General features: G+C 34.6%; 13 protein-coding genes across 20 annotated transcripts in view; 8 read left to right on the forward strand and 5 right to left on the reverse strand.

The window, feature by feature from the left end:
• The first annotated feature begins 17,881 nt into the window (after positions 1–17,881).
• On the forward strand, positions 17,882–22,446 carry LOC140890931 (argininosuccinate lyase, chloroplastic). The gene is made up of 7 exons (XM_073299106.1): positions 17,882–18,261; positions 18,418–18,681; positions 19,070–19,186; positions 19,698–19,846; positions 20,844–21,135; positions 21,655–21,819; positions 22,029–22,446. The coding sequence occupies exons 1-7, from the start codon at positions 17,956–17,958 to the stop codon at positions 22,284–22,286; spliced, it is 1,551 nt and encodes a 516-aa protein (XP_073155207.1). The 5' UTR covers positions 17,882–17,955; the 3' UTR covers positions 22,287–22,446.
• A 609-nt stretch (positions 22,447–23,055) lies between these two features.
• Positions 23,056–26,152, reverse strand: LOC140891822 (uncharacterized). 4 transcript variants are annotated; one of them, XM_073300479.1, is made up of 7 exons: positions 25,953–26,152; positions 25,748–25,788; positions 25,574–25,637; positions 25,254–25,442; positions 24,510–24,581; positions 23,438–23,616; positions 23,056–23,313 (listed from the first exon to the last, which is right to left on the reverse strand). In XM_073300479.1, the coding sequence occupies exons 1-7, from the start codon at positions 26,097–26,099 to the stop codon at positions 23,196–23,198; spliced, it is 810 nt and encodes a 269-aa protein (XP_073156580.1). In that variant the 5' UTR covers positions 26,100–26,152; the 3' UTR covers positions 23,056–23,195. The 4 variants fall into 4 exon arrangements, with proteins under 4 accessions (XP_073156580.1, XP_073156581.1, XP_073156582.1 ...); XM_073300480.1 differs by having other exon boundaries at positions 25,748–25,819; XM_073300481.1 differs by having other exon boundaries at positions 25,574–25,642; positions 25,953–26,051.
• A 1,431-nt stretch (positions 26,153–27,583) lies between these two features.
• Positions 27,584–52,024, forward strand: LOC140887516 (uncharacterized). Of its 3 annotated transcripts, XM_073294782.1 has the most exons (26): positions 27,586–28,085; positions 29,325–29,486; positions 30,181–30,255; positions 30,795–30,873; positions 32,241–32,305; positions 33,057–33,146; positions 34,502–34,591; positions 34,721–34,807; positions 35,042–35,125; positions 37,430–37,549; positions 38,798–38,829; positions 38,991–39,123; positions 39,986–40,088; positions 40,164–40,504; positions 41,767–42,308; positions 42,396–42,459; positions 42,583–42,685; positions 42,844–43,016; positions 44,879–45,004; positions 45,544–45,614; positions 46,222–46,284; positions 50,258–50,330; positions 51,130–51,249; positions 51,339–51,416; positions 51,580–51,630; positions 51,722–52,024. In XM_073294782.1, the coding sequence occupies exons 1-26, from the start codon at positions 27,834–27,836 to the stop codon at positions 51,821–51,823; spliced, it is 3,279 nt and encodes a 1,092-aa protein (XP_073150883.1). In that variant the 5' UTR covers positions 27,586–27,833; the 3' UTR covers positions 51,824–52,024. The 3 variants fall into 3 exon arrangements, 2 of the variants coding, with proteins under 2 accessions (XP_073150883.1, XP_073150882.1); XM_073294781.1 differs by having other exon boundaries at positions 39,986–40,504; XR_012151911.1 differs by lacking the exons at positions 46,222–46,284; positions 50,258–50,330; positions 51,130–51,249; ... (1 more) ...; positions 51,580–51,630; positions 51,722–52,024 and having other exon boundaries at positions 27,584–28,085; positions 39,986–40,504; positions 44,932–45,004; positions 45,544–45,601.
• Positions 52,025–56,683: 4,659 nt separating this feature from the next.
• LOC140892330 (histone H2B.2-like) lies at positions 56,684–57,334 on the forward strand. The gene has a single exon (XM_073301180.1). The coding sequence runs from the start codon at positions 56,684–56,686 to the stop codon at positions 57,332–57,334; it is 651 nt and encodes a 216-aa protein (XP_073157281.1).
• A 4,228-nt stretch (positions 57,335–61,562) lies between these two features.
• On the forward strand, positions 61,563–65,120 carry LOC140891365 (exosome complex component RRP41-like). Its single transcript, XM_073299824.1, has 8 exons — positions 61,563–61,789; positions 61,891–62,087; positions 62,513–62,591; positions 63,199–63,301; positions 63,428–63,548; positions 63,922–64,010; positions 64,350–64,499; positions 64,579–65,120. The coding sequence occupies exons 2-8, from the start codon at positions 61,949–61,951 to the stop codon at positions 64,666–64,668; spliced, it is 771 nt and encodes a 256-aa protein (XP_073155925.1). The 5' UTR covers positions 61,563–61,789; positions 61,891–61,948; the 3' UTR covers positions 64,669–65,120.
• Positions 65,121–66,196: 1,076 nt separating this feature from the next.
• On the forward strand, positions 66,197–74,410 carry LOC140887332 (uncharacterized). Of its 2 annotated transcripts, none has more exons than XM_073294515.1 (15): positions 66,197–66,344; positions 67,052–67,243; positions 67,348–67,459; positions 67,531–67,641; positions 67,965–68,069; positions 68,540–68,623; positions 68,713–68,828; positions 69,529–69,630; positions 69,731–69,844; positions 69,950–70,006; positions 70,933–70,999; positions 71,145–71,198; positions 71,399–71,473; positions 73,670–73,705; positions 73,991–74,410. In XM_073294515.1, exons 2-15 carry the CDS (start codon positions 67,224–67,226, stop codon positions 74,081–74,083), a joined length of 1,146 nt encoding a protein of 381 aa, XP_073150616.1. In that variant the 5' UTR covers positions 66,197–66,344; positions 67,052–67,223; the 3' UTR covers positions 74,084–74,410. The 2 variants fall into 2 exon arrangements, with proteins under 2 accessions (XP_073150616.1, XP_073150617.1); XM_073294516.1 differs by lacking the exon at positions 66,197–66,344 and adding an exon at positions 66,432–66,682.
• A 1,182-nt stretch (positions 74,411–75,592) lies between these two features.
• LOC140890568 (gamma-interferon-responsive lysosomal thiol protein-like) lies at positions 75,593–79,283 on the forward strand. The gene is made up of 5 exons (XM_073298444.1): positions 75,593–75,925; positions 76,386–76,451; positions 76,793–76,933; positions 78,593–78,685; positions 78,866–79,283. Exons 1-5 carry the CDS (start codon positions 75,689–75,691, stop codon positions 79,061–79,063), a joined length of 735 nt encoding a protein of 244 aa, XP_073154545.1. The 5' UTR covers positions 75,593–75,688; the 3' UTR covers positions 79,064–79,283.
• A 2,947-nt stretch (positions 79,284–82,230) lies between these two features.
• LOC140892992 (uncharacterized) lies at positions 82,231–83,421 on the forward strand. The gene is made up of 2 exons (XM_073302058.1): positions 82,231–82,373; positions 82,494–83,421. The coding sequence occupies exons 1-2, from the start codon at positions 82,317–82,319 to the stop codon at positions 83,208–83,210; spliced, it is 774 nt and encodes a 257-aa protein (XP_073158159.1). The 5' UTR covers positions 82,231–82,316; the 3' UTR covers positions 83,211–83,421.
• Positions 83,422–84,854: 1,433 nt separating this feature from the next.
• Positions 84,855–96,640, reverse strand: LOC140886447 (DNA ligase 1-like). 2 transcript variants are annotated; one of them, XM_073293022.1, is made up of 18 exons: positions 95,470–96,493; positions 94,708–94,824; positions 92,775–92,876; positions 92,584–92,700; positions 90,746–90,976; positions 90,567–90,661; positions 89,671–89,758; positions 88,585–88,716; positions 87,602–87,714; positions 87,282–87,383; positions 87,143–87,204; positions 86,904–86,975; positions 86,700–86,773; positions 86,545–86,601; positions 86,173–86,250; positions 85,981–86,058; positions 85,735–85,856; positions 84,855–85,320 (listed from the first exon to the last, which is right to left on the reverse strand). In XM_073293022.1, exons 1-17 carry the CDS (start codon positions 96,379–96,381, stop codon positions 85,788–85,790), a joined length of 2,499 nt encoding a protein of 832 aa, XP_073149123.1. In that variant the 5' UTR covers positions 96,382–96,493; the 3' UTR covers positions 84,855–85,320; positions 85,735–85,787. The 2 variants fall into 2 exon arrangements, with proteins under 2 accessions (XP_073149123.1, XP_073149122.1); XM_073293021.1 differs by lacking the exons at positions 84,855–85,320; positions 85,735–85,856 and having other exon boundaries at positions 85,998–86,058; positions 86,545–86,590; positions 95,470–96,640.
• Positions 96,641–96,977: 337 nt separating this feature from the next.
• On the reverse strand, positions 96,978–98,109 carry LOC140888887 (uncharacterized). Its single transcript, XM_073296592.1, has 2 exons — positions 98,044–98,109; positions 96,978–97,550 (listed from the first exon to the last, which is right to left on the reverse strand). Exons 1-2 carry the CDS (start codon positions 98,107–98,109, stop codon positions 96,978–96,980), a joined length of 639 nt encoding a protein of 212 aa, XP_073152693.1.
• A 21,713-nt stretch (positions 98,110–119,822) lies between these two features.
• On the forward strand, positions 119,823–124,047 carry LOC140887784 (protein SOSEKI 3-like). The gene is made up of 6 exons (XM_073295257.1): positions 119,823–120,643; positions 120,843–120,912; positions 121,016–121,131; positions 121,668–122,580; positions 123,267–123,568; positions 123,689–124,047. The coding sequence occupies exons 1-6, from the start codon at positions 120,424–120,426 to the stop codon at positions 123,712–123,714; spliced, it is 1,647 nt and encodes a 548-aa protein (XP_073151358.1). The 5' UTR covers positions 119,823–120,423; the 3' UTR covers positions 123,715–124,047.
• An 11,234-nt stretch (positions 124,048–135,281) lies between these two features.
• LOC140887343 (aquaporin TIP1-1-like) lies at positions 135,282–136,397 on the reverse strand. The gene is made up of 2 exons (XM_073294529.1): positions 135,942–136,397; positions 135,282–135,855 (listed from the first exon to the last, which is right to left on the reverse strand). Exons 1-2 carry the CDS (start codon positions 136,350–136,352, stop codon positions 135,487–135,489), a joined length of 780 nt encoding a protein of 259 aa, XP_073150630.1. The 5' UTR covers positions 136,353–136,397; the 3' UTR covers positions 135,282–135,486.
• Positions 136,398–143,561: 7,164 nt separating this feature from the next.
• LOC140886679 (probable aquaporin TIP1-1) overlaps positions 143,562–144,179 on the reverse strand; it is a 1,142-nt gene continuing 524 nt past the window's right edge. The window contains exon 2 of the mRNA XM_073293396.1: positions 143,562–144,136. Coding sequence (XP_073149497.1) covers positions 143,768–144,136 — 369 coding nt within the window. The 3' untranslated portion in view covers positions 143,562–143,767. The remainder of the gene's footprint in view (positions 144,137–144,179) is intronic.

Below are 144,179 nucleotides of genomic sequence, written 5' to 3' on the forward strand. Positions count from 1 at the left end.
GTTTAGCCGCCTCTTGAAAAAAGGAGTTCCATTTAAGTGGGATGAATCTTGCGAGAATGCTTTCGAGAGCATTAAGGCTTATTTGATGAAGCCTCCCGTGTTGGCAGCCCCGGTGCCTGGACGCCAATTAACCCTCTATATCACTGCTCAAGAGCGTTCCGTCGGAGCTTTATTAGCTCAAGATAATGATGATGGGAAGGAAACTGCACTATACTATTTGAGTAGAATGATGACGCCAAATGAATTGAACTACTCACCAATAGAGAAGTTATGCCTAGCCCTCATATTTGTAATTCAGAAGCTAAAACACTACTTCCAAGCCCACACTGTTCGGCTTGTCTCAAAAGAAAACCCGCTAAAATATGTGATGTCAAGACCGGTTCTTTTTGATAGGCTTGCAAGATGGTATCTCCAATTGCAGCAATTTGAAATTATATATGTTCCTCAGAAGGCTGTCAAAGGGCAAGCATTAGCTGACTTTTTAGCTGACCACTCAATCCCTGCCGATTGGGAGCTATCTAATGAATTTTCGGATGAAGATGTTCTTGTAATTGAAGTTAAAGCTCCATGGAAAATGTATTTTGATGGAGCTTCGAATAAGAAAGGAGCCGGTGCTGGAGTTATATTTGTGACATCTGACGGGAAAGTGTTGCCATACTCATTCACATTGACTCAAAATTGCTCCAATAATGTTGCTGAATATCAAGCTCTAATCCTTGGACTAGAAATGGCGGTCGATATAAAGCAATTGCATCTTCAAGTATATGTTGGAGAACGCGGCGATCAGATCAATCAAGATTGATACCCGGTGCAGCGGAAGTTTAAAATTTTTATATGGAACGATTCCATAATGGGTATCAAACCTTTACGATTAAATTGTGTGTGTGTAAAAATTAAATAACAATTATAAATTTTTACCTCCAATCTCGAATCGAGATTTATGGACACCAACAGATTGCTCTGCTCTTGTTGTATATCCCTGGAACTGATGGACGAACTGTTCTTCAATCAGGTCCACGAACGGATAATTAATCCCTCTGATAGATTGCACTAGAAATCTATCAGAAGTTTCTACGAAGAGAATTAACGAATTTGATCCGTTAAACCAGACTGTAATTCAAAATTCACAGGCTGGATTTTTCGAGCAGAGGGAGGGAGGGGGCGGCCACTTATTAAAAACGCAGCTAGGGTTTTAAAAATTATTTTGTGACCTGTTGTGTGTAATTTCTGTACTGCAATAACTTATTTATAATGTAGGCCACTAACAGCTTAGGGCCCATTAGTCATAAGTTCAAGCCCGACAAGCAAAGCCCGCATGTTCAGAAATTAATATAAAATTCATCGTGACTCCGATTGATAAACCGATTTCACCAATGTGCACAGAAACCATTTCTGCACCTTTTAAAGTCAAGATAAATTTTTTTGAATCCGAATTCAGTGGTTTCCAAAAATGTCCATCCCTATGTCATTTTAGGAAATCTTACTCCTCTACTCATAATTAAGAAGTCCAACTTCTTTGTTCATTAAATTTAACTCTTTAAATTTAACTATCTCAACGGGGATTAAAAATCCATTACACTGTGTGACCCTCAATGGTTCAGGGATACAGCTAGCCGTGGGCTCACAACTCCTTGTGACTCGGAACAACAATTTCCGACTTGCCCATCGAATCATGGTATGAGCGCCTAGCAACATCGCCCCATGATTCCCTAGGTATCACTGATAGTGCCTGCAAGAACCAATAGATTTTGGTTAGCGTACAGTACGGTCCCTTCATCCATATATCCCGATCGAATCAACAACCATTGGTATATCGAGAGTCGTTCGAGATTCGATAACTATGCAATGCATCTTGAAGATCAAATAGTGACATCGCATGTGCTACTAAGAAACCATTTCTTAAATCACATCATGTACTCTGGCCAGAGATTCGTCACACTAATATCTCCTCAGATCGCATAGGATATCCACACTCGCAAGTATGTGGTGAATCCTTGACAACAAAGCATCGACTCCTATATGTGTTGTAACTGTACCCAATCCCGACACCTGATGACCCCAATAGAGTCGGTAAACAAGTCAAAGCACAGTACTAGCATATAGAGTCTCAATGATGTTTCAAGTAGTAAGGACTAATGGTGTACAACCAAAACCGCGGACTATATCCACTCGATAAGTGATAACCACTTGGAAAGTCCGGATAGGGTAGTTCGATCATTCATCATATGAATATCCATTTGCATGCTTCGAACATCTCTATGTTCCTTACCAATGAAACGTGGTACTCCGCATCGCAAATGCTAGTCTCAAACTCGAGCGATCCTTATCCTTATTATCGGACGGCTCAATCTACTAGGAACAGTTTAGAATATACAGTGACTATAAGATGTATTTCATGATAGACAACTCCATGTTCTACCACATCTTACATACACTATAGTATATTCAAGGTCTTTATCAAAACAACAATAGTATATCACAATATCACAATATGAATAAAGATAAAGTCATTGCCATTAATAAAAGTGTAAATTATATTAAACAAAAGATTGTTTATACAAAGAGTCATCAAAGCCCTTAGCCACAAGTTGGCTCACCGGGCACCTACTCTTTCAGTATATGGGGATTCGGCTCTGGTGATTAATCAGTTACTCGGATCATATGAAGTCAGAAAGCCTGAATTACTCCCATATCATAATTATGCTAGGAAGCTTATGGGGTGGCTCGGTGATGTGGAGATTGAGCATGTGCCGAGAAAAGACAATAAACAAGCTGATGCACTGGCCAAGCTTGCTTCTACAATTTCCATGCCAAACAATGAAGCTCGTGTGCCAATATGTAAAAATTGGGTAGTACCGCCACTTTTTGAGGATGAGAGTGATGAAGAAAAAGAAGATGATAACTACACTGTCGAAGTATTCGAAATTGAGAAAGAAGATTGGCGTCAAGCATTTGTCGATTACTTGAAGTATGAAAAGTTGCCAAATGATCCGCGTCAAAGGGTAGACATTAGAAGACGCGCAGCGCGCTTCATCTACTACAAGGATACCTTATATAGGCGCTCATTTGATGGAGTCTTCTTACGGTGTTTAGGAGATGAAGAAACCACCCGAGCAATGGAAGAAGCTCATTCTGGAATTTGCGGAGCCCATCAATCAGGTCCAAAGCTACATTTTCGAATAAAAAAATGGGTTATTACTGGCCAACAATGGTGAAAGATTGCATGGATTATGCACAAAGGTGTCAAGCTTGCCAGTACCATTCAAATTTCATTCACCAACCGCCTGAAGTGTTGCACCCTACAGTAGCCTCTTGGCCATTTGACGCATGGGGTTTAGACGTAGTTGGACCGCTGACTAAATCTTCAAGTGGGCATTTGTATATCTTGGCTGCAACAGACTATTTTTCTAAATGGGCTGAAGCAGTGCCTCTCAAAGAAGTGAAGAAGGAAAATGTTGCTGATTTTATTCGCACCCACATTATATACCGGTATGGAATTCCTCGGTACATGATCACAGATAATGGAAAACCTTTTTGCAACACTTTGATTGATAAGCTCTGCGAAAAGTTCGATTTCAAGCAAAGGAAGTCTTCTATGTATTATGTTGCTGCTAATGGTTTGGCCGAAGCTTTCAACAAAACCTTGTGTAATCTCTTGAAAAAAATAATTGCAAAATCAAAGAAAGACTGGCATGAAAGGATTGGAGAGGCTCTATGGGCATATAGAACAACTTACAGAACGCCTACTCAAGCAACTCCTTATGCATTGGTGTATGGTGTGGAAGCCGTCGTGCCACTCGAGCAACAAATTCCATCACTAAGGATAGCCATACAAGAAGGCTTGACAGAAGAAGAAAATGCACGTTTGCGCCTCGAGGAGTTAGAAGCTCTCGATGAGAAAAGACTGGAAGCGCAACAAAGACTTGAGTGTTACCAAGCTCGTCTCTCTAGAGCTTTCAACAAAAAAGTGCGGTCACGCTCATGTGAAGTCGGTGATTTAGTACTCGCAGTGAGAAGACCCATCATCACAACTCATCGAATCGGAAACAAGTTTACATCAAAATGGGATGGCCCATATGTTGTCAAAGAGGTTTATACTAATGGCGCATACAAACTGGTGGTCGAAGATGGCTTAAGGATTGGTCCCATAAACGGGAAATTCTTGAAGCGTTACTATGCATAAAAAATAAAAAATAAAAAAAAATAACTCCTAACCCACACGAGTATAAACTGTGAACGGTGCCCACCAAAGGTATTATATGTGGTTAAACTGTTATGTCCCCACCAATAGTGAATTCATGTGGTTAAACTGTATTTCTCCCACTTATGGTATTTTATGTGGTTAAAATATTAAATCCCCACCTAGTCTAGGGTGGTTAAGAAATAGATACTCCTGGCCCACATGAGTATAAAATATGCACGGCACCCCCCAAACAATCAAATTTTGAACTACGTTATGACTTGATCCCTATATTGGGTACGTAGGCAACTTAGATATTTTCTAAGTACAGTCATGAACTTGCTGTTTTCGTTTCCCATGAAATTATAATTCATTTTATATTTCAAGTGGAGTGTAAGCAAAAAATATATGTATATGACTTTCATTTCCTTTTATATTTTGTAATGAACATCACTTTGAGAGGTTTATAGATGTGCTTCTTTGATTCATATATATATATATATATATATATAAGGAAATGAAAGTCATAAACAAATTCTAAACAAAGGGACTAAATTTCTTCAAGTCTTCTTTGGCAACTTCAAGATGGATCGTCGACATCTTCAAATTCTCGACGGCCCCATCAACAAAAGGGGAAACATCTCCGATGGCAGTGACTTCTTCCTCAATCTTATGAACCTCCGCTTGAACACTGGATAACAATCGTTGTTGTCTCTTTAAGGAAGCAGATAAACTCTTCTTTCTCTTCTTCAAATCATCAAGTTCCTTAGTAAGGCGCTCCAACTCCTCATGAGTAGATTGAACTTGACTTGCCTCTTTGCTCTCCCTAGTCTTAGCAGCATCAAGACGATCTTTGGATTCACTCAGTTGTTGTGCAAGAATATCCTGGGCAGCCTGTTCGGAAGATTTTGACCGGGCTTCATCAAATGCAGCAGCTTTGTCAAACAATGATCCCAATAACTTTTCCAAACCAGAGAAATCAAAATCATGGAAAGTATTCATGGTATCAAGCACCAAGAACACGTCGCCTTTGAGAGAAGAGATACAATCAATTGAAATATTCATTATCTTTTCACGAAGGTCGACCCACAGTCTTTGAAGAAATTCTTTCTGGTGATCAAATAAAAATTTCCCTCCATCAAATGCAAGAAGGGCAGCAGGCTTGGGAGTTGCATTAGGAATCGCCAGAATAGAACCTTCTTTTGGTATAGGTTCACCGGCTGAAAGAATTGCAAGTGATGTGTTCGGTCCCATGATCGATTTTTGGCTGCCTTGTGAACCATGAGTATCATCAACATTCAATAACTCTTTCTCCACCTAAAAAAAAAAAAGGAATGACAAAAGGGTTTGATGGAAAATACAAAAAAAAAATAATAATAAGAGAAAGGAAGTTTCTTAAAAAAAAAAAAAAAAAATTACCTCTCCCACAAAGCTTCCCACAAGTCTCGGGTCTCTGATTACACTATCAATGTCAATAACTCTTGGCTCGGAAGGATTAGAGGTCTTTTTTGGCCCTTTTCCAATGATGGTCTGCAGTACTACTCTCACTATATTGAAAGTTTTTTCTCTTGTTTATCTCTAAAAGTTCGATTGCACGAGCACTATGATCTTTGGGACGAGAGTCTTCACCGAGAAACCCATTTTCATCCTCACAAACTTTACCTTCTCGCAAATTTTCACAAGGCTTCGAGATAGTTAAAATGGTAAAGTTTTCTTCCAAATAATTTCCATGAACTATTGTCCACCACTTCTTATACTCATCGGAGCAAAATCTCTTCGCATTTGGGGGCATGGATGGAAATTGCACTCTAGACATTGAGTTGGAAAGAGTAATCAACCGCCAAAAAATAAGCCCTTCATCCAAAGAAGCTTTGCGGACGTCTCGAACAAGAACCCCTGGTGGTATTTGATAAAATCCAAACTGACGACTGAAGCGGTGAGGACTATAAGGTTCAACCAAGAAGCGACTTCGTTGGCACTAGGGACGACTTCATCATATAAATTTCCGGTGATAGACAGGCCCGATAAAGAGTGCAAATCCCACAAAGAAATAGATAATTCGCCATGTGAAGTCAATAATGTATTGTTGAGTGGACACCACGCATCGCAAAATGCCTTCATAATGTTGGAATCTCGATCATATGTGAATAATGAAACCGGGTCATATATTTGTGCCGCTCGAAGCCTATGATCGCATCGACTAAGAATATCTTCAGTCCACTCCCAATAGCCTTTGATGTAATGAAATTCGCCAATAAATTGGAGTGTGTCATCCCACCTTGCCTTGCCTTCAATAATACGTCTTCCCAATGATGGCAATGGAACATGCTCTTGTAGTTGCTGATGGTGAGTAGACCGCAAAACCCAAACTTTAGACTTCTTGGTGAAAGGAGTCTCGATAGACCACTCGGGAGCATAAAGCAAGTTTGTCAATCGCGGTCATGGTTTTGCATAACGACCGGCCACGGGCTCATCAACAATCAAAATAGTGCCTTTCTCTTCGGGTTGACCTTCGTCATCAAGAATCATCAAATGTTGAGTGCAGGAAGAAGAAGATATGTCCTTGAAAAAGACCATTGTACTACCTAAAAACAAAACAAAAAACAAAATTAATAAAAAATATTGTTAATATGTAAACAATAACATAAAAATAATAATAATAAATGAAAACTTAAATACGTATAAGATTGTAAATAATAATATTGTTTTGAAAACGTGTATATAAATAATTATAAACTAGTAATAAAGGTAATCAAATATATATGACTAAATTCATAACAATAATAATAAAAAAAAATACGTAGGCATCACAGTAAGAATACTAATTAATATTATAATAAAAAAATGTACGTATGATTATATATATGTAATTAAAAGATAGTAATAATAATACTATAAGAAAAAGTGTTTTAAAAAAAAATTAATATGATATATGTATAAAATATTAATATAATAACACGTAACAAATTAAAAAAATAATAATAAAGAACAAAATTACGTAAGTGTAGTATATATAACAATAGAATAATAACAAAAAAATAAAATAATATTTGTACATATAAAACTAAATACATACAAGATTAGATATACATAAAAAAAAAAAAAACTGAAAATTATGTGTAATGGTTCAAAATAATAATAATAGTTAAATAGATATATAGGTACAACAAGTTTTGTAATATAACGTAAAAGTGATTTGCTTACATGTTTAGATAATAATTTTGAAACTAAAAACAAAAACAAAAAAAAAAAACAAAAACGAAAACAAAAGAAACAAAAGCAAAACGAAAGAAAATTTAAAATATGTATATTAAAACGTATCTTAATATGCATGTATATAATAATAATAATAATAATAATAATAATAATAATAATAATAAAAAGAAAAAACAAAGAACAAAGAACAAAGAATTAAATAAGATTGTGCTGCACGTGTTTGCCTAGCAAACAAACAAAAAGAGAAGAAAAGAATACAAAAAATAAGTAAAATAAAAGAAACAAGGTGGGGCAAGCACCGGAAAAAAAAAAAAAAAAAAGTAGAGGAAGCACTGAAAAAAAAAAAAAAAGCAAGAAAGAAAAGGGAAGAGGCACCCGTACCGGATGACAATTCAAAGTGGAAGGAGTCAAAGTCTTGTATGCTTCCTTAAAGGCCAATCAACCTGCAGACACATGGAGTCAAAATCGAACAAATATTAATAGTTGAAGAGTAAAGGGGCACACCTTTTAGTATGGGCCAAAATACTCTGTCTTCGAGAACCAATGAAATTTGAGAATCCGCAATGTGGCAATTTCGTGTTGTTTAGCCTTCCATTGAAGAATTGGTCGGTTTGCAAGGATCACTCCTGCACAGAAAATTAGACGACATAAGTTATGGCAGCATCATCTCAAAAAACACGAAAAAAAAAGAATTGGGAGACAATTTTCGTACTTACGAAAAATATAATTTTTGCCCTACATGCTCCTCCTTTTTATAGAGGAGGGATATGTATAAAAAGGAAAAAAAAAAAATTCATTCAAAGAAGATGCATATGGAAGAAATAAAAGTTTCCAATTTTTTTTTTTGCTTGGTAAAGAAGAAAATTTTATTGAAGGGAAATATGCAAAATCCACCCACGTGGGCCGGTGTGAGATTGTTTGTGCTGCATAGATTTCCTCGAGGATAGAATCTATTTTTTTCTTTCTTCCATATATATAAACGTGTATATATATAATATAAAATAAAGTGATTTTGGAAGTAAATTATCGTTACTTATTCACTAGAAAAAAAAACACATTTGTGAATAAGTCTCGAGGGGGCATTTGTAGACAATTAAATTTGTCTAGCTTAAATTTATAGAAAATGCCAAAAGAAGTATATATATTAAATATCAATAAAAAAAATAATTGACTATTTATTTATAGGAAATTAAATTCCTACAAAAAAAAATAAATAGTTAATTAAATTGATATTTTAATATATTTTGTGATCAAATCAAGATTTTAAATCAAGATTGCATCTTACAAAAATGAAATGAAATACTAATATTTTTAGTATTTCAAATCAAATCTTGAATCAAATGAAAGAAAATACTAATATTTTTAGTATTTAAAATCAAATATTGTGATTAATGGAAAATAATCACCAAATGAATCATGAGGAGCCAATCAAATTGCGACACCTCATCAAATGGAAATGGAAACATTCTGCATCCTTCACCTATAAATAGGAGGCAGATGATCAAGAAGAAAAACACACAACACAGAAGACTGAAGAAAAGGAGTAGAAGAATTCAAGATTTTTCTCTCAAGTCATCTTCAAGAAGTTCAAGGAAATCAACGAAAATCAAGGCGAAATTCAAGGCGTTCTTCATCAAATTCATTAAATTCAAGAAGATCAAGGCGTGATTCAAAGAATTAATTGCGTTATTCTTCAAACACATTTAAATTCATTCAAATCCAAGAATATTTCGTTCTTCACCAAATTCAAGATCAACAAAATTCAAGGCGTGATTCAAGGAGTTCATCGCGTTCTTCCCAAAATTTGAAGGTTAATTCGATAACAAGGTGTGAACCCATCGAATTAATGTTATCAAGATATCAAATCATCTTCCAAGAAGATCAAACACTCAAGAAATTCACATTTCACAAGAAATTGTCATTGAAGAGAAAAATCAAGGGATTATCTAGAGATTGTATTCACTAATCTTTATTTAAATCACTTTGTATCAATTTTCTATTTCTTAATTTTAAGAAATAAAGAATTTTGAGCTACAAACACCTCTGTTGATACATGTGGCAATGTATTTATAGGCCTTGGAGTGAGAGAATTACTCCGCAATTTCCGGGTAGTGACCACGATCTGGGTCGTGGGTGTTAAGACCAGCCACGTCCACCTGTCATGAGTGACTGATCGAGCAAATACTACCACGAAAAATCAACTTAAATATATATATCAATTAGGCTCGAATAAATTCGCAAGTGCACGAGTCAAGTAATAATATAGTGTACAGAGTACGAGTATCGTCCCACAGAGATTGATTTATGACAAAATTACCTCAGTTACGATTTTTTAATTAATTATAACGAGAGATGGAGAATAAATTAATAAACTAAAATAAAAATATGAATTAAAAGCAAAATAATAAATTAAGCTCATAAAATAAATAAATGATTGTTAGGATCTCGGTTCACCTACCCCTTTCTTCTCTAATGATTGAATTTTAATTCTAAAGTCATGCTTTTGACGGAATTTCCTAATCTATCGGTATACTCTCTCGAGCTATATTAATCTAATTAATGAATTGTAATAACCAAGTCTCCTTGCGTTATTTAACAATTACAATTGCATTAACGATTTATGGAATCCTCTAGCTTTCGACCTGGTGGAATATGACTATCAACATGTATCCAACCTCATATCTCTATGCAAGTTGCAGATCCATGGATTATATTACTCTTTCATGTCATAAAATCTCCTTTCGGTATCAATTATAACACGTAAAATCAATTCAAAGTTGATCAGTCTCCAAAATTGCAATAAAAACAATAATATAATCAAGAATGCTTAAAAACCAAATTCAATCTTCAAGAATAAATCAAAACATAGTTTTGGGGGTAGGATCCCATAAATCCCAACAAAAGAAAGTAGTATAAGCAGAAAAGAAGAAAATCGCTTCTCTTCGGTTGTTGTTCTTCCTTGAGTTCTTTACGTTCTTCACCCTCTTGATGGTTGCCGTCTCTATGCGTTTCTGATGTGTGTTCCACCCTAAAAACGTCAGTCTTTCTTCTATTTATGTGGCCCAATCTTTTCTTTCCATGTAAATGGACCAAGAAAATAAAATTCCTAATTGCGCGAGAGCGCCCGAGCGGTAGAAAAGAACCGCTCGGCACCTTCTGTGCATTTTTGCGAGCAAGCGCTCGAGCTGCAATAAATTGCAGCTCGGGCGCATCCTGTTTCTTCAGCGCGCGACATTTTTAAAAAATTCATAACTTAAGTTCTAACCGTCGGATCGAGCTGAAATTTTGACATGAGCTTTAAAATATCTAGAAATTTATTGTGAACAGTGGAGATTGGATTTTATAATCTCTAAAATAAAAAATGAATTTTGAATCGTGGCTACTCCGTAATTCATTCTTCAAAAATCCATTTTCCTGCAATATTAACCCGGAGAGTGAAATACACACGCATGCAATAAATCATAAGTAAAACTCATGAAAACACAAATTAAATAATATGAATGAATGCAATTAGACATAAAAATTACGTAAAATAATGCATACAAAATGCACTTATCAGTGACCAGACCGGGATACCAAGAGTCATGGCAACGTGGGAATCGTGCTCCTGCAAAATAGGCTTTGACTAGATATTTACGACTTGGTCTTTTCTTCTTCACACATCCTCCTGAGATGGGCTCTTTGTCCGGCCCCGAGCTATTAGCTCGACCTCCTCATCCTTTACTCACTCTTTACAATGAACTACCCTGATGTTCCTGCTCTCCAGGGACCCTGATACCCCTACCTTCTCGGGGTATCACCACTCCTTCATAAAATAGTCGGACTAAAGTTTTGCTCGCTGACCCGAGGAACGACCCTGATGTCCCCGCTCTCCAGGTATCCTAATATCCCCGCCTTTCCGGGATATCACTTAAGTTGAATGGACAAGAGAAATCCATGTAAGAATTTGATTTAGAGCCGTTAATTTTGGTTGGGATCATTAAATTGGTCATGTCAAACAATTTAGATAGGTTATATTGAAAATTTATCAACCCATTTAAAAATGGGCTGGTCATCACAAATTTTCTATTTTTTTTTGTTATTTTTTATTTTTTTGGTGGTCAAGTTCGTCTTAACTGTAGCCCACCTTGGATTGGATTGGATTGAGGATTTCTTATTTCACCCCCATCGGATGGCGGGTTTTGGCAGGCCGGCCCCCCAATCATAAGCTAGCGAGTAGCGCGTCCGACGTCTCTAATTTGATCTTTAGTTTTCAAAATGTAATAATAATTAAAATAAATAAATACTAGAAACGCAAATACATAAATATTAGAAAACAGGACAAAATACGAATAAGGTAAGGTTGTGTTTTGTTGTTTGAATCATAAACTTTGTTATCCCGAGAAAATATTTCAACCCGAGCCCGTTTATAATGGGTCTACCAGATATGACAAGGGCTGGTATTTTATGGGCCGACTTGGGCTGGGCCTAATAGGCCGCATGCATCTTTTTCGAGTTCAGGTAGGACTCTAATATATATGAGATAAGCCCGGATCTTTTCAAATATTCACGAGATAAAGATAAGCTTACAAAGGGACCAATGGATGAAGAGTTCTAGTCCAAGACATGTTATAATTCTACTAGGTAACTTATTATTCTTTTCCTATAAATACAGGTGTTGTTATGGTTGCACTATGGAGTATTCGTTATTCACTATTCATTATTCATTACTTCCTCTTTATTATTCCACACATTCACTCTCACTTTTACATTCACGCACTCATATCTCTCAGTTTTCGCATTAATCATACCCTCTGCCTTCAAGACACTGACTTAGGCATCGGAGGGGTCACGTCGAAAACACTTTCGGCGCCCCTTGACCTAGCTGTTGCTTGTGCAGATTTCATTGATACCCTACCCGACCTACTCTATAAAGGAATTGGAGGATCCATTCTACCAGACCGAACCCGAGGTAAAAAATCGACATCATCAATTGGCGCCGTCTGTGGGAATTTGAAAACAAAGGGTTAAGATGATGAGTACAAGAGAAGAAACAAATTTCGGATTCTCGCATGGCTTGCACATCACAAACTTGCAAAAATCATAAGAATTAATTGAACCGTCGGATCGGGTTCAAATTTTGCAGACATATTTATTAATATGTTTTCTAAGATCTGAACGGTGGAGATCGTGATTGGTATCTTGTAAAATCAGATCTGGACCACCGAACAGACGTTGCTCGCTCGCACAGCTTCTATGTGTTTTTCGCATGGCTTGCGCATTAGAAACTAACAAAAATCATAAGAATTAATTGAACCGTCGGATCGGGTTCAAATTTTGTAGACATATTTATTAATATATTTTCTAGTATCTGAACGGTGGAGATCGTGATTGGTTGCATTTAGAATCAGATCTGGACGGCCGAACAGATTCTGCTCTCTCACACAGCTTCTATGTGTTCTTCGTGGGGCTTGCATATCACAATATTGAAGAAATCACAGAAATTAATTGAACCGTCGGATCGAGTTCAAATTTTATATACATATTCACAAATATGTTGTCTAAGATCTGAATGGTGGAGATTGTGATTGTGGCCTTTAAAATCAGATCTGGACCGCCGAACAAATTCCGCTCTCTTGCACAGCTTCTATGTGTTCTTCGCGGGGTTTGCATATCAAAATCTTGCAAAAATCACAGGAATTAATTGAACCGTCGGATCGAGTTCAAATTTTATATACATATTCACGAATATGTTTTCTAAGATCTGAACGGTGAATATTGTGATTGATGGCTTTTAGAATCAGATCTGGACCGCCGAAGAGATTCCGCTCTCTCGCACAGCTTCTATGTGTTCTTCGCGGGGCTTGCATATCAGAATCTTGAAAAAATCACAAGAATTAATTTAACCATCGGATCAAGTTCAAATTTTATATACATATTCAGTAATATGTTTTCTAAGATCTGAACGGTGAAGATTATGATTGGTGGCTTTTAGAATCAGATCTGGACCGCCGCACAGATGCCGCTCCCTCGCACAAATTCTATGTGTTCTATCAGAATCTTATAAAAATCATAAGAATTAATTGAACCGTCGGATCGAGTTCAAAGTTGAACATCTTGATACTGATTTTGGACGGTGGGGATCAATTTTCGTTGCTAAATCAAGTCGGTTCTTTGATCAAAGAATATAAGATTTTATCTTACAATCCAAAGTCATGTCATCGACAACGCATGAATGAGATAAGTATTTCAATAATCTTTATGTTCGAATTAAATTATTAAATTTTAATTTATTATCATTATTAATAATATTCTGAGGCATCTTCTTCTATCAAAATTACATGTTTGTTTTCTTGTGATCAAATTTGTTGGACTTCTCTTCCCTTGCATTTTTATTTGGGTTATTTTATGTAATCGGGCATGCAATCTAACTGTAAGGCCCAATTATATCATATCGGGCATGCCATCTCGCTATAAGGCTCAATTATATCACATCGGGCATGTCATCTCGCTATAAGGCCCGATTATATCACATCGGGCATGCCATCTCGCTATAAGGCCCGATTATATCACATCGGGCATGCAATCTAGCTGTAAGGCCCAATTATATCATATCGGGCATGCAATCTAGCTGTAAGGCCCAATTATATCACATCGGGCATGCAATCTAGCAATAAGACCCAATTTATGGTTAACACTTTACAAAGCCCGGGCAGGTCCGGCACTCAAAGCCCACGTCAGTGGCATCAAAAATCCACAACAGTGGTCTCAAAGCCCAAGCAGGTCTGGCACTCAAAGCCCACGTCAGTGGCATCAAAAATCCACAACAGTGGTCTCAAAGCCCGGGCAGGTCCGGCACTCAAAGCCCACGTCAGTGGCATCAAAAATCCACAACAGTGGTCTCAAAGCCCGGGCAGGTCCGGCACTCAAAGCCCACGTCAGTGGCATCAAAAATCCACAACGGTGGTCTCAAAGCCCGGGCAGGTCCGGCACTCAAAGCCCACGTCAGTGGCATCAAAAATCCACAACAGTGGTCTCAAAGCCCGGGCAGGTCCGGCACTCAAAGCCCACATCAGTGGCATCAAAAGCCCACATCAGTGGCGTCAAAAGCCCATATCAGTGGCATCAAAGGCCCACATCAGTGGCATAAAAAAGTCCACATCAGTGGCATCATAAATCTACGTTAGTGGTATTCTCCAAAGCCCGACCAAGCTCGGCATCATGTAATCCCACGCAACTCGTGGTTATCCTAAAAGCCCGATCCGCTCGTCAACATCAATTGTCGTTTATTGCTCTTTATTTGAGCTCGGTTTCATCAGGTTGTCGTCTATTGCTCTTTATTCGAGCTCGGTTCTAATCAATTGTTATCTATAACTCTTTATTTGAGCTCAGGGTCCGGTCTACAATCTTGGTCTAAACTTATTCTTTTTTTAGACCAGTTCGGGAGGTACTATTGTTATCCCGAGAAAATATTTCAACCCGAGCCCGTTTATAATGGGTCTACCAGATATGACAAGGGCTGGTATTTTATGGGCCGACTTGGGCTGGGCTTAATAGGCCGCATGCATCTTTTTCGAGTTCAGGTAGGACTCTAATATATATGAGTTAAGCCCGGATCTTTTCAAATATTCACGAGATAAAGATAAGCTTACAAAGGGACCAATGGATGAAGAGTTCTAGTCCAAGACCTGTTATAATTCTACTAGGTAACTTATTATTCTTTTTCTATAAATACAGGTGTTGTTATGGTTGCACTATGGAGTATTCGTTATTCACTATTCATTATTCATTACTTCCTCTTTATTATTCATCACACATTCACTCTCACTTTTATATTCACGCACTCATATCTCTCAGTTTTCGCATTAATCATACCCTCTGCCTTCAAGACACTGACTTAGGCATCGGAGGGGTCACGCCGAAAACACTTTCGGCGCCCCTTGACCTAGCTGTTGCTTGTGCAGATTTCATTGATACCCTACCCGACCTACTCTATAAAGGAATTGGAGGATCCATTCTACCAGACCGAACCCGAGGTAAAAAATCGACATCATCAAACTTCAAATCAACATCCTCGTGTTTATATAATATTTCATGTTAATTAGAATGTACCTTCAATATTGGAATAATTTGAAATACATCTATTGTATATAACAAATGTGCAACTAAGTAAAGTATTATCAACAAAACTATCTATAATCTAAGCAAGACCCATATATTTTCAAAATAGTGTTTGAATCCATGGATCTAAGTTATTTTCATTCAAACACAACGCAAACATATTTGAAATAAGCTAGCTATGAACGAACAAATGATGAAAAAAAAAGTTAGGTTTCGTTTGAACACGTATTTATAAAACGTTTTTATAAAAGTGTTTTTTAAAAACTTTTTTTAAAATATTTTTAAAGTTGTTTTAAGAATAAATATGTGTTGGACAACTATTTTTTAAAACATTTTAACATTTCAAAAGTCATGTTGGTCTTCATGGCTCTATGCTAAAAACATCTAAAAACACATTTCAAATATTTTTTAAAAATTATACTTGGAGAACACTTTAAAAAAAAAATAGTTTTCAAAAATATTTTACAAAACTTTTATTCAAACACATACATTAAGTTTTTTTTGCACTTATAAAAATTAAAAACGTTTTTAAAATACATATGCAAACGAAATCTTAGTTTTGGTAGGTCAGCCACCACGCCGTAGGCTAGCGAGTAGCGCGTCCGACGACTCTAATTTGATCTTTATTTTTCAAAATGAAATAATATTAAAAAAACAAATAAATACTAGAAACACAAATACATAAATATTAGAAAACAAAAAAAAAATAAATACGAATAAGGTAAGGTTGCATTTTGTTGTTTGAGGGTGTTTGACAAAACTTAAAAGCTCTTTCAAAAAACTTATAAGTTGTTTTAGATATTTTAAGCTCTCAAATTTTGTTTGGCAAAATTTTTAAAAAACAACTTATAAGCTCTCAAAATAAGTTGTTTGACAGCTTATAAGCTGTTTTTAAAAAATTAAGGGGGATGTACTTTTTTCAAAAATATATTTCTAAAATAAAATATTAACAAATTTTATTTTTAATATAAGTTTATTCTAAAACTATTTTCGTATGTGTATAACTCAAAACATTATTTTCATATAATTATATCATTTTTGGTAATTTTGACAATAAAAAGATCTTATAATACCAAACATATCAACATCTTTAAGTTGTTTAAAATAAGTTTACTCAAACACTTTAACATCTTATTTTTAAAATAAGTTCTAACCGCTTATAAGATCATAAAATAGCTTTTAAACTCTAAGGGCATGATTGGTATGCTTGAATGGAATAGAGTTTGAATGGAATAAGAACATGAATGAAATGATAAGTTTATTTCATTCAAACGATTGGTACCGGAAAAATAAAACAGGAATGCAATAGAATTATTTTTAATTATCAAGTCATTTTTTACTAAAATTCCAAAATAGTAGCTACTTAAAAATATTTATTATAGATTAAAAAATATTTATTAAAATATTTATTTAAAAACAATAAAAAAATTATAAATATTAATAGTCTATTAATCATTATAAAATTATCTTTATATTAAAACTAATATAAATATTAATCTTAATTTATTAATTATTATTATTAGTATTTTATTTATTAAAATAAGTGTCTTTTAATAAATATTATTATAGTTATTATTTAAAAATTATTTTATTATATTATACATTTGTATAATATAGGTTATATTGTTAATTTTATTTATTTGGTTATTAATATTTTCATCATCATTCAATTGTCATAATTTTATATTTATAAATGATAGTGTCCTAATTTGATAACATTTTATTTGTATGATTATTATTTTAGGTATTTTATTAAGCTAGATAAGGAAAATAGTTTGTGAATGGAGAAAAAATTTTCATCAAAAATGACCATTTCAATCCAAAATGGATGGAATGACTATTCCCATTAATATGTGAATGAAATGAGTCATTCCAATGGGAATGAACATTCCCATTCCAAAACCAAACCAAACATGATTGTAGGGAATGAGATGTGAATGTCCATTATATTTCTGTCTCATTCTCTCCTACCAATCATGCCCTAAGAACTTATAAACTCTTTTTAATAAGTTTAGTCAAACATTTTCTTTGTCATAAACTTCAAATCAACGATATCGTGTTTATATAATATTTCATGTTAATTAAGATGTACGCTCAATATTAAATATTTTGAAATACATCTATTTTATATAACAAATGTGTAACTAAGTAAATTATTATAAACAAAACTATAATCCAATCAAGATTCATAAAGTTTCAAAATAGTATTTGAAATCCATAAAATCCGATCAAATATCAATCTAATTTTAAAATTACATTTGGCCAAATATTAAAAAAATATTTTCAATTTCAAATCCCAACAAATCTTACTAAATCCGTTTGGCCTTAAAGTTACTTTAGTGGTATCTTCTCCTTAATTTTATCACATGATCGATTTTGTTTTGCAAATTTTTTTCACGGAATAAATATTGGTCGTTTGTAAAATCTTCGCAACTCAGAATTCGTATTTGGTCTATCAAATGGAGTCTTTGCTGTTCTCAGACACTCTGCACTTGTTCTCATCCTACTCCAAACTCCAGCTCCTCCCAATCCCCTTTCCGAGAAGCCCTAATTTACCTCTCTCAATCCGCCGCCGTTCCCTCTCGCCAGCCGCCGCCGCCGCCGTGAAGATGGATTCCAAGGAAGTCAAGCTCTGGGGGGGACGATTTGAGGACAGCGTCACCGACGCTGTAGAGAAATTCACGGAGTCGATCTCCTTCGATAAAGACCTTTACAAGCATGACATTATGGGCAGCCGCGCACACGCGTCAATGCTTGCTCGTCAGGTTCTTTTTGCCTCTTCGGTACCTGCAAATGAATGTATTATAGTTGCTTCCTGTCGAGTACCACTTCAAAATCGTTTTTTTTTTTTGGTTTTACTGCAACATGAGTATTTTGTATGTATGTTGCTTTGGTAGTCTTATTGGATGATGCCATTGCAGGGATTAATTACGGAAGACGACAAGAACAGCATTTTGAAAGGTCTTGATGAGATTGAGGGGCAGATTGAGAGAGGAGAGTTTGTGTGGAGGACCGACAGAGAGGATGTCCACATGAACATTGAAGCCGCTCTTACTGACTTGGTTGGGGAACCTGCAAAGAAGCTTCACACTGCTCGCAGTAGAAATGATCAAGTTTGCACTGATTTTCGCCTTTGGTGTCGTGATGCAATTGATAATATTGTTATGCGTGTTAAGCACCTTCAGGTTGGTTGACTTTTTGGCTCATTTTACTATATCGCAACTGCATTGGCTTTAATGAGATTTCCATTGGCAGTGCTCTGTTGAGAATTCAAACTAAAACTGGTACATCACTTAGAATCAAATCTGTCATTCACCTAATTGATTTGTGCTACACCAGTATTTAGTGCAGCTTACTTTTCCTGACAGAAGTTTTAGTTGCTATTGAGGTTGCAGTTTTTTTTTTTTTTTTAAGACCAGTGGTCAATTTTGGCGTATCATAAACAATTGTAGCATGTGATTACTCAACAGGGATCATCTGTCAATGTTTCTTTAGTTTTATTAATCTAGCATGCCTACAGTGCAATCAATTTTCACTCCTTTCACTCGGACACATTTTCTGTAAAATCACCAGGTTGCGCTGGTGAAACTGGCTCTGAAAAATGAGGGACTGATAGTTCCTGGTTATACTCATTTGCAAAGGGCACAACCTGTTTTACTCCAACATCTTCTTCTAGCATATGTCGAGCAGGTTAGTTGCTTCATTTGCAGATAACTCGTCCACTCTATCATTTCAAACATCGTTGTTCCTGAAAAACTTCCTTTCTATGTCATCATTTCGATTTCACTTCGACGTTAACTTTTATTTTTTACTTGTACATGTTGGTTTTTTTTACTTATCTTGTTCTTACACCAGAACAATTTTGTAGTTAGAACTCAATTTTGACTGTTTATGAGTATGTATATGCCGCCTAAGAATATTGGTTCTAATCAATAGATTACGGGACAAATGAAATTCTTTTGCAAACTAATCAAGTTTCCATGCCTCAGGTGTTTGGTTCCCATGTTCGATTTTCCTTTTGTTCTCACATTCCTGGACATTTTCTACTTTTGTGCTCTGTTTATATTTTCCTAAGTTTGCTTCTTTATTTCACAAGTTTTTTTGTGGCTGAGAGGATAATAGATATACTTATCTGTAATAGATGCTCTAATCTTATGCTCAACTGGCATGATGAATCATTTGTGAAACAAATATTTTGCAGCTTGAACGAGATGCAGGCCGTTTACTGGATTGTCGAGAGAGAATGAATTTCTGCCCCCTGGGTGCATGTGCATTAGCTGGTACTGGCCTGCCCATAGATAGATTTATGACTTCTGAGGCTCTGGGTTTCATTGCCCCCTTGAGAAACAGGTATGGCCCGTATCTCATGGGTGCATATTAAATATACATTCAGGTCATGTCCCTGTACAGGATGTCTTGAGTGCCTGTAAATGCTCCATATTTGTGATTTCGTTCTTTGCTAGGTTTTGAGAAGCCGGGTTTAGTTAAAACTAATTCAGATGCCTTATTGGTCACTGAAATGGCCTTCTAAAGCTGCCATGTGCAATTACACAATATATTGGTTTTATAAAACAAGTAATCATAATTAATCAAATAAAAGTTCTTCGGCTAATGTTACCAGTTTGAGAGATGCTATAGAATCTACTTCTCCCCGATTGTTTGGCATGTAAGCTATTTGTTTTCATCGATTGGGTGTTTTGACCCCATTTCCCTCCCAAAAAACAAATATTTTGCAGAATTTCTTGTGAGCTATGATCAAGAGTCATAATTTGTGAAAAACAATGTATGCATAGGTTATCATGTAATCTTCCCTTTATCCCTTTTGAAAATCGTGTTAAACATTCCTGTCATTTGTTTGTTGAGCTATGGTGAGTCAACTTGGCTAAACTTTCCTTATTGGTGAACAGTAGGTAATCTGTCTCCATTGGTACGTCTATAGTTCATAGGTAAAATGGTCCCAAAGCCAAACTTATGGAGCGAAAAGAATTACCCTCGGGCAGTCACAGTTGTTCCAATCTTGCGATACCCTTCTGTGGTTCTTTTAGTTCTTTCAGCTCCATTTCAAATCAGCACAATTTACGGAAGTTGCAAACAATTGTGGAAGTCCGTGTACCAACTAAGTATTTACTTACTTGCATTGTGCAGTTTGGTCCATGGTTAATATGTAGTGGATTCCAATTTGTACCTTCTCTTATCCTATCGAGTCCAGACCTTTTGTTTGTGATTATTTCCATTGACGCAATTTAAGTTTTAACATTTTGTTTTGGAGTTCATTTTCTGTCCTTGTATGTCCCCCCTTAAGTATTTGGGTTTCCAAAATTCTTGGTGACGTTTTCATATTAAATAGCATCGATGCAGTTTCAGATCGAGATTTTGTTTTGGAGTTCCTTTCTGCCAATTCCATCACAGCCACCCATCTGTCTCGGCTTGGTGAAGAATGGGTATTGTGGGCATCAGAAGAATTTGGTTTTCTTACTCCTAATGACTCAGTTTCAACTGGAAGTAGTATAATGCCTCAGAAAAAGAACCCTGACCCAATGGAACTCGTCCGAGGAAAATCTGCCAGAGTTATAGGAGACCTGGTTTCACTTCTTGTGTTGTGCAAGGGCCTTCCTCATGCATACAACCGGGATTTACAGGTTAGCAATCAAACAACTCAATTACCCAAAATTAAGTACTACTCGTTCAGCTCGACTGCTTTCTCGAATCTCAGCTTATCACCTCTTTCGAATTACAATCCCTCTCTTGCTCCTGAATGTCAACTGTTTTTCGTGTCATTGCTTTCCTTGATGCCTTTTTCCATCATCGTGTGTTTTATTTTTTATTTTTTGGAAATAAATTTCATATGGTTTCTGGTACCGCATCATTACTGTTGATTAGAAGTCCGATTTTATATATTCAATTTTTTTTCAATGATCCTGTGAGGAAATTTTTTTGGAGAACGACCCTCCCAAAACAATTTTTAAATATACGACATTCCCAAAACAATTCTGTACACACTTTTTATTGAGGAAGTTCATGAATTGGAAAAAATTCAAATAATAAGTTTTATCCCGATCCTATAATTTTAGAGACAGCCTGATGTTTATTGATTTGAACTTTTAACTATCCCGATCCTATAATTTTAGAGACAGCCTGATGTTCATTCTTTAAATCAGGAAGACAAAGAACCTGTATTTGACAGTGTCAAAGCAATAGTGGGAATGCTTGAAGTGTCGGCAGAGTTTGCACAGAACATCACCTTTAATCGTGAGAGAATTCGGAAAGCTTTACCTGCTGGTCATCTTGATGCCACAACACTTGCTGACTACCTTGTCAAAAAGGTACATGACACATCATTTGATTCAATCCTTGGTTCGATCTTTGGCTGAATGCCCTCAATCGTGTTTAGTATTATTTTTCCCAACATTGATGAAATTGTCACATTGGTTGAGGATAAAAGGCAAAAGCTACAATGCACTGGATGAATTTTTGGTACCTTCAGTAAGCTGGATATTTGAAATTCATTCTAACAACAATATTGACCAAGCAGGGAATACCTTTCCGAACTTCTCATGACATAGTTGGAAGGTCCGTTGCCTTCTGTGTTTCTAGAAATTGCCAGCTTTCGCACATGAGTCTCGATGAGCTAAGAAGCATAAGCCCATCATTTGATGAGGATGTCTACGATTTTCTCGGAGTCGAAAATGCAATAAAAAATTTCAGTTCTTATGGTTCCACTGGCTCAGAATGTGTATCTATTCAACTCGCATATTGGGTCGACAAACTCAGCATGAGCAATAAAGAGTAGCGTTCACCCACAAGCAAAAAGAATCAAGAACGTGATTGTTTGGCATGTGGATGCCGCAAGGAAATTTTGCCAGCAACAGGTGGTTGTAAAATTATTTCTGATGAGAATAGTATACATTCTGGAGCTTTATTTATGCTATTGTGGGAAATTTTATTTTTAATTTAAAATTTTAACTATTAAATATGGCAGTATAATTGTTTCCATTACTTTATCCTTGTTGCTTACGGTTAGAAGTAGATAAAATGTTTGTTTGCTTGTTTTGTTTTGTTTTTTGCATTCGCATGAAAAAATGACTCAAATCTTTCCAATACAATCCCAGGAGAGAGTGGAGATCGCGACTAATTTACTAATAACCATAAATAATGAAATAGCAAAACACTAAATCCTCCCAAATCCCCCCCACAGCAAAAATAACAATAAAAGGAAACGGTAAAACACCAAAGTACTAATTTTCCGATATGTAGTGTCCTTTACTCCTTTTTGTTTCAACAATTATGATAAAGTGATTATTTCAAAAGAATTATGTGCTTCTATTTTTCCAAAGTATACGTTTCCCATACAATGCCGTTTAGTAAACACATTTTTATTCTTGTTCAATCTCCCCAGTTTTTGAAATCATATTGGATCTAGAGTCCCCAAAAAATAACTTCTTTTGCTGATCGCATACATTTATGTAAGAATGTCGCACTGCAGCTCAAAAGGGATGACCAGAAAACATGTCACACACGTAGAAAGATCAAGTAAACACGATCAAAATTAAAACCACTAGGTGTAAATTTCTCTCAACATCACATTGACATTTATTTATATTTAAAAGTCTCAGCAAATTACAAATCAACGTTGAGAAGGTGAAATATGACAAGAAATTGAAAATTCGGTTTATGATGGTTCGATCAGCGTCCTTGTTCCTTATTTTTGGTCAAGCAGAAGGGACGTGCAGGAAAGAAGGGATAGCAATTCTTCTTGTTTTGGGGAACCAAAACCTTGCCATCTAATTCTACCCATCTTGTCAAGCAAGAACATGTACCTGCACAACATCGGTCACGGATAATTATAACTAAAATATACTTCAAAATTATTTGGTTCATGCAATCAGGTGAGAACACTACAAAAACGAGATATGATGAGAGAACAAGCAAAATTCCACGTACCCAGTAAGAAGGTTTAATATTCTAAGCTCTTTTCTGAAGTAATAGTGATCACCAAATGAATAAACTATCTGCCTTTGCAAGACGTCTTTCGTTCCTCCAGGTTTTGGCTTCCTCATGATTTTAAGCAGTAGTTTCTTGATAGGATTACGACTCAATAGCCATGAATCTATAAAGGATATCTGCAACAGAGATGTTATAATCATAAAAGGATGGGAATCATTCCTCAGATGACATTTTACTCAAAATAATTATGGGTTATCGGTACCAAAGTGTTGTACTGCCAAATGTGAGAGATGTCATGGGATGAGAGATAAGACCATGCCATTCAATATTTACACCAAAACAACATGAACACCGTGAAGTAAATTTATCCCTTATGCAAAAGTATCGAAGACAAATAACTTCACATCATGCATTGCATTTCCATTTTCAAGAAAAGATTGAGGAAACAGGTAATTTAGAAAATGGCGAAAAAGTGTCGCATGCAATGTTGGGCACCTCTGAATGAATTATTAAGGTGTTTGGACGTTCTATTACTTCAAACTTCTAAAACAAGTTTACCATATTCTTTTTTATGAGCATACTTGAAAAAATATTTTTGGAAGTTGATGAGATATTTAGATATTAGACATTGTGGTTTGAATATTTGAAAGTACGATTGCGGGTCTATATTTTTGGGAACAATGTAGTGATAGTGACAGAAATGTGATTTTTGAAAGAAGATGGAGTTGACTGATCATTGATGGTTGATAAAAACAAACTGCTAATCAGTTTTCAAGGGATAAATCTCCAATTAAAAACCCAAACACACAGACTATAAGCTTCTGCCTGACAGAGATGGTTTGAAGCAATGATTTTTTTGCCTGGCGCAGTCTCAAATTGTATGATAAAGCACCAGATTAATAGCCAAAGTTTTCCATTTTTCCTGTTATTTTCTGACAGATAAGAAAAAAATCAAGCAATACTCATTCCACAAATGAGAGAGTTGATTTACAAATTTAGTGGAAAAATATTGCACTTCTTTTAACATTGGATTCTTTGACAATCAAAAGTAGCAAAAGATTAACTGTACCTCATATAACTGAACATCACCGGAATGACCAAAAGTATCAAGAAAAGGCAAGCTCCAAGAATCTATCATAGGCTGTCAAAACCCGAAAGAAAGAAATGAAATAAACAACAAAACACACACACACACACACACACACACACATCTATTAGCAGCGTCCTCATAAATCTAATCTCAATATATTGTAAAAAAACTTTAACCACCGCAAAACAAGGTTTTTCACGCAGCTATACAAATGTAATCTTCTCCTAGCTTTTGTGAAAAGAATGATTTTCTCCCCTTTTCTTCACAGAACCGAAACTAACTACCTGTCTACCCAGAGTCAAAATCACGGTCTATCAACTTCTTTAATCCAGTTCCATTTTGTTGTAGTTGCTTAATTCGTAAATAGGAACCAGGAGCACATGCTAACTTCAGAAATAACATGCATTTCAAAAGTCAAATAGCTGGTTATACTTGAATTCATTGCAATTTAGAAGCTACGGACAAACTATGGCGCTGGCACGAAGTTGGAAAGCTTCAAGCAGAAATATGAATACAAGAAATTATTCCAGGTATTTCACATTTTTATGCTCTTCTTTTAGTGGCTACACTCGGCTACAGTTTGACTCCTTTATTTGCACACCGACAACAATAAATATGTACCAGGACAGTTGAAAACTGTGGCAGATGCAACATATTTATATATCATTAAAATCTTCCAGCTCAAGAGGATGGCTCAACGAATTCTATCTAATGTTCTCTCACCTGTGAGCTGGCACGAAATGACAAACACAATAATGTCGCTTTGGGTACAATCAACCCGGGGGTTTTCGCATCATTCCCAGCAGAGGTTATAGGCAGCTTAAGGTTAGAACAATCGGAGTAGTTCACGTCCAACATAGGAAATTTCGCAGCTGCATTTGCTGGAATTATAATCTTATTTGCCATTGCTATCTGCATAAGATGACGTAAAACATTTCACCAAGCAATCCAACCTCGTAAACATTAACACTGCAGCTCTTTCTCCTAAACAATATTCATCAACAGTATAACCAAAACCGATATCCGCATAATAAATGCCACACCTTCCCACCATGCTGCTTCATCTCAGCCATGTCCGCAAAGTGCCCCCTATTCATCTCATCTTTACTGTCCTAAATAACAAATAAAACAAATCACACTTAACCAAATGCAGCATCACAACACATGAATTTTCAATAAAATGCAGCAAAAAGCAAGCTTGATATCAAATTACTCACAGCCGAGCACGTTCTTTCTCAATTGCCTCTTTACTTCCAATCTGTGGTCCAAATAACCAAAAGTTGATACTCCTTAAACAACATCAATATAATTCCATCAACCAAATCACTCGAAACAGATTTAAACCCAATCCCTCTAATCGTGATTTGAATTCATGGGAGAAAAAACAAATCTTGAAGGCAAAGCTTTGTGATTTCAACCGACCTGATAAATGTCGAGGAAGCGGCGGGAGCTCCATTGAGATGGATTCTGAAAAGGGAGAACTGGGAATAGCTTACTTTCTTCTTTGATACAGTTTCTAGCATGAAATTTTGCCGGTGATGAACACAGCAGCCTCTTCAACCTCAGCATCGTCGATGTTTTTTTCCCTGTAAACGAGTTCTTCCTTCCCGAGTGAAAGCTTCGGAAAGAAATGCCAGATGAATGAGTTTGGGCTTGTACACTGAAGTAGCCCATACATTTCAAGCCCGACAAAAGCCCAAAATGTGTCCAAAACAATGGCTAATTTCTCATTTTACAAAAGTATAGTATAACGGTAATAGATAGCCCCGAATATTAATACCCAAGAAAAAACTAACAATATGATCGAGACCCTTTCTTCTTTCGAATCAATCATGGATAGGAAAATATGTTTATTTCTTGTGGTTTTGCTTTACCCGGAGATTTAAAATTAAATGATTCTTTGCAGATTCAATGTCTCGTCTTTTCTAATAAATATTGCATCGATTTTTTTTGAATAAAGTATTATTTAACATCGAATAATCGACTCAACCAAAAGTTTGAAGTTCGGTATTTTTCAGACACAAACTTGAAAAATCATATGATATTTTGAACATTCTCATCGTCATTCTTGTATCAAAACAATGCCAACTGATGATACATTTAATCTTCTGTGAATTACATACAATAAAATGATTTGCTTGAGCTGCTCAGCCTTCTCTCAAGTGTGAGAATGAACTAGTGTAGGTGCATGAACGGCTGAACTCAAAAGGAAGCCAACCAATAGATAGCTAATACAAAAGATTATGAGGATTCAAAAAATATCGAATATGATAGTTGGACAATAATTTTTTTTATCGATATACTATATCAGAGTTTTATATGCTGTCCAACAACTATGCCCAACTCCGTGTTCACCATGTACAATAAATGAGTTGACCAGTATAATAAGTGAGTTGACTTGTACACGTTGGACATAGTTATTGAGCAGCATAATAAAACTCTACTACATCAATCTAAATAGGGTATAAATATACATTATTCGAAATTCAACAAATGAGGTAAGAACCAATATTTTAAATAGCAAGTGATTTTATGACAACAACAGAATTTTTTTAACAAAAATGAGAATTCTCATTCCTCTGTAAATAAATATCCACTTCTTCAAAGGTAGCACTCAAATTATTATCAATCTTCCTTCGTTTTTTCCCCTTTTTTGTTACTTGCACATATTTTGCTATCTATAACGGAAAATTCAGTCTTATCCATAGGATATTACTCCATATCCCATAAGTGTTGTGAACTTTTGTGATTGGTGCAAATCATGTAAGCCCTATCCATAAAATATGATCGAACCTTTTAGTATTTTTATATTAAATCAAATAATCTAAAATTGATTTCATTATGATATACAAACAACATAACCAAATTAAAATTATTTTATTAGATATAACATGTGGATATCATCTCTGTGCCAATATCTCATCAACCTATTAGAACATCGTAATACTTTTTTCCCCACCCCATGGTTTGTAGACATACACATATATATAAAATCATACCTTTATTTGTAATGAATTATTATTAATTTAAGTAAGTAACTCCACCCGTATTTTAACAGTCTTGTTGATGCTACAGCCCACTTATAACGTGATTATTATTTTCTCCTCGTCAATTTTACTTCCAAACTAGAGTATTGAATCTCGATACCTAATCAACAAAGTCTACACAATCCGATCGGAGTAAACCCCCGCGAAAACTCCATCTACCACTGACCGAGCTGAATTTTCTACACCTCCGATCTGATCTGGCGATAATGCGGCGGTGCGATTCGGCAATCCGCGGCGGCAGCGGGGAGTAACTGAAATGCAGCGGAACACGGATTTACAAGCACTGCCATTTCCTCTGAGTCCGTTTCTGCTGCTAAATGCCGTTGGTGGCGTTGGGGATTTAGGTGAGGGAGGGTTTGAATTGTCCAGGTATCTGTTTCTGGGATCGCTGCTCTTCTCCCGAGAAGGAGGCGGTATGGACTTGTCCAAGGTCGGAGAGAAGATCCTTAGCTCCGTTCGCTCTGCTCGTTCTCTCGGTCTTCTTCCATCTCCATCGGATCGCCCGGAGGTACAAAGATTTTACTGTGCCGTATATGCGTAGAACTGATGACACAAAGTTCTAATCGAGTACGATGTTACTTTATGCACCTGATGAATTGCTTTTGGTGGGTTAAATAAGCTATGATGATGGCTGGAGGGAGGGCAAATATAGTTGATTATCAGAATTATTTATAGTATCCACGAGCGTTTGCTCTTGTTGGATGGCTTCGTGCATGCGTGGGTTATACCATAGTATCCTTATCTCAGAGTTAGTGTCCAGTCCTTTGTTGGGACTGCCGGTTCCTATATGCTTGAGGTGACTCTTTGTATAATATGCCTGAATAAGTAGGTGATGGTAAAATATGGTGGTACTTAAGTAATAAGTAGTCAAAAAATGTTCGATCACTTTTTTGAGATTATAAGTACAACCAATATCACCGGGTAAATAAAATCTTGCGCATGCATGAAATTCAGGTTTAGTTACATGCTTTATGAAGTGCTCTTTATCTCATCAAGGGAGAGATTGGCATTTAGGATTTGAAGTAGTTAAATGGGATATTGGCTATAGTACCCAATAATATTTGCATATGATGCAACATCTGATTTGAATGATCACAGGGACTCAATTATTGGTACCAATCAAAATGCCCATGTTAATTTGATTCAAGTCGGGAACGTTGACATAGGGTGCTAGATTTTAATTTAATTAAGTTTCACTTTGTGGTTTGATAGTTGTGGCCTCAAATTTGTCTTCAAAGAGAGTGTCACACATTTGAAGAAATCTAGGTTTAAAAATTTACCAATAATGCTAATTACTTGCTAGCATATGCAAAGGCTGCTAACATTGAGTGAGGTGCTTATGACTGTGATTATGCCCCATTTTTTTATTCAAGGGGGAAAATCGGCAGAGAATGTCTCGAACAAGTTCCACCAAAACTGATCATAGTTCTTAGTTGATTAGGATATTTAATATATTTTCGTAGTCTCGTAGAGATATTTAATTCCATGGTTCCGCCTCACTGTTCTTAGGGGTCCATGAATATTTATACATGATTATATGTTTTTGGTTGATAAATAAACTTGACTAGAGCTTATTTTATTGCTCACAGTGGGATCATGTAGACTTTGTTCCAAGTTTTCAGTATATTTGTTGATTGTTCCCTTTATAAAAAAGTGTGTGAGTTTTTTGTTGACTAGAAGTATGCAGGGTAATCTGTGAGTCTTTGCTTATTCCTGACTTGACACATTTGAAAATATCTGTGCTCAGGTTCCAGCACGAGCCGCCGCCGCCGCAGCTGTAGCCCGGGTTCTTGCTGGACTACCTCCACATCAAAGGCATGCTTTATCCTTGAGCTCGGAAGAGTTAAGTTCTATGTATGGATGCAGGCCTCAAGCGGTGGATGAGCTTGAGGAAGAATTCTTCGAGGAGGTTATCAAATATTATTTAGTTGCCTTTTTTGATTGACTTAAATTACTATTTAATAAAAAAAGATATGTCAACAGAATAGAGCATGCTGTATATATTTTTTAGATACAAAAAATACTAACACCATCCGTGATTATACACATTAAGAGATTTCAATCAAACACTCTCGTATTTTTTGTCATTATCAATGGAGGAAGCAGACTGTTGATATTTTTGTGCTCCTGGGACAGTTTGGATGAAGACCTGATCCTGGGTGATATGTAAAAATAGACTGGTATTATGAGTTGTCTTTGAAGCACTTTGCCCAATGACACAAGCACTTCTTGTAAATCGCATCTATATTCAAGTTTACCTGTGAAACTGTATGATGCTATAGTTAGTTTCATGATTATATTATAGCTGATATAGAATTCAATGAAGAAAAAACTGTTTTGAGCATGATTTCAGATGTCACAATTTACATTATTGTGCCTTGTTTGTTGAAAATGAAAATGATTGTTGATTTCTATTATGGGAGGACATGCAAAATATCTTAGTTTTTCCTTTTTAGTTTGATGTTGAATATCCACTTCCATGACCGATACTCATGTTTTTCATAGATTGCATTTATTGTGGTATGTATGTTTTCCTTGAATACATTTCGCAACTCTGTCCTACTCAAGCCATTCCATTGATAAATCTGTTGTATTTGTTTTAGGAGTTTGATCCTGTAAGATATATTTTGGAACACATTCCCTCTGAGGAGATTGAACCTTCATATTTTGAGGAGAAGGTATTTGTCTTTGCTACATTTGTGCCTTGCCTCCAAAACATTTACTGAAATTAGTATTGACTTGGTTTGCTTAATGATGTGAATGGGGATGGGTTCTTTTATATTCATTTATTCTCTTTTCTTGCCCATGTTGCATTTGTGACCTCTATTACTCCTAGCTTGCTTCATGTATATCGCTAATTCTAAGGGTCTCTTCTCTGGGTTCGTCTGCCCTTGAACATACTTCTCTGGTTGGTTAGCGTTTATCAGTTTACATTGGTTTGTCGTGCCCTGTCAATACTTGGATCTTTGAAAAGTGGTTGCAGCCACGGGTTGATGCATCTAAGCCCTTTATCCTCCATTTCTTTTATCTCCATTTATAGGGTTTGTATGTTTTCACATATGCGTGCATCCTTATTTGACTACTAGTTTGCTCTTAGGTCACCCTTGGCTGAATTCTAAAGGATTGCATGTGATTTTTCTTCTTTTAGTAACCAGTTTTTCTAATTTTCCAGCAAAATGTTTAATTTAGATGCATTATGCTTTACATCCTTTAACAGGCCACTCTTCGCCTAGCGCAACTGGATAAAATTTCCGAGCGCCTATCACGTCATGTCATGGAACATCACGAAGAAATGGGTGGGTTTCATCTTTCAAACTCTTATATCCTGGATAAAATTTCCGAGGCAATCACGATATGTCATGGCATTGTTACCAGTCTGTTAACTTTATTATTATCCTTTGGTTTTTTGTTCTCACATGTTACCTGAGTGATAACTCCAGTGCATGGCCTACCAGTGGGCTAATTAGGACCAGATTTAACTTTTACAAATCTGAGTCTGATTTCTGGAAGATGAGACGCAGATTCAATCGGGATCCAAATGAATTATAATTTAAGCATAAAGTCCATGCACTGTTTTCTGGATACAAAAGGTGCTGCCTCACTTGGGAACTTCTTCTTTTCCCGTAGAGCTTGTACCGGTGAATTATAACTCAGGGCATATGCTTATAAAGTCATTTTCCTGATAGTTGTGGCTGATGATTTTAGATCTGGTTGGATTATAGATGTGATTCCTGTTCCTCGAATTCTTGTTCCTTGTTAATTATGAACGAGTTTTATGAGACTATTTCCACTCTGATTTTTCTTTCCTTTGAGCATGGAGTTGATTGGATGCTCACTGTTTTGATTCCAATCACATCCTTGTCTTGATGGTGCAAGGAGTTAACTTTTTTTTTTTTAATTTCACATTCATATAATCCTTAGTCTTAGAACTTGGTAGATGATTTTGTCTTGTTTAATTACTTTAATGCATGTGATTGATTGGCAGCAACCAGCATTTCATTTCCCATGGCATAACAGACACCATACCGGGTTTTGTAATAATGAATTAGCGGTACCTTACCTGTGAGACATTGCAACAACGTTGGACAACTTGTTATCTTAGCCCTAGTTGGTGTGTGCAATGCCAGTGGGAGGGGGAGACCCAGGACCACATTTTTATTCATTGCCTGTTCACGAGAGGCCTTTGACGTAGAGTTCTGGGGGAACTGGGGTTGGTTTGGGTAGCTCTGAGATCGACGAAGGATTTATTTGTCACTGATCTAGGACGCGACCTTGGTAGGAGGGGGAGATTGCTTTGGACGTTAGTGGTTCATTGTATTTGCTGGTCTATCTGGTTGGGAAGGAATAGGAGAATTTTGAAGATATAGCGGACTCCAGTGAAGCGTGTTGAGACAAGATCTAGCTGCTTCTACGTGGATTAGGAATCATAAGGAGTTTGCCATGTTTACGGTTTCAGACTTAGTCAGAGATTGGAGCTTGATATATTGTAGATATTGTCTTGACTTTTACGGGCTCCGTGTGCGGATATCTTATCCACTTTTTGTATATGTAACACTAAATTCTATATGTATAATATAATCTTGTTTCCTATCCCCAAAAAAAAAAAGCAGTACCTTACGAAATTTCTTCTTAGACTATTTTATCAAATAGATACTTGTTTCAGTGAAGGGTATGAATCTTGTGAGGGAACTGGAGAAGGACTTGAAGATTGCAAATGTTATTTGCATGGTAAGCAGGTGACTCTTTTGCCTTTCAGCAATGAATATTCACATGTACTTGTGTTCCCTATGTTCCCCCCCATCATTGGAAGGTCTGATAACAAACAACTTATTATCTTTTCCAAATATGAATTCCAGAACATAAAATTGTACCTAAAGTTATGTTTTCCCCCCATCATTGGAAGGTCTGATAACAAACATGAAACAACTTATTATCTTTTCCAAATACGAATTCCAGAACATGAAATTGTGCCTAAAGTCCATCACGTAATCTATCAAATAATCAAATTTTCTTCTTCTTCTTCTTTTTTTTTTTCATGTCATTGTCTTTCTTATTACTTTCTAATTTCCACTTTTCACAAGTTCTAGTAAGAACAAAATAGAGTTACCAATACCAGATATCATGTGAAATAATTTGATACCTTTGAACGTGTTTTTGGTTTATTTTGTGCTTGTACTAAATGGGAGTGATCAGGGGGGAGGTAATATTCTATTTGGTTGGGCTTTTGAGGAGATTTCAAAGAGCCCTCCACATGTTTGTTTTATAAACTTTTGAATGTAATATATTCTTTTCAACTCTTTTTATAAAACACATCATCTAGGTTTCACATTATTTATTCAAACTATATCCTTTTTTTTTGCTCTAAAGTTTCTGCCTATTTCTAATTTGTTTGCTATTTTGGACGGACGGACTACTTCCGGTTCTTAAAAAATTTCCAAACTCACTCGTTTAACCACTACTGTACTTTTGATCTATGCAGAATGGGCGAAGACACCTCACCTCTTCAAGGAATGAAGTGTCTAGGGATCTCATTGTGACAACAAATTCCAAAAAGAAACAAACACTTCTGGTAATCTCTCTCCTGAGAGTTTAGAAAAGTTATTATCCTTGCAACTTATTGTTTCTTCTCCTGCTCATGAAAGCATCATTACACATAGTCTGATGCATCCAGATCATGCTTTAAGATAGATTGACCTAGTTTGATTTCATTGTTCCTTATTTTATTTGAAATTTGTTAATTGTCGACATTTTTCAGATTTTTATAATCTATTTGCTGTATTTTTTGATTTGCTTCAGGCACTTAGGTTATACGAATCCACTGTGTTTAAAAATAGAGAAATTTTTATCCAAAATTGCTCAATTGAGTTCTCGACCGGCTGTCCGTAGTAACTGGTCATTGAATATTTTGTTTCTTATTGGTCATCATCTACGTCGTTTTAGGACATGGCATATTTTTGCTCAATTTTTCGCAAATCTGTAAAAAGGAATGTTGATGAAACAAATGCTATTGGTACCTCTCTCTTCTCGACATAAATCAATTCCGACTTATTTTTTCTACAATGTCGATTAAACAATAGGGTTGAAAGTTCAGTTTCTTATCAAAAAAAAAAAAAACAATAGGGTTGAAAGTTTGGATGAAACCAAATCTAGTCCTTTTAAAAAGTAACAAACCAAACCAAGGGGTTTGAATGATTCAGTTTGGATTGTCAATTTTAAGTTTTGATATATATATATATATATATATATATATATATTTAAATTAAATAGTTTGATTATTAAGCATAATTTAAATTTTCATTTAACCATCATAAACTCAGACAAATCTGACTACCAGTATGTATTTAATAATATAATGTTTAACATTAAATATATAAGTTTAACGTGAAAAATATGAATGTTCAAATGAATGACTTTTTCTCTAAAAAAGTCCATCATCTGTTGTTAGTCATTATATATATTATCATATAAATATCTATTAGAAAATAATAAAGAAATAGATTTGAAAAGCAATAAAGTCAATTACAACAATCATGCTTTTTACATGATAATCAAACATGTAGTGTTGCTATTTTAACCACATTTACTGTTATTTTTTCTGTCAATCAAACAAATCTGCAGCTATAAAAATACTTGCGACGAGTAATATTTTTTGCAACATTATGCACGTAATTATATAGAATTTATTATAATTATATTAATAATTGGTTTGGTTTGGTTTGGATTTTTTATCATATAAATCTTTAACCAAACAAGTTTTCAGTTTGGTTGATTATAAAAATCGATCCAAACTGTGATCGACAAAATTTTGACCTTTGGTTTTCTTATTTTAAACTAGGAGAGAAATTGAGCACTGTTGTCTTACTGGTTTAATCGAATTACAAACTTTGTACGTTAGCGTCTAAATTATTGTTTTGTAAATTGCAGGACTTGCTTCCCATTCTAACCGAGATTGGCCATGCAGTGGACATGCAAGAGGCTCTTGAAACTCTTGTCGAGGAAGGAAATTTTTCCAAGGTATTATTCACCTTGCTGTTTCCTTTATTCTTTATTTTTCTCCAAGATGATTTTCATGATTTCACATTAATTATGTATATTTGTGGATATTTAAACGTTTTTGCTAACAATGTGACTCATCCATTTCAGGCATTCCAAATACTATCTGAATATTTGCAGCTTCTTGATAGTTTGTCTGGCCTTTCAGTAGTGAAAGAGATGACCAGTGGTGTTGAGGTGGATTAAGAAATTGCATTTATTTTTTTAGTACATAAAAGCAATGAGTTCTCCTGATCTTTCTTGTCGTGCTTGTGATCTGCTTCGTCCTTGTATGCACATATAGATTTACCTACATTTTTGTTGGGTTTGTGTTGTTTTACTTGTTAATCCATCCTTATTGCCTTTTAGTCTCTACGCAGTTCTACGATAGATCAGTTTGTTCATTTTTTTTTCTGTTTTGATTTAATGCAGGTATGGTTGGGAAAAACTCTTCAGAAGCTGGATTCACTTCTATCAAAAGTGTGCCAGGACTTCAAAGAGGATGACTATTTAACTGTTAGTGCCGCGTTTACTTTATGCAAATAATTTAGAATTAAATGCATAATGTGCAATTTATTGGTTTGCCAACTATTTTTTTCCAAATATCTTTTTCCTCTTCATTTAACATGATCAATAGTTGGGACCGGTTATCTTGTCCACTTTTTGTAATTAATAGTTGGTTATTACATGATATAATCTCGTTTCCTATTAAAAAAAACACGATCAATAGTTGGGACAGGTTATCTTTATCCATGTTTTCAAAACCGGACCGGACCGGCCGGTTCAACTGGTTCGACCGGGAACCGGTCACTGGTCCGGTCCGGATTGCTCCTAAAAACCGTTTTTATGGTCAGAAAACCGGTTCAACCGGTTTTTCGATTTTTTTTTATTTTTTTTGAAAAAATATATTTTTAATTTTAAAACCTTAATTTAATATTTTAATATATATATATACAACATTATTTGGAATTTGTACTTCATGAAAAATATTATTTTAGTAATATTAGATTTTTTTAATTAATTAATTAATTTTTAAAAAATATATAACTAAAATTAATATTTTGAATATATTTATATGGTTATTTAGTTTTCAAACTATGATAAATCTATGTATTTTTCTATTTATATACATATTTTGGGTTTTAAAAATTTAAAATATATTATTAATTATATTATATTATATAAACGGTTTTCCGGTCCAACCGTCCGGTTAAAACGGTCCGACCGGTTGGACCGTTTTTTTAAGGTAAACCGGTTTGATCACCGGTCCGGTTATGAAAACATTGATCTTTATAACTGGTGTTTTACTTAATGATTGATTTGTTCTTGTGGGCACATTATTTTATGTTGATGAGCGTCCACCTCTTTCATTCTCTCACGGCAGTGTATGTCCCCGATGGAGGTGGTCCCACTCTTTATCTTTTTATTCACCATTACTTTCTTTTTATTCATGTTTTTGTCTCTGAAGTGGATGAGAAGAGTAAAATCGATGAAAATTGATTTGTAATGCATTTTTCATTGGATGAAAATCGATCTCAATTAACAAGATGTTTTGGGTGTTCTTTTCACTTGCTCCCTCGATGTGGCCCAAACCCATGAACTTGCCATGGGAAATCAACTGGCTATCCCTTGATCTAGTTGGTTGACTTTTTTTTTTTTTTTTTTTTTAAAAACAGAAACTGAAGATATCCATTAAGATATAAAAGGTAATATAAGACCTATTTTTAATGTAAAGAAATTTAAGTATGGTTAACGAAGACTTTTTATGGATTATATTTACAAACTTTGTGCATTATTTCTTTGTTTCTAATTATAGAGATTACTTCTTTCTTATTTTTACGTTCTTTTGAATCTCATTTGTCAATTTTAAATCCATGCATGGCATGAGGAGTAAATAGAGGAATTATTGTTTAGTTTTGGCTATACTAAGTCTAGGAGATCATAAGGTATTATAAAACACTAAGCTGGTAAATGTAGTTGACCCACCAAACCACTCGAACCCAAACCACTCAAAAGGGTTCCTTTGGGTGCAGTATAGCCTCAGTTTACTCTAAATAAGAACATAATTAAAATGTCACTAGATAATAATTGACCGGGATAAAAAAGTTCTATTATGTGCTTGCATTTGATTGGACAATACCTACTCTTTACTTATCTGATTAACTGGCGAACTTCATTATATTGTATTGAAGTGTTGCATATAAAATTTCCATCATGACAACTGTGATGACCTGATGAGGCTTCTGGATTGAAATTCGACTTTCTACCACTGTTACAATATATTTATTCCCAAATATTTCCATGGTAACTATCTATTTCCAGTAATTTCATCGAGTCACATCATGTATTTAGTATTTTGGTCTTGATATTTCCACTCTTAAGAATATAAAGGATATGCCCTAATAGCATGGGAGTGGATTTGGTTTCAATCTTTTCCCATTTTCCTGTGAGAGGGCTTCTATCTTTGTGATTTCCTGTCAGAAATTAGTGTTATGAATAGAGAGTAAACATGAAAGATGGATAAACATTTTCTGTGTATTATTAAGGCAAGGGTATCCATACGGGAGATGAGTACGGCTGTCAAAACTAACTGAAAATTGAAGGAACTAAGCTAACTTATAAGTGACTAAATTATCAAATATACACGTATTTAATGGTAAATGTTTCTTCATCATATTAAGAGGAAAGAAGTTAGCAACCCACAAATGAAGTTTCATATCCTTTCTTTTCTCGTACTTTGACTGTGTCTGGTTCAAGCAAACACACATCAGATCAAATGTGAATATATGGTCTTGATTCATGTTTTCTTCTTGCATGCAGGTGATCGATGCATATGCATTAATTGGTGATGTCTCTGGCTTAGCTGAAAAGATACAAAGTTTTTTTATGCAGGAGGCTCTAACTGAAAGCCACTCTGCTTTGAGGGTCATTGTGCAGGAGGTACCTTTTACAACATATCATTAGTCAAGCACCTGTGATTTATTGAATAGTTATGGTTTTAATTTGGAACAAATGACCGAAGTACAAAACACAAGAAAAAAACTTATCATATCATCATTTACCCAGTGGACATCATCATGGAACACTACTGCTTTCATGAAACTACTTCAGTAAAACTGTAGCTCAGTGGGTTGGATTTCTGGAGAACCCAGAGGGTTGATAAACAACTATAATCTGCTGTACCTCAAGTAGATGGATATGTCCCTAACTTCCTCTTTATAACCCACAGGATTGATGAACTATATTTTGCTCTACCCGAAGTAAATGACATCTCTATGAGTAATTATTTCATGCCGTTGTTGCATATGACATTGTGGTGACAATGATGATTGTATCATTTTGTACCATCTTTTGGGAGATACCTCTATCATTTGGCATCCTGCACTAAAACCTGTGCTGTGTTTGTGTCGGATAATGTTATCTACACCGTTCCTTCCTCTTTCTCCTACCTCCAGCGTTATTGTTGGTATACTTTGGTTGTTAGATCTGTCATCTCCCCTTGTCTCACCTCCTACAAAGAAGCACATCCGGTCATTTTAGGGACACACCAGATGCATGGGTAAGACTCGCTGAGGGATTTGTATCTTGAATGTGTAGTTCTTAATGCAAGAAAATAGGTGCTTGTACATATGACCACCTAAGGGTCATGAAAAAAACCAATAGGAAAAAAATTGGGATAAGCGAAAGAAGAAAGCAACAAGACTGGTCAGGCAGAGCTCATGCAGATCCAAATATCAGTCATAGTCCTATATTTTTTATTGTCATGTGCTTTATTGAAGACCATTTGAAAGTATTTGAATAAACTGGAAAAATGATGACGAGTAAAATCACTTATTCTTTCTAAAATAAATTGCTTCGGTCATTGTTTAGCAAGGTTACTTATAATGTGTTTTGCTGAACCCCGTGGGATACTTTTGTATTTTCTTTCATCTTAACTAATATGGCAGATATTATTTACTCTCAACATATGTTAATAAATTTGTAATATTTATGGTTTTTTAATGGTGTGTAAAATGTGTTGTTTGTTACTTATTTGCTTTTTATTGTTTGGACAAATTTACAAGGGTGTGATTATTATTTTGTTATGGTCTTATGGATGTCAGAAAATAATCCTCAACTCCTTGAATTGACTATCTTGGTCGTGGATGTTATGTTCACACTAGCAGCTAACAATTTGACTTACTGCAGGATGTGGAAGATTCCAACATGCAGAATGTAAGGTATATGCTGTTTTTGTCTATTGTTTGGCAAAACACTGATATTGACCTTATTATTCGGGACGCCTCCCTTATTTTTATGTTTGTGAGAGATTCCTTTCGCCTACTAAGTAGCATTTGTTTTTACACGCATTTCATGATTTTTGTTTTTTAATCCTGGCCAGGCTTACGTACAGTGATTTGTGTCTACGGATACCTGAATCCAATTTTAGACAGTGTTTGCTAGCAACACTATCTGTTCTCTTTAAGCAGATGTGTTCATATTATTCGATAATGAGCTTCCAACTGGACGAGAATGTAAGTTTTTTCTGCTGTCATCTTTTTGTCCATTCTTTTCTTCTCCTTTGTTGAGTATGTATTCTGGCAAAAATCAAATGATTTCTTATGATTTTTGGAAGTATGATGTATTTATCATATTTGATTTGATTAATATCTTTGTCATTGTTCATCATAACCGTATCATCAATTAGGTCCACTTTTTTATATATTCATATTATGTGTGTTGACTCTTCGAAGCTAAAACCTATCTTGGAAAAATCAGTTCTCGATATGTCTTATCATTCTTTTTGTTTGTCTATTAGACTATTACGTCTCTAAACTACGACATCTTGGACGATATTGCTCGTACTCCCTTTCAGAATATTCTGATGCAGATGGTTATATCTTTCTTATGTTTTCTTGCCTCAAAAATCTTATTCGTCAACATTAGTTGATTATTGTCACATTGTATGCTTACAGAAGTGGATGTAATCCAAAAGTTATTCACTCATATGAGATTTTTGTTGATTGCGGATCACTTGTCCGCCTATAGTACTCAATAGTTTTCCGGTAATTAATATAATATTGTTTCTTATTAAAAAAAAAAGAAGAAAATTTACCACAATATGTTGTCTTACCTGTTTTTACCGCTTGCACAATGTTATAATAGCATTATTTCTCATGCAAGTTTATGATTAGAATCAAATTCTTAATTCCTTATCTAATTACCTTAGGTTATGCTGAGGATGACGTATCTCACATCGCTTCATTTTCTTTTGTTCATATTAGTAGTTTGCACTTTGCAGATAAGAATATACTCCTGTCTTCAGAAGTCACAATGTGACTTGATGTGAATTACTTGTGACTGAGAGTAGTCAATTTTGTATACGTGCTCTGACAGGTTTCATCCTTCCACTCTCCCAGTGTGAAGCAACGTAGTAACTTATCTGGGATCTCACAGGATTCTAAGAGGGAAGCTTCTTCCTCCTTTCTAGCAGAAGAAGGTTCACACCTTTCAACTGCCAGTGGATTTTCTTTAACATCAACAGATGAGCCACCTGAATATTCTTCACCTGTAGATCATCCAAATGAAGAGGGACGAGATAATGGAAGCGCGGCATCAAGTAGTGGATCCCCGTGGTTCCTCCTGCGAAAAGATGCTACATTGGTTGTTTCACATACCTTACAGAGGGGTCGGAAGAACCTGTGGCAACTTACGACGAGCCGAATAGCAGTTTTACTTTCTTCTTCTGCTGTTACTTCGAGTAGCATTCATCAATTTTTAAGAAATTATGAAGACCTAAGTATCTTCATTCTGGCTGGGGAAGCTTTTTGTGGAATAGAAGCTATTGAATTCCGACAGAAACTCAAATCCATTTGTGAAGGTTATTTTGTTGCTTTCCATCGGCAGAATATTTATGTAAGTTTTAAAACTGTGATCTTTTGCTTTGCAGCAAAACATCCATACAATAACCTCTTGGTAGCAATATGTATTTCTATTTTAGTGTTTATGTTTGTCATCTCCTTTTATGATGGTGTGCATACTAACTACTTTGTTTATGTGACTTGATTCATGAACTCAAATCAAAATATATACATTTCTTGCTCATTGGATTCCATAGTCAAAACAATGAGACTCGAGTGCAAATTGCTACTGACCGATTGCTATATGAGTGCAAATTGCTACTGACCGATTGCTATATGAAATGGAAGAATAATGGAAAAAATTTGAGAGACGAAATAGAACAGAGGAAGAAATTTTGAGACGCATCACGTGTGTTCCTGCCCATTTACTCTAAATTTTCCTTACCTTTATTATTCACTGCTTGGAACACAAAACTTCAGTGCCACCTTGAAGGCACTAAGATGTATCTCTTATTTATTTACTAACTAAATTTCAATATCCCGTGAAAATTAAGAGTTCCAACTTGAGGTTTGCACGTGTGCATGCTTCGATGCCCATGTTTGAAACTTCGAGAAGTTCAAGATTGACTGAAGAAACTTTTCATTATTGTTCTTACCCATTTAAGATTCAGGAGGAAACTTTCTGACTGGTGTCTTGACCTATGATTATTTGGGTTTTAACTAGAATCTGGACTTCTTTCTGTGCATGTGTGCACACGAAAAAAACAGATGCCAGTAACTGGGGCTGACATTGATGTTCCTGAGTGATAATACCTGAGGAGCTGGGGTGGTTATAGGTCTGTGTTGAATTGGGATACTAACTGTGAATATTGACATGCTAGGGTTTTTAAAAATGTGGATGAATGTGGCAAGGGAGGGGGGAGGGCCAGTGGAAATTGGTGCGATGGCACAGTAGTTTGTGAAAGGTTGGTGATTGTGTCAATGGAAAGCACCGCGGTAATGTTTTAGAAACACCGTGGTAATCTCTGAGAATGAAGATTTGGCGGTTTCCAGGGATGTCTCTTCTACTACCTGAATTTCTTTTAAATCTTGTTTCAAGTCTTGTGATGGTTATATAAAATTCAGCTATAAATCCCTTATAACCATGATATTTTTCATTGCATGAAATGATTTATGTTTGTCCAAAATATTAATACGCTTATTCGTTCACTGGCAAAACCATATTTAATTTTTAAAAAATGATAAATTTCTCTCTCAATGTATTTCTATTCAGTAAATTCATCTTCTATAACATTTAGACAATCATCTGGCTTCCAGGCATTGAAAATGGTGATGGAAAAGGAGAACTGGCAGATAATGCCTCCCGAAACAGTTCAAGTAGTTAGTTTTGCGGGACTTGTTGGTGATGGAGCTGCCCTCATTATTTCACCCGATAGTTCTCCCAGTGCGAGATTACTTCATGCCAATCGATCAGTTGGTTCAGCTGTGGGTGGATCAAAGAGGAGCGGATTTTCATATTGGCTGGAGTGTGGAAATCCATTCTTGTTGAAACAGAATGTTAATTCCCTGGAGTATTCTGATTCCTTTCACCTTAATGGCGTAGCCACTCATGGAGAATCTGGAAATGTCAATGGGAAACTCCGGGATATCAAATTTTCTCACGGAAGTGGTGATGCTAACCATATTAATGGAAGTCCTGTTTCAGAAGATGAAAATGATGATCTGCACGCAGATTTTATTGACGAAGATAGTCAGCTTCCTAGTCGTATCTCCAGACCAAATCATTCAAGGCATCAACTGACTCATGGGAACAATGAAGATTCAATCGCGCAAACAGGATCATCACTTAGTCTATTGAGGTATCTGTAGGGTCTTATATTCTAATTGTATGACATTACGTGCACATTCATAAAAATCATTCAGCTTTGTTTTTGTCCATTCATCAGGTTGATGGACAAGTATGCACGATTGATGCAGAAATTAGAGATCATCAACGTTGAATTTTTTAAGGTAGGCCGGTTGCTCTCTTGGGTAGATGCTTTTTCTCCTTCTTCAATGTCTTGTTGTGCCTTTATATTTTTTTTCTTATCTGTTCTCTCTTTATGTTATAACTGAATAATCCCCTTTTAACAGGGAATTTGCCAGTTGTTTGGTATCTTTTTCCACTTTGTATTTGAGACATTCTGCCAGCATGGCATTCCCCCTGGTGGAAAGGGCTTTAATTACTCTCTTCCGCGTATGTTTTGTTTCTCCCTTGATTCATATTCTATATTGTTTGTTTACCCCTTTATGTATTATGGCATATCATGGTTATGTCGTCTTCAATATGGTGAAATGCATTTTTTTTTTGGAGTAAGATGGTTCTCTGACCATCATTTTCCTTGCGTTCATCAGACAAGCTAAAGACTGCACTGTCAAGGATCTCACAAGACTATGACCAGTGGGTAAAACCTCAGCCTTCACCAATTTCTTCTTCGTCGCCAACATCCATGACTTCATTATCTCATAAAGATGTCACTCCTACCAGTCCTCCCACTCACTTGAATAGCACATCTTCTGGTCTGAAGGTACTTTTGCCAAATAAGTAATTCTGCTATTAATTTGCTAAGATGTGGTTCTAAACTAACATCGGTTTCTCTAGTAGTTTGCATGGTAATTACACTGCTGTTTTTTTTTCTTATTCGTTTAATTAACTTATAACAAGGATATACTTTGCATTTTGTTGATAGGGGTAGGATCATGACAACTTTTTTGTCGATGGCAGATCACTTGTCCACATATTGTACACCATATTTTTATCGTAATTAATATAATGTTGTTTCTTATAAAAAAAAACTTATAACAAGGATATATAATTCACAATTTATATGATGATTGCTCTAGAATTTACGACCAAGCTACATTGTGTTTTTTCTTGGGATCTGAACTAGGAAACATGTCTAGCGCTAGAGAAGCTTTGCCTTTTTCATCTTGGTTATGAAGTCTATTTACGTTGCAAAGGGTTATATTTCAGAAGCTGACCATCTTTTGAGATTTTACTTGCATGTTTCCCTTCTCTCTTGTAGTCCCTTTTGAGGTAGAGCTTGCATGCTTTTTTTTTATATTTTTTTTTATAAGAAACACTTGTATATTATATACGAGAAGAAAATCTTACAAAAGATGGACAAGATATCCACTAATTACAAAAGAAATTAACGACTCCCTAATCATGTCAAAAAAACAAGAATATTCCTTTTTGACTGAGGTTTGAACAATTTTATGCTAGAGATTAGAGAAACGTTCCTCAAGTTTTGGCAACTTCTATGTTAATCTTCTGTGTCATAGTCTTTGTGATTGTGCCTATCATTACCAGATTACTATAGAGCCTTCAGTGAATTTCTATCATATATTTTTTGAGAGTGCAATACAATCTTGATCCAAATTAATCATATAAAGTAGCTGCCCGCACTACAGACGGACTTGAGCGTGGACTCGAGACGTGCTTATCTCGAGCATAAGAATTATAAAGAAAACTTCTAAATCTACTTAAATAAATTAGGAAAACTAACCGCGGTCAACATGAATCGAAACTGTGACCAAAGGGTCTTAGGGCCTCAACCTTAGTGGCTTAGCCATTGGGCTAAGGCCTCATCGGCGATTTCTATATATAAAAAAAAAATCATATGGTTCCCTTTTCATCTGGTGCCAGATTTTTCTTTCCCACTCTCGGCTGTTGTTTTTATTACTCTATATTACCTCTACCTGGTGTGTAATGCATGGTTGTTTCTTCTCCATCTGTTTGATTCTGATAATATGTGGCTATTTTGAAATTCACCGAAACACAAATGACATTCCTGGCACCGCCAATGCATGCTAAAAAGCTAGAAACCCCAAAAAGAGGGAAGATGAGGAATACAAAAGTGGTTTTTTTTTTGTGCGAACATTCTTAATAAAATAATTGATGTTGCAAAAAATTCCCTGCCTGGAAACACTTTAAAGAAGATGAAGGGGACAAAGTTCCTTGCCATGATTTTCAACTTTCTTAATTTGAAGAATGGTTCTCAACCTTTTCCTCTATTAGCCGTAAACTTTTGGGCATAAAATATTGCAACTCCTAATACAGGATAAGGGATTATGCTTGATGCTAAAGAATACGTATTATGATGCTATGAGAAATGGAACTTAAAATTGGTTGATACTTGATCCAGTCTGTTGTATATTTCCAACATTCATTTTTGTAATTTTTCCACCTTTTCTTTCTTCTTCGTTGTCAGGACCAAGACACCTCAACATGCACAAATTATCTATGTTTATTGGCATTAAAAGAATGAGCAGAAAATTCTCATTTTGACTTGGGAATTTTTATATTTCTGTAATGCTTCCTAGTTCTGATTTTGGGGGTAACAGTTTGACTTTTATATGAGTGATTTGGATTAACATTATGCTGCAGGAAAGATGTGCTGGTGCTGACACGCTATCTCTTGTTGCTAAATTGTTGCATAGATCTAAAGCCCATCTTCAATCAAGGCTTCTGCAGAATAATGGAGCTATAGTTGAGGACTTTTATGTGCATTTGGTATGTCCTGCAACTACATTTTAGGCCAGCATGTCGTAATCAGATGCATTTATTCAAGTAGTTCATTAACCGACTGAGAAGAATTGTCTGGTTAGATACTTGGATTTCATTTCTTCAAACTGGTTGCAATTTCTAACTCGTGGATCTGCAAATATATACTGCTAAGATCATATGATACATTCAAATCATAGAAGATGCAAGACTTTATTAATTTTACGAGGTTGTATACGATTCTCAATGATTTTGTAATTACTAGTTAGTCTAAAAGTTGGAATTACTTTCTCCTTGCTGGTCATTTGTTTTTTTTTTGTTTCAAAAGGAAACGATATTATAGTAAATTATGAACAGTTGTTAATTACAAAAAGCGGACAAGAGGTCTCCGCTCTAGGCAACAAAAGCTCGGATTATATCAACACCACAAAAACTCCAATCCGTTAATAAATCTAAAACTGAGAATGCCTTAAAATCCTCATGCTACCTTATTGTAGAAGCTCGAATCTTAATCTTGTCCCAATATTTTATGTGGAATTCAATTATAGGTGGATGCTGTTCCAGAACTTACTCAGCAGATTCACAGGTCTACTGCGAGATTGCTACTTCATGTTGATGGGTGAGATATGATGAGATATTATTCAATCAGTCATTGGTTGTACATTCCTTTGGTTATGATAATTTTCCGTAAGTCAATGGATGCAATTAAAAGTTGGTCATGTGTGAGATTGCTACTTCATAAAATTTCTATAAGCTCTTTCAAAAATGAAAATGAAAATGAAAATGAAAAATTCCATAAGTAGATGGATGCAATTAAAAGTTACTTGGTCAGTTATTATGTGAAGCATTTACCACTAACGAATCTCTCTCTTTAAATTGTCATTTAAGTGAAAATCAATCCTCTCGCTGTTGATATCAATCTAGTCTTTTCTATCATGCGTTGAAATCAAGCTATCGCTCACTTTGGTTTCTTCCCTTATCTGATAAGAGCAGCTGCTTGGATGGGTTTTTGTCTTTTGTTTTCCTGACATATCTTTTTGGTGGTTTATTTAGAGTTCAGGGTCTGACTGAAAATAGGCAGATATACAGTTCGATTGACGGTTGCTTTTGGCATTTTTAACTTAGCAGCATTAAATTGTTAATGGCATATCATGTTTTCCTTCTGCAGTGTCTTTACTAATTGCTAGGCCATATTGTTGTGGTATTGACTGGAGAAAATTGAGCAGGTATGTTGATCGGATTGCCAATGCTAAATGGGAGGTGAAGGAACTCGGGTTAGAGCATAATGGGTAGGTTCCCTATCCTTTTAACACAGTTCATCACATCGAGGAATTTATTAAGAATGTATGGTTTAAGTAATCTTTTGTCACTCCATTATTTTGGACATCCTGTATTACTGAGTAAAATTCCTTTAGATTGCATTTGGATTGATGAATTTTAAATCCATGACTACAAATTCTTTAATTTGCTCGGATGGACAAAATTTAAATTGCATTTGGATTGAGTCATTTGAAATCCATGATTTCGAATTTATTTTCATCCTTAAATAAGTTAAATAGAAGAAGATTCAGACATGAGGAGATATGAGCTGGAAAACAAGATTCAAATGCTGGATACTCAAGAATGGGAAGGTACGGGATCGGATAATGTGGCGGAGGAAAGAAGAGCTGTCAAAGCTGAGTTAGAGGAGTTAACATGTAGGAAATTGCAAATGGAAGCCCAGAAGGCAAAAGTCAAATGGTTAAAGGAAGGGGACTGCAACTCAAAGTTTTTCCATTCGTTACTTAGCCAAAGGAGAAGCAGGACAAGTATAGAGAGGTTGGAATTGGAAGACGGAACTGTGAGCTCCAATAAAGAAATTATCAGATCAGCAATTATAGAGTTTTTCACAAAACTCTATAGCGAACCAAAGAGAGGGGGGTGGGGTATTGAAGGGGTAGAATGGAGCGCAATTGATGGAGATTCTATGGAGCAGCTCGAGCTACCTTTTACCGAGGAGGAAATTAAAAAAGCAGTGTTTGATTGTGAAGGATCAAAAGCTCCGGGACCGGATGGTTTCTCAATGGAAGTTTATAAGGAGTGTTGGCAAACGATTAAAGAGGACTTAAAGAGAGTGTTTAAGGAATTCTATGAGGGAGGTGTTGTGAATGGAGTAACGAATGAGACATACATTTGTTTGGTACCAAAAAAGAAAAAGTCACTACGCATTAGGGACTTTAGACCGATTAGCCTAGTCACTAGTCTTTACAAGATAATCGCCAAGGTGCTAGCTTCGCGTCTTAAGAAGGTGCTTGAGATCACAATTGCACATTCACAGAGTGCCTTCATTGAAGGCCGTCAAATCTTGGATTGCTGTTTGATAGCGAATGAGACAGTGGAGGAATTCAGAATGAAAAAGAAAAAAGGCTGGGTTTTCAAGGCTGACTTTGAGAAGGCATATGACAACGTTAATTGGAGATTTCTGGATTTTGTTCTCCTTAAGAAAGGATTTGGGAATAGATGGAGGAAATGGATTAATGGATGTCTCAACAATGTTAAGTTTTCGGTTATTGTCAACGGGAGACCGACTGGTACTTTTAAGGGGGAGAAAGGGTTACGACAGGGAGACCCGCTGTCCCCGTTCTTATTTAACTTTGTGGCGGATGTTTTGGGACGCTTGATTGACAAGGCAAAGGCGTTAAACATCTTTAGAGGTTGGGAGATAGGGAGGGATAGAGTTGAGGTCTCTCACATTCAATTTGCCGATGATGCTTTGTTTTTTGCGCTTAATGAGGATCACGTGAGGCTGTTGATGGATATTCTGGTTGTTTTTTGTGATATGTCCGGTTTGAAAATCAATAAGGACAAAAGTGCACTCTTGAGCTGTAATTGTGATAAAGAAGTGGAGGAAGGGTTGGCTAGGGAGATCGGCTGTGGGGTGGAAGCATGGCCCATTCAATACCTAGGAGTGCCATTGGGAGGGAACCCCTTAAGGGTCTCATTCTGGGAGCCAGTAACCTTTAAGATGTCCAAAAGGCTAGCTGGATGGAAGAAAGCTTTCCTTTCGAGAGGTGGCAGACTAACGCTAATCTCGGCAGTAATGAGTGCCCTCCCCGTGTACTACTTGTCGTTGTTTCGGATCCCAAGAGGAGTTGCAGAGGATATGGAGAAACTTATGCGGAACTTCTTGTGGGATGGACCGGATGGGGAGGCTCATTGCCACCTGGTAGGCTGGGACAAAGTTTGTAGACCTAAAGATAGAGGAGGATTGGGAATAGGTAACCTATGCCTTCGGAACAAGGCTCTGTTGGGTAAATGGTGGTGGAGATTTTCGTCGGAGGGGGACACTTTTTGGAAGAAAATCATAGCGAGCAAATACGGAGTTCAAGAGAATGGATGGGATGCGGGATTGGCTAGACATAACACGTTTAGAAGTCCGTGGAAATTCATATCAAGGACGTATATGGCTTTCAGTCACTCTGTGAGGGCAGTGGTTCTAGGGAGAGAGATTTCGATTCTGGGAAGATTGCTGGGTGGGAAATTCTAGTTTTAAGGACCTCTTTCCTAATCTCTTTCAGATATCTAGGGAGCACAATAGGCAGATTTCTTTTTTCGTCTGTCGAGACTCGTCTTTTTCCTTTAACTCTTTGACCTGGAACTTGCATCTTAGACGCGATTTGAGGGATGCTGAATTGAGCCAGCTAGGTAACCTGCTGGAAGTTTTGAGGGGGGTGAACTTAGTAGAGGGAGCGGAGGATGTGAGGAAATGGGTTTGGGACAGTTCCGGAGTCTTTTCGGTAAAGTCCTTCTTCGAGTCTTTCTTTCCAGAGGAGCGTTTCCCAAGCTTCCCTCTTTTCTACCCAATCTGGAAAGCCACCATTCCGACAAAGGTTCAGGTTTTCTCATGGACAGCTGCGTTGGAAAGATTGCCTACCTGCGACTTGATTCAAAAGAGGCTCCCAAACATGTCCCTTAGCCCAAACAGGTGTGTGCTATGCAAGCAGGGAGGAGAAACTCAAGATCACATGATTATTCATTGCCCGTATTCAGGGAACTTGTGGAACCTGGTCCTCAAGGAATTGGGATTATCTTGGGTAATCCCGAAAACAACGAAAGATCTTTTTGCCACTGATCTAGGAGGTTTGCTAGGTGAAAAAGGGAGAGTTCTTTGGCTAGTAGTGGTTCATTGCGTGTGTTGGTCGATATGGTTGGAGAGGAACGGAAGAGTTTTTGAAGATAGTGAAGAATCAGAGAAGGAAACTTGGGATAAAATCAAACTGAGAGTTGCCACGTGGGCTCTCAAGGGTTCTAACTTTAAATCTTTGTCTATGTTAGACTTGTATAGGGATTGGAAATTGGCTTTGATCTACATTGTTAGAGGCCCTTTTTGGCTTTGAATATAGCTAGCTAGCGTGGATCGCTGGTCCACTTTTTGTAATCTATCATTTTCATTTATATATAATACATATGTTTCCTATCAAAAAAAAAAAAAATGACTAAAATATTCCAAGAATTTGAAATGCATTTTGACTAATATAATTGCAGAGTAAATAAGTATGTAGATGTGTTTGAATTTCTTTTGTTTAAGTTATTTAAACCATGAAAATATATTTAAATGCATGGATTTCTAATCCTTCCATCCAAACACAACCTAATTGAATTTCAAATATATCCTATATTCATTTTAAGCAACTCCAATAGCAAATGTATCCAAAATGGGTGTCATTTGAGTTTGTTTCTCAAATTCTTTACCAAAACAAATTCACTTATCTAAGTGCAACCTTAATGACATCATATAAAAGCATTACTTAGGGAAAAAAGAATTTAATCTACAAAAATTGAATTATCAAGATCTTAGATCATATAACAATATTTATCGGGCTCAAATTTGTTCAGTTACTTCTATTTGTTGATAAAAATATTTGGAAATGTGTTTAATAAGCATGAAGCAGAAACTTGGAAGTCAGAAGGTGTTTTGTAAAATGTAATGACGGCTCTTTGAAAATTCAAAGTGAAAGTGGTTCGAAAAGAACAAGTTTGTGATATGGTGTTGGTATGTTGAGTTTGAAAAGGAATGAACAAATTTTGTGAAACGCAGTCGCAAATGCATTGCAAATTTGTTATTTTTCATTTCTTGGTTTTCAGAGCCTTTAGCTCTTCTATAAGCTTCAACCCTCATCACACAGCTCCCACATGATTTTAGTTAAGTTATAGATCTTAAACCTAGGTTATAATATCGTTTGTTGCTGGAGGATTGAAGGACCATATATAATTGTTTAACAGGTATGTTGATTTATTGCTGGGGGAATTTAAACACTACAAAACAAGGCTTGCTCATGGGGGTATCCGTAAGGAGGTAAAGATTGCTGTAACATACTCTCATAAATGCTTCAACTTGGATTCTAATGAGAATTTATTTCATGTGAAACTTTGGGATTCTTGTTGGCCAGTTGACATTCTCAATGGACCAACATTTTTTGCTATAGGGTTGTGAAATAATGGTGTTGAGTTTATTATTTTAATAATATTTGTGTTTCTTATTAAAAAAAAATAATGGTGTCGAGTTTTAGTTTTTCAGTAACTTTTCACTTGAATGTGCTAGCTGCTGTTGTTTGCGTGCTATGGCTGTATGCTGCAACAAATTCTCTTCTATGCTTTTGACCATGTAGATGGCGATTTTCTCTTCATTGATACAAAAATAAATTAAACAATACACATTTGTCTATTATTTAATAGTCCTAGGAAAAGAAACATAGGAACTTGTCAGATCTCTTGATTTATGGGATATTCAAACAAAATAGAAAAATAATCAAATTAGTCTAATTCTAGTGATACAGATTGTCACATAAATCTCCTAATTAGCTAATATACAAGCTATTATTTATTTTGCCATACTCCCCCTCAAGCAAGAGAACATATGTTCCCATCCCATGTTGCAGTATTTTTTTCTGAAACTGTACCACTTCGCATTTTGATGAGTACGTTCAAAAGTTTCCCGTGTGCAGACATATATAGGTTTTCAATTTCCCTTGAGACAAGCATCAGTCAATTTTAAATCATTTGATTATGTTTCCTGCATTTATTAATTTTGGGCCTGATTAATTTTGTCATTATCAAAGTTAATGATGTGCTCCCTGCTGTTTACTTGATTCCAGGTTCAAGATCTCCTCTTAGAATATGGACTTGAAATTATTGCTGAAAGCCTCATTGAAGGCTTATCTAGAGTGAAACGATGTACGGATGAAGGGAGGGCACTCATGTCACTGGATCTTCAGGTTTTTCTTTACTTGTGCTTGAACGATGCTTTTTTCTTTTCCCTCTGTTTACGTTTTCCTTTGGAATCATTGTGCCTTCCTGTTCTCAGGTATTAATAAATGGCCTAAAGCACTTTGTCTCGATTGAAGTTGGACCCAAATTGCAGGCTGTTGAAACTTTTATCAAGGTAAATACTGCATTCGGTGACTTTTCAAATGGGTAAGAACTTGCTGATTTTCACACTCAGAAACTTGACTTCACACTCCAAGTGTGTCTGGAAAACGTAAGATCATCATCACAGCTGCAGCATCTGATGTGTTACATTGTTTTTTGTTGTCACTTGCAAACAGGCCTTTTACCTTCCAGAAACTGAATATGTTCACTGGTCACGCGCTCATCCGGTATGAAAATTACATTTGAGTTGGCAATAATATTATTTTGGAACATCCACCGCGACTTTGTTTTTGAATTGTGGCATGCCTTCATCTGTAGGAATATAGTAAGACCCAAATTGTTGGGTTGATCAACCTGGTCGCAACAATGAAAGGGTGGAAAAGGAAAACCAGGCTGGAAGTGTTGGAAAAAATAGAATGACCCGATGCCTAAGGACTTGAAATACGTTTTGTGAGTCCATTTTTCTCCCTTCATAAAATACGTACCATCCGTGTAAATTGGAAGTTGGAACCTTGTTTCCATTTTTTATAAGGTGTCTCACTTGTAATCTATCATATTCCTATAAATAGTGAAGTACAATTGGCTTTTCGAATTAGTTTCATATAGATGAATAATTGAGATTTAGAGCCCGTTTGGATTTTGTAGAGATTTTTTAAAATAAGTGCTTTTAAAAGCTACAATTTTTGGTTTTTAAAAAAGCTCTAATTTTGACTTTAAAAAGTGCTTATTTAAGCACTTTTTTGGTCAACCAAACACCTTGTTAACTGAAAAGCACTTTAAAAAGTGCTTTTTTGGCCTGGTTTTTAAAATCAAACGGACGAATAAAGTTCTCTCCCCATCTGCATTTCTTTCCTCTGTGCATTGAATTGAATATTGAAGTAACATGTCTCCAATAACAACTTGCGCATAATTTTCCTAGCATGACATGTATACATTCAAAAATGCAAGAATTGAAAATCTTTCAAAATTATAAAAAACGATGTGATTCCACGACCGTAACCTGATTGTGGTATTAAATATTAATAGGGAAAAAGGGAGTGGTTTATGATTTATTTAAGAAAAAGGATTGCTCTATACATTTACCATTTTGTCCTATAGTTTAACTATTATTATATATTTTAACATTTTTTTTAAATTTTAAATTATTTTCCCATCGTTTTCCTTTCTCTCCCTTCTTTTTTTCCCCCTCAATTGCGGTCTGGCCAAGCATATATTTGAGTCTGACAAATTTAAAAGTTCTTGGGTCTGACCATTGCGAAAACGTTGGGTCTTGGTCACACCACAAACACAAGTGTTTGGGTCTGACCAAAATTACATGTGATTGTGGTCTGACCAAGATCCAACCACGTTGTGGAAATAAACTTTACGCAGCCCAAACAAGTGTTTGGGTCTGACCAAAATTTGTCAGACCCAAACATTTGGTCTTGTGGTCTGGCTAGACACAATGTTTTCGCAGCGCGCCGCGCGCTGCAAACATCAACATATCCTAAAGCGCGCCGCGAAAAATATAAGGTTAGAAAAATCAGGTTTCATTAAATTCGGGATGCGAAACACAATGGATAGGCTGATTATCAATTTCATAATACATGTTTATTTGTAACACATTTATTTATATTTTTAACTGCTCTGTTTGTCAAAAAAATTAGGTAGACAAATAATTTTTTCGCTACTAATTTCACAAGTTTGACCAATATTAACATAATTTTGACCAATGTTGACATATAATCGTACATGTTTCAACATATGGATCCACTAATTTTACAAGTTTGTTCTATAATCATAAGCATTTTAACATCTGAATCCACTAATTTCATAAGTTTACCGATAATTACATAATTTTGACACGTAATTACACAATTTTGTCTAATGTTCATTGATAATTGTACATGTTTTAACAATTTATCCACTAATTTCATGAGTATGTTTTATATTCGTATATTTTAACGTATGAATCAGCGAATTTCACATGTATGTTTGAAAATCATATTTGTTTTAACATATGAATCTGTTAATATCACAAGCATGTTAACATATATTCGTACATATTTTACAATATGAATCTGTTAATTTTACAAATATGTTCTATAATCGTACATGTTTTTAAAATATGAATTCATAATTTGACAAGTATGTTATATAATCTTATATATTTTAATATATGAATCCATAATTTATAAAATATATATCCATTATTTTCACGATTATGTTGTATGATTATACATGTTGTAACATATTAATCGACTAATTTCACAAATATGAATCCATAATTTGACAAGTATGTTCTATAATCTTATATATTTTAACATATGAATCCACAATTTATAACATACATATCTGTTATTTTCACGATTATGTTGTATGATTATACATGTTGTAACATATTAATCGACTAATTTTACGATTATGTTATATGATTATACATATTGTAACATATCAATAATCTAATTTCATGATTATATTATATGATTATACACATTTTAATATAAGAATCAACCGATTTCTCTATTATGTTGTTTGATTATACATATTTAAATATAAGAATAAACTGATTTCACGATTATGCTATATGATTATACATGTTGTAACATATTAATCGACTGATTTCACGATTATGTTATATGATTATACATATTGTAACATATCAATCAACTAATTTCATGATTATATTATATGATTATACACATTTTAATATAAGAATCAACCGATTTCACTATTATGTTATATGATTATACATATTGTAACATATAATTTGACTAATTTCACGATTATGTTATACGATATACATATTGTAACATATGAATCAACTGATTTCATGACTATGTTATATGATTATACATATTGTAACATATTAATCGATTAATATTCACAATTATGTTATATGACTATACATACTTTAATATAAAAATCAAATGATTTAACGATTATGTTATATTTACATGTTTTTGAAAATAAATACAATATCCCTTCAAAATATAAAAATAAAAATAAATACAATACATGATCAACCAATAAATATTCATGGTCTACCCAAGATAATTTTGGGTCTAGTATGGTCTACCCAGTGGGTAGACCATGTTAGACCATGGCAGACCCAAAACTCTTCACAATTTTGGGTCTGTTTGGGTAGACCATAGCAAACCCAGAATTGTGAAGAGTTCTGGGTCTGCCATGTGGGTAGACCATAGCAAACCCAGAATTGTGAAGAGTTTTGGGTGGGGTAGACTATGGGTAGATCATAGCATGACCATGCAGACCTAGAACTCTTCACAATTCTGGATCTACTATGGTCCCAAGGCAGACCATGGAAAACCCATAATTTTTTTGGGCAAACCATGGTTTACCCAGAATTCTGGGTAGACCATGGTCTGACAACAAGGTAGACCATGGCAGACCCAGAATTCATTTGGGCAGACAGAAATTCTGCTCTGCAAATCCCGTCCATGGTCTGCCATTTTATTGTTTGGTTGATCCATTTTCGGATTTGAGAACAAGCTCGTCCATGGTCTATCATTTTATTTTTTGGTTGATTCATTTTTGGATTTTGAGAACAAGCGTGCAACAAAATTTGAGAAGAAGATGACAGATTCTTAATTAACTAATTAAGGTAATTGGTTTAGTTTTAGGTTAAGAGAGTTAACTCCCTTTTTCTGAAAAAAAAAAAGTTAAGATCCTTATTTTTTAAATAATACCCAAGATAGTCCTATTTTTTTAACCAGCCCATATTAATAGAGTTAAAAGATTCAAAATCTGCAATTGTCGGTGGATTTGATGTGGGGGCGATCGTTTAGTTCTCCATGATTATTTCTTTCCCTTTATTTTCTCCCGTTGGCGGGTTAATTCCCATAATCACAACATAATGGCCCACGACTTGGTTACATGTGCCACAAAATATTAATATCCTAGATGCTAGAAGCTTGTATTGTGCCTTCTCGATCAGTCTTAGGCTCTTAGCTGCAACGATCCAAAGCCCAATGCATGGGTCTTGGGCAGAGTTATTTAATTTTCAGTTTAATAATCCTTTTAAATTGAATAATTCTAAAACCTCTCCAATATATTTCAGTTTACATTAATTAAATCGTAAAATTTCGTAATTTGCTTTAAATCCTCGGTCAAACGTAATTTGCATTCGGTTAGAATGCAAATATATATTTGAGCTCTTTTATCCCGTATTAATTCGTGATAGAAAAAATATATATATTTGAGCTTTTTTATCCAATATTAATTCATGATATTTGAGCATAAATTGTTTCAAATTTGATATTAATATATGTTTTTTGAGCACTCAAATATGTATGCAAATATTGATATCAATTTCATATTTGTCTTTTTTTTTGAACGATCATACAAAATATTAAGAATATGATACTAATATCTAATATTGATATAAATAAAGTTGTTCAAAATTTGTATCCAAAATTTTATCTTTTGTATCAAATCTAAACCAATTAGTACAAATATCATATATTAGTATCATTTTCAATGTTTTATACTGATTTTTATCCGTAGAATTGTGAGTCTAGGAAATGCAAAAATATTTTGTGTGAAACAGAGTGTTCAAACATATATATATATATATATATTTTGACAGAAACTAAATGCAAACATATGTTTGAGTACAAGATTTAAAACGTTACTCCTAGGAAAAAATATACATAAAATTTCTCCTAGTCACTTGCACAATGTCTTGATTCCACCCCTATAAATACATCTGCAGGGTTTGTCATGCTTTGTGGTTCATTTCAATCCTTGTGTATTTAATTAATAAAAAAAATTGTTACTTAATGTTATGTCCATTATTTCCCATTCAAATTTATATGGGCAATTTGCTCAAAAATCCCCAAATACAAACATATTTTGCTTTGAAGTCTTTAGTCATTAAATATGATACAAAACAATACAAGATGTGGTACAAAACCATACAAGATGTGGTACAAATTAACAAAAATTATCGTACAAAAAAATGGCTAAAAATTGCAGAGCAAAATATATTTGCATTAAGAATTTTTGAGCAATTTGCACCATTTATATTCCCGAAACCATTTATTTTATTTGGACAGAGGGACTCTGAGGATTTTCACCTTCCAGAGTTTTCATCTTTTAACCACGTGGCATGAATTCCAAATACCACGACATTTGTATCCACGTGGCATATCCTCCACAGCATGAATTCTTTTGAAAAAAAGTTTTAATAATAAATAAAACTGTGAAAAGATTGGCTACAAACTTGGACTTAACTAAACATTCCACTCTTGAGAAAATACAACAAAAGGATAAAAAAGAATGGCACCCAAGAAACAGGCGGCGAAGAGGGCGGTGGTGACGGCCAAGAAAGTGGTGGAGGAAACAATGGAAGTGTTGGTTACGCCGCGAGGGAAGGGAGAGGAGGATAAAATGGAGATAGTTTCCAGTTCCAGCAAAGAGAAGTTCCACAAAAATGTGGACATTCTGCCTCCCAAATCCTCCGCACGAAAAACAATTCCCGTCCAAGAAAAACCGCCGGCCGACGAAGACGAAACGCAGCCAGCCTCCGAGCCGGAAGTCTTACCCACGCCGCCGCAGAAAGGAACGAAGAGAAAACCCGCCGGGGGCGGAGAGAAAATGAAGCAGCAGCGGCGGCGGAGGAGAGGCCGCGCGGCCGGAGAGGGGCTTGGAGGGTACAAGACTTACCTGTTTAAGGTGATGAAACAGGTGCATCCGGAAATGGGGATTTCGTCCAAGGCCATGACCATCATAAACAACATGATGTCGGATATGTTCGAGAGGTTGGCGGAGGCGGCGGCGGTGCTTCAGAAATACTCACGGCGGCGGACGATGTCGTCGAGGGAGATCCAGGGGGCCGTGAAGCTGGTGCTGCCGGGGGAGTTGGGGAAGCATGCAATCTCCGAGGGGACAAAAGCGGTCACAAATTATGTTTCATATCGTCCCAAGTAATTATTATTTATAAAAACTAGCTAGCTAAGCTAGGTCCTTAGTATGTTTCCTTTTATTTAATTTTATCTTCTTCTTCTTTTTTTTTTTTGCATGGTAGCTCGAAGATATTACTCACGGTCTCTATAATTTTTTTGTAATATATCGAAAGAGAGTGGTATCTCTACTAATGAATCACTAGATAATGGGAACGCTTCAAGGACGGTGACATATTTTCTCTTGAATTTGAATACGAAATTGATGATTTTATGATATTATTATAGTTGGTTGATAATTTAATTTTATAAATTATATTAACTTTAGTAAATTAATTCAACGCGTTGTCGATTTTAGTATGTACATTGTCGAGTGATTCTGCGACTGTATTTTCAAGCCTAAGTCGTGAATTTGGCTCTATTGTCGATTTCTCTTTTCAAATTCAATAAAAAAATTGTGAGTCGTTTCGTCTTTGCTATTTTAAGGTAGTGTTTGAGAGAGCTTTTAGAAAATATTTCTCAGCTTTTTATTAATTAAATTTTACAAAATCTCAAAATTTTATTAAAAAAAAAGTTGATTGTAAAAGATCTTTCAAACATTATCTAAATAGTTTATTAGGTAGTTTGACAATGACAATACTCAGATTTGTTTGTGGCTGTGACTGGTGTGGTCTAAGCCCCGGATCTGAAGTAGGGGTGACACTTTTAGTATATATATATAACATATGAAATAAACTATATATTTAGCACTCAATTGCTTACGACATGGTCAAAATTTTAACGTGAAGACAAAACAAAATATCTAACATTAAAGCTTACAATATATATTTTTTAACCACAAACCAGATTTAAACATTGAATTAATTTAAAAATCTCATTGATGTATTAAAAGGTAAACATTAAAAGATGAACATAAGTAACGAAATATAAATAAATTTTCAAAATGGTTTTCATATATCGTGGTGGAAAATTAAAAGACGAATATTATACATATAAACAAAACTACAAATAAATTTTAGATGAAATTTCAAAAACAAGTTACTTTTAAGCGAACAATAAATATTTTTAGGCACCGTTCTGTTCACGGTATTATTAATATATGTATAATTCATCTCATCTCATCCCACGTTCTTCTCATCATATTATTTATCTATATATTAACTATTTATTTTACATAAATCAAATCATTAATTATTTATCTCACATCAATCAAATCATTGAATTCAAATTATTATATTACCCCTTATAAATAATATAATTTTTATTTTATTTACTGTTAAAAGGACAAAATATGCATTTAACATTTTTATATAAAATTTAATCAATCAAATCAAATAAACCATAATCTATCAATCAAATCCAATACAATTTTAACTATCATTTTTTATTTATTTTTTATTACATTATAATATATATATATATATATATATATATATATTCAATTGGAAAATTGTATATGCGCCATGAATAATGTACGTTAAGAACAAAATTATGGTTATATTTTACTTGAAAAAACTAAATAATTATGCTTGCATTTTATTTGAAAAAACTCTCTCTTAGTTTTGTCGTGAGAAAATAGGTTTTTTGATTCATTAACTTATTCAATTTTGGGATTTTGTGCACTAAGTTTTTAAAATTTGGTTTTGATACGCTTACTTCTAATTTCACGTGACTTAGAAAAAATATTTACTTGTCAAGCCGTCATGTCAGCAAATTAGATCAAAATAACCGAAAATTAAATTTAATGCATCAAAATCAAAATTTAAAAAATTAATGAAATCAAATTAAACCAAAGAACAGATAATTTAATGGACAAAAAAAAATTATTATTATTATTATTATTATTATTTGAAATTTCAAATGCATTATATAACAACATAGCATATCATAAAATGGCTGGACGTTACCCATGGGGTAGGGTAGCATCGACGTTACCGTCAAGTACATGTTTGTGGCAAGCAACCTTGACAAAGCCTTTAGACGAAGAAAATGGAACCTTCAAACCCTTGCAATGAAGAGTAAGCCCTCGATGGATCCTGAAACCCCCGAACTTCATCATCATCTTCGACCACAATCTTAGATCCAATGCCTTTGCATTCAAATCCTGAGCCACGGTCCCGTTTACTCGGACATCTTTCGCCACCAGATCAAACCCCACAACCGTGATGTTTCTGTTCGGCTGGTGGAACGGAGGGACGGTGCTGTTATCGCACAGCGTCGCGTCCTTGTACGACAACGAACCCGTCACTCCCTTGTAATACACCGCGAACCCGCTGCTGGGATTGTCGGCTCGGAGCACGAAGTGGAATTTGGCGTTCAGCGTGTCGTTGGCGAAGCTGTAGCCGGAGATCCACCCCTGCTCTATCGAGAATCCCAAGTATTTGGGTAGAAATGAGAGCCATATGATTGTGGCTACTAGACAGATGAAGATTATGGAGAGCACAGTAACGATGGCGATACATGCCTTTTGCTTGGACTCCATATTCTTCTTCTCCCCACACCATTGCAGTGTCGGTATCTTCATCATGAGTACTACGGACGACATATTAATGTTCGACCAGCATCGTTGTTGTTGTTGTTGTTGTTGTGAGTACGGCATCTTCGGCCAACACCGTGGCTGTGGCTGTTCCTGTGTTGATGATTGTAGGGGCCAAATCTTAGGCCAACGCCGTGGCTGCGGTGGAGGCGCCGGGGGTGGTTCCATTTGAGGATGATGGCGTATGTAAAAGTTGAGGATATATATAATAGTTTTTTTGTACGTGTTGCATGAAAGAGTACGTTGCTAGCTAGCTACGTTTTTTTGAGTTGCTTTATATATATATAATTGATTTTTGAATAGTTAATAAAAACTAAAGATGGTTAAAAATTGAAAAGATTATTAATTTATATGTAAAACACTGGTGAACAAAGGCTATAAATTATTTCAAATGTTGACATACATTTTGTTCGGATTTATTATTAATTAAAATGATTTTACGTTTTAATAACTTTTCTATATTATGAGTTAGTATGCTTTGGAAATTAAATCAAAAGTAATTATTTTAAAATTTTCATATTTAATTATATAGTATACATTATTATTTGTCAGCCCCACAAAGGAAAAAAAAAATTTACGTCCAAAAATGGTTATTATAAATTTATAACTATTAAATATCTAGTTTAAAAAAAACTATTAAATATCTAAATCATGTGTATATAGTATATATATATATATGTATACTATATTGGTTGGAATTGGATATATATACATATATATGAGACATCAAACAGAAGTCAATACGCGCGTAAAGTTTGTGTTCGATGTATTTTATTTAAATAATGAGATTTGATTTGAAAATGTATTTTAAAATTGGTTTAAAATAATTACCCGCTTCCTTGATATATTTCAAATCAGTCGTAATATAATTATATTTATATGAACTAATCAAAAGGTGGATTTGAAAGACACATAATATAAATTCATAAAAAAAAAAACATATACATGTATAATTAACCTTACACGTTGGCTGTAAAATGGATTTAAATTAGATGCACCTTAACTAATTATAACAATTATCTCTACTCTAAAATATCACTTTCTAAGAATTCGAAATTATGAACTATAATATTTTATTATATCATCATACAATTCGTTTATTGTTCTTATGAGGAACTCAATAAAGCTAAAGCTGTGAATGTGGGGAAAAAAGAGCTTGGTTTTGATTTAAATATTCTTGTCTTGTGAAGATCGAGTAAGTGGTCCTCTTTTATTTTATTTTATTTTTTTTTCTTTTCCTTTACCTTTTTTAAGCGATGTTTTGGAATCTAATTCTCACAAAATTGCTATTTTGCTCAGGTATCAAGTTATTCCAAACTATAGTTTTCAATATTGCACTTTATTTTGTCTTTAAACGAGATGAGATGAGACATAATTTTGACTAGCTGTGACGCACATATATTATGTGTGCAACGTAATATATAAATATAATGTGTTGTGTGTATATAATATAACGTAAATTTGTTTTTTTAAAAAAATGTTTGATTTTACTATGATATGTATTTTTTGTAATTTGACATTTTTATATGATTTTTTTTTTTGCAATTTTGAGGTTGAGGAAAAAAGTCAATTACAAATGTTCTTTCTTGATATATAATATAGATACAAAGAAATTTGTAATTTCGGTATCATATTATCTTTTTGCGATTTTCTCATCTACAGATGAAATATATGCTGATGAATTGGGTAAAAAAGACAATAATCCGAAAGGTAGATAGATAGGCCCAATTAGCCCAATTCTCAATTACAACTAATCCGCTTCTCCCCAAACCCTAAAATGCGAAAATTAAATCCACATCAGTTTCAATTCCATGCGACAGCTTACACAAGTAATCGAGACCCAAATGATTCATTGAACAATGGAGCTTGTTGGCAGATAATTTGAGTGTAGCCGAGCATCGTCGCCCAATCAGGAGCGGAGATTTGAGTTGAAGCCCACGGAAGAAGGTAGGATTTTGAGTTAGTAGCATTTTTTTTTTTGAATAAATTAAGTTTGTAGCATTTGATTTGATGTTATGGATAGAAATGACGTAGCGGGAGTTTTACAGGGAGAAATCGTAATTGTGCATTGTTCTCATACTACCAAGGAACTTGGAGAAAGTAGGCATGTCAGGAAAGCCAAGCTCTACGGCGGTGACGTATTCGCCGTCGCTGACGAATTTTAGGAAGAAGAAGACCTTGAATATCGCGGGTTCTGATTGGGTACGTTCCGACGGCCGCCGCATCCACCAGTGCCGCCCTGCATGTAAGTGTTAGATATACATGCTCTCTAGATGTAAAAAGTGGTAAATGCTCGTCTGTCTGTGTTGGCATGTCGTCTGTGTATGCGTGAGTTTCATTTTGGATTAGTTTTAAGGGGTGCGCTAGTGAGTTGTTCGTAGCTTGTGTTGCTATTTGGTTCTTTTGTTGTTGATAATTGTTAAATCTTCGCTCTTTGTATCTTGTGTTTTGACATTTTAACAGTCTGAATATCGATGTTTTAACTGACATATTACCGTTTTGGGATGGTTTTGAATTTTTACGTCATGTCCAATTGTTCGCTGACGAACTTATATGTAGTTATAAATTCGAACTGATATTTTTTCTCTCTCCCTTGCTGGGTGCTAGTATAGATTTAAGATTACTGCGCGGACTTAAAAATTGCATCATATTTTGGTTCGAATTCTGCAGTTCTAAGGACCGGTGCGGTGAGTTCTGCCTCGGGGTCTGCTTATGCAGAGTTTGGAAACACAAAGGTCATTGTATCTGTGTGAGTACACGATTTCATAGAATTTTCCATGACATGTTGTGTTTAATGCCAGCCTCCATCCCCATTAAATATATTTGTTGCTAGAATTAATGTTTCTGCATAAACTAATTTACGCATGTGGCATTTTGGTTAGAGAGAAGGAAAAATGTTATCTAGAGAGTTGGGAAAAATCTTTGAAATATCCTTGCGATCTCTTTTATCAAAGTAGGAAACTCTCCCTCTGCATATCTGCTCTCTCTTATTTTATAGGTTTCCTTTCTATGCTCAAACATATGAAAATTCTATAATAATATTACACTTCTATTTTTCATTGTGCCTTTTTCTTCCTGGTGGAATCTATAAAAATCACATCAATAACATAGTCGATAATGAAAATTGTTTTACGTTTCTTGAATTACCGAAATGAGGCATTACGTATGCTTCATTTTCTACCCACTCCTGCATACGTGCAAGGTGGATTTGTGCCTAAGCTTTCCTATTCGTTTTTGCATGTTCAGATTTTGTCCTAGAGAAAGTAAGAAAGCAATGAAGTACAGTGAAAAAGGGAGACTGAATTGTAATGTTCAGATTTGGTCCTAAGTTTTCCTATTCGTTTTTGCATGTCCAGATTTGGCCCTAGAGAAAGTAAGAAAGCAATGCTGTACAGTGACATGGGGAGACTGAATTGTAATGTCAGCTATACTACTTTTGCTACACCCATTCGTGGCCAGGTGCTATTTTATATTCTGCTCATCTTCCACTTTTCTTATATTCCATGATTAACATTTTCCGCATATTTTAGATCTAAATTTTATTATTCTTTATTAGTTTTTCACAATTCACCCTATGTTTGTCAGGCACATGAGACTAAAGATCTGTCGTCAACACTCCACAAAGCTCTCGAGGGTGCTATTATACTGAAATCTTTCCCCAAGACAACTGTTGATGTTTTTGCGTTGGTCTTGGAATCCGGAGGAAGTAAGTTAGTTTAAGTTTCTGTTACGATTGGGCCTTGCGATTGTTATTTATGTATTAAAATTATAGGCATCAAAATCTAAATTGGTAGTTCATTTTCTAGGAATGTGCATGTCTTTACCCGTGACAGCTTATACATTTGTTAAATCTTGCCCAGGCTTTTAATCTGTGAATTTTTTTGAAGTGGTATACAAATACTTAAGAAGTTGCTATTGGTACATCAAGATTGTGGTTTCATGAGCTTCATTGGAAAAAGAACTAGTGTACCAAGCCAATCAAACCATGTTAACTTATTGCATCACAATTTGAAGCTGGTGACTTTCAGATTATTAAAATTTACTGCTTTTGTGCTTATGGAGTCATTGATTTGTTGCAGGCGATCTCCCAGTAGTAATATCGTGTGCCAGTCTTGCTCTAGCAGATGCCGGCATCATGTTATATGACATGGTTACCTCTGTATCAGTGGTATGCATCTCATGTTTGTTTGTTACATTGTCTTGGAATATCATGTGGCATGGATCATGATACATTCTGATTAGTCAGATAATGTGCCTAGCTATTTTCTTCGTTCCTGATGGATTTGAATCCAATCTGAGAATGCAAGTTTTATCGTTGGATGATTTTCCGTGAAAATATTCATGTTGCCTTATAATAAAAGGAGCATGTACGATCTCAAGTCTTTGTCAGAATAAAGTGAAAATAATCGAACCAAGCCCTCGGACACATTACATCAAATTTTTTTTTTTGTTTCTGTGGTGTCAATGAGTGTTTTTACTAGTCTTTATAATCTCTCTTCATGTTCAGTCATTATTTGGGAAGGACTTTCTTATCGACCCCATTTCAGACGAGGAAAGTTACCGAGATGGCACTCTAATGATTACATTTATGCCATCGCGTAATGAGGTTACTCAAATGACTGTCACAGGAGAATGGTCGACACCAAAGATCCACGAGGTATGAAAAGCATATTGATGTACTGGTTTTTCTGTGTCACTATGATTAATCCATAGCCTCTGTACCGATCATTGTGCAGGCAATGCAGTTATGCCTTGATGCTTGCTCCAAGCTAGGGAAGATAATGAGGTATTGTCTAAAGGATGCTGCTTCTGGTACACTGGATTAGGAACTCTGTCGATCAACCCGAGTTTTTCTTCTTTTTTAGCTTCATATGTGGTTGTTCTGAAGGACAAGGTGGGTTATACCATCTTATGGTAGATTGGCGAATTATTGGGCCGAGTAGGGGTCAAGGTTGGTCAATGAGACAATGGAAGATAAGCTTCATCGTCAAGAGAGAAACAGCCCGAGCCCTTCTTGTTCCGAGCCCTTCTTCGCCGTTTTTTTCAAAGAAACCTCCCAAGAAGGGAAGGATTTCATTATAGACAAAACGTACAGATGATGTCTAGACTCCAGTCTTAGACTTGACGGTAGAACATTATATAATACGTGATCAAATAAGACAAGTTGAACAAGGGGAACCAAATTCGCCACTAATCGATCGACGATTGATTAGTAATCGGTCGATTTGGTTGTCAATTAAATTATGTATTCAGAATACGATTGATTCAAGTGGTTGAATTTTGCATGAAATTAAATTGATTTGATCGATTTTAAATTAAAATTGAATTGCAGAATACCAAAACAACCAAAAAAAATCGAAATATTTGGAACCTAAATTCATTCATCAAACGTGTCTTCGGTTTGATTGTTTGTTTAATTTCAAATAAAACAATAGAGTGTAAAAATGATTATAAAACATCCTTGTGCTTAACTGGATGCAAAAACAATTTTGGCAAAATAAAATGTATCACTTGCTCTTGTTTTGGTTAAACTAAAAATGTCTTTAAATAACTAAGATACACGGCTACATGTTTTTATTTAAATCCCAAAAGATATGTCGATTAAAAAAAAAACAAGAGGTAAATAAACATATGTTTGGTGTTACATTTTTCCATCATTGTGTATTGCTTATTTGATGAACAAAAAATGTTAAATATACTCGTTATAGTGTACACCTTGACTTATAACAACTTACAAGTTAAATAACGTTTCTCAGATGTCATATTAGTTAAATATTAATGTCATATTTCATTCAACATATTATATATTAGATATTATATAAAATATAGATGTTTGCAACAGAAACTATAATTCAGTCAAACATTCAACATGCAGACGAATTCATTAATGCACTTCAAACAGAAACAATAATAACAACTAGTCAACCTAATAAATTCAAACAAAAAATTTATAATAATTACGTGACAAGGATGGATGTGTACATAAAACTTGACACTTACGATTCTCCACACCATATTCCACCACGTTCTGTACAACCGATAGTCGATACTGACACCTCCTTTTAAAATGCCATGCTTTTTTTTTACCATCTTTTTATATATTTCAGATTAAATAATACGTGCTCGATTATCATGAATTACAAGTCGATACAAATGACACGAGTAGAATAATTATCATTATCATAGTTAACAGAACGTATTGAGTTAAAAAGCTTTTGTTTGTGATAAAAGGCCAAGCGCTGTATAATTTCGTAATGGAATACATGAAATATAATAAAATCACGATACTAATTAATTATAGGGAATAAAATGAGAGTTTTATTGGAAAACACCTTTTAACTCGAATTAAGATATTGAAGCTTCTGAAGCCCAATAAAATAGTAGCATACATATACACCTCATTACCATTTGGGAAATCATCAAAGATCGGTGTGTTTGACAGCAGGTATTCATCAAGAATAAGCTAACGATTCTCAACAATTTCCTGAAAAGCGGACGGAAGGTGAAAAATGGAAAGATTCGCTGATTTGATCTCATCTTTTTTTATTATTCGAAAACTGTTCTGTTTGCATTATTATTATAATAATTTTTTTAAAACAAAAAATATATATATCTTGCGATTGGTGACTGTGACGATCGATCTTTCAGAGAGGACGTGAAATTATAAGTGCTTATATTTTTTTAAATCTGGAATCTTCGGATTGTGAACTAACAGCGCAAGCTTGATTCTGATGCTTCATATTGATGATTTTTGTTTACTTTTTTCATTCTGTCTGATGATTTTTTTACATGCATTGATCGCTGTTTTTTTCCCATGTTTTGGACATGTGGTTGAATAAGGTATTTACTACTTTGATTCGTTTTGAGTGGGGAGGTGATTTCAGTTTTTGTTTAGGAATAATGGTGATGGTTGCTTACATGAATGATTTTCTGCTTTAATTATGTCACGTTAATTGTTTATTATGGAGATGTCTGATATGTAAGTGTAAAAATGATGATTGTACCAGTTGGCTTTATAGTTGCACAAGAAAGCTGTCTTGATTTCTTCAAAAAACAAAAACAAAAACAAAGAAAGAAAGCTGTCTTGATTGCTTTGAATAATTAATGAAGCTTATCTTATTGAATAATTAAGTGAGCAATGAGGATGCATTTGAGTGACAAAGGGATCGTTTTGCTCTTAAAAGAGTGTCTGTTTATTGTCTTTTACAGGGCATTTTTTGTACTACCGAGTGAATTTATGATAGTGACAAATGCAATATAGAGTTGTTTTGTGCCCTGCGGTGTGAAGTTTTGGAAGTGGCAGATGCGACGTGGAGTTGTTCATGTAATTGATCTCTTCCTAGTCTGTGATCTTTGAGTAAAGCAGCTTTTCTTTATCCTGATGGGAACCCCGCATCGCAGGTTTGCAAAGCTGTCAACTTTTGATTTAAATAAAGTGAGTTATTGCTGATAGGCTGGTAGTTTACTTACCTTTTATTTTCATTATCGTCAATATCTATGTGTAGTGGGTTTGCGAAGAAGTCAACGAGTAGTTCCCGGCTCGTGGTAACAACCATAATGGGAATGGTGCTCGGATATATCGTCGGTGTTTCATTTCCATCAGTTTCTTTATCGAAGGTATGCCTCAGGTCCTTCATAACTAATCTCTAAGGAGGATGTTCATCATGATTTCTCTTTCTTGTTGGCAGATTAATCTCCCCTCAAGTTTAAAGTCTTCTATCGATATAGCGATCGGTGATCATTTTTCTGCTACTCGTAGTTTTCCCAAAAATCTTGGTACTACTCCTTTAACACCCAAGGTACTGCTTTTTCTCTTGCATGTTGCTGTTGTAAAAATTTTCCATCATTTTCACTATTAATCAATTATCAGTGGTGCACTTTTTTTATATGAATGCTGAAGACTGTGCGTCGGGAGCGTCGTATTTTATGATATGAATGCTAAAGAATGTACTGACTCTGTTCCAAATGCTGTAATGACTTTGTTCCAAGTATTTGCCCTGATTGGTGGCCCTATTGGAATTGCAGTACCTAATACACTGGATTATTTGTTGGGTTTTGTTTGATCTGAGTTACCGTCATAAGTTAATTATACCTGTCTTTTTTCATGTTTTTGGTCTTTCAGATCCATATTCCTACAAATCCTCGTGGTGCGGAGTCCTTACCACCGGGAATTGTAGTCTCGGAATCAGACTTTTATCTGAGAAGATTATGGGGTGACCCAAGTAAGGTAAGGTTTGGAGAATGTTGAAATGGTTATGGCTCTGGGACCGACAAAAGGTTATGTCTAGAGAATGCTTTCTTTATGCTGTATCATTTTTTGCAGTACTATGTTACTGATATATCTGATTCATTCATGCTCATTCATACTTTATTTTATTCATTATTCATTATTCATATTCGTGTACATCTATTTCATGTAGGTCATTTTGAGCTAATTGTGAAAGTACTTCATTATAATGGTTCGGTGCTCGTATGATATATTGTTATTGGTTGCTTGGAATCCTTTTCATCTTTTCCCAGATGTGAAGTATGTCTGCTTCAGTGTTTATGTGGATATGTTCATTATCATTTATAAACATCATTGTAGAAGTCTTTGCATATATTGGACAGCCAAAGGCTATACTAGACAGAATTTTAAATGGAGTTTATGGGATTGGGCTTTGCTTAATGGTACAATCTGGATTCTGGAACTTTCAGGATCTGAAAAAGAAGCCAAAGTACCTAGTAACTTTTACAGTTGGTTTGAATCAAAAGAACAATATTGATGCAGCTGTGAAAAAGGTTAAGACTGATTATAATTCTGTAACGTGTAAACAGATTCTCTTTCTTGAAGTTTCATTGCACTGATATTGATTTTACTTATTTTGTAGTTTTCTGAGGATTTTCAGATTTTACTTTTCCATTATGATGGCCATACAAGTGAATGGGAACAATTTGAGTGGTCACGAGATGCTATACATGTCAGTGTTAGAAAACAAACAAAATGGTAATGTTCAATTATCCTTATCAGCGATGAACCATCTTTGATTTTCTATGCCTTAACAAGACCTGAGAAGGCATGATGCTTCGTGATTGAAAACTTCTTAAGTTGATTGTGACGGTCACAAACTAAAACTAGCACATATGGGCGTATACCTGTTAACATTTCATGTACTATTTATTCTTCATTAGATTGTTCCTTCTGGACAGACTCAAGGAAAAAAATTCAAGGATCAGGACCGTTCCATGCATAATGAAGATGATAATTAAGAGACAAATTAGTGATTAACTCGTGGACTGAAAATGAGAGTAAAAAAGTATCCATTTCCTTATCAGCTATTGCCAAAATATCATTTAACATTGAGGTTAAATTTTGGCAATTAGTGAAGATAGAAGTGTTTACAGCTTGACCTTTTGGCTTCATTCTGATATAGGGGCAGTGTAATTGGGGATCCCATAGCACATCGATGAACCTCAGGGGGAGATGGTTTACTGCTTGGAAACTTCAAAGAAACTATTATTTTTAACTTGATTTCTTAAGGACCAATACCTCTACCACAATGAGCATTATGCTCAATATCATATCAATATAACTCCAATAAAAGTATCATCCTTCAAATGAACATAGGTCTCAATTTGTGAGTGATTATATTTTTTATATTTTCTTTTCCGCAATTGATGACTTGCCCTTGTTGCTGGTTTCGTAGGTGGTATGCAAAGAGATTTTTGCAGCCAGATGTTGTAGCTGCTTACGATTACATTTTCATTTGGGATGAAGATCTTGGAGTTGAACACTTTAATGCTGAGAAGTAATATCTGTTTTTTAGCCACTGATATTTTTCAATATCTGTTTTATTTAGTATATTGTTTATTTCCCCTCAACTGGTTTGGCACTTCTTTACGTGTCAGGTATATCGAACTGGTTAAGAAGCATGGTTTGGAAATTTCTCAACCTGGTCTCGAGCCCAATAATGGGCTGACATGGCAAATGACAAAGAGAAGAGGTGATGGAGAAGTACACAAGTAGGTTTATTGCCTGTCTATAGTAAGACATCCTACCCCCAGCCAAACCCATTTCATTTGTAAATTCGAGTTATAAATAAGAGATGAGTTGATATTGATAAGCAGGGATGCAGAGGAGAAACCAGGCTGGTGTAGTGATCCATATTTGCCTCCATGTGCATCGTAAAATCTCTTTTCTAATTTACAGGTTTTCATTTTGTGTGGGTCATTATATTTAAATTTGTTGTTTCAAAGTTTTGAAAAATAAGGAGTTGGGCTGATCATAAGCTCTGCATCTACACAAGACAAATATTTAAAGCTGCAACTTGCACATTATTTTGTGGTTTGGCAGTGACTGGCAGACTAAAAATCACTCCAAGTAATTTTCAAGAAATTGGATTAAAATAATTTGTGACAACCTTTATCAAGTTAGATCTTATCCCACTGTATAATCTTTGATTTCTTATCACCGCCCCTCATTGTAAACATGAACATTAAATATTTAAAATCTCGAAATCATATCCAAAATTCAGGTAAACAGGGAGCAAATAAATACAGATTGTATTTTCATTTTCTGTTGAGCATGATTTGTCCACCAGAGGCAACGATTATCATGATGGACAATGATAATGAACAGATCAACTTGTTTTTCTTTTTCTTTTTTTTTTTTGGTGACAGATGGCTAGAGATGATATTCGACAGATTAGAGACAAAAATTAGTGAGATAAACATACATCAATTTTTGCCTCTATTATCAGTTTAAATTTTAAAGTATTAAAAAGAAAAAGGAGAAAGAAGAGACAAAACAAGATTTTTGTTGATTGACTTTAGGGAAAACATCTATGAGATTGATTTCCGAAGATCCAATACTCTTCTTATTCTATCAAAGAAACGAACCTCCCTCGTGACCTTGTGGTAGAGTTCTATAATACAGAAAATCTATGTTTGGAACCGTAGACCTACAAAGTTCTTCTGAGAGTTAATTTCTTCTAGATTGTTTGATAAACACTCACATACGAATCTTAATATTTACGTTAAATCTGAAATATTGTTCCTCTCTCCTGCCTAGCGCACAATAATCATTTCCTCCTCTGTCTGGTTTGGCTCAGCTTTGTGGAAATTATGGCTCCCGTGTTTTCTCGTAATGCTTGGAGATGTGTTTGGCATATGATTCAGGTATCTGTCTCATTTTGTTTTTCCCTGTTTTCCTTTTTGCATGTGTTGCTTCTTATATTGACTTCAATAAGTTGTTGCTTTCCTTGTGAGTTATATTTCGACCCATTGTTCATCAATGACTCTTTTTTTAATTATTCGCTTGCAGAATGATTTGGTTCATGGATGGGGATTGGACTTTGCATTAAGAAGATGCGTGGAAGTCAGTGTCTCTCTCCCTCTCACATGCCAATTCCCCACCCCAACCCCTAAACTCCATGGTGGCATGCACAAGTGTGTGCGCCTCAAAAACATTGATGAGATGTTAGAGGAAAAGAATGACATTTCAAGTTTTCGATACATATTACTTATTTATTACTAGTTGGGGTACTTCTAATCATCAGTATCTGTTTGCCACTGTAGCCTTCGCACGAAAAAATCGGGGTTGTTGATGCACAGTGGATTGTACACCAAACTATTCCATCACTTGGAAGTCAGGTTAGTTATCACTAGCTGGATTTGCTGCATAACGATTTTCTCATAGTTTTCTGAATTCATGATTCATTGAACTTTAGTCATGCTCCACGTGCTCATTTTGTTGTGGGCTTAGGGATTGTAACCTAGGTTTTTTTACTTTATTTGCACATAAGATTATTGAAATCAAAAGGCCCATCCATGCAGCTTTTAGTCATGTTCGGTGTAAGGACTAAATCTTCATCTGTCTTGGTATTATTTATCGGATTGTCTGATTCTGATGAAGATCAACAAAAGATAAGGGACCATCTTTTGTTAGGGTGATCGATTGGATTATTAGTTGTAAAACTCAAAATTTCTCTTTCTGAGAGAGGTCCTAGTTCGTGTGCTCAATCAATTCTTGATACTAGGGCTTTGTTACAGTTTGATGACAATAGGATTGCGTACCATGTAATTTGTTCCTCCTAATGGCAAAAAATTTTCCTTACAGTAGAATTTTTTTCCTTTCATTTTTTTGCTCATTTGAATATCCCTCATTCCCTTGGTGCATCTTGCTCCCAATCTCTTTTAATTCAATCCAAAATTCGATTTCCAATGTGGTTGTTTATGGCAATGACTCAATGTAAAACATCACATAATGTCCTCAAATTCTCCGAAGCCTGCCCAGAATATAGTAAACAATTGATTTCCGTTAACCCTTTGGTGCCATATGGCTTCCTGTCATAAGTTCATAATTCATGTCATCCACTATTTTGTGAATGAGGAACGGTAGTTATCTATCCAGCCAGATGCTCAAGCACGCAGGCAACAATGTTCCCTCATTCCCTTGGTGCATCTTGCTCCCAATCTCTTTTAATTCAATCCAACATTATTTCTTTAATTCAATCCAAAATTCGATTTCCAATGTGGTTGTTTATGGCAATGACTCAATGTAAAACATCACATAATGTCCTCAAATTCTCCGAAGCCTGCCCAGAATATAGTAAACAATTGATTTCCGTTAACCCTTTGGTGCCATATGGCTTCTTGCCATAAGTTCATAATTCATGTCATCCACGATTTTGTGAATGAGGAACGGTATTTATCTATCCAGCCAGATTCTCAAGCACGCAGGCAACAATGTTCCTTTTTTGTTCCATAGTTATTATCATCTTGTGACATCCATTGATTTTAAAAAAGCTCTTTTGACGAATCAAATGCATCATGGGAAAGTTACTAATTGTATTCTTCTTTTTTTTTTTGGGGGTGCGGGTTAGATAGTATTTTCTTCAACTTTTCTGTTGTTTCTCCTGATAATTTTTCGCTCTGATGTAGGGGTGTCAATTTCGGGTGACTGGGTGAGTTCGGATCGGGTTGACGAAAATATTTTTTAAAAATTTCTCAATCCGAACCAACCCAAAAATGGTCAACCCTAACACGAACCCGGCTAACCCGACTAACCCAATCAACCCGATTTTTTTTATTTTTATTTTTATTTTTTAACAAAATAATTAAATAAAAATTCATAACACAATAATATAGTAATATTTTATTTAATCACATAATAACAAAATCTAAGCTTATATATAATTTAAATTTGAAAGTGTAGTTGTAGAAATTTTAAAATATACTTACTACAAAAAATAAAAATTTAATTTAAACAATAAAAATTGCAAAAATAAACATTAAATGATGAATAGATATAATAACAATATACAATAAAATTTTTTCAAACTTACAATGTATAAAATGTAACAAATCATTCTTAATTTTATATAAAAATCATAATAATAAAAAATTCGGGTCATCTCGGGTTAACCCGGGTTGACCCGAACCCGATTAAATTTTGCGGGTTAGCTTTCGGGTCAACTTGGTGCGACCCGAACCAAAAAATCCCCAACCCTAACCCAATATTTTTCGGGTCGACTCGTGTCGGGTTGATGGGTTGTGTTGAGTTTTGACACCACTACTCTACTCTAATGTCATTGCTTTTGCCTAGGTACCATGTTATCCCTCAATCATCTTGTAACATCTTCCTTATTGTTTTTGTTTGACAAATGTAGATGACATTATGGTCATGGAATTATATTACGCATAACATTTTGTTTTCTTTCCTTTTTATACGTTCTACTGTTTGCATTCCATGTTTCTGTCCTGATTACTCTTTTGCTTGTTTTTCTTTTGATCTAAATTTTCTGCTAAATTTTTTTACCAAGTCCAATCTTCGTCTTAAATGCTCAGGGAAAGTCTGATCATGGGGAAGCTCCATGGCAAGGGGTATGTATACCCTGAACAATCACTCATTTTTGTCTGCGTTATTTTTTTCATTTTCCTCTTAACTATGTTACTTAGCAAGACTATATCTCATCTACTGTCATATTAAGATTGTCAGTTAGTAACACATGTAACCTTGTCTATATCCTTAAACTTCTGAAAAGTTGTTTATGCTCATTTGAAACCTATGACATATAGCAGTCTAAAAAGCACAGGAAACATGTTGATTTTGGTTTCGGGTGTATAGATTTTGCATATCTTGGCTGATATATTTTGTTTTCTTCGGAGGTACGAGAGAGATGCAAGAAGGAATGGGCTTTGTTTCAAGACCGCCTTGCTAATGCGGAGAAGGCATACTTTGAACATCGTGAAAAAAGTTAAATTATGGTCTGATATTGATTTTTCTTTGTACATTTCCTTGGTTCATCCTCCTACTACCACTACTTCTTCCAATGTTCTCATATTGGCTCGAGCAGCGTTTGGCCTCTATCTATGCCAGTTCAGTTCACAAGTAGCGAAAAAATGCAGTTAGATGCTACCGTAGGTTTTTTGTTAGGAAAATAGTTACGGTTTCAGTCAGGTTTTGTGTTCCCAGATGAACATAATAATTAATTAGTTTTCCCCATTTTTTGGTTCCTTTTGCATACTTGTACGTAAATCTTCAAATTCAGATGCCAGAATTTTTAGTTCAAGTAGTGCATTACAATACCTTCAGCCTAATTTTGAGATCTATATCCAATCGCAGACGATTTCATATTGATTATGTTCATTGTAATAACTTAAAATCTGTATAAGGTAACCCGTAACTTGGCATATGACTTTGGGTGGATCTTTTGAATTTATTACTGATCTCAAATTGCATTTTTCTATTGAATGTTATATTCTGATTAAATTTAAATGTTTAGCATTTCAATGCTCACAATACACCGTTACTGTTTTGTCTATAGTTAGATCCCATCGTGAAAAGTTTATCGATTCAGCCTACTGATCCACAAAGGACACACACATGCATACCGAAAACACATTACACCAAGTTTTAGCACCCACATGTGGCGTATCCATGAATACATGCGCACGGTCTGGGGTTATTCCGGCCAACTCAAGAAACAGCGCAAATGGACTTGAGTCACTTCCATGGAGGAGAGATCACGGGGCTACAACATGCATATGGCTCGAAGCATGGATCCCACATGCTTGCGATGCTAAAACTAGACCGGTGCAGCAAGCATTACCACGGACCCCGTGCTACTTCAATCGGTATTTTGTTCCATAGTTTCGGTATAATGATGTGATGATAAAAGTTGCTCGTACTTCTTTCTTATATCGGTTATAAATCATTAAACTCTCGTTAATAAATTTTAAAACTTTATTGAAAGGGGAAATTTTCGGTTAGAATTTATATTTAGGATTAAACATTTGAAACATGAAAGAGTAGTTCAAACTTGATTTTGGTGTAATGGTATTTTTGATGTAAGATTTGTCGTGAGAAAGATCTTTGATTAGAAAAAAGAATTTATTTATAACATAGTGGACTTTTCCCATTAAAACTTCATAAAAACATTATTGATTCTCAAACAATATAAATTTTACTCTTATGCATCCATCAATAGAAAATATCACAAAAAACTATGAAACGAATCCAATCTATAAAAAAAAATATTTTTTTACGCTTTTGATTATATCCCGCTTATAATAAATAAATAAACGTACGTGTCTCAATCAAGAACAAAATTACGTAATTGCTTACAAAAACAAAGCCAATCAAATCTTTGGGTTGATCGTTGGAAAATGATGGATTTTTTTATTTTTATTTTTTATTTTTTTGAGAATAAAATGATGGATTTTTCATCCGAAAAGGAAAAAAAAAATCTAATATTAGGGGAGGGTCCCACTACCAATCAATCACCTGGTGCAAGCAGACAGATATAAAAATGTAGGAAATAATGAGCGTAGAAATTGGAGCAGCGTTGAATTTATTCTGCAGCTATGGATGCTCTTCGTTTGCTCTTCATTTCGTGCATCATCACTGCATCTTTTTCATCTGGGTTTGCGTCAAAGGTGAAGCTCGAGCTCTACTATGAGACCCTTTGCCCCTACTGTTCCAATTTTATCGTCAATTACCTGTACGACTTCCTTGAGTCCGACCTTGCTTCAATCACCGATCTGAAGTTCATCCCATATGGCAACGCTAAAATCAGTCCTAATGGAACCATCATCTGCCAGGTTTTCATTCTTTTCTTTGAAGATAATGAAATCTCCTTATGATCTCCGTTTTATCATTTCAGGCAGTGTATTTTTTCGTTTATTTTGATCTTGTTATTGTTATTATGGTTATTTTTATTTTTATTTTTATTTTTGGTTATGTCATCGTTTTATCGAAGAGGTATGCAACCAAGTTGGATACTTGATAGGAAAGGGATTGCATTTGGTCTCCCTTGACCCTTGTCATTTCTTTGTTTTTAGGGACTAGTTAATTTGATTTTAATTTGGCCCTTTGTTCCTGTCATGCATCAATTAGCAACCAAACAGCTGGAAAAACCGCCTGATGTTACTTGCCTTGGATAAATGAACAAAAATTTTTTTTATCAAGGTCCATAGAGAACAGTGGAAGCTAGCTTTCATTGGATAGCATATTGTGAATGACTTCAGACACTTTACTGACATCGAGTTTTTGTGGTTGCAGCATGGAATAAATGAATGCATACTGAACTTTGTGGAGGCATGCGCAATCGATGCCTGGCCAGATGTGGTTAGTGCTGCTTGGTCGAGGTTTTAGAACCTCTTATTATGTTTGCTGGCCTTTTAATGAACATGGCGAGGCTATATGATTGTTTTTTTTCCTGTGATGTGTGTTGAATTCGGATGTAGCCCTTGTCAGATTGTTGTTGGTGTCATGACTTGCATGTGCCCCAAGTAGTCTACTTCATTTTATCCATCTTGGACCATGGCCTTATTTAATGTTCAAGTTTGAAAGACATTTTTGTTTTTATTTTAATATTGGCCTCTGAACTTAATGTTATTATTTTGTCTACAAAATGTAGTTAGGATTTTGATGTCTTGTTTTCATCTTCTTTCCATCTTGTGATGCAGAAGGATCATTTTCCATTTATCTACTGTGTGGAGAGTCTGGTGTACCACAAAAATTATTCCCATTGGCAAACATGTTTCCAGAAATTGAATTTGGATGCCTCTGCTGTGGCTTCTTGTTATGTCAGCGAGCGTGGGAAAGAGGTTAGCTCTCCTGCTCGCAGGATCTTAATAGTCACATGAGTTGATTTTATTTTGTGAGTGATTTGATTTGAAGTGGAGTTTAAGAATTTGGTCTTTTAAAAATTTTACACTTTAAGATTCATGGTTTTGAAAAGTTGATAATTTAACTATAAAATCAAGTAAAGGAGACTTTAGTTTGACGTATATTTATAAGAATGTAAACCTTTTAACGGAATTGAGTCTACGTAATACGTAGATCTCTTTTTCTGCCAGATGAGCAATATTGCTTACCAAATCTTAGACTACCGAAATTTCCAATGAAAGTCTCAGGGCTAACTTATAGCATAAAGCTTTGCTAAACTATTATATACTATTGGAAAGTGAAATATTAATTAAACTTTAATTCCTTAATTATATATTAAAATTTTGCTCTCATTTTTTCTTATTAAATGCAATTTCATAATCACTTGCCTTAGTTGCCTAGCAGTAATCCTAATATATCTTAACATTTGTTGTACTTACAAAAAAAAAGGAGGCAGTGGAAATTGCGGTGCATTCGTGATGTAACTGATTAGCAAATGGCCGATGCATGTCCATGACGTTACTCGTTTTTTCACTTTGCATGCCAACTAATGATCCTTTTACATCTGAATATAATTTATGGTGCTTATGAAAAAAATTGGAGGCAGTGGAAATTGTGGTGCGTTTTTTATGTAATTAATTAGCAAATAGCTGATGCATGTGCATGACATGACTCATTTTTTACTCCACGTCTCTGCCATTGTCTGTTTATACCACATGCATTATCTCTACCAGATGTATTGTCTCTACCTGTTGTTTGTCTTTACCGTATCATTTGCTTTATCTCTACCGAATATGTAGTTTCTTCTGATTAATCTTCTTCAGCTTCGATGCATTCTTCGGCTTTTCTGGACTCTTTCGCCTCAGTGAATTCCTACTGCTTACTATATTTTTTCTGGTTGATCAAAATGAAAATTTCTGAGGTCCTTACAATTGTAAGGCATCCCGTATGCTAATTTTGCTCCTATTCAAGTCTAATACGCCACGAGTTCAACTTTTATTCTCGTTTGTGGAAATCTCTAGTAGATGTCATATGTTTCCTCAGCAGCCAATCTTAATTTACGGGAATGGTCTTGTACAATTAATTGACCCACTGATGGAAATTTCATCTGCTTTCCTTCCAAATAAGTGCCTCATAAAAAATCTGAGTGAAAGCTTAGAGAAAATTGGTGTTCCTACAATTTGATGTCCGAGATAATTTGGCAGAGGCCAAGCATTAGTATGCTGTTTCATGGAGGAAGGTCTCCATCAAAGGATTGGACTTCATCCTGAAACAGCAAAAAACCTACTAGGTTGGATTGTGTTTGAAACATATAGACGTTCTTATGATGATTAAGGTAGATATGCAAAATCGACGGACTGTTTCTGAGAATTTTTTGTTAACATTGTAGCTGAAAATTGATGAGTGGCAGATGCATGCTTCGAATTTCAATTTTTACAGTCCCATTTGTTCTCGAAATTAGACACACATGCTCCCTATCGATTTCCTTGCTTTACTGTATCAGGCCGACTATCAGCCTATCAGGCATATATTGGTTTCTTGGTTGTGCAGTTTCTGTGCTGGCATTGTTTGAAACAAAAATTTATCATTTATTGCAGCTTGAACTAGCATATGCAGCTGAAACAAGTGCACTTCAACCACCTCATAAATATGTACCATGGGTTACTGTAGATGGGCAGCCGCTCTATGATGTAAGTATCCATTAAATTCCTTCCAAATTATGCCAATGAGTTGACAAAGACACAAAAACGAAAAGGTTCCAACTGCAGACGTTTGATGCTGCTTGATATTGATTATTGCTACATGGGATGATGAGATTGAATTATTCTCATGTTTATTTCCTACATTTGACGTTCTCCATGGTGCTGCAGGACTATCGAAACTTTATAAGCTACATCTGCGATGCTTATAAAGGAACCACCAAGCCATCTTCTTGCAGTGAATCATCAATGAGGAGAAGCATTCGAAAGGTGAAGATGGACTCAATGGCATCCCTGTATGCAGGAGTAACATACAAGTCAAAGATATCTGAAATCGGGCGATATATACTGAAATGGTTGGACCAGTGATCAAATGGTAGGTAGCTTCATCACCAGCTTTACTATGCTTAGTATTACTCCTGGGTTGCTTTTTTTGGTCTGAACATACAAATAGTCCAAAGGCCAACTGTTATCACCAGTTGTGTTCATACTTGTTCATCATGTTATGTTTTGTACTGTATATGTGTTACACATATTTAAACACAACATTGTATCCGATATATTAAATTATTGTGTTTCTCTTTGAGCATGCCCTAAGAATTAATTTCGATAACTTATATTTCATCTATCATCAAGGTCTCAAATTTGAGATGAAGTTAGTAGTTCCGGATCCAATTGTATAAACCCCTCCCCAAACTCGGGGAAAATATTTTGGGACACTGGATGTACAAATGATTTATGAATCATGATAGAAAGGAGTAATTTTTACTTTCGAAACTACAAATGAGCTACCAAATGTATGCCTATAGCCACTCCTAGGGGTATAAAATGTAAGATAAATACAAACTTGATGATAGTGTTTGTAATATTAGAAGTGACTGAATATTTCTCCAAAATGAAAAAGAAGATTTACAGAAAAAAAAATAGAATACTAGAAAATGAAAGAAAGGATCTCTGAAAAATATACAAGGTAGAAGCAAAGGTCAACTTTATATCTTCTCAAAAAAAAGGTCAACTTTATATTTTGTCCGTCTCTCTTTTTATTTATTTAATGTTTTCGAGTGTGACATTGGATACTTATGTTTTTATTTTTAAGCTGATGTAATTAATTCAAACGGATAAAAAGTTAATGCGGTGGCCGATGGTAATAATTAAATAGCGTACACACTGAAAGTTAGTTTGTAAAATTTAATGCATTTCATACTATAATATTCATTTGTTTATTTAATAAAGTTACCATATAAGCGACAAATACAGACCATATAAAAGTAAATAATACCAACAAATTCACATGGTTTAACTAGTTAGCGGGACTTGTATTTATAGATTATTGTGTTAGTAAGATATTTACTCGATACATATAGAAAAATTGTCGCGGTGAGTTTCATCACCATATAAATAAAATAAAAATTAATTATGCTAACAAAATTCTTGTGTTAGACTGTTAGCCATGAAACAATGTAGAAAATAAACGCGAGTGGTTAAAAAATATCGAGACATCAGAATTCGATAATCATATGTAAAGTGGTTTTTTAAAAAAGAAATGTGCAATAAATCATAAAAATATCTCATATTTTAGAACTTTTAATACTTTAATATAGTTATACATTAATTTAATTCCTGGCTGGCTATAGTCTTGCATGATATGGACTAGGCTTAGTTCAAGTGCTAAAATAGTCAAGAGTATATAAATATTTTAAATTTGTTTCATAAAATTAAAAAAAAAAATTAACAAAAAGAACTGGAATCTTTCCTTCTCCTGTCAATATTAGATTATGCTGTACAGTCTTGGCTATTTCTGCTTTAGTCCAACAAGCCAACCTAAAAATTGAAACAAATAAATAGAAGACAAATACAATGATGTGTTTTCAGAGGATGCTTTAATTAATTTGATTAAAATCACATTTTTATAACCCCTCTTTTCTCATCCCAAATTAAAGAATTTATTTCCTTTTCCATTTGTTCAAAATATATAGTTCAGTACCCAAAATTAGTACTCCTCTGTCCCATATATTTAATATTGAAAAATTAAATTTTAAAAAGAAATTTTCAATTTTAAACGTATGTTTCAATAGGATAAAAATATTTTTAGAAGTATTTAATATATTTAATAATGGAGATAGATCGATAAAAAAAAATACGTAGAATAATATTAAATATAGTAGGAACTGAAATATGAAAATGAAGAAAAAGGAAATATGGTGTTTATATAATTATATTATGCACTTCCCATGAAAAAGTATGTGTGAAAGTATATATAAATCTATGTATATGGAACGAGAGAATAGTATTTTACAATGTCATAATTTAATCATAATGTATATATAGTACACTACTCGGTAGCAAAAATTGAAATAATAATAATAATAATAATAATAATAATAATAATAATAATAATAATAATAATAATAATAATAATAATAATAATAATAATAATAATAATGCGATGTAGCAATAGGTACAAATTTATTGGGTGTTAGTTATTATATTTAATGATGATGATAGATTGTTAAAATAATATTTAATGCTGAAATTGAATTAAATATTTGGGATCGATGGAAAATTTTTTTGTTTATATATATATTTTGAGGGTAAAATGTTGTTTTTATATTTGAGATGATGCTCATGATGGAATGTTAGTTAAAATTTTTGACAAATTTAAATGATTCGTTTTTTAAAAAAATTCTCAGAAATTGGACTTGTGAGTGGAGAAATTTGACCCAACAAGCAAACACGGTTTTGTTATTTTGTATTTTATTTTTCCAGCTTTAATATTAGACTCGAGTCATAAGACTTGCGAGGTTCGAGTTCAAATCGCTATACTGTATATTAATGTATTACACCAAATGATTTATGAAGATAATCATTGAACTATTAAGGTAGTGTTTGGGAGAACTTCTAGAAAGCAATTCTCAACTTCTCATTAATAAAATTTCATAAAATTGCAACATTTTGTTAATGAAATTTAAGAAGTGCTTCCTAGAAGCTCTCCCAAACACTACCTAACTACGAGTCCCGTGCTTTTGTCACATGCTTATACTTTTATTTTTAATTTTTTTGTAGAAAAAAAAGAGTATTTCATAATTAAAAACTTTAGAGATAATTATTTTACAATATTTTTTAAAAAACTAATTTAAATAATTGATTAAATAGTACAAGTGTTGAATGTTGATCTTTTGACCATTTACAGTGTTATCATATTTTCTTTCTTTATTTTTTTGCAACGTTAGAGATTACATGATTTACATAATAGCATCAAGATAATCATTTAAAACCACAATCTCATCTGTTACAAGACAAAGTAGATAGATAAGAAAAATCATATTAAATTATATAGTACAATGTTAGCGAAGTAAATCACATCAAATTGCATAGTATAATGTTACTTGTGCTTCAATTTATGTATTATATATCACTTTACCAGCAAAATTATTCTTTTTTAATTATAAAATAAAGTGAGTGTGAATACTAAAAAATGAACAATTATTATATATAAGGGTGAAAGGAGGGAACGAAGCAAAAACAGTTGCTAAAAGTCAGTCTTATAAAAGAAGATTTTAAGCACACAACACTACCTCCCTCATTCTCACCTCTCACTCCAATTTCTCGCTAAAGTGCAATAATGGATGTTCAAAAAGGCCTCATTCCTCTAAATTGGACTTATTTCCACCAAGAAAAGGTAAATCAATTGAAACTTCTCCCTTGATTCTGTACACATTCAAGAATCATGTAAAAAATCCTGTCAAGTTCACTTCTTTTTTCAAGAATTTACATTGTGGAAATTTGGTTCTTGAAACAGAGTATGGATGATTGGAGGCAATCTGTGCTGCTGAACATGGAGCTGGAGGAAGAATTGAGGATCAGAGATGAACAAATTGCGCAACTCCAAGAAATGCTACAGGTAGCCATTAAACAGAGAGACGAAGCTCAAGAAAATTGCCAAAATGTGTTCTTTGAGAAGATTTTGATTCAGCAGAGATTGAACCAATCTGCTCCAAATTCTGGGATTTCCAGCATTGAAGAAGATGATCCCAGAAAAGGGAATGAACTGAGCAATGTCTTCTCTTCCTCGGATTGTGACGAGAGTATTGTTTCCTCTCCAACCCACCTCCCCCCGCCGCCGCCGCAGCAACAGCCTCCTCCGCCAACAGGAGAGGCGGAACCGGAGCTTCCCATCTTACTCGACAGGCCATTGCCGGAAAAAGGGAAGCTTTTGCAAGCAGTGATGAAAGCGGGGCCGCTCCTACAGACCCTCCTCCTCGCCGGCCCTCTCCCGCGGTGGCGCCAGCCTCCGCCGCCGCTTGACACCAACCAGATCCCGCCGCCGCCGGTGGTGATTCCATCATCACCAACACCTCTTCCAACGCCAATGTCCAGTCAATCCATCCACCAAGAATCATTACAAAACAACATTTTGAAGGTAAATAGGAAGAGGGCTCTGTCTGAAAACTCCGATTCTTCCCCCGTCGAGTTGAGATACCAAAAGGGATTTCTCCTATCGCCATTGATGAGCTAAATTGTTTGCTTTTAGTACTGTATTCTATGCCTTTCAACTTGTGCAATTTCTAGTGATTAATTTAGTGTTGGTGAAGTAGTTTGGATGAAGTGAAGATGAGAAGGTTTGGACAAAATGGAGGATCTTGTTGTCTGCTTTTTCAGGCCTGTAATCTGGTTGGTAACTGTCTCGTTTGTAACCATACAAAGTAGTTGCATTAAGAAAAAATTCAATTTTATTAATCGAGATAATTTTATAATTTCAAAAGTAACATGTGTTCGTCTATCTCACTTTCATTATACTTATAACACAATTCTGAAACACGCGGAGTGAATGAATTTTAAAGTGAAATGTTTATTTAAATCAGCTTTAAATAAGAAAAACACAGTAAATGAAGTGTTCGAACAATCTTATTTTTATCATCAATGGAGATTTAATAAAATAAATGGATGTTTGGGATCATTAAATGGAGAGACGGCTAAAGACCACAACGTGTGAAAGTCACGGTTTGTCGGCTCGAGTAGGTTCCCGCATATCAAATTTGGGATCCACCACCAAATCTCATTTGTTTTTTTCTTTAATTTGTATTTTTTTTAATCTAGATCCAAACACTTTAATTTAAAATTTACCTTGTGGAATAATTATATCTTCCAAAAGATTGGCAAAAAAAAAGGAAGAAGAAGAATTATTTGGCACGTTCTACAAGATGCGACTACCAATTACACACAACAAAAGTGCATATATAAGGACAAGTGTATTATTACCCTTAGAGCACACCATTCACCCCACATTTTCAAATTTTATGATTGGTTTATTGTATTACACATCGGTAAAATTAAGTTCTTGAGATAGAGTAAGAACTTAGATTCAAGTCATGTTCCAAATGTGAGAGAGTATGTTAAATGTTTAACATCGATTGAATTAAGTAATTGAAATTTGCATATATGAACTTAAATTTGGACAATTTCTCCTTGAATTAGTTTTCCATGTTAGATGTTCACATCAGTTGGATTAAGTCTTTAAAAGTGATATATATAAACTTGGAACTTGAACAATCATCCCCTCGAATTAAATTTTGGTTGAGAATTGTATATATGAACGAATTCTCGCCCTTAACCTAATTTTTTAGATGAAATTATTCATGATCTTGAACATTATTTCTCCAGAAGCTTATTTTACTCGTACAAATATCATTTTTTTATAGGTGAATGATTTGTGTGCACGATCAAAGTTTTTTCAAGATAATAATATGAATTTGATCAAGTTATAAACATTGAACATGGTATCATTGTTGAAGCCGTTTTTATTAAAAACAATTCAATACAGGAAAACAAAATTAAGTCAATGTCAACTATTCCATTTTGCTACTTATATATATATATATATATATACACATATATTGGTTGAATTTTGGCGCGAAAGGCGGTTGGAATTATAGGGAACCGAACCCCAATAAATCAATTGGAGATTGGTCCACACGGCAAGATAAAGAAGAGAAAAGGAACAAAGGAAGAAAAAAACCACTGAAATTCAAAGCCCCGAGTACATTTTCTCGAATGCTACATTCTTGTGTGCCCCCAATTTCAACAAAACACAACATGCATACTACACTGACTGGGAAGCCATGCGAACAAAATCGTCCTGTCTCAAATGAAAATTTAAAAAAATTCTAAAATTTTTTAACATGATTTCTGAAGATTTTCAAATTTGATAACCCGATTTTATCTTACGTGGCATTCCGAACACGCCTCATGATTCCATAGATTTGCAAACTCACATGGCAAATATTCAAACATGTCAACCCAAACAAACAATCTATGGATGGCTAACAGCTATAGTCCACAGCAAGTTCTGTGTCAAATATTTCTAGATATCCACTCACAGGCAGGTGTATTCTGTATGCCATTCTCTTTTTCCGCGTGAAAGCCACCAACAAATACACCAAATTTTGGATTTTTAACGAAATAAAGTCTATGAAAACTGGCAATCAAGAATTTTTAAAGTCATCACTTAACTGACAACTAATATGAATTATGTAGTGGTTTATGTTAGTACAACTGAAAATCTTACTAGGAAGTGAACACTCAAATCTCTAGCATGAGCCCGACGATTCAGTTACATGGCTGCCATCCTGCAGATTAAACAAATCATGGACTCGCAAATTCAGTCGGATGGAATGTTATTGAGTTCCGAAGTTTTTATACTTGGAATTGGCATACATGAGTTTCAGTCGGATGGAATGTTATTGAGTTCCGAAGTTTTTATACTTGGAACCCGAAGAATTTAGAGGAGTGAAACTCATGTATGCCAATATATAACGCGAAAAATGGGGGTTTATAAAATAACTTAGGGGAAGTGGAGCAAGAGTCCCTAGATTATTGTTGTTGCAGAGGATGATTATGAACTTGCTTCAAATAGCTTCAACGAAGCATGCAACATGGGTCGAGCATCAGTGTAATAAACATTTTTCCAGTGTTTTGATGAGTGAAACAAGCATTAATTTGACTGACAAAAACATGTATATTGCAAAAAGAATCCAGCTTACGTTCTTATGAGCCAGCTCCATGTATGAAGGAGAGAGGCATTATTTTCCCTATCTCAATCATCCTCGTTGTCATCTTGATTATCTCGTTGATTGTGTTTCTGAGCGTTATACATATCAGCAACCTAATTTACCAAAGAAATAGCTTAGATCAAACAACTTGTCAGCTTCAGATGAATAAGAAGAGAAAAAAAGTAAATAAGAAGCAAGAAGCTTCACTGAAACCAAGAAACTGTAAGCTTCATTTACCATATCAGACGAAGATGCCTGCTCTGGATTCTTATCTTCACGGACACGCAGCAACCGTGGAAATCGTAGAGAAATTCCCTTAGCAAAACAAGTTTAAAGAGAAAACAAAAGAGATGGGATGTCATCCTTTCAGTTCATAGCACAAATAAATTAACATATGAAACCAAGAACTTGTGAATTTTGTATCGGTACCTTCTCAGGATTTACAATACCAATTGCAGCATGATGAACAGGGCTGATTGTTAGATCTGCAGCTTTCACCTCCCAAACCTAAATGAGAACGCAACTGACAAACTTCATCATATACAGAAAATTTAACTTTTTGACAGTGGGCTTAAGGGAATTACATTTCCTTAAAACGTAAATCTATACAAAGGTAAAAAAATTTTGGAAATCTTCTTCACCAGTCAGAGTTCTCGTCTTAGACAGAAAACTATATTCTTAACAATAGGAACACTTATAAGTTCTTTGCTGCTATTAGCCAAGGACATAGCGGTGCAAGTATTTGTAAACTACATAAATGTTGTATGTAAAGCTCATAAAAGTAAAAGACGCAATTGCTACCTCAGTGGGTTCGAACCACACATCTGGACTTAATGAATCTGAATACCTGTAATACGACTGGAGATTGCATACATATCAAGCATATAGAGATATTAATTAATACAGAAAAAACACATCCATTTCAATTGAGAAACTAATATTTGAATCAAACCTACCTTTGGCTTGGGAATAACTTTAGAGCGAAGACTGGCAGAACGTTCTTCAAGCATTGCTTCAGAAAAGCCAGTGCCTAAAGAGAGAAGTTTCCGTGTTGTTTACGCAAAAAAAAAAAAAAAAGTATACAAGTCAGCAGATAAGTTATGACCAGCCATCCAGTGACACCAATATGTTGGCTGATAGTAGCTAGAAGCAAAATTTACCGATTTTGCAAATGCTTTGAAACTCCTCCTTGTCATTATCATAACAAGCAAGGAGAAAGGCGCCATACACACCTATAAGAAAAAAAGAAATCAGCCGATAATTCAAGAAGCAACTAAAATTAACTATAACTAACACAATCTAATTTTGTAAGCAAGATAATGCATTAAAATGGATACGTGCATAGCATCAATACATATTTGATATCCTCTCAACTGAAGAAAGTATATTTGTGAATTACCAGTACGTTTTCCCCTTCCATGGAATGCAGCAATGGGAACCAGATCCAAAGAATCACCAATACTGCAAAGCATGACTAATAAGCTGTAACTTGATACGTGCAGTATCTATAGCTCAAACAAATCAGAGATAAGCACTACCTCTCCATATAGTCCTTTTTCAGTTTTAACCAGTTATTAGACCGTTTTGAAGGCTCATATGTTGCATCTCTATTCAAGGTTTTGATAATCAACCCCTCAGAGCTGAAAAGAAGAATTTGCGAGTATCATGAAAAAGGAAATATGCCTATAGTTGACAGCTTTGGTGTGGACAAAGGAAGTTTGAACTTTGAACAAAACACAACAGAGAACAGCTAACGAACATTAATTTTGAAGAGCACCAGAAAATTAGTGAATGTCTCAAAATACATAGTGCACATCTCAAATGTATCACGACATTAAACCATAAAAATTAGAATCACCTAGAACTAACAGCATTTTCAAGAAATTTTTGTATTTCCTCGAGATCATTTGATGTTAGTGCAGTAGCAAACTGAAAAAATCCAACTTCCTCCTGAAATGACTCGTAAAGATTCTGCATATAATTGCACTCAAGTTAGTAATAAAACACTATACATCAGAAAGAATTTTTTTTAAAAAAAAAACTAAGAAGGAGTAAATAAGAATACGGATACTGACTGAATGATTATAAACATCAGTATTTTGGGGAAAAAACAACTAATACAAAGTACATAAGAATAAGGATACTGACTGAATTAATGAGTAAAAACATTAGTAATAAATTTGAGAAAGAATAAATGTAACGGTAACAAATTTCATATATCCATCATCAGATACTTGAGACCCATAAAATATCATTGGAAGTTGCTAAAGTAAATTACAGAAAGTAACTGCAAATCACACAGTTGGAAGATTCGGCATTTTATAAAATAAGCAACACAAGGAGTAAAGCTTCTGAAGCACGAGCTCTTAAAGCAAAAACAAATATGCCTCAGCTCTAAAAAAAACGTGAAAAAAATTCAAAGACGGTGTGTGTTTGGCTGTGCTCTTGATACAACTCAAGAGTTCAAACATTGTTCAATATAATTCAACCACCTTCATTACTTTCGTTTTGAAGTTTTTACAATCCGCATTAACTCACAATTCTAATCAACTATCCAACTATAATAACTACACAATCCATCGTTTTTCTCTGTGCTCTTTCTATCAGTTGGTTACAATATTTTACCTTTTTCATTATTTGCTTAAAAAAAATTATATCTAACACTCTCTCAACATCATTTTCAGACACTTACTGAGTTTAGAAAGCTTATGCTCTTCAATTCAACGATAACCACATGAAGATGGCATAGTTGCTAAAACGATACTGAGACAAAAAACATTTATCACTAGTTTTTAGCTGGGACAAAAGTCTTGAATAATTAACCCGCAACGGAAATCATACCTCTCTACGAACATTAAGTTGCTCCTGAAGAAGTTGTTGGCCGTTAAGATAGAGAATATCAAAGGCATATATGCACACGGTAACTTTTATTTCACTCAACACAACATTTTTCCGAGCACGCGTACTGAGAATCTGCAGGAAAAACAATATTTACAACGCATAAACATCTCGTCAAATGTTTGATAAACATGATAAACGATAACCATAACATTGGTAAAAACAACGCAAACACAAAATGATGAGCATATGCAGGTTCTGCATGAAGAACTTAAGATTGCGGCATCAGAATGAGCAAAAATTAAATTGAAAAAGTAACATTGAGACTTGAGAGAAATATTCAAAAGAATTCATAAAGGAAAAAGGTTAAACTAAAATGTGAATACCTGTTTTGCTTATTAATTCAGAGAACATATTTGAAATTATTGTAAACAAACTTCATTCCACATTCAGCTCCGGTTTCCAACTTTAGATGAACCAGCACATTCATATAATAGGTAAATTCAGAGTAAAACTTCAGATTTCTAATTGGTTCAAAAACATTCTTTATTCCATACTTGGTTACAATTTCTAACTTTCAGATTAACACATCCACTCAATTAAAGCTAGACTGAGAACAGAAGTTGATATTTCAAAAGTAAAAACCATATCCATTCTCAAATAATCTAGTTAAAAACATGTCTCCTAACAGATCATTATCATATATCAAAAACAGGATTGAATGTACACAACGAAACATGGTTATGAAAAGGTTCAAAATTTGAGTAGCTATTTCTAAAATGGTCATTTGATGTGGAGGCCAAAACAGGATTTGGTACCTATCAAAGTTATGCAGCATCAATCATGTTTCAACAAAGCATCTCACTAACATTCATGTTTCCGTGGCGAGAAGAAATTTTTGAGGCTCTATCTAGGCATCTTGATGGATTGTTCATTGTAGTACTTATAAATATGAAAGTTAAAAACCCACTGTTTTCAAGAGATACAAGATACATAACATAGATCAAGATGTTCGATAAAGGATAAAAAATTCAACAAGATTGGCAATTAGAAATTTAATCCTCATAAATCAAATCCAAAATTTTTCACCTGGAAAGGCTGGATTTTCTTCTTTTCTCGGTCATATGCAACTAGTTCACAATCGAGTACAAATGAGGTCACGGAAGGATTTTTTAATCTGCACCAAGACAGTCAACGTTAATAACCAGTCACCATAGCATAAAATCTCAAATTACACACAGAACAAAAAGATCTAAAAAAGTATATGATTCCATATGTAATTTTAGTTAACTATGAGGAAAATTTAAAAACTGAATAATAAACCAACATTATCAGCATAAAATAGTTAAATAACTATAAAGAATCCTTACTTCGAAAACATGCGGCACCGAAATTTCTACCCTATCAGAAATTAGATTTAAATATGATCACTAAATCAACACAAAAATCAACAATACCGCCAGAGCAGAAAGAGGGCATGGGGATTCTCAAATTGATGAAAACATACATATATTATAGTGAATCATGTCTCCTCCCATGACCACATTTTTTCAACTTACTAAGTTCCACTCACCCGAACAAGGACCACAAACCCTAATTACTCAACTTCATAAACCAAAACGGCCCAAACTTCAAGACTCACTGACAGCTTTATTCAATCAAATCAGCTGTAATATACAACTGAGAAGATTGACAAAATCATGTGTTATCGAAAATCCATTCTTTTTTCGAGCAAGACAGTTGTTCTATAAATAATAGAAGCCAGGCATCTCGCACTTCAAGTCAATTGAGAGGCCAGGTAAAGTATACGCTGCACTGTCAAGGAAATTTCACACAAACAGCGTGAAACTGGATGGTGTCAAGAAGGATTTTAGGAATGGATTTTACATTCACAAATCTAGTGGTTAATAGATATTTAACAAGCATCACATTCCAATATCTAGGCAGAGGAAACATCATATATATTTTAACGAAATAAAGACCACCTAGTGACAGCAGCAACGACATCCGGAAACTTTCCAGTATTTCTTTCAGCGTTTCTACTGTATATCTCAACTGAACCATCCTCCATGTAATGTATCTACATGGAATATAGACAATTGCAACATAAAGTTCCTCTTCCCAAAAACCTAAACTCAAGGACATAAACATATTTCTATAATACCTGTGCACGTTCTCCGTCATACTTGTACTCACAGGTAAACTCCATATCTTGAAACTTGTCCACAATTTCAGATACTCCTTTTGTTGGTTTAGCTAACATGGGTCCAACCGGAATACCAGGAGAAAAGCTACATGTCTTTGTGAGATTCCATACTCCCGCAGAAAGAAGAGCTGGGACTATTTTATCATACACTGGAATTACAGAATAAACTTGTTTGACAATTTTTGCACCCTGACAGAAATATTGTATGGGAAAAATAAAATATCAATTCAAAAAATAAAAGTAAATCATATACATGATAAATTGAATATATTTAAATTTACTACAAGAAATCAAACATAGATAAGATGAACGTGAAATTTTAAAGGCGCAAAAGTACAGATACGAAATGTCATTTTAATTAATGCAAATCTTTTACCATATTAATGAAGTGTCAAAATTGAGAAACACGGGCTGAATATTTCTAAGAAATGTAAGGTACAAAATTTTGTCCTACCAAATGGTTAAAAAGGGTTTACGTAAAGCTGCGATCTGCCCAATTATGATGACATAATCAGCACAGTACTTGAAGCAGAGGCCACCCCCTTGAAATGTAACCTCACTAAGACATAACTTTTACGATTGTTTGCTGCTCAAACTATGCATGGTCAAAATTTCAAGTTTGTCTCTTCTTTAACTATAGAATTTAGCAAATAAGATCTAAAATATGTTACTTCAAGTTTCCTCTGTGTGGGTGCACTTCCATCATTAAGTTTTTATTCTGGGTGCATCCTTTTTGAGTGCTGCTTCGAGCCACAGAAAACAAACCTGGAAAGCCCTTGATTCCAGTTTCTAAATCTAAAACCCAAGCAATCAATATTTGAAATTTTGCACCAAGGCTACGAGGTTCAATCTGAGACTCTGAGCATATTAGGATCATGAAATGGAGAGGGGGAGTGAACTCAGCACTGGGCATAGGACCAGCTAACAAGCAATGTTATTATGCACATAATTAACAACTAACAAGTGTGTCCTCTAAAGAGGTCAACTATGAAGCAAAAGTGAATTTGTCTTGTAGAACATAGATTCATTCCTTCAAATAATGGTTAATAACTGATAATGTGGATTCTTCAAATAACCCTACATGGCTTGTGACAGTATCAATTCAAAGAACATATAGAAGAGTAGCATACTAAAAATAAATTGCAATCCCTTCCGAAGGACCGAGTGAGTAAAGTAGTTTTCATGTATGTAAACAAACAACAAGAAAATATAAGAAACCATGTCAACATTGATCCAAGATAAGTAGCTGGCTTATCAAAATAACAGTGAAATCAAGAATCATAACATCGTTCTCAATTACTTTCCAAGTTCTTTTATTTATCAACATGCATTCACTAGTTAGAACTTAAAAGATGGAAATCATCTCGAAATGCTATCAAGTTCTCAGGGAAAAAGGCTAAAAATAGCTACAGTGCAATTTATGAGCAGTAAACTAACTCCAGAATAATTAAAGCAAAGTCATTCTTATTGCAGTAAAAAAACAGACAAGAAATATATTTTGCTAAATATTTGCAGGCCGTAAAATTGCCCACTTAAAAGATGGAAATCATCTCGAAATGCTATCAAGTTCTCAGGGAAAGAGGCTAAAAAATAGCTACAGTGCAATTTATTACAGGACAGAGCAGTAAACTAACTCCAGAATAATTAAAGTGAAGTCATTCTTATTGCAGTAAAAAACAGACAAGAAATATATTTTGCTAAATATTTGCAGGCCGTAAAATTGCCCTATTTTCCTTTGTGTTAGCAAACACCGCAAACTGCAAGGATAATAGTCTACTTAGAGCATTTCAACATACCTCTTCTAGAGGATTCTCAACCTTTGCAGGAGGTGATGAGTGCTTCACGGAATAAACTGAAGCATGTCCAAGTGCGGTTAAAAGAGTTTGTTCTGCCAGCCCAATACGCAGCTTTGTCTGTATATATCACTAAAACCAGTTTTACAATAAACGAAGAACCAGAGGAACTATGAACAATGCAATCAGCTGACCTGGAGTAAACGAATCAAATACTGAGGTTCACAATCAGTAGCTGCAACAAGCAGGGCTTTTATGTGACTCTTTTTCTTATCTTGACTGTCCTTACCAGATTCCTGCCAATAATTACAATTCATGCAAAAAAAAATTTTAATTAATTTTAGAACTCAAGAGGTCATCACTCACTGCACCACGAAAGTAACAATGAATACAGCTGACAAACTCAGAACAAGCAACAAAAAGCAATGTGCACCTGCATATAAACATCTAAATACATCAATTATGACAGTTGAATAGAATGAGATTTTCAGCTAACATGTGACTAACAGATTGCACCATCCTTCAACCAAAAATACAACTTTCAATGACAGGTAACAAAGAGAGTGGGTGTAAACTATGAACAAACAGACGTCAATGTCCATCCACAAGTTACATCTGACAGAATTATTGACAATGACTTTTTTAATAAAATGACAGTCCATCACCCTGATGCAATATTTAGAGAAATGTGTAAGAGGCTGGAGCCAATAGGCGGGTAAGGCATCAAAGCCCTTTATTGGAAAGAATCGTTGGTTTCTGGAATTAATTTGGCCTTGGAAACTAAACAACAGAAGGACAGAGAGGATATTGGAAAAAGTCCAAATAACACCTATCAAGCCGGTTTATAAGCATGAGTAATTACTAATTTCAACGGAAATCCCTATGATTACATTATTAAATCAACATTTTATGATTTTATCTAACACCAATAAAACTGGAAGATGTATGGACCAAAAAAGTTGAAGCTCCCATTTTTATCCTATTAACATTAACATTAAGAATACATTTTATTTTAAAAAATGGTTAAAACCATAGCATGGCTATTATTTCAACGAAAATCCCTATGATTACATTATTACATCAACATCTTATGATTTTATCTAACACCATTAAAACTGGAAGATGTATGGACCAAAAAAGTTGAAGCTCCCTTTTTATCCTATTAACCTTGACATTAAGAATACATTCTATTTAAAAAATGGTTAAAACCATAGCATGGCTATTATTTCAACGAAAATCCCTATGATTACATTATTACATCAGCATTTTATGATTTTATCTAACACCATTAAAACTGGAAGATGTATGGACCAAAAAAGTTGAAGTTCCCATTTTTATCCTATTAACATTAACATTAAGAATACATTTTATTCAAAAAAAAAAATGGTTAAAACCATAGCATGGCTACAATTCTTGCCTCACCCTCTCCCTCTCCCTCTCCCTCTCCCTCTCCCTCACACACCAAAAATGATATTTGTTTCTTCTTTATCTGTTCTGTAAAAATAAATCTCACTGAATGCATTGAGAATGCCCCTTAAGGTTTCGAATAAGATATATAGAATAAGGCAATTAATTTATCAAGTTTAAATTGTTTTACTTTATGCTAGCAAATCAAAAATCAAAAGCTACATATATTAAATAATCAAGGCCCACGAAACTCTGGCTCTAGAGAAAATTCGCAACTCCAAAGATCATTACATAAAGAAGAAACTGAGATAAAATTTGTACCTTTATGGAGCCATTTGCTTGACTTAATGTCTCAAAATCATTGTAAATTCTCAGTTCATATTTCTCGCATCGTGTTTTAATTTATGGTAAAGACAATAAAATAGAACTTCCACTACATTCCCGGTACAGTTGTCTATAGTACCGTAGCTCAATAAAAGGGATAACAAAAGCAAAACTGATTAAGCATATCATATTCTTCTTGCATTTAAACAGGTGGAGTGAGGGCCCTATTCTTGGATGGTGCAAGTTAATACGGCATTGACAAAAAAATGTTTCAAATAAAACAAAGGAATATGTAAAATCTGAACAGAAAACAAATATATAACAGACAAGTCACAACAGAAACATCTTCTTCGACCCCAAATCATATAAAAGGATGACCAAACTGAACTCAAGTACCTTTGCAATAAGCCGAAAAGTATCAAAAACTTTGGCAACAGTTAATGCTTCTGGTTTGCGCATCAAAGGTTGTGATGATCGACTGGCTTTAGCCACAAGACCCAGATCTCCAAGCTCCTATCATAGTTAACATTGAAATGATGAATTCAAAAAACTCCTTGATAGGAGAAAATGGAAACATTTAACAAAGATAAAAACAGGTCCATCATAGGTACTCATAACAAAACACATAAAAGCTAGAACAAACCAAAAGTTGACTGGGAGTACAATCAACCACAACTCAAACAGCATAAAAACATCACCTGCATTAGCATGAACTATGGAAATTACCACCACAGATCCACGATCACATTGTTCACTCATAAACTAATTTTTATTCATTGCAGAAAATCTGCCATCATGTAGATATTTTATTAAAATCTCATATGTTTTCGTGTTTCTAAGTATTATGCCAAGGAAATTAGAAGTGTTGTTGGCAGACCAGGTGCCTCTGAATTCGAGGAATGCCTAACATTTTCAGAACTTTTGTTGATGATACAGAAAGCATTTCTTAACAAATAAAATAAAAAAAATTAAACTCGCCTCTTAGTTTTATGCCACATCCACATAAATTTTCATTCTAGACTCACTAAAAATCCATGCTTCCCAGTTACCAGCGTGGCAAATCTTATCGCATTCCATGTGATAATTATGCAATTTAAAATAGAAAAGTTCCGAAACTTTCAACTGCAACCCAACAATCATCTAGAATAAACTCATCACCTTGTACTGCTTCTTAACATGTGCTTCTTTAGCCCCACAAGCCTCTGCAAGGGCCTTGATAATTGAAGCATCCCCAATTCCTAGCTCCAACCCCTCATGCGCAGATGCAATCCTATTTGCCAAGAGGTACACTACAGCCACTAAATCATCCGGTGTGGTCTCAATCACAGTCCTAAGCATATTGCACACAATCTCGGTGATAGCAATTCTCCCAGATTCCTTTGATATAGCATCAAAAACCTTAACTACGAACATAAAAGGCACCCGCTCCCCCACTGCCCAATATGCTGCCCTATTCACATTGAAGTTCACAGCCTTTTTCTTTAACTCGACTAAGCTCTCGTCGGGACTAATGGACAACCTAGGCTTCTTCACCACCGCCGAATCTTTATCCCGATCAGCAGTCCCCAACCCACCCTGTTTGGACTTTAATTCTTTACTTTTAACCTTCTCCTGATTCGAGCTCCCCGATGCACGAGTATCTTCAGCTATGGTTGGAACCATTGCAACTTGTTCGCCATCTTTTGACAAAGTCTCAACGAGGGCATTTCCAGTTTGGCCTAAATTTGAATTCTTGGGGATCAATTGGCCATTCTCAGCAGCACTTTCGATCGATTTAGTAACGGAACTACCTGAATCACTGCCGTTGGGGTTCAAAGTAGAAGTTTTTGAGATGTCAGCGGGGCTCTTGCGCTTTCTGGGAGAGGATTGCTGCTGTGACTGCTTTTTCTTGGAAGCATTGGACATGAGGACATCGAATGCAGAGGGGCGAGAGGTGGACGACATAGTCTTGAATCTAGGGTTTGCCCTCGATAAACGGAACGAAGTATTGGAAGAGAATGAGACGAACAGATTGATCGGGAGTAGTAGTTTCGTGGAGAGATTGAGATACCGATTGAGCGGCAGAGTCATGAACGGAGTGAAAGCATCGACCAGCAGTTGGAGGAAGCGGCGAATGAGGAAATGGCGGGAAATTTTGTTAGCGGTGATTTGATTACAACTTCCATTAATCTGCCATGTTTTAGCTTAAAAAAGAGCCATAGCTTCCCATGGAATTCACTGGAGTCTTTACTATTCAGGAAATTTGGGGAACTTTGGCTTCAGAAAACTTGCCTCCCAATTATCATTCTACTAATTTTTTTTTCCCCAAAATAGTTCTGAGCTTTCCTCGGACGTTACTTCGATGGTTACGACAATAATCTAAATTTTTATATCTTTCATGAGAAGAAATTTATAGTAGTTAAAATCTCATATTTTGATTTTTTTTTTCTAATATGGTTTTCTTTCGATAACTATATTTGTTGGCTGTTGTAATCCATGAAGATCGAGTAACTTCCTAAAATCTTTTCAAGTTTTAAAATATTTTTTTTTTTTTGACACAAAAAGAGAAACATCTATTAATAAGTCAAGTTCGGTACAATAGCTTTCGAAATAACAGCAGGAGAGGGAACTAATCTACCCACTAGATCAGGCATAGAAACAGTCTCCCTAGCTAAAGCATGGGCAGCCTAATTCGCTGATCGTCTGGCAAAAACAAAAGTACAAGATGAAACATCTCGAGCGAGAAGTTTGCAGTCTTCTATGATGAGATTCAAGGCTGAGCAATCCAGAATAGAATTATTAAGAGCATCGGTAATTGTTAACGCATCTGATTCCACGATGATTGAAGGGAAATGAAGATCCTTTATCCAACTAAGAGCTTCACGAATGGCTAGAGCTTCAGCCAAAGCTGGATCATTACTGCCGTGGACTCTGCCGTGAATTGCTGCTAGAACAATACCATAAGAGTCTCGGACGAGACAACCGAAACCGACAAGAGGAGGATCTGGAAGGAGAGTGGCATCAACATTGCATTTGAGAACATGCTCAGGAGGTCTTTGCCATATGCAAGCACCAATCGATTGGTTTGCTCCATGATTGAGATTAAGTTGGGAATGAGCTTTTTTCCATTGTGAAAGAAGATCAAGTGCTGATCGATAGACATGAGTGGCCGAGGAGCAAATGCCATTCCAGATCACATTATTTCGGTTGAGCCAAATGTTCCACATGACTGCGGCAACTAGTTCAATCTCCCTGGCATCCTGGTAGCAACCAAATGATTCCACCAATCTGAAAATGATCTCGAGAAAGTTATAAAACCCCCAACGGATGAAATATTCCAGATCGATCTTTCAAGTTAGCAATGTTACTTATCCTGGCAAATTCAATTTTGAATTTAAGTCAATAATATCTGTTGGGTTTTTGAAATACAAGCAATCCTGATTTTGATGATAACAAAACTTGTTATTGTGTTTCTAACATATTTAATGTAAGTGTGAAGTTGATAACTCAAGTTGGAAGCCAAAACTCGAAATTAGCTAAACTGAATTTCTGGCGAGCTTCAGTATTTCAATGATATCCTACATCTCAGTGATCCAAATGATTAGCCGCCAAATAAAATGCAAAGAAAACTCAATTTGGAACATATTGTGTGTCACGTTAGTTGAGCAAAAACGGATGTTATCTTGGCCAAACTGACATCGCAATACCAAACTGAATCGGATCGGTTTAGCAGCAAACACACCATCAGTTTACCTCAAGTAGTTCTGGTAATTTGGCCATATCTTGAAGCTCAATTATTCGAATGGAACGATTCACCATGCGTTGGAAAGATAAGAGAATGATCTACAAATCATATTCACAAGTTGAAGACTGAATCGGATCCTAAGTAGATTCTAAACGGAGTTGAAGTTACTAGTGCGGAAGTGAAATTCTGCAGAGCAGAATTTTTGCAACAGTCTGGTTTATTAAGCATAACTTTCGAATATGAACTCCGAATTGAGTGATTCTTGATTCTGTGGAAAGCTAAGAACAAGGGCTACAACTTTTATTTTTATCACTTTGCCCAGAAATTAACGGATCAAGAGATATATCACTAAACTACTCGCATGCATTCAATCGATTCTGTGCAAAACTGATTTTGAGTAGCTCTGGTATTTCGAGTATAACTTTTGCATATGAACTCCGAATTGATTGATTCTGGTGGCGTTGGAAAGCTAAGATCAAGGGCTACACTTCTGTATTAATCACTTTGCCCAAAAATCAACGAATCAAGAGATACATAGCTAGACTGATCACATATCTCGGAAGTTGTTAAACTACTACCTAAACTGAATTTGACCAAGAGTAGTTTACCTACCCAAACTGAAGATCGTTCAACTGCTATAGTGCCGAAACTGCTACAGTACCAGTTTCGCACCAAATTCAGTTTACCAAGATCAGTTTAGTAAAATTCAGTTTAGCTCCAGAAAAGGTACAGAAACAGTACAAAAGTATTTTAACGGCTCTATTTTTGTGTCTAACGGCTATATCACTCTTGGAGCCTATAAATACAACATCTTGGAGTTCAAACACAAGCTATTGAAGGAGATTCAAAGTATGGGCAGCCTACTTGAAGCAAGTTAGGTCATCTTTTAAAAACAAGGGTTATAACTCATCTTCCCGTTGTCTGGAACTGTTGCACATGGACTTATTTGGTCCAATTCCAGTAATAAGTATAGGGGAAATGAGGTATACTCTTGTCATCATTGATGACTACTCACGATTTACTTGGGTCATTTTCTTAAAATCAAAAGATCAAACCACTTCTCAACTGATCAAGATTTTCAAAAGACTCTTTAATGAAAAATCAAGTAAGATTAACAGAATCAGAAGTGACAGAGGAACTGAATTTGTCAATCAAGCCTTATCTTCCTTTTTAGAACATTATGGAATCAAACATGAATTCTCAGCAGCTAGAACACCACAACAAAATGGTGTTGCAGAAAGAAAAAATCGTACTCTTAAAGAAGCTGCAAGAACCATGTTAGCTGACTCCAAAGTTTCTCAAAGATTTTGGGCAGAAGCTGTGAACACTGCTTGCTATACTCAGAACAGATCAATGATATGCAAGAAATTTTTTAAAACCCCATATGAGATCTGGAATGGCAGACAACCCAATGTATCTTACTTCAAAATCTTTGGGAGCAAGTGCTACATTCATAACAATGGTAAAAGTCATCTGACTGCATTTGATGCAAAGTCAAATGAAGGTATATTTCTAGGATATTCCTCAATCAGCAAAGCATATAGAGTCTTCAACAAGAGAACTCTAAATGTTGAAGAATTAGTTCACATTGTCTTTGACGAAGATCTCATTAATGATGTTGCAACTAATACTCATCAACTCTCAGACCTGTTTCAGGAAATACAACTAGACATTGACAGTTAGAATGAAAGTGAAGACGAAGTTTCACTGTAGTAACCCGTATCCAGAATTAACGATTTACAAGTAATTATAATATGATCATGTTTAGATGTAATAAAACGTGATTAAGGGAGTCCCAGATTGATTAGCAGAGTTCGGAAATGGATTCAAAACGCTCGATATTGGGTAGAGGGTTGTCGTGTTCGGAGACTCCGTTGGTGAGTTCGGACGGTCCGAAGTCCGAGTTCGGACGCTCCGATCGTGCTGCCGACAGTCGTCATGGATGACGTCATTATTCTGACGTAAGCAATGACGTAATATTGGGTTCGGACGATTCAAAGTCCAGCTCGGATGATCCGAACGTGTTCGGATGCTCCGAAGTCCAGTTCGGACGGCCCGAACTCCGTCTATAAATAGGAAGGCCGAGATTCAGTTTTGAGTGCACCGATCACCTCTTCTCTCTCGTTTCTTCAGTCTTCCAGCTTAGATCTAGGGCATTCTAGGCGTCCCGTTGGAAATCCGGAAGTGGCATAGCAGTCCAGGCGTTGTAGCGAAGCTGTGGCCTAGTTTTGAGGCAATCGACAGCAAAGGGCTAACGACGGACGAAGGTATAGCTTTTGCTTCCTAAAAATATTTAGGAGTATGCTTTAGCTTAGTTAAGGCTTTTAGAGCGCTATAATGATAGTAGTATCATTTGGCAGTATAGCGCGGATTATAGGCGTGGACCTAGGGCTGATAGCACTTGCCTAGTATTTGAGGTACGAAAGTACTGTTCGAGATATTCGGACTGAGTATGCATGTATTATGTGACTGCATGATTTATATGTCACTGATTTATGCTGCATTCATTTGCATATTGAGCTATCTCGTTCGAGATGTCTGTTAGTAGGGTTTTTCCCTATCTTGTTAGTGGTTGGACTTCCATCGATTTGGGTCCGGCTTATCCACTGGTATTTTGGTATGGGAGCCACCTCCTGAAGCAACGGCACATCGTGCTACATACCAGGGTCCGGTCTGTCTCTGTTATCTGATCCTTGACCTCGAGTTTATAGGGAGTTCACTTTGCATGCATGTATATTCATACTCTCGTGATGAGCGTTTTATGTTCATGTCTCGTACTCTGTGTTTTTGGACACCCTATTCCATGGGACAGGTTTGCGATTGGACGAGGCGGGTGGATCCAAGAGGGGCTAGGCAGTGGTTGATCAGCTGGAGCTTCGTTTAGGTTTTTATTATGTTGTTTGGGTTTATACAGCTATTCAATTTGGTTGTATATTATTTTGGATATTTACAGATTCATTTTCTTGGGATTGTATAAATGTTATGGTTTCAGCAGTTGAATTCTGATTTCTGTTTAATTAAGTTAATTGCATGCTTAAGTTCTGTTTAGTAGGTGATCCGAGTAAGGGTCACTATATTTATGGTATCAGAGCATGCATAATATTCTTGGGATTTAGATTCTGCATAAGGTAACCGTGAGCTACTTTTGTAGATGGCGAACTTCGATGACTAGATTAGTCATGGTAGTGGAGGTGGACGCTGGGGAGATGATGATCGTGAGCGTCATCGGGACCGTCATCATCGTCGTCGTGATGAAGAACGTTTTAGCATTCGCCGATTCTTACAGATGGCACCGAAGCCCTTGGTTGGAGGTGAGTCTTCGGATGATGCGGAGAACTGATTAGACCGCATGGAGACGACTTTTCAGACTTTCCACTGCACCGAGGAGCAGAAGATGGAGACCCTTGGCTATCTTCTAGATGGGCGAGCTCGTAGGTGGTGGAGGTTTACTTCTGCACCCTTTGTTACGGCAAGAGGAGTGGCCACCTGGGCCGAGTTCCGCACAGCTTTTCAGAAGCTGTATTTTCCTCCTGCACTCCGTCAGTCGAAGGCGGGCGAGCTACTGAGTCTGCGACAGGGAGCCATGTTTATTGACGAATATCAGCAGAAGTTCTTTGATCTGCTATCCTATTGCCCCGAGATTGCTGACAGCTCTGGGATGAAGTATAATCTGTTTCTTCAGGGCCTTAACCCTGAGATCCACGAGCGTGTGGCGGTCGGCGATGACATGTCCTACGAGGGTTTGGTGAGCCGTTGTCACTAGGCAGAGGACAGCATTCGGTGGAACAGGTCTTTCTCTCAGTCGAGGCCTGCTAGTTCTTTGGGTCCCCATGCCCAATCATTCAAGAAGTCTGGATCTACTTCTTCCTCTGGTTCTGGAGGTGTTGTTCGCTTTGGGAAGAAGGACAAATGCGACCATTGCGGGAAGAACCATCCGTCAGACAAGTGTCGTAGAGCTTCTGGAGCTTGTTTCCGATGTGGAGGGTTGGTCATATCCGGAGGGATTGTCCACTATCTGGGGAAGGCGGTTCTGGTTCAGGATCAGGTTCTCAGGCCACCGTTCAGCAGAGGTCGCAGGGACAGTCTGCTGGGAGTTCTCATTTGAGGCCGTGGGCTTCTGGTCAGGTGTTTGCCTTGAGACATGATCAGGCTGTGGAGGAGAATGAGAAGGTCATCGCAGGTACATTTCTACTTTATGGTATACCTGATATCGTACTTATTGACACTGGTGCATCTCATTCCTTCATTTCTGCATGTTTTGTTAAGAGGCATAAGTTACCATGCATTGCACTAGACGTAGTAGTTTCTGTTTCTACTCCGACGGGTCAATCTGCTTTGGCCAAGCGTCTAGTGATGGGTTGCCCTTTAGAGTTCGAAGGGAACATTCTGTTGGCGAATCTCATGGTCCTTGCGATGGACGATTTCGATTGTATTCTGAGGATAGACATGCTGACTACCTATCGAGCTTCAGTGGATTGCTATCAGAGATTAGTACGCTTTCATCCGGATGGGAGTGATAGCTGGTTTTTCTATGGTGAGGAAGCGCGACCCCCGATGCCTTTGATATCAGCTTTGAGAGCCTGTCGAGCTCTAGAGTCTGGCGGGGAAGGTTACCTTATTTATGCAGTTGATTTGTCCGCTGAGAGTATTGGGATAGAGAGCATTCATGTTGTGGATGAATTTCCAGATATATTTCCAGATGAGATTCCGGGTTTTCCTCCTGCTAGGGAAGTCGAGTTTGGCATAGAATTGATGCCGGGTACTTCGCCTATTTCTCGAGCACCGTATCGTCTGGCTCCATCAGAGATGCGTGAGTTGAAGAATCAGTTACAGGATCTTTTGGACAAGGTGTACATTCGTCCTAGTGTATCTCCTTGGGGAGCTCCTGTTCTTTTTGTAAATAAGAAGGATGGGTCTATGCGGTTGTGCATTGACTATCGGCAGCTGAATCGAGTTACTGTGAAGAACAAGTATCCGTTGCCTCGCATTGATGACTTGTTTGATCAGCTGCAGGGTACTTCGGTTTACTCCAAGATTGACTTGAGATCTGGGTATCATCAGTTGAGAGTCCGAGATCAGGATATAGCCAAGACTGCATTTCGTACTCGCTATGGGCATTACGAGTTTCTAGTGATGCCATTTGGATTGACTAATGCGCCGACTATATTTATGGATCTGATGAACCGTGTCTTCAGGGAGTATTTGGACAAGTTTGTCGTGGTCTTCATTGACGACATCTTGGTGTATTCGCGTAATGCGGAAGAACATGTTTCTCACTTGCGAGTGGTACTGCAAACTCTTCGAGACGAGCAGTTGTACGTCAAACTGAGCAAGTGTGAGTTTTGGATGGATCGAGTGGTCTTTCTTGGCCATATTATATCCAGGGAAGGGATTTCTGTTGATCCGAGCAAGATTGAAGCTGTGCTGAATTGGTCGCGTTCAACGACAGTTGCTGAGATCCATAGTTTTTTGGGTCTAGCAGGATATTATCGACGCTTCATTCTGAACTTCTCTCAGCTAGCTCGACCGTTGACGCAGCTTACCCGCAAGGGTGTGGATTTCGAGTAGTCCTCCGAGTGTGAGGAGAATTTCTGTGAGCTTCGACGGCGGTTGACTTCTGCGCCGGTGTTGGCATTACCGTCAGGATTTGGAAAGTATGTGGTGTACACTGATGCTTTTCTTCAGGGGTTAGGTTGTGTCCTGACTCAGAATGGGCATGTGATTGCATACGCTTCTAGACAGCTGAAGCTTCACGAGGACAACTATCCAGTCCATGATTTGGAATTGGCAGCCATTGTGTTCGCTTTGAAGATCTGACGTCATTATCTGTATGGCGAGAAATTTGAGATTTTCACCGACCACAAGAGTCTCAAGTATTTGTTCACTCAGGCGGAGTTGAACATGAGGCAGAGACGTTGGATGGACTTGCTTAAAGACTATGATTGCGAGATTAAGTACCATCCGGGAGCTACTAATCTCACCGTTGATGCTTTGAGTCGCAAGGTGCGACTATCCGCACTGCAGACTTGTTCGATGTCTAGTGCGATCAGTGACTGTTGTACTTTGGGGTATACCTTCAAGCATAAGAAAGGTATGCAGAGTATCCAGATGTTTGCGATACTATCTGAGCCAGCTTTGTATTCGAGGATTCGAGATGCTCAGATGTCTGATTCGAAGACCCAGCGTTTAGCTCGCCTAGCTAACGAGAGTAACTCGTGTGGATTTCACTATCAATCAGATGGTTTTTTGTGTTTGTCTGGTAGGCTTGTGATTCCGCAGGATGAAGAGTTGCGAGAGGAGATCTTGTCTCAGGCACATCGCACCAAGTTGAGTATTCATCCGGGAAGTAACAAGATGTACAAGGATCTACGTATTCGGTTTTGGTGGAAGGGGATGAAACACAGCGTGTATCAGTATGTTTCGAGATTTTTGGTGTGTCAACAAGTCAAGGTAGAACACCGATGACCTGGAGGTTTGCTTCACAGTCTGCCTATTCCTGAGTGGAAATGGGAGTTTATCACGATGGATTTTGTGACCCATTTGCCGATGTCCTCGAGGAATTGTGATGCTATCTGGGTTGTGGTCAACCGACTCACCAAGTCAGCGCATTTCATCATCTATAATCGAGAGTACTCTGTGGATAGCATGGCATGTCTGTATGTTCAGGAGATCGTTCGACTTCATGGAGTGTCTGTGAGCATTGTCAGCGATCGAGACTCCAGGTTCACTTCTAGGTTCTGGGGGAGTGTTCAGCGTGCGATGGGTACTACTCTCAGTTTGAGTACTGCCTATCATCCGAAGACAGATGGTCAGTCAGAGCGCACTATCCGTACTTTGGGGGATATGCTTCGAGCGTGCGTTATGGATTTTGGTTCAGCCTGGCAAGATCATTTGTCATTGATCGAGTTCGCGTACAACAACAGCTATCATACTAGCATTGGGATGACACCTTTTGAGGCGTTGTACGGGCGACGTTGTCGTACTCCACTCTTCTGGGAAGAAGTGGGGGAGAGACAGGCTGAGGGACCAGAGTTTATCCAGCAGGCAGTAGATATTGTTGATCAGATCAAGAAATAGATTAAGACTGCACAGGATCGTCAGGACAACTATGCTAACACTAAGAGTAGGCCTTTGCAGTTTGATGTCGGGGAGAAAGTGTTTCTGAGAGTGTCACATTTCTGCAGGATTCTCAGATTTGGCCTTAAGGACAAGTTGTCTCCCAGATTTATCGGTCCGTTTGAGATCTTGGAGAGTATTGGCGATTTCGCTTATCGTTTGGCTTTGCCACCGTATCTGTCCAGTATTCACAACGTGTTCCACGTATCTCTGTTGCGACGGTATGTGGCAGATCCGTCTCATATTCTGCAGCGGTCTGAAGTTCAAGTGGATAAGGATTTGACCTATGTTGAAAGACATATTCGTATCCTGGATCATAAGGATAAGGTCTTGCGGAACAAAGTCATTCATTTGGTTTTAGTTCAATGGCAGCGTAGAGGCGCTGAGGAAGCTACTTGGGAACTCGAAAGCAGGATGCGTAAAGAACATCCTGAGTTGTTTTGATTTCATTTTGAGTTGTAATCAGTTGTGAACTCTGTAATCGTTTAGCTGAATAAAGAATGTTTTGGATTGTTGTTTTACATTCGGTACTTAAGATCGGATTTCGAGGACGAAATATCTTAAGTGGGGGAGAATATAGTAACCCGTATCCAGAATTAACGATTTACAAGTAATTATAATACGATCATGTTTAGATGTAATAAAACGTGATTAAGGGAGTCCCAGATGGATTAGCAGATTTCGGAAAGGGATTCAGAATGCTCGATACTGGGTAGAGGATTGTCGGGTTTGGAGACTCCGTTGGTGAGTTCGGACGGTCCGAAGAGTGGTTCGGACGCTCCGATCGTGCTGCCGACAGTCATCATGGATGACGTCATTATGCTGACATAATCAATGACGTAATATTGGGTTCGGACGATCCGAAGTCCAGCTCGGACGATCCGAACGTGTTCGGACGCTCTGAAGTCCAGTTCGAACGGCCCGAACTCCGTCTATAAATAGGAGGGCCGAGATTCAGTTTTGAGTGCACCGATCACCTCTTTTCTCTCGTTTCTTCAGTCTTCCAGCTTAGATCTAGGGCATTCTAGGCATCCCGTTGGGAATCCGGAAGTGGCATAGCAGTCCAGGCGTTGTAGCGAAACTGTGGCCTAGTTTTGAGGCAATCGACAGCAAAGGGCTAACGACGGACGAAGGTATAGCTTTTGCTTCCTAAAAATATTTAGGAGTATGCTTTAGCTTAGTTAAGGCTTTTAGAGCGCTATAATGATAGTAGTATCATTTGGCAGTGTAGCGCGGATTATAGGCGTGGACCTAGGGCTGATAGCACTTGCCTAGTATTTGAGGTACGAACGTACTGTTCGAGATATCCGAACTGAGTATGCATGTATTATGTGACTGCATGATTTATATGTCATTGATTTATGCTGCATTCATTTGCATATTGAGCTATCTCATATGTCTGTTAGTAGGGTTTTTCCCTATCCTGTTAGTGGTTGGACTTCCATCGATTTGGGTCCGGCATATCCACTGGTATTTTGGTATGAGAGCCACCTCCTGAAGCGACGTCACAGCGTGCTATATACCAGGGCCCGGTCTGTCTCTGTTATCTGATCCTTGACATCGAGTTTATATGGAGTTCACTTTGCATGCATGTATACTCATACTCTCGTGCTGAGCATTTTATGCTCACATCTCGTACTCTGTGTTTCTGGACACCCTATTCCATGGGGCAGGTTTGCGATTGGACGAGGCGGGTGGATCCAAGAAGGGCTAGGCAGTGGTTGATCAGCTGGAGCTTCATTTAGGTTTTTATTCTGTTGTTTGGGTTTATACAGCTATTCAATTTGGTTGTATATTATTTTGGATATTTACAGATTTCTTTTCTTGGGATTGTATAAATGTTATGGTTTCCGCAGTTGAATTCTGATTTCTGTTTAATTAAGTTAATTGCATGCCTAAGTTCTGTTTAGTAGGTGATCCGGGTAAGGGTCACTACATTCACCACCTACAAGAACACTTCAATCTCCTGAACCAGAACTAGTGGACTCAGTAGTTGAGGATCGTAACATTACTCAACCAATTGATGGTCATCAAACCCACACAGTTGAGAATATTGAAGAGCAGCATCAAGAGACTCAAGATCTTCATCCTCACTTTGAAGAAACAGAAGTCAATCAAGAAAACATGACTAATCAAGACTTAGAAACACAAGTGATCAGTGGATATCATCCTAATACTAGATTTAAATGGTCCAAAAAGCATCCACTCAGTTCAATAATAGGTAATCCTACGGCACCACTAAGGACTCGAGGGCAAATGATTAAAGAACTCCTTCATGCAGCCTTTATATCCCAAGTAGAGCCCAAGAAAATCGAAGATGCATTGGCTGACAACTGCTGGATAGAGGCCATGCAAGAAGAGTTAAATCAGTTTACTAGAAATGAAGTCTGGGATCTTGTTCCAAGACCTAAAGATCAATCAGTTATTGGCACTCGATGGGTTTTTAGAAACAAGCTTAATGAAGAAGGAAATGTGGTAAGAAATAAAGCAAGATTAGTAGCCCAAGGATACAGACAAGAAGAAGAAATTGACTATGATGAAACTTATGCACCAGTAGCCAGACTGGAAGCCATAAGAATATTTCTTGCGTATGCCTCCTTCAAAAATTTCAAAGTTTATCAAATGAACGTTAAAAGTGCTTTCTTAAATGGAAAATTCCAAGAAGAAGTTTTTGTTAAACAACCACGTGTGTCACTTTCAGTTTATTCATCACTCACCACATACCTTAAACTGATATTTAATCAGTGTTTTCAAATCTACAGTTTGACATCTTTCCGCACATATCTTGTTTGCCAAACTGTATTCGACACTAAGATAATCATCGAGCTTGTTCATTAACCGATCAAGTTCAAAATATTCTCATAAATTGCTTGAAAGTATATTCACCCCCCCCCCAGACTTTCAACCGATCCTATCAATTGGTATCTGAGCGGTTGTTCTTGAAATAGCATTTGAAACTGATTTTGATCTTAAAAATTCATTTTTCATGATTTTTCTAACATATATATATGCATAGTTGAGTTTTCTGGCAGCTTGTAGCGACTTTGGGAAAAATGGCATAACTCTCTGCTCAAGTGACCAAACGACAAACCGCTTTTTGCATTGTAAACTAGACACATAGAGGATCGCAGCGGTATAAAATTTGGAGCCTGGTGATTCCCGAGAAAAAGCAGTTTATTCTATAAAGTTGAACCAGTGTGCTGCCGCAGAAAACATAGCATAGGATATGAGTTGGTGTTTTTGTCCAGAAGCTCAAGGATGTTGCACTCATCAATTTAAGAGACTTATTACCTTGAATCGCAGCCATACATCGTCAAGAAAACTCGGTACACTCATTTTTAAATTAGCTTTGAGAAGAGCACTTGAGTTGACTGCCAATATGATGTTCTATTTGTGCTAGCATGTTGTTGATATCAAGCATGTCTAGTCAATTCCCTTACATCAGTAGTTGTGCTTAAATATATAAAAGGGACGCTTAAATGATTTATGAATATTTCAGTTGGTATGTCAATCTTGACTTTGTGTTGCTTGGCGGTTCGAGTTATATTTGTTAATTTTTGATGAAGTTTGCTAGTTGCTCAACTTGTTTTATTTATGTTGAAACTATTTGTGCATTTCATATTTTTGAAAATTTAAAATTTATGAAATGTCATATGCTACAACACTTTTTGTTTGCTCTTTAAAATTCTTTTATGATCATATTATAAAGATAAGGAGAGTAATGATTTTTGACTTGAATTGTATCTTTCATATACTTGCGCTTTATAATTTCAAATATCAAATCCGTTTATAAAAATAATTTGAGTTCCAATGTACTTTTTCTACTTGCATAAGTAATCACTTGTGTTTGTGAAAAAGATGAGAAATAAAATCATTGTGAGATCATTATTTTTCTATGTGAATACCCTCTACATGCTTAAATCTTTTTAGAATCATTCATTGAAGAGACACATCATAAGCTTACTTGTTTTGGGATCACAATGATATTTTACAACTTCTTGATCTACTTATACTTGTTGACTATATATGGTGGCAAAAGTAGAGAAATATGAAAGATGATTTGGTCAAGTCAATTTTTAATTATCTCTTGATCTTTGTGAGTGACTAAAATTCATAGCATGTGATATTTTCAAACACTTCCCTCATTTTTTTTTGTTTCGGCATTGTTGTTCCGAAATGCGATCTCTTTTACCAAAATAATCAAGTGAGGATGAAAATTTATTTTTTGCATACATATTTAATTGAAATTGTTTTCATGAGTTAGTCACCCCCTCTACCTTTATAAAATATAGGGGGAGAGCTAATTATAATTTTAAGTGGGAGAATTTTTTTTTAATCTTTTTGATTCACACAAAAAGGGGGAGAAATATATTAGATAAAAATATGATTTTTTGCATTACTTGAGTTTAAAATATTCATATTTTTATCCAAGTTTTGTGATCATCAAAAAGGGAGAGATTGTTGGGTTTTTGAAACACAAGCAATCCTAATTTTGATGATAACAAAACTTGTTATTGTGTTTCTAACATATTTATTCTAAGTGTGAAGTTGATAACTCAAGTTGGAAGCCAAAACTCGAAATTAGTTAAACTGAATTTCTGGCGAGATCCAGTGTTTCAATGATATCTTACATCTCAGTGATCCAAATGATTAGCCGCCAAAGAAAATGCAAAGAAAACTCAATTTGAAACGTATTGTATTTCACGTCAGTTGAGCAAAAACGGATGTTATCTTGGCCAAACTGACGTTGCAATACCAAACTGAATCGGATCAGTTTAGCAGCAAACACACCATCAGTTTACCTCAAGCAGTTATGGTAATTTGGCCATATATTGCAGCTCAATTATTCGAATGGAACGATTCACCATGCGTTGGACAGATAAGAGAATTATCTACAAATCATATTCACAAGTTGAAGACTGAATCGGATCCTAAGTAGATTCTAAACGGAGTTGAAGTTACTGGTGCGGAAGTGAAATTCTGCAGAGCAGAATTTCTGCAACAGTCTGGTTTATTAAGCATAACTTTCGCATATGAACTCCGAATTGAGTGATTCTTGATTCCGTAGAAATCTAAGAACAAGGGCTACAACTTTATGTTTATCACTTTGCCCAGAAATTAACGGATCAAGAGATATAGCACTAAACTACTCGCATGCACTCAATCGGTTCTGTGCTAAACTGATTTTGAGCAGCTCTGGTATTTCGAATATAAATTTTGCATATGAACTCCGAATTGATTGATTCTGGTGGCGTTGAAAAGATAAGATCAAGGGCTACAATTTTGTATTAATCACTTTGCCCAGAAATCAACGAATCAAGAGATACAGAGCTAGACTAATCACATGGCTCGGAAGTTGCTAAACTACTACCTAAACTAAATTTGACCAAGAGTAGTTTACCTACCCAAACTGAAGATCGCTCAACTGCTACAGTGCCAAAACTGCTACAGTACCAGTTTCGCACCAAATTCAGTTTACCAAGATCAGTTTAGTAAAATTCAGTTTAGCTCCAGAAAAGGTACAGAAACAGTACAAAAGTATTTTAAGCTCTATTTTTGTGTCTAACGGCTATATCACTCTTGGAGCCTATAAATACAACATCTTGGAGTTCAAACACAAGCTATTGAAGGAGGTTCAAAGTATGGGCAACCTACTTGAAGAAATCAGCTAGTTGAGAGCAAAGCCCAAGGTGTGAAGAACACATTAGAATTCTTGAGCGTGAAAAGTCAAGTTCTTCACATCCAACTCACTCACATATAAAAGAGAGATGTATTTCATAGATTAGTTGAGTGAGAGTCTTTACACAAAGACGTTAAAGATCGTGTTTGTAGTTTTGGCATAAAGACAAAAAACTATATGCGGATTGTGAGGTTGCGGTCTACAATCGAGTGGTTGCTAGGAGTTCTAAGATAGGCAATGGTAAGTCCTAGTCTTGGATTGAGTTTGTACAAATAGCTTGTATAAATCAAAGTCTTCTAGTGGATCCTTCCAAGGAGGAAGAAGGGGTGACGTAGGAGTTGTTGAAATCTCCGAACATCCATAAACAAATCCGAGTCTTTTTATTTCTTGCATTTATTCATTGCTACTATTTTGGATTGCATTGTTGAAGCATTTTATGTGTTTGATAAAATATCTAAATGTTGCATTCAAAGTGTTTGATAAAATGCTTCAACTAAAACGCTTTCATTACTTCAACTTGCATCCTTTTAAAATGATTTACAAAATGTTAAATTAGTTTCTAAGAAGGATTATTTCGAGTGTCTTCCGCTTGGTTTGAAAACCAAACTCGATTTAATTCATCGGTGCTCAATATTTCAAAAATCGAGCTCTTGTAGCTCAAAATATTTTAAAAGTGTGTATTCACCTCCTCTACACACCATGCTCGATCCTATCAATATCAAGTCTTTTGGATCCTAGAAAAAGGACTTTTCGTGAGAGCGTAAGCATACAATTGAGAAGATTTTTGAATCATATTGGAAGCTCGTTTGTACAACCATTGGTCTAATTTACTTGATTGCCTTGAAGATTTGAGAGCATTTAAGATCGGTCAAAGGCTCGTGTTGCTTTCGTATTTTGGCATCAAGAATCAACTTCATTTATTGAGTTTTCTTGTTTTACATTCAGTAGACGTTTAAAATTAAATTTTGATTAGTATTAGGATTTTTTAAAAATTATTTACAAAATTTATGGTGAAGCATTTTGCTCTGAGGTACTGCACAAGTACTTTCTACTTGTGATTAATTATTGTTGAGTATTTTATAATTTGTTTCGTTTTTTTTTTCTTTTAATATTTTCACTGCATGTTATGTCGAATATTGTCAATATCTACTGACAACATTTAATATCATATCCAATATTCATAGTAGAATTGTCATTGATACCAATTATAACTTATAAGTTCATGAGCTCGTCTCTTTGCAGAAAAATATATATTTTATGAAAATGATGCACTTCAAAGTTTTAAAATGCATGACAAAAAAATTTGTTTTGCATCTGCATTTTATACTTTATAGAATACTTTCTCATTACTTATTTGTCACAACTTCTAATCGCATCATAATTCACAAGCTTATACCTCATGTTTTCAGCATAAATCGTGGATGACATCTTATTTGACGATAATACATATAAGGTTAGTACACATGGACATAGGCGAGTTGGTAAGACTCGATGTGATGTGGGAAAAAATTCCTCAATGTTGCAAGTTCGATCCTCGTGTGAAACATATTTCCTACTAAAATATTGTGGGGTTTTCTGGGGATTGACCATGTTGCTTCCTCTTTTAGGTCTTTGCCGCTCGTGCACATCCCTCGATTTAATCCCTGCATGAGCCAATAAATCTCTAACTCAAGTGAAATGGGGTCCCCTTCGGGGTCAAACCCTTTTAAATATATATAAGGTTACTTACGTTGACATGTCATGAGGTTGCTCACAATTACAAATACATTTGTTACAAATGTAAAAATAACAAATACCTCCTTGACATTTTTATTTATCTCACGTATTAATTCTCCGTTTAAAAATTCGAAAAAAAATTTATAGTATAAATTTGTTTACATTATTCTAAAATTATTAATATTATTTATATAAATTATAATTTCAAAATTGATGTAGTGACCCGCACCATGATCCTCTACTAATCAAGAGTTTACACATGCATTTAACTTAATTAAATAATATTCAAAATTTAAACAGGGAAAAATATAACCAGTTACAATTTTAAGAAAAGGAATCTGTAAATACTTAAGTTATACAACCACATTGAATATAATGTATGAACCCAAATAACATAAATATTGAAAATTTAAATAGATTACAAACATCTTCAACGACTGTCAATTTGTAGCCTATGCTCTCTTGGAACCACCCGCCTCATCCAGTCGCAAACTTGCCTCATGGAATAGGGTGTCCCAAAAACAATACGAATACGTGAGCATAAAACACTCAGTACGAGAGTATAATATACAATTTTTTTTTTTGATATGATATAATATACAATATCATATGTGCATGTATGTTGTATGCAAGTGTACTGATTACCAAGACTTGATGCCAAGATTATCAAGATCAAACATAGGCAATGGGTATGTAGCACTCTACGCCGTCGCCCCAAAAGGTGGCTCACATACCGGATAGTGGAAATAATACCGATGAGCTGACATGAGTCTATGTGTCCAACCGAAATACAGGTGCCCTGATACTGATCAACGTGTCCAACCATCAACTAACAATAGAGGTGTCAATTCCGGTGGGCCGGATAAGTTCGGGTCGGATTGACAAAAATAACTCTAAAAAATTCATCAACCCGAACCCGACCCGAATTTGAATCAACTCGAAAATGCCGAACCCGAACTCGACTAATCCGATCAATCCGATTTTAATTTTAATTTTTTAACAAAATAATTAAAAAAATTCAAATCACACAATAATAATAATAATAATATTTAATTTAATCACATAATAAAAAATCTAAGCTTATATTTAATTTAAATTTGAACTTTTAATTGTAGAAAGTTTAAAGTGTACTTATTATAAAAAAAAATAAAACTTGTACAAAATAAACATTAAATGGCGAAAATCTTTTATATCAATATATAATAATTTTTTTTAAATATACAACGTATAAAAATGTAGTAAATTTATCTTAATTTTATATAAAAATAATAATAATTAAAAGTTTCGAGTCATTTCGGGTTAGCTTTCGGGTCAACCCGATTCGACCCAAACCCAAAAACCCCAAACTCTAACCTGATATTTTTCCTGTTAACTTGTGTCGGGTTGACGAATTGGGTTGAGTTTTGACATTCCTAACTAACAAGATATGGTCAAAACCCTAATTCTGGATATCACAAAGATGTAGCTCAAGATGCTCATGAAATGCAGCACAATAAATGTCATATATATATGCAAATAAGTCATGTCATATAATCAATGCAACACATAATACATAAATACTTAATAAGAGTATCTCGAAGAGTAAGATAATCTGAATTATTTTCTGGAGATTTCCCACATGCTGATACTCAATTAACCGATTAATTAATCATGATTAACAGCTCTTTAATCTCATTTTTAATTATACTTTATTCAAACAAGGATTCAGGTTATTATATTTGATTATATAAGTAAAGAATTTTCTCGAAAAATTAAAAATAAAATTTAATTGAAAACTAATATTTAATTACTATTTTTTGAATGCTAAAATTTCAATAATCTAACAACGATATAAAATTTTAGCAAGAAAAAAATAATTATCAAAACATCGACAATTATAATTTATATAAGTAAAATTGAACAAGGTTTGGAATGTTGTAGAGATTTTTAAATTATAAAAATATTAGCAATTTTTTAATAAAGGAGTTAATATGTTTGATATGTACTAATGTCAACGGAGTGAATCGAGTGATTGTTATTTTTACGTTTATTTAAGATCGTTTGAAGTTTGAGATAAGATAAATAATATAAAAATAAGTAATATATTGTAATAAAAAATAAATAAGAAATGATAGTTATAAATATAAGATTTGATTTGATTAATAGATTATAGTGTGTTTGATTTGAATAATATTATTTATAAAGAGTAATATAGTAATTTAAATTCAATGATTTGATTGATGTAATATAAATAATTTATTATTTGATTGATGTGAGATAAATAATTAAAAGATGGATAAATAATATGACAAAAAAACGTAAGACTAGATAATATAATTTATAGGTAGATTAATAATGTATAACTTCAAACACACCCTTAAGTGAAATTTGTAGTCGTGATAAATATGAGAGGAGTTAAATGTAATGAACACTGTGTATAAATATGAAAATCACTCGACTAGCTAGGTCGATGGAATAAACTTTGACCATTTTTTATTTTTTATTTTTAAGAAAAACACCAAAAAAAAGAATTAAATTAATTTTTCGAGTTTTTTTATTTTAATTAATTAATAATAGAAAGACAGATAATGGAAAATAGTTATAATTAAATCAATAAAAGATATATAGATATGAAAGTAAAATCGAATTTTATTTCACCAGAATCTCTTTCAGCCTACCTTGACTAGGTCCCATTAATTCAAAAGACAACTAGGCCAAGTATATAATGCAAACTAACGAGCCCATTTGTTCCTTGTTGTACATACACACACACCATAATGTCTGGAATTAGGCCAACGGAAATTAGCATGTAGTGCGGGCCAACAAATCTATATTTATTATTTTTTTTTGAGGAATATTATTATTATTATTATTATTATTATTATTATTATTATTATTATTATTATTATTATTATTATGTGACGTGAGAACCTGCAGCCGCTACTTTCGGTGCGCACTGGGTAAACCCCGAACTAACACAATATAACCTGCAAACTACGTTAGCCAGAGAAAGCACACTAGACAAGGTTTGTGTGACAGACTAATCCAAAAATTTGTTGGTATGAAAAATCGAACTCCTGACATCTCGTCAAGATTTCACATACTTAACAAACTTGGACACCTCTTCGGGAGCTCATTTTTTTTTTATGCACATTGGATCAGAGTGGCATATCGTTTCATATCGAAAAACGCATATCATATATCGTACTGAAAATTATATTAAGGCATAAAATGTTTTTATATCAAATAAAGGTCAAAATTGCTAAAGGGCCGTTTATGTATTTTTTTTTATTTGCTAATATCCCTTCGTAACTAGGGCTGACATATCGAATCAAAATACCGAGTTTTTGGCATACCGTACCGAAATTTTTTCGATATACAGACATTTTTTCGGTATACCTAATTTTTTTCAGTATCTATACGATATCAATATGTATTTTTTCCATACCAAAATTTTAGAATTTCAGTATCAATATCGGTATGAAATTTTTTCATATCCATATTTTTGATATGATATACCGAAAAACCACCCCTATTCGTAACAATAAACGAGGTAAGCGTTGTGTTTGAATTGGATGTCAAAAAAAAATTAACATTGAATAATAGAATGGGAGAAATTTATTTATTTATTTAATCACTACTGTGAAAAATATACGGAAAAACATAAAATCCCTGTGTAAAATTTAAAATCTTGGAAACATGACGTTTAAAAAAATCAAACACATTTCAATCCAAAAAAAAAAAAAAAAAATCAACCACATTTACCCCATATTTTACACGTGATAATTAAAAACATATGATTTCAAAAGAGCATTAATTTTTTTAAAAAAATAGAAAATCATTTTTTTCAATTGGAAATTAAGGTAGTGTTTGGGAGAGTTTTTTAGGAAGCATTTTTTAGTTTTTATTTAAAAAATTTCATACAATTTTTAAATTTTGTGAAAAAAAATTGAAATATTTTTTCTAAAAGATCTCCAAAACAAAATTAAATACGATTTGCCTAACGCCATGGACACGATACAGATAAGAGAAAGACAAAATCTGCGTCTTATAAAAATATGTTAATTGCATAGCTTTTGAAATATTAATTTTTAGAAAACGATTTCTTATATACATATATATTATATTATTAGAAAAATATATACTTGTACGATCTTAATTGGGTCGCAGCTTAGGGCAGTGGCGTACCTACATGGTTCCAAAAGGGTGCGATCGCCCCTCCTGAAATTTTAAAAATATTTAGTACTACATACATGATCTCTCTTTTAAATACAAATTTAATTGAGAAACCACCTCCTTGAATTTTTTTTAAAAATAACTTAGTATTATGTATATAATATATCTATAAAATATTAATTTACTTATTTATTGATTAAGATGATATCTGATGAATAAGATAAGAATAAATTTATAATTTATTTTAGGCTAAATAGATTTGGCATTATATTTTGTATTGTCCTATATGTATATATATTTTTTAAAAAGAAAACGAAAAGCCTTTTGGCTTAAATGTGTTAAACAAAAATTGCTTCAGTTTCTCGATTTTATCTACCTGATTTAACTATAACGGAGTTAACACATCTTAAAACTAATTTGATAACTTTATTTTTGGCATGCGAAATAACAATTAGTCGTTTAAAGTTGCAGGAATTAGATAGTTTGTTTGTAAAATAATGATTTAATCAAATAAATATCAATTATATCATTTGAAATATAGATATAATTTTAAATTTAGCATTATTAACATCCGTTATAAATTTAGAGAGAGTATTTGTAATAATAAAAATCTTAAAAATCAATTCGTAATAGGTTGGGAGATGATATATTGTAAAATGATTGTTTGATACCACCTATTGATCGATGTGTATTTAAGACAGTTGATAACGAGCTATTATTCAACATTTTCAAATTATGAAATATCGATATGTGTTAGTAAAAACATATGAAGTTAATATATAGTATTTATTATACGCCGTGTTGTATATATTAATTTTTTAAAATTTTTAAATTCGCCTCTCCTGATTGAAAATCCTGGGTACGCCACTGGCTTAGGGCATCTCCAACCCCCCTCCATTATAGAGGAGGGATTGCTCTCCAACCCTCCTCTAAAAGCACTCTCCATTTTGGAGAGTGCTACAATGATCCTCTGTTCATATAAAGGATTATATGAAGGATGACATTAATTACGAAAATGCCATCCTCCAAAATTATAAATAAGTCCTTGCATGTAATTTGTTTATTATTTTTGTTGGATTTTTTTTTAAAATTTTTGTAATTAGTTTAGTGTTTCATTTATTTAATTATGATAATTTTATTTGAAGTTTTTTATATTTTTTTCATAAATTAATTGTTATTTTAATATTTATAAAAAACACAAAATGAAAATAATTATAAAAAAACACAACATATTTTAGTACAAACATTTTATTAAAAACACAATTTATTACAAACATTTATTGTCGACTTAATTTAGTCAAATAAATTTTTAGATTTTGTGCTTAATAATATAATACATAATTATTAATAAATTACACGATTTTTAGTTGAATCAACTAATCGAAATAATTTAGTTGAAATCTATATTATATAATTATTAAATTATATATGTGTGTGTTGTAAAAGAAAAAAAATATTAAAAAGGAGTATTTGGTAATATATAGAGAATATGGGTTGAAGAAGATTTTGAAAAATAAAGATTACAAATCTCTATTTCAAAGGATAGAGGATGAAAAAATGAGGATATGAGTTGAAGATGGCCTTATACATACAAACAATGAAAGAACGCTGGTGTATCATGAATCATCATCATTGAGTTATATATTATTTTTTCAAGTAAAAAAGTTTCATTATTAATTATTCTACCAAACTCTGTCGACTCCATTTATTTATTTAAAATAGTAATTCAGTACCCTAGTTGGCCCAATCTGATGCATGTACCATGGTGGAGGATATAATACATCGTTTTTTTCTCTTCTTATTTGTCCTGAATTAATATATTTCTTATAACTTATTGAGCTAACTTATTATATCTATACTATCTATATTATATTATAATATTTGAGAGCCTTATAAAAACTATTTTTGATATAATGTGAGGATATCAAAATTTACTTTCAATTTTGCCCTTTGATTGCAACCAAATTTTAAGAGCAGTTGTTCTCATTTTTTATTCAATCGAAAATTTAACTATTCATCCAAAATATTTTTAAATTACAAAATTTTCATATCATAGATTATGTTACACACAATAATGCACATGCTCCGTAATTAATTGTTATGACAGTTGAGGTCTGACGTACACTAAAAAAAAATAAATATTCAATAATACTATTGTAAAAATCAGATGAAGTATTTTGTAATTCGATGAAATAACATAGACATCATTAGTTAAAAAACGAGCTTTCCGACGGAAAAAAAATATTTCATCAACGCGCATCTCATAACAACGTAGTAATAAAAAACTTTTGGGGATGAATTCTTTATATTATTTTGTCAGTTATGACTTGTGATAAATCATTTTTTACTTATTTTAAAATTTATTGTATATCTTCTCAAAAAAAAAAAAATAAAATTTATTGTATATAGTATAAAAGCAATTTATATTGACTATTTGAAACATCAGTATGAAACATCGAAGTCACATCCCAAACCTAAAATCCATTTTCAGGAGTTTTGATCGATTTGTCTAAATCATCCTATAGTTTATAATCTTGCTTAACCAATTACATGATTTTACTATAATATAATAACATTAATTTTTACATCTTTTATTTTTCCTCATATCAGTTCAATTTCAAAAAAGTACAATTTTCATTTTAAATTTTTTTGAAAAAATACTTGTTTTTTTTTATTTTTTATTTTTTTACGTAGTATTTTATAATATAATTCGGTAAGGGTTCGTTTGAAGTGTAAGATAAGATAAATAATATAGAGATAAGTAATATATTATAATAAAAAATAAATAAAAAAAGATAGTTAATATAAGATTTGATTTGATTGATAGATTATGTTTCGTTTGATTTGATTGGTTATATTTTATATAAAAATAATAAATTATTATTTTATTTTTTTAATAATTAATAATAATAATATAAATAATATTATTTAAAAAGTAATATAGTAATTTAAATTTAATGATTTTATTGATGTAAGATAAATAATTAATGATTTGATTAATATAAAATAAGTAATTAAAAAATAAATAAATAATATAAAAAAAAAAGTAAAACTAAATAAAATTATTAATACATGTATTATTAATATACAACGTCAAACATGTCCTAAAAGTTTCAACAAGCTAACCAAATCATTGAAGGAATGGCGATAATCAAAGCACAAGATACCAAAAATACATGAATTTCAGGCAAAAACAAAATCCATACGCCAAATTAATTGCTCCCTCCATCTTCGTTCACCTGTCTCTTTCTTCATCTTCACTCTTTACTTTCTTCTACCTCTTCTCAATCATTCCCAAGGTCGATGTCCTTCGCCAGCGCACAGTGATTGCTTGCCCGTGGTGTGGGGGAGAGGATTCAACTGGTCGCTTGATGCATTTAATGCGGGCGTGTCCCAATTTCAAAGCTTTTTAGATTTTGCGATTCTGTCGAGCTCAGAGGACATGAGCCACACATTTTTCTTTAATTTTGGGCCCAGTATTGTCGTTCTGCAGCTGGGTTTTCTGGCAGTTCAGTTTAGTTATTCTTAGTCTTTGTTCTGGGTTTGTGTTTTCTGGTACGTATGTATGTGCTGCGTGCGGGGAGAGATTGAGCTATTTCAGAGCATAGTTGGATATTTCTTGGACTTCATTGTGTATGGAAGTAAGACGAATCGAAAAGGGTTTGTTGTGTTTTCTTTAAATTTTTTCTGATACTTGAGAAATTTCAAAGTTGATTTCGAAATGGAGGGTAGGATGAGGAGACAGAGGCAGGTGAGCCCAGAAAGAGCCGTAGTATGGACTGAAAAATCTCCCAAATACCGCTACAACCATCACCACAATCAGCATCAACAGCAGAAGGCCAAGGTTCCGGTAGTTTACTACCTATGCCGGAATTCACAGCTCGAGCATCCGCATTTTATGGAAGTTCCGCTTACTTCCCCAGATGGGCTTTACTTGCGAGGTATCAAAAAATGCAGTTTGATTGTGGGTATTTCTTGAAATTCAGGCACACGGTGTCTGAGATTTTCTTGAATTTTGACTTCTGCGTTCGTTTCGAGGATGTGGCTGGAAAGCTTACTTGGTTGAATTCTGAATTTTTTGTTTAATCTGGACCTGTGATTGAAATTCTTGATAGTTTACTTTTTGTGTTTGTTCTGAAGATGTGATCGAAAGGCTTAATTGGTTGAGAGGCAGAGGCATCGCCTCGATTTATTCATGGTCTTGCAAGAGGTAAAATGGATCCACTGACCTTTTATCGTTTGATTTGGACTTCACATTTGTTTATGTTTAGGAGAGCGTGTTAAAAATTTTCAGTGTAAATTTGTGAATGCAGGAGTTATAAGAATGGTTTTGTGTGGCATGACCTTTGTGCTGATGATCTAATCCTTCCAGCTCATGGGAATGAATATGTTCTCAAGGGCTCAGAGTTCTTTGAAGAATCCAATTCTGGTATCCGGCATTTTTTGTTCAAGCATTGTATTCAAACTTTTTTTAGTACAGCACATTGTAATTGTATTCGCGCTGTGGCATTGTTTTATTTGTGTATTGTAAAGTGGTGGGAGACTTGTTGTCGATACCTAGTTATGAGGTTTACTTAAATGGCATTAACTAAGGCATTCGACTCATGTCCTAAAAATGGAATTGAGAAAGCAAGACCATAAAACTGCTTGGTGTTTTAGTTTCGAAATTGTTATTTGATTCTTGAAGTGGCCATCAATTTACTATATGACCGAGGAGATCGATTATAATTGTAAGTATACTGTAATCAGAAAATCTCCGAATGGTTTTCCTTTTCGATTTTTTATGCTTGTCTTGACAAAGATAAGAACAATTAACGACTTAATTAGAGCAAAAATGTACGTATTGAATTTGTGAAAGGAGAATGCAAAATTTTTCTCATGCATTTTTATACTCCTGCTCGGGTGATTGATGCAGAACATGTTGTTACTTTATGCAAAATGTAAGTTAACCCTATTGTTTTCTAGGCCGCTTTAGTCCTGCCGGAGCTGTCATATTAGAGAATCAGAAAGCATTACCAGAACCACCTTCTGTCAGAAGTCAGGAGGATTCGTCGTCTTCATCTAGCTTGAATGGGAGAGCTACAAAGAATTCTCAAGATGATGAAATATCTCCCCCACTTCAACGTCCTTGCTCGTTTGCCATGTCTCCAGAGTCTAGCACCGGGAAAAACTCGCCTTGGAATGGTTCTTTGAGCCTAACAGAGTACAAGATTTACACAAATGATGGTCTTGCTGATGCTTCAACCCAAACAGAGGAAAATGCCAGCAGAACTATTCAAGTTCGTGATACTTGTACAAGAGGTGTTTCAACTGATGATGGGATGTTAGATGCTGAACCCAACGATACACATCAAAGACAGATAATTCCTGCGAAAGGACCAGCAGAAATTTGCAGAGATGTTGTTTCGCCGCCTCCATCCACATCCAGTGCATCATCAAGTGGTAGGGTAAATTCTAGTGGCAGAGTAAACTCGAGTGGTAGGGTGAATACCTTAGAGGCTCTCATTAGAGCTGATGCTATGAAGTTCAACAACTTTAGCATTCTTGAAGAGGAGGAATTTCGAATGCCATCCAATGCGAAACACAAGGCTTCAAATATGATAATGCAATTAATTTCTTGCGGTTCGTTTTCAGTGAAAGATCACAGCTTTGGCCTAATTCCAACCTATAGGCCAAGGTTTTCGCATTCCAAATTTTCCTCCCCGTTGTTCTCGACTTCATCAATGTTGGGAGATCTTGATTGCCTTGCTGAGAATTCTCGTATGAAGAGCACAAAATTGGAAGATAAAGAGTACTTTAGTGGCAGCTTTGTTGAAATGAGTATGTACAAGGAGGGAATACCTACCCTACAACGATCTTCATCAGACAATGCTGGCAGGTCCGTTTATCTTCTATTTTCACATTTACATTCTGTTGGCAATCCAACTGGTGGTGGTAGAGGGAGCAGGCAGATGCTGTTGGTCCTCCCCACCATACACTTCTTTTTACATGTACATGGACATTTTCCCTTAAGTATATATGTCAAAATGTAAGGATCTTCCACCCTCTCCGAAATAAAAATGGTCTAAAAAAACTTTTAATTTCGGTTGTAATTCTAACTCCTGCTACTGGCCAGTACCATGGCTGGGACTTTGGAAACTTGTCTTTTTTCTTGCAGCCCCATCATTATTCGGTCTTCTCAAGTCATGAGTTGAATGTTTTCCGATGTCTCTCTCTCTCTCTCTTATGTTACATTCATCATTCGCATGACAGTTTGCTTTCGTCTCAAATGTGAAACCCTTCATTCTGCTTGATAGCTTCATGAATTGATATGTTAGTAGTAATAATCTCCATTCTCACAAACATGTGTAGATTTTGGCTATGTTATAGAGAATATTGGGTTATGAAATTGCTGTGCAGACTTATTAGAGATGTGAAATGATCTCTTGCTTCATAGATTGTGTTGGTTGGTGAGAGGGAGTGGTGGTGGTTCGAAATTCCATTGCCCTTGACCCTTGACCCTTGTAAACTATCATTTGCTTAAATGCTTGTATCTTCTCTGAGACGAATAAAATCATTTCACAGGAATATTCAACAAATTGATCCTGTCGATGGTAAGGAAGAGACAAGTTCCGTTCGTTTAAAATGCATACCAAGATCCATCAAGGCTTCTTTAAGTTCCCAACCAAAAAGTGAATCTATGAGATCCCCTCTTTCCGAGGTATCTGGAATCTCGTCTGATGCAACAGATATTTCAAGAAGCATTACATCTGGAACATTTAATGACGGGAGCAAGAGAAGCACTGAGCCTCTCGTGGGACAAAAACAATCAAGGAAACCAGAATCTTGCAGAAATGAAGAGGAAAATGTGATCAAAATCGAAGAAAGTTAAGTTCCAACTCATCTCAAATCTTTAGTTCTGGCTCCCAACTTACTGGTTGAGTACTTTTCTTATTCATATAGCTTGAAGATTTTGCTTTTTTTTTTTTTTTCCTTTTCCACAACAGGCTTGCTTCGGGAGCTCGGGTTATAATACAATCCAAAGCATTGTACGAGGGTGAATGCAACTCTTAAGAGTCCATGGGGGTTGTGTGGCTATACAGTATGCAATGGCTCTCTCCATTTGTTTCCTAATTTCTTCCGAGTCTGACAAGTTACAAGCTGAACTAGAACTATTAAATGATTTTGAACTCATACTTGTGGTTGGATCTTTTTATCTGATTCAGAAACAGTGGAAGATTTAGCACTTGTATGTTAGGGGTGCGTCTAAAATTTGGACTAAAATAATAGATCGACTCGAGTTAGTTCAGAAAATTGGTTTGATTTATTTGTAATTTGGTTTTCAACTTTGGAAATATCAGTTTAATTGATTTAGATTTCGTTATTTATTTAAAATATAAATTAAGTTCAATCGACCGAATTAGATCTTCCAAAAAAAAAAAAAAAAAGGAAAATTTATGTCATTCGTTTGTTTCTTTGTTTTTAGTTTTGTTAATATTATGCCTCACTAAATTGTACATACTGCTTGTAGTGCGATCTTGTGTTGGCTTGTCTTGAGATTTAGAGATAATTGAATTTAATCAAACATCTATCAATTTACTAATTTACAATCGATTAGCAGTGTTGATTAATTTTACAGAAATACCTTTAATTTTTTATTTTCTTTTAACATATCCCCGAACTTATCTCCAGCAATATAAGTATATAACATTACTTGTCCACTATTGTTAACCATATATTCTACGTTTTCCAAAAAAAATGCTAAATATTTTTTTTATTTTAATTTAAACTTTTGAATATATAATTCAACTTGTCCCTTTTGAAAATAACATAAAAATTAATTAATATAAAAATATATCTATTCAAAAATTGGTTCATTTAATTTTGTGTATTCATTTTGATTTGATTCAATGTACAATTGATTTGTTTGATAGCCGAATACTCCCATTCATGTGGTGATTTTTTTACTAGGATTTCAATTACGCTCAAAATACAATTTTATAATTAATTTGGTTCAAATGTTTTTATGTGAAATTACACAGATGTTAAAACATATATACGAAATAAAATTTTTTCCGGATTAAAATTTAAAACCACAACAAAAATGGAAACTATACTTCATTTTTCAATTTGATTTCACGACTGCATGCGGCTACGTTTCATTTTGGAAAAAAATTAAATTAAATTAAAATTTAAATCAAATCGATCACACATAAATCTCTATAAAGGGAGCCATTTTGGTTTTATCATGAACGTCAATTACCTATGATGTGTTGGCTTGGAACCATTAATGGAGAGCTAAGTTGTTACAAATGGCCAAATCCAAGCATTGTACTACTCATCAGTATATTATTACAGAGGACAGATGTAATATATATTTAATGCATTTAATTTGTTCTGCATTTAAAACGAATTTTAATTAATAATCTTAAAATACATCCATCTATATTCATATCCTTGTTGATGTGACTAAAAAATTGATAATACTTGATTACAGAAAATCCAAGTGGTATGTTGAGATTAGTATTGACAGATTATACTTGTTGATCTAGGAAAAAGTGTTACGTGAGTTGGTATCAGCATCACATATTAAAATGAGTGACACATATATCGGGAGTTGTTTGATGAGACACTCTGACATTCAAGCTAATAAAGTTGTTATTTGTCCATTAAAAATTCTAAGAATCAGAACATTTTATTAGAGATATCATACCTTAAAAATGAGTTATTTGAGCTGTTTATGGAATTCGTATAGTTTGATGAACTTGAGTCTTGTATAGATTGTTTTGAATTTATATATGGACCTCGATAAAACTTCTAATATATCTATTCTATATAATAAGCAAGAACGCTTTAATTGATTTCTTGCAATGATGAACCCTGGGATTTGACGGCGGACTTAAAAAGCCACCTACAACCTCAAATTACAAAAATAAATAAATCCATTTAAAGTGTCAAACTTTAAAAAATGCAAAAAGATTTGTATTATATATATACACACAGAACATAAAATTTGTATATAACATTACACACGCAATGCGTATACGGTGCGACTAGTCTATACTATATAATAAGCAATAATTGGTCTCTTAGTATGTTGAACTTCAAATTATAAAAAAAATAAATAAATCCATAAAAGTGTCAAATTACAAAAATGCATATATTTCTAAAATCAAACGCTTTAATAAATGAATGTTATATTATATACATACAACACATTATATTTATATATTACACTACACACACAATACATGTGCATTGCGCTAGTAATAACTAATTAAAAATTGAGTTCAACTTCGAGTAATTGAATTTAGACTCCAGAGATAATCGAATTGAATCATATAACACACATCACTTATAATACAGCCCTGTGACGAATAAAATCCAACCCATTGTACTTAACTACATGACAACATACATAATACTACGACTAGATTTCCATTTTCCCACATTTATTTCTTTAAACAAATAATTTGAAGTTACGTTTGGATACAAATATTTTAAATCCATGGATTTTGATTATTATTTTAGTGTTAACAATAAAACATAAAGAAATCTTAAATTCATAACTTAATTATTTACACATTATACTTAAATAGATTAAAATAGATTCCAAATCACCACTTTATTGGACGAACTTAAAATTCATCCTAACTATCATGAATGGATTTGATTATTATTTTAGTGTTAACAATAAAACATAGAGAAATCTTAAATTCATAACTTAATTATTTACACATTATACTTAAATAGATTAAAATAGATTCCAAATCACCACTTTATTGGACGAACTTAAAATTCATCCTAACTATCATGAATAATCATACAAACATAAAATAAGTGGATTTAATATTTATAGTGTTCCTTTTCTAAACAACAAAATTACATTTGAAATCCATAGATTTGAAATATTTCAATACAAACACAACTTGAAATTCTCAAAAAAAAAAAAAAAAAAATGGTAAACTTTGGTCCCGACACGCTATGTGGTTTCCCTTCATTCTCGAGATATATATATATTTTTCTGGGTACCATCTATAATGCAACTCCCAACAAGAAAATAATTTCTATAAATAGAGTGTATTTTTTATAAAGTATTAGTGAACCAGTTGTGTGTGAGTGTGAGTGGGGACCGACATTAGTTGCCCATCTGTTATTCTTATCCTTGCACCATCATCGGAATCTGTTCGAAATTTCAGTCTATTATTCAATTTATTTAGATTAATACATTAAATTGAGGTGTTTTTAAACTTGCAAAGTAAATAAATTCCTATATTAAGCACTAATATTTTTTTTAAATACTAATAAAATTTTGATATGAAATGACTTAAGTTTTATTTCGTTTTTTTTCCCTCCCTTTTCTCCACTAGGAATTTTAATTTTCTAGCGCGAAAAAAAGAATTATTATTATTTTTGTTTTTCAAAGGTTTTTTTTAATAAAAAACAAATAATACAAAAGTAGGTTTTAAAGGCACATGTCTTATTATTGTTATTATACATAAAATAATCGGGCAGTGGATAGATATCAACAAAGTTGAAATCTCGTGTCCCTTTCAGAGTTTTAAATTATCTAATTTTTAAACTCCTATGTGTCTTCCTCTTCCATTATTATTGTTATTATTATTATTATCCAATAAAAACGAGAAGTTTTTCATAAATAACACTTGAGATTTTAGTACGCTGTATTATTATAATCGATTTCATTGTTTATCTTTCATTTTCTTTAATAATTTTGATAATATAAAATTTTTTGTGAGATCCTCTAATGAGTTAAGTTTATGAAACGAAATCCATACTCGATCTAATTCATTATTTTTTATTCTATACGTGAATCGAGTTGAATTATCTCATAAACAAATATCCGTGAAACTGTGTCACATAGACACCCATTTTCGACAATTTGTTTTTATAAGTTTAGACATTTTCATCAAAATTCTTATGTGATACTGAACATATTAACTATATGAAAAAAATTATTGAAACTGAGAAAAAAAAAAACAATTAAAACTAAAATTTTGGTAGCATGTGAAATATGATGAACCAAGTTGTAATTTTCCCTTCGATAACATAACATCATAACAATATAAGTCATTCACTTAAATATATTAATTAAAAAATATTGAATGAATCGTGAGAATTTCGAAAATAGATGTAAGAGAAGTCAGAACCAAAAAAATTATATAAATTAATAAATATATGCGTAGAAGAATTTTTTAAATGTATATATTATATTTATAATTTCTTCATATACACGGCAATTGAAATAGATAAAATTTTCATTTAGATATCTCAATTTTTATTCAGATATTTCTATGGAGATGAATTTACTGGAACAAGGTCAACTCATGTTAATGATATAAATTCATGATATCGACTCGGGAAAATTCTACTATTGCAATATATGGCCAGAGCTTCATACTTTGGCACAATTAAAAAATAAATAAAATTAACTTCTTGCTGAGACTTGTGAAATCCTTGTTCTAGAACTAGAAGAAATCCATTTCATATTTTTTTCCCTTTAAAGACCAACTATATTGGAATTAATAGGGAAGTCCATAAGCCCACAGGGGCATAGGCGAGTTGGTAAGGTTTGAGGTGACGTGGAAAGAAATTCCCCAGCGTTGCGGGTTCGATCCTCGTGTGGAGCATATTCCTCATTGAAATATTTGGGGGTATGCTATGGGGGTTGGACCATGTTGTTCCATCCCTCAAGTCCCTGCCTACTCGTGCACATCCCTCGATTTAACCTCCGCATGAGCCAATGGGCCTCTGACTCATGTGAAATGGGGTTCCCTTCGGGATCAACCCTTTTTGAATAGGGAAGTCCATAAATTTAAGAAATTGTGTGATCTAATCCTTGTTTGGAAAACATTTGATATGTTATATATTATTCATAGTCATAGTCACTCTCCAACTTATTCATAGATATTAATTAAGCATACCTTTTTTATATTAATTAAGCATACCTAGCCTCTCTCCAACTAATTATATATATATATATATGTTAGTTTAGGGCATCAACAAGACAACTCCATAATAATAAAACTTATTTCCAACCAATCAACTAAAATTTTTATATTTTACTCAAAAAAACTAAAAATTTTATATTAGAAATATTCTCGAAACGTATGTTCCTTATTATTTTATTTACTCGTATGATTAATTAATATCTATACGAAATTGATTAAAGTAATTAATATAAATAACTAATTAAATATATTTAGACAACTGCTTTAGGAAATTTTAAATAAATAACTAAATGTTATCATTTTCATTACTTAAACTTATAATTTTTAGAGTTTAAGTAATAAATTTAATCGTATACTACTTTGTTCGATTAAATATAAGATTGTATAATAATAAGAAATATAATTATTTATTGACAATTCAATATAATCACAACAATAAAAGAAAACAAATTATTATTATCATAATATTTAATTAAATTAAAAAAAAGGCCAATCTCAACATGGTGCAAAGATAGTGCTCGGTTTCGAGGAGAAAATCGAACGCTAAGAATCTCTTGGCGTAACGCGCGATGGCCTTAATAATATTGTTTAGGCCTTGTAAAAAATTCATGAAGACATATTTGTTTGATCTTCTAATTCAACGTTAATAAAATAATAATCCAATTATTGATGGATTAGTGATTGGCTAAATCGACAGCAAGAATTAATATATATATATATATGACATATCATATCTGTATTTCCATTTGAGCATCGTAAGGTCTCCACATGAGTGCAAAATGAACTGAACCTGTTCGTGAGCTTTATGAGCCCACTCTATAAATATTTGATTCGTAATCGAGCTTATCGAACTCGAGCCGAATTCGAGCATGTTCGAACTTTTTTTCGAGCCGAGCTCGAGCCGAAATTATACTGTTCGATAGTTTGCGAATAGTTCGTGAACCTTAATATTTAATTAATATAATTATATAATAAATATATATACATTTTGAACTTTTTTTGAACATTTCGAGTTTTTCGAACCATAATATCCGAATAGTTTATGAATAAGTTCGAATATTTCGAGCCGAACTCGAACTCGAACTTCATTTCGAGCCGAACTCGAACTCGAACTTCATTTCGAGCCGAGATCGAGCCAAAATATTTGAAATTATCGAACTTCGAATCGAGCTCGAACTCGAATATACTCTTATCGAGCCGAATTCGAGCCTTAAAATTTTACCATTATTCGGCTCGATTCGGTTTGTTTGAACCCCTAGTCTCCACACTTGTCTGGAAACAAATTAAGTCGATGACACTATATTTTTGGGAAAATCACCAAAATTGTCCCATGAGTTTGCTTCTCGTTTCTTCTTATTCTTCTTTATTATTATTATTATTATTTGCACATAAGTTTGTTTTTGATTGTGAGATATGATTCATGACGGACTTAACTTATCAAACGTTATTTTTAGAGTAACACTCCTGTGAAACGGTTTCATTTGTTAGACGAGTCAACCATACCCATATTTATAATAATAAGCAATTCTTTTTTTTTTTTTACAGAAAATATAATATTTTTTAATAGATAACACATATAATAGATTCTTTTAAAAAAATGATTCTTGAGACCGTCTCTCATATGAGTTTTTGTCTATTTTTTATGTTAAAAATATATTTTTCGCTTCAGTTACAGATCAAGTTCAACTCGTCACACGAGTATATATTTATAAGACTGTCTCACATGATATATATCAACTCATCATTCGTTAGACGAGTCAACCATACCCATATTTATAATAATAAGCAATTATTATTTTTTTTTTTTACAAAAAATGTAATACTTTTTAATAGATAACACATATAATAGACTCTTTTAAAAAAAAATGATTCTTGAGACCGTCTCTCATATGAGTTTTTGTCTATTTTTTATGTCAAAAATATATTTTTCGCTTCAGTTACAGATCAAGTTCAACTCGTCACACGAGTATATATTTATAAGACTGTCTCACATGATATATATCAACTCGTCATTTTTTTTATTTTTGTTCTTTTGAAGAGAAAGCATATTCATTAATTAAAGTCACATTTTACAAAATGACTTAAATACAATGGGCGACAATTAATCTTTGTACTCGATATCCACCCGTTCTCTTAAACCAAACGAATCCGTTGTTTGCGAAGCAAGTTTTCGAATGAACGAGATATATAATAGAAGCTTCAGGTGAAAAATTATTAGGATGATGGTTGAACGATTAAATATTTTGTTTTAGTCCAGACTTTGTGGAGGTGACGTAGTGTGACCCATCAGTAATGTCATTATTATTTTTTTTACATTTTAATATCAATAACTTTATTTTCATAATATCATAATTATGATGAAATAAAACTAATTAAGTACCAAATAAAACAGAGTGATGAAGACGTAATTTTGACTATTTAGATGATCCAAAGCCGAATAAGCATACTTTTGTGTAATAATTCAACGTTAATGTCTGTCAGTGATATCGAAAATTAGAAACGCCAATAATTGCACGAATCGACTTTATTTTAAAGGAGAAAAAGTTTCTTTTTCCCCCCAAAACAAGGTGCCGTTTGACATTAAGCATAGAGAGGAATAATAAGCATCATGCCGCACATTGAATTTAATTGTCCAAATAATTTGTACGGCATTTTTGCGTGTAGCAAGAAGTTAACTAGTCTTATTTGTTGATTGAAAGTAGGTGCCAAGACCAAAAGGGTCACAACACAAATTAATAAGACCTGACCTAGAACTCAGCCATGGTCAACGCTTCAGTTAACCAAGTCAATGATGACTTACTTGCCGTCCACAAGCCGGTGGAGCAAAATTTTTGTCGCGCACCGGCTCAGGCCTATGCGAACGATTGTTTCGTTTAAAATCTAAATATAAAAAACATTAGCTGTTGAAATAGAATTGATATTAGTGGTTAAGGTAGTGTTTGAAAGAGTTTTTAAAAAGCACTTTTCAATTTTTCGTTAACATATTTTCACAAAATTTCAAAAAATTTTAACGTAAAAGCTGAGAAGTGCTTTTAAGATGTTTTCCCAAACACTACCTAACTAAATCATAACCATAATCGAAATCTTTGAAATTAACAGAAACCGAAACGAATCCACGAGACAAGTTAGGGTTAAAAGTTATGATATCATGAATTTGTTTGTTCCAATCCAAGAACCAACGTTCTCAACCCATGTGAGGTCTAAATTGGACGCATCCTACAAAATTGTTTGCCATGTCAAATATTGGTTATAGAAATACGGTGAACACAAAATAAAACCACTACTAATTCAAATAATTTTTTTAATTTTTTTTAAAAAACAAACTAAACCACAACTTATTCAAATAATTTTCACCTAATTTCTACTAACTCTGAGTATTTCCCTTTATTTTTATTGATCTTAAATAACAAACCTATGACATCTTGATTGATGATATCACAAGGGAGAGTAGTACGTGGTAGGTTTTTAGCATCCCCAGTCCCCACCTTCTATTAAGCTCACTCTAGAATATTTGACATAATATTCTTAATTCTTCTTATATTTTTATATATATAACCTGTTTATCTTTTAAGCTTCACGTATTTTTATTTTGATTTTGAATATATATAGATCATCATCACATATTGCATTAAAACAATTTATCCAAGCATATCCAACATATTTCGATTAAAAATTCAACTTCACGGAGTTCACTCACAAATCATAGAATTCCTATTATATACACACATATATGATATATGATTATATTTTATGAGACAGTCTGATTGATTTATATTTATGTGATACATCGATTTGATACATATTTGTTGTGAAAAATAATATCCCAACAAAACACAACTTTTTTAATGAATTCAATAGAAGATTTGAAGTCTCACGAAATTCAAATGTGAAATGATTTTATTGAAATTTTTTTGTGATGTATATACACTTACGATGAATATATAACAGTGTAAATATCGTTGAAGCGACATCTAATTGTTGCGTACGCAGTGTGTGCCCAATATATAAAATATAATATATATATATATATATATATATATATATATATAATTTATTGAATTGAATAAATTTACTGTGCAGCTCGACCTGGCTGAGAGGTGACAGATGTGGTAATGAAAACTTTGTCGGTAGAAAAGGGACGGCGACATATATAATTCAACCTACCTATTCATTCATTCTTTGTCCTTATTTGAAAACCGGCGGTTCGAGATATTGAAAAGGTGCCACGTAATGGTGCCCACCACAGTATAGAACCAAATCATTTTAAATATCACTTTATAAATGAATTTTTATTTTATGAATTTATTATCAAATTAATTAATTTGAATATAATACAAAATAACCGAGATACTCATGCCAAAACTAGATTCCCACTAACTAATCACAGACAAACAAGTTTACATATATATTATGAGTAACACGTATGTGAGACGGTTTTATCCTTGAGACGGGTTAACTCTACCCATATTTATAAGGATAATGCTATGTGTACATAGAGTTTTACATAAAAGGTTACAAGCCCCATTAAATTAGGAAAGTAATCAAAATTATTTTAAAATATCTTTATTTTCAACCTATAATTGTTTGTCTTGTTAAAAAAAACTCTTAATTAACAAAAATATTATTATTTTTTATTTTATTATTTATTGTGCAGTTTTAGGAGTGTCAAAATTGAACCCGACCCGAGTTGACCAAATAATTATCGGGTTAATATTGAGGTTTTGGGGTTCAGCTTGGACTCGAAATATTTGATTTTATTAAATTTTTAACAAAATAATTAAATACACATAATAATAATAATAATCAATATATTTTGATTTAAATACATAATAGCTTATATAGTTCTATATAATTTAAATTTAAAAGTTCAAGTGTACAAAATTTAAAATATATTTACTCCACAATAACAATTATTTTTTAAATTGAATGTTTTACAAAATAATTATTACATATTAAAAATTTATGATAAAATATAAAATAATTTTTTTTTCAAACATGTAATATATAAAAATATAGTAAATATTTCTTAATTCTATAAATAAGTACAAAATTTTTTTACAAATTTCTCAAACCAAATCCGAATAAATCAATAATGACCGACTAGAACTCGACTAACTCGATCAACACAAACCTACATAATTTGATTTTTTATTTTGTTTTTATTAACAAAAATAATTAATTATTACACATAATAATATTAAATATATTTTAATTTAAATATATAATAATAAGATATCGCTTATATATGATTTAAATTTGAAATTTTAATTTTAAAAATTTTAAAATATATTTACTATAAAAAATAGACAATTATTAGTTTTGTTGAACTTATTAAATAATTATATTTTATAATTTTATAAAATAATTATTTTTGTTGAACTCAGTAAAATTAATTCTATAAGTAAGTAATAAAAAATAATAATATTTTCGTTGAGCAAGACAAAGAATTGTAAGTTAAAAAGAAATTAATTTAAAAAAAATTGAGATACTTTCCTAATTTAATAGGGCGTGTAACCCTCTATGTAAAACTCTATGTACACATAGCATTGTCCTATTTATAATAATAAGTAATACTTTTGACATAAAATGTAATACTTTTAATGGATAACCCATATAAGATATCCGTCTCAAAAAAATGACCCTTGAAATCGTCTCATAGGATTTTTTGTCATATATTATACACACTATTTTACAGATAATTTTTGGAATTTCACAATCTATCCGTTTAAAGTAGGAAAATCCTACATAAATTGTTATATGATTAAATTGTTTTGAAAAACTCATTATTATGTTTCTTTATAATCTATAATAATACTATTTAATAATACACACAAACCTTTTAAAATAATTATTTTGATCAGTTTAACAGACAAAAGTATTCATTCTTTTAATTCAATAAAGAGATTTCGAATACCTATTCTACTTATAAATGCTAAAAATAATTTGTTAATTATCACCATACGCATGTACCAACAAAAAAAACCAACAACTTAAACATTAGTTTCTCAATCCCCTGCATCTTTTATCTGGGTACATGATAAAAAATTTTTTATTGACTTTGTAACGAAAGACCTTTCTAAAATTTTTTTACAAGTTTTTCGTAAAAGAAAAAAAAAATTCTACACGTGAATTTTAGAGCGTGTGAATTCTTTATATTATATTGCATAGAAGTGCATAAATTATGTCAACAGGCCTATCTAAATAAGTACCACGTTAATGTATTTGAACCGGGGTGCTATCTTAAATATGGTTAATGAGATTCTAGCATATGAATAATACCCAAATCATATATCCAATGACTCGTATTTTTATACATAAACATAATTAATTATATATTGTTGAGTGATAAATTATGAGATATTAGATCTATCATTAATATAATACCCATGTGCTAAATTGAACTCAACCCTCAAATATATACTCGGTCTCCTTTTCGTTACTTGGTTCATTTAAAAGTTTGCATTATTAATTTCTATGACTTCTGGATATATACTTCTTGCAAAAGTATAAATCAATTAATTACTGTAAATTTAACCTTAAATTTACCATCTCCCCAAAAAACTATTTGATCACATGCAGTCATAATTTAATTATTATAATTATGGATAAATAAAATATATATCTGAAGACATAAAAAGAAGATAAAATCTTTATTTAGCTAAAAGGGGCAGCCCTAGAACAGAAACAAACTCACATAGCACATTGTTCATAGCAGCACAAAGCACAAGGATGAAGAAAAGAGAAAACCTCACAAATTAAAAGCATATATAAAATACAAATTAATAATATGCAAGAGTAGTATGAAATGCAACATCCAAATCTCTTTTCATGGGCACTCAGTAATCATCGCCGGGAGCTTGTTCGTGGGTATGGCTGATGAAGAAGACCGCGAAGATGACTCCGGCGAGCCCGCCGCCGATCAGTGGTCCGGCCCAGTAAATCCAGTGGTTGGCCCATGTGAAGGAAACGAGGGAAGGGCCGAAAGCCACCGCAGGGTTCATCGCGGCGCCGGTGAAGGGTCCGCCGGCCAGGATGTTGGCTGCCACGATGAAACCAATTGCAATGGGTGCTATGATTCCGATTTCACCCTTCTTCGGGTCGGCCGCGGTGGCGTAGACGGTGTAGACCAGCCCGAAAGTCATCACGATTTCGAAAACGAAGGCACTCCATATGGATACTCCGGAGACGCTAAATGAAGGGATCGCCTGTGCAGGAACAAGAAAGTAAAAAGCAGTTAAATTTTGTCTCAAATCTGAAATTTTAGTGATTTAGAGTTAGATTTCGAACATACCCAGTCACCGGTAGACAGGGCGAGGAGCACGACGGCGACGACGGAGCCAAGTAACTGAGCGATGATGTACAAAATAGCGCGAATAAGACTGATATTCCCACCGACGAACAAACCGAAAGTCACCGCCGGGTTGACGTGGCCGCCGGAGATGTTAGCACTGACGGCGACCGCCACGAACAGGCCGAAACCATGTGCAATCGCCGCCGAGACAAGCCCGGAAGGAGATGCGGGGCCGTTTCCGGTGAGCTTGTTGTAAGCCAAGCCGGAGCCGGATCCGGCGAAAACAAAGATAAGGGTGCTGATGAACTCGGCCACCGCCGCCTTCACGGCTCCGGGCTGGCGGAACTCGTCGCGGTTTCCGATGGCGATGTTGCGGAGTGGGACGTTGAAGTAGTCGCTGGACTGCGGCATTGCTCCTGCTAGTGAATTCGAGAGATGTAGCTAGCTAAAGATTAGGTGTGAAAATGAAGCTTGGGGTGCATGCTTATATTGGAAAATGGTGCATGGGGGCGACAGGTTTAGCCGGTTTCCGGTGAGAATGCGTGATGTAATAATTCGAGTTCTGATAGTTATATTATTTATTTATCTATTAATTATAATTTTATATCAATTAAATTATTAATTATTTAAATTAGATTAATTAAATCATTAAATTTAAATTATTATATTATTTTTTATAAATAATATTATTTATATTTTATTTATTATTAAAAAAATAAAATGATAATTTCACACCAAACGCCTTTAAAGTTTTACTTTTTGACTGATTTTGTAACAAAAAACCTTACTTTTCATCAATAAATTGTTACACAACTTTTTTGGGTAAAAAAAAGCTTCTACATGTGAATTTTTGTGTGAATTTGTTGGAAAAATTATATGGTTGTGAATGAGAATTTAATGCTCATCCACATTGGTAAAAATATGAAAAACATGTTCAACTTAAATAGCTCAAGTTGAGCTAAGGGTTTTGGGCCCCAAAGGGATACCCAAGTTTGTAAAGGGGAGATGACCTAGATCATATTAGGTTCGAATTATGACCGCACGCCGCCGCCGCCGTCCGGCCGGCACGGGCTCGGATTTGGCGCATATATAATTTTCTTGAAACAAAATAAATTAATAACTTATCTTGTTTTCGAAAATTAATTATTTTAATAATTAATTAACCCGAAGTGTTGCGTCTCTTGGATATTAATTTGCGCGTCCCCTTGGTCCGAACCAGTGTGTCCTCTCGATTGATTGTGCGCGTCCTCCCGACCGAGTGTGCAACCAAATCATGTGAATGTCCCAAGGAAACTTTTCAATGCTTATAAATAAACCCCATCTGCATTCATTTCAACTTGTTCCTTCAGTCTCTCCTCTCTCTTTCATTGCATATTTATCTTCTGAGTTTCTAAACACACTTGTTCGAAGTTCTTCGAATTTTCAGTGCTGCAATCCGAAGTTGTTCAGCGTTATATCTTGGGAGACATTTTACATCTATCCCGTTAGCACCTAGGCGGAACAAATTTGTCTTAAAGATATATAGTTAAACTTTAAGCTCGCTGCTGTTCATTGTCTGCAATTGAGTGCACATTGAGATATTTGATAACAATTTTAAGACAGATTTACTGTTTCATTGTCATCAATGGCTTCTGTTACAACCATTGTTTCTGCCGCTCCAGCACATGCCGAAAAACCTAAGAAGTTCTCCAGTACTGATTTCAAGACATGACAACAAAAGATGTTGTTCTACCTCACAACGTTTATCTTGCTCGGTACTTAAGAGAAGATGTTGTGGTTCCGACTGAAGATGCAGATCACAAACGAGGTCTGATTTTGATGCATGGTCTCACGACGATTTCTTGTGTCGGAACTACATATTGAATGGGTTGGATGATATACTTTAAATTGTATACTCTGCAACAAACAAAAATTGCTAAGGAACTCTGGAAGTTCTTGGAGAATAAATACAAAACGGAGGATGTCGTTGCAAAGAAATTTGTAGTCGAAAGGTTTCTCGAATTCAAGATGGTTGATACCAAAATGGTGATAAACCAAGTGCAAGAATTTCAAATCATCTTCCATTACATAATGGCCGAAGGAATGGTGTTTAGTGAATCTTTCCAAGTTGCTGCCTTGATCGAGAACCTGCCACCTTTGTTGAAATAATTTAAAAACTACTTGAAGCATAAACACAAAGAAATGGGGCTCGAAGACTTAATCGTCAGGCTGCGAATTGAGGAAGTCAATCGCAAGATGGAGATTAAAGCCGAAAAGATGCCTATGGAAGCAAAGACAAATTTAGTAGAGCTCAACGCCACCAAGAAAATAAAGCAATTTGGAAAAGCTCCGAAGCAAGGGAAACATAAGGAATGGAAAGGAACTTGTTGGAATTGTGGTAAAATGAACCACAAAGCCAAGGATTGTCCCTTACCAAAGAAGTACAATCAAAACCGGGCTAATGTTATCGAGAACAAATCTGTGCCTGTTGATTTGTCCGAGTTTGATCTTTCAGCAGTGGTTTTCGAAGCTAACATGGTAGATCATCCAAGAGAATGGTTGATTGACAATGGAGCAACCCGACATGTTAGTGCCGAAAGGAGTTATTCTCGAAGTATACATCTATAAGTGGACGACAACTCTACATGGGTAACAATGCAACTTTTAACATCGTTGACTTAGGCAAATTGGTGCTCAAGATGACTTCGGAAAGAAGCTTACTCTTATTGATGCCCTTCATGTTCCGATATAAGAAAAAATCTTGTATCAGGCTCTAGGCTTGTTAAAGCCAGATTTAGAATAGTTTTTGAAGCCGGCAAAGTTGTAATCATGAAAAACGGACAGTTCCTAGGGAAAATATATATAGAAAAAGGACTGTTCAAGATGGATATAATGAATGTGCTTTGCAATGTTGAAAGTAATAAAATTAATGCTTTGAATTATTTGGTTGAGTGTTCTAAAGTACGTGTTGATGCTAGTTGACTAAAGTACGTTTTCACACTGTGGAATGAATTACAACACCTTTAGAACTAATTCACACCGATATTTGCGACTTAAAGTTTGTACAAACTAGATGTGGGAAAAATACTTTATTATATTTATTGATGATTGCACTAGATTCTGTTATGTGTTTCTTTTAATAAGCAAAGATGAAGCTATATAATTTTTTAAAACTTATAAAAATAAAGTTGAAAATCAATTAGACAAACGAATCAAGAGAATTCATTGTGATAGAGGAGGTGAATATATTGCTCTGTTTGAAGAATTTTGCAATGAATCTGGTATTATTCATCAAAATGGTGCTCCTTATTCACCACAATCTAATGGTGTCACGAAAAGGAAAAACCGTACTCTTAAAGATATGATGAAAGTCATGCTAATAAGTTTTGGATTACCCCAAAACTTGTGGGGGGAAACAATCTTTCAACAAATCATATTCTTAACAAAATACCATACACAAATAAAAATGAAACTTCGTATGAATTGTGAAAAGAACATAAACTTTCATAAAAATACTTGAAAGTGTAGGGTGTTTGGCTAAAGTAGAAATACCTAAGCCAAAACAAGTGAAGATTGGATCTAAGACAGTGGATTGCATTTTTATTGGATATGCAAACAATAGTAGTGCATATAGATTTTTAGTGCACAAGTCAGTAATTCATGATATACATGAAAATACGATAATCGAATCAAAGAATGCTGCATTTTTTGAGAACGTATTTTCTTGTAATGAAAGAAAATAAAAGAGCTCTTTCAAAAGAGTTCATGAATCCACAAACGATGGAAATCATGAAAATGAAGAACCAAGACGTAGTAAAAGGGCTAAGATAGCCAAAACATTTGGTCCTGATTTTCTTAGTTATGATATAAAAAATGATCCAAGGATTTTAAGCGAAACGCTATCTAGTCCAGACGCTCCGCTGTGGAAAGAGGTCGTAAACAGTGAAATAGATTTCATCATACAAATCATACTTAGAAATTAGTAGATCTTCCACCAGAGAGTAAACCTTTAGGAAGCAAATGGATCCTAAAAAGAAAATACAAAGTTGATGGATCGATTGAAAAATACAAAGCAAGGTTAGTGGCTAAAGGTTGTAGAAAAAAATAAGGGTTGGATTTCTTCGACACGTATTCACTTGTTACGCAAATAACGTCTATTCGAGTACTTATAACAAGTGATGCTTTAAATAATCTCGAAATTCATCAAATAGATGTAAATACGACCTTTTTAAATGGTGAATTAGAAGAAGAAATATATATGGAACAACATGAAAGATTCATTGCCCCCGGTCAAGAAAGGAAAGCGTGCAGACTCATTAAATCATTGTATGGGCTAAACAAGCTCCTAAACAATGACATGAAAAATTTGACAAAACAATAATGTCAAATGGATTCAAGATTAATAAGTGTGATAAATGTGTTTTTATAAGACACACAAGACTCGTATGTAATTGTTTGTCTATATGAGGACGACATGCTAATAATGGGTAGTAGTCATGATATCATCAAGAATACTAAGAAAATGTTGACAAAAAATTTTGATATGAAAGATATGGGGAAAGAAGACGTAATATTATGAATTAAGATTGTAAAAACGCCCGAAAGAATTAACCTAACGCAATCTCATTATGTTGAGAAAATACTTAGAAAATTCAATGAGTATGATGTTACGCCGGTAATATCACCCATGGATTTAAGTTTACATTTATCTAAAAATCATGGTGAACCCGTATCTCAACATCAATATGCAAGGAACATTGGGAGTTTAATGTATATTACAAATTGTACTCGTCCTGATATTGCATACTCGATAAATAAATTAAGTATATTCACAAGTAATCCTAATGATGATCATTGGAAAGCATTACAAAGAGTATTTAAATACTTAAAGTCTTCAATGAACCATGGATTACATTATACAACATATCTTTCCGTACTTGAAGGATATTGCGATGCAAATTGGATATCAAACACAAAAAACTCTAAGTCCACAAGTGGATATATATATTCACCATTGGTGGAGGAGTTGTGTCATGAAAATCTTTTAAGCAAACATGTATAGCTCGTTCAACTATGGAATAGAAATTCATAGCTTTAGACAAAACGAGAGAAGAAGCGGAATGACTTCGTAATTTCCTAGAAGATATTCCTTGTTGGACGAAACCAGTGCCAGCAATAACGATACATTGCGATAATCAGTCGGCTATAAGAAGGGCACAAAGTAGTATTTATAATTGTAAGTCGCGACAGATACGTCGACGACATAATACCATTAGTCAGTTGATCTCAAATGACGTTATCGCAATTGATTATGTAAAATCAAAAAATAACTTAGCGGATCCGTTGACAAAATATTTAGGAAGAGATCAAGTAAACTGCTTATCAAGGGAAATGAGCTTAAAACCAACAAAATTAAAGGATATTCATAGCGAAAACCCAACTTTGTAGATTGGAGATCCCAAGATATTGGTTCAATGAAAAAATCAAGTTATGAATGTTCGTGTGCACTTAGAATTTCGTTTTATTCTCATTCCTAGGATATAAATGCAACAGGGGCAAGTACTGAGGTTAAGGTTTTAAACAAACTTTTAATGATTCCTTTATTTATTTAGAAAATGGAGTAAGGCAGGATATTCTTGTAATATGAGATCACCTATATAAGTGTAAAGACGGGCAGCTTCAACGAAACACTTATGAATCCAAGATGTTGTCCAGGGCCAAAACGGACAAAACCGTGAGAACATATAAAGTGTGAGAAAAATTATTGTGTTAATATTGTTGTCTAGGTTTATATCAACGGCTGAATAGTTCAAAATATCACGTTCACTAAGCAGCCTAGTAAATCCGATAGTATTTTACTAAGGAAGGTTTAAAGCCGCAAGCTACCTCTCCCCATACAATAATTTTTCTCAAGAAACTCTCTTATAGCATATACGTACATATTCGCATAAATCACATTCATTTGGGGGATTGTCGGAAAAATTGGATGGTTATGAATGAGAATTTAATGCTCATCCCACATTGGTAAAATATGGAAATGAGGTTCAACTTAAATAGCTCAAGTTGAGCTAAAAGTTGGGGTCCCAAGGGGATATCCAAGTTTGTAAAGGAGAGAGGACTTTGATCATATTTGGTTCGAATTATGACCACCCGCACGCCGCCGTCCGATCGACTGGCTCGGCACGACACGGACCGGGCTGGGTTTTGGCGCATATATAACTTTTTTGCCACAAAATAAATTAATAACTTATTTTGTTTTCGAAAATTAATTATTTTGCTAATTAATTAATTCGAAGAGTTGTGTCTAATCTACGCGTCCCCTTGGTCAGAACCAGTGCGTTCTCTCGACTGAACGTGTGCATCCTCCCGGCCGAGTGTGCAATCAAATGATGCGACTGTCCAAGGCAACTTTCCAATGCCTATAAATAGACCCCATTTACATACATTTCAACTCGTTTATTAAATCTCTTTTTCTCTCTTTCATTGCATACTTCTCTTAGAGTTTCTAAACACACTTGTTTGAAGTTCTTTGAATTTGCAGTATTGCTATTCGAAGTTGTTCAGCTTTCTATCTTGTGAGAATTTAGCATCTATCTCGTTAGCACCCAAGCGGGACAAATCTGTCTTGAATATAGAGAGTTACAGTGTGTTTGGATGTCTAAAAAATGGAATTTAGAATTGAAATTGGATTTGGATTTTAAAATCCATGTAATTGAAATTCCATTTTGTGTTTGGCAAAAAGTTAAAATATATTTTGGAATTTGATAGTATAAATTTTGGTTAAATGATATTTTATAAAAAATTATAAAAAAACTTAAAATTTATAAGTAAAGTATATGAATTTATTATTAAAAATAATTTTATTGCTTTATAAACTCAAATCCCGTAAAATCTCGAGAAATCCGACCAATTTTATCAAGATTTCACTTAACTAATTGAAATCCTATAAAATCCCACCAAATACTAATTCCATTTTTAAATCCCAAGTTGCCAAACAATAAAACGATATTTCCAATTCCAAATCCCACCAAATCCCGTCCAATACCCGTGATCCAAACACAGTGTTAAACTCTCGGCTCGCTGTTGTTCATTATCTGTCATTGAGTGCATATTGAGATATTTCATAACAGAATTCCTTGTATTACATTACGTAGAAGTGCATAATGAGTTGTGTACAACGAAATTGGTCAACAAATTTTGCAACACAAAAAATTCAATACAAGAAATTTAATTTATCAAAATATCATGATACAGTAAATACAAAATCTCGCAATAAAATAATAAAATCTAACGGTATTATTGTTATAAATATCGATATACACAATATTTATTGTTAATATAACATTTTTCAACTATATATGTCACATACCTATCAAAATAAGTACCACATTAATCTATTGAACCGGTATGCTAACTTAATTATATACTTGGTCTCCTTTTGGTTACTTTGTTCCTTTAAAACTTGCATATTTCAATGATCACTTTTGGATATATACTCCTTGAAAAAGTATAAATCAATTAATTACTGTCAATTTAACCTTAAATTAATATCTCCCCAAAACTAATTGATCATATGCAGTCATAATCATATTATAAATTATGGATAAATAATATATATTATATATCTGAAGACAAAAAAAAGAAAGAAAATAAATCTTTATTTAGCTAAAAGGGGAAGCCCTAGTACAGAAGCAAACTCACATAGCACATTGTTCATAGCAGCTAGCACAAAGCCAGGCCAAGCACAAGGATGAAGAAAAGAGAAAACCTCACAAATTAAAAGCATATATAAAATACAAATTAATAATATCCAAGACAACATGCAAATCTCTTTTCATGGGCACTGATCAGTAATCATCGCCGGGAACTTGTTCGTGGGAATGGCTGATGAAGAAGACCTCGTAGATGACTCCGGCGAGCCCGCCTCCGATCAGTGGGCCGGCCCAGTAAATCCAGTGGTGGGTCCATTTGAAGGAAACCAAGGCAGGGCCGAAAGCAACTGCAGGGTTCAGTGCGGCGCCGGTGAAGGGTCCGGCGGCGAGGATGTTGGCTGCCACGATTAAACCGATTGCAAGGGGTGCTATGATTCCGATTTCGCCCTTCTTCGAGTCTACGGCGGTGGCATAAACGGTGTAAACCAGCGCGAAAGTCGCCACGATTTCGAAAACGAACGCACTCCATATGGATATTCCGCTGACTCCAAATACAGGGGCCCCCTGTTTTTTTGCAATAACAAGAACCAAGTAGAAAATCAAATTT

The sequence above is a fragment of the Henckelia pumila genome, chromosome 3, assembly GCF_033568475.1.
Source record: "Henckelia pumila isolate YLH828 chromosome 3, ASM3356847v2, whole genome shotgun sequence".
Classification (NCBI taxonomy): Eukaryota; Viridiplantae; Streptophyta; class Magnoliopsida; order Lamiales; family Gesneriaceae; genus Henckelia; species Henckelia pumila.

Coding starts and splice junctions, on each gene's coding strand:
- LOC140887343 (XM_073294529.1), bottom strand. CDS start 136,352: ATGCCGCAGTCCAGCGACTACTTCAACGTCCCACTCCGCAACATCGCC. Junction 135,856..135,941: donor CCCTGTCTACCGGTGACTGG/GTATGTTCGAAA, acceptor GTTCCTGCACAG/GCGATCCCTTCATTTAGCGT.
- LOC140887516 (XM_073294781.1), top strand. CDS start 27,834: ATGCAGCGGAACACGGATTTACAAGCACTGCCATTTCCTCTGAGTCCG. Junction 35,126..37,429: donor AAGAGGATGACTATTTAACT/GTTAGTGCCGCG, acceptor TCTTGCATGCAG/GTGATCGATGCATATGCATT. Junction 50,331..51,129: donor ATGGGGGTATCCGTAAGGAG/GTAAAGATTGCT, acceptor ACTTGATTCCAG/GTTCAAGATCTCCTCTTAGA.
- LOC140887332 (XM_073294515.1), top strand. CDS start 67,224: ATGGGAACCCCGCATCGCAG. Junction 68,624..68,712: donor TTGATGCAGCTGTGAAAAAG/GTTAAGACTGAT, acceptor CTTATTTTGTAG/TTTTCTGAGGATTTTCAGAT. Junction 68,829..69,528: donor GTTAGAAAACAAACAAAATG/GTAATGTTCAAT, acceptor CTGGTTTCGTAG/GTGGTATGCAAAGAGATTTT.
- LOC140888887 (XM_073296592.1), bottom strand. CDS start 98,109: ATGGTGAATCGTTCCATTCGAATAATTGAGCTTCAAGATATGGCCAAA. Junction 97,551..98,043: donor AATTACCAGAACTACTTGAG/GTAAACTGATGG, acceptor GGTTGCTACCAG/GATGCCAGGGAGATTGAACT.
- LOC140887784 (XM_073295257.1), top strand. CDS start 120,424: ATGGAGGGTAGGATGAGGAGACAGAGGCAGGTGAGCCCAGAAAGAGCC. Junction 120,644..120,842: donor AGATGGGCTTTACTTGCGAG/GTATCAAAAAAT, acceptor TTTGTTCTGAAG/ATGTGATCGAAAGGCTTAAT. Junction 123,569..123,688: donor TGTGATCAAAATCGAAGAAA/GTTAAGTTCCAA, acceptor TTTCCACAACAG/GCTTGCTTCGGGAGCTCGGG.
- LOC140886447 (XM_073293022.1), bottom strand. CDS start 96,381: ATGACTCTGCCGCTCAATCGGTATCTCAATCTCTCCACGAAACTACTA. Junction 87,205..87,281: donor AAAAAGGACTATATGGAGAG/GTAGTGCTTATC, acceptor CATGCTTTGCAG/TATTGGTGATTCTTTGGATC. Junction 86,251..86,544: donor TGTGGTTCGAACCCACTGAG/GTAGCAATTGCG, acceptor GTTCTCATTTAG/GTTTGGGAGGTGAAAGCTGC.
- LOC140890931 (XM_073299106.1), top strand. CDS start 17,956: ATGGAGTCTTTGCTGTTCTCAGACACTCTGCACTTGTTCTCATCCTAC. Junction 18,682..19,069: donor TGCGTGTTAAGCACCTTCAG/GTTGGTTGACTT, acceptor TAAAATCACCAG/GTTGCGCTGGTGAAACTGGC. Junction 19,187..19,697: donor TTCTAGCATATGTCGAGCAG/GTTAGTTGCTTC, acceptor AATATTTTGCAG/CTTGAACGAGATGCAGGCCG.
- LOC140892992 (XM_073302058.1), top strand. CDS start 82,317: ATGGATGTTCAAAAAGGCCTCATTCCTCTAAATTGGACTTATTTCCAC. Junction 82,374..82,493: donor CTTATTTCCACCAAGAAAAG/GTAAATCAATTG, acceptor TTCTTGAAACAG/AGTATGGATGATTGGAGGCA.
- LOC140892330 (XM_073301180.1), top strand. CDS start 56,684: ATGGCACCCAAGAAACAGGCGGCGAAGAGGGCGGTGGTGACGGCCAAG.
- LOC140891365 (XM_073299824.1), top strand. CDS start 61,949: ATGTCAGGAAAGCCAAGCTCTACGGCGGTGACGTATTCGCCGTCGCTG. Junction 62,088..62,512: donor CCACCAGTGCCGCCCTGCAT/GTAAGTGTTAGA, acceptor CGAATTCTGCAG/TTCTAAGGACCGGTGCGGTG. Junction 64,500..64,578: donor CGACACCAAAGATCCACGAG/GTATGAAAAGCA, acceptor ATCATTGTGCAG/GCAATGCAGTTATGCCTTGA.
- LOC140891822 (XM_073300479.1), bottom strand. CDS start 26,099: ATGCTGAGGTTGAAGAGGCTGCTGTGTTCATCACCGGCAAAATTTCAT. Junction 25,789..25,952: donor GCTTCCTCGACATTTATCAG/GTCGGTTGAAAT, acceptor TTTGGACCACAG/ATTGGAAGTAAAGAGGCAAT. Junction 24,582..25,253: donor CATTTCGTGCCAGCTCACAG/GTGAGAGAACAT, acceptor GGGTTTTGACAG/CCTATGATAGATTCTTGGAG.
- LOC140890568 (XM_073298444.1), top strand. CDS start 75,689: ATGGATGCTCTTCGTTTGCTCTTCATTTCGTGCATCATCACTGCATCT. Junction 75,926..76,385: donor ATGGAACCATCATCTGCCAG/GTTTTCATTCTT, acceptor TTGTGGTTGCAG/CATGGAATAAATGAATGCAT. Junction 76,934..78,592: donor TCAGCGAGCGTGGGAAAGAG/GTTAGCTCTCCT, acceptor CATTTATTGCAG/CTTGAACTAGCATATGCAGC.